Below are 123378 nucleotides of genomic sequence, written 5' to 3'. Positions count from 1 at the left end.
AGAAGTAAGCATGGTTTCTGACTAAAGTTTGGTATATCAAGTTTCAAAACAAGAACACAAGCTAAATTTTATAAATATCTTAAAACTCTATCTTAATATTTTGAAAAACTGCAATATTTTCCGGATTTTTTTTTTTTTTTTTTTTTTTTTTTTTTTTTTAAACTGGGAAAAAAATGAACAAGCTGCAATGATACCACACAAAAAACTTAAGGCTCAAATTTCAACAAAGCTTCTAGTCAGAGTGGCTCATGTTACCCTGAGCTACCTCTATAGTTATGCTGCTATAGGCTTAGGCTGCTGGAGGACATCAGGGTCTATTTCTCTCTGCTGAGTTCTCCTACTGCTCTCCAATCTGCATTGTTTGTTGTTATTTCAGCTTTTAGTTCTCTGTCATTTTGTCTCTTCATAGAAGGTACACCTGGTCTGGCGTTCTGTTAGCTGTGACATCATCAGGGGAGGCAGATCATCCTCTATTACCATCTAACATAGAAAGTACTCCTGGGTCAATGTGAGCTTCTGAGCTTTCTGTGTCTCTGCTCTGTCTTCTCTAACATAGAAAGTACTCCAAACTCTGTCAACAGACTTTCTGTTCTGGTTGAAAATGATCCTGAGGTTCTTATTCTGGAGGCCATTTTTTACTTATTAACTGTGCTCTACAAATGAATCAATGAAAATTATTGATGAAAAGATCTGACAATTAAATTGGGACTTTAAATAAAAAATGTTTAAATCAAATATCCAAATATTTTAAATATATCTAAAATATCTTTTAATAAAAAAAATACTAAATTAAAGTACTAAATGCTTGACAACACAACCTAAATTTCTGACCAGTCCTGTTAGGATGATGGCCTTTAGCGGCTGGATAAAGATGTAGTGTTTGTTTATTCATGACACCATCATCTGCACGCACACTAACATTCACTCTATAACTAAAAACATGTAAATACTTTATTTAAACATATTGTCTATCTCTAAACATATTTAAAACTACATTTCCATTTTTAGACCATTTCATGTCCTATAATCCTAAAAGGTGCTCAAGCCCCCGGGGAACCTTTTAGCATGAGCACCCTGCAGAGGAAGAGACAGAGCGAAGTCAACATTACACAACACTTAAAACATCAATCTGTCAGAGGCTTCAGGAATTACCCAATCAGGACTCATGCTGTGTTCACTTTGTTCCCAGGACCTGCTTTCAGCCAGAAAATAAAACACTCCAATCTATTTCTCAGAGGTGTTATTTCCTACAAACAGCATTTCCCCTGCGTGTCTGTAGAAGTAATGAAAACTCTTCTCCACATGTCCTCCTCTCTCTCTTTCAGAGCACAGTATTAACCTCAGGAAGCCAGGACAGACCGTCCTCTGCTGTGTTCCTTTTCCTGCCTTGTAGAGAACAGTGAGGCTCTATGGTAGCAGGGCGCGGCGCCGCCCAGCTAGCCGTCAGCATCCTTCATCCGATGGAACCACTGGAGGGTCCGATGGTCCGTTTCCAAACAGAATGTCTCCCAGCAGGTCAACCACTTCATGGCTGGATGCTCCTCCTCCACCGTAGAATATCCATAGCAGGTTCCATTCTTCGCCAAAGAACTGTAGCTCCCTCAAAGCTTCCTGTGTGCTCTGAGCCTTTGTGCTAACAACCTAATGAGGACTTTGACTGATTTGTAAGTGGACAACAACAGTGTGGCCTAGTCCATTACATGAATACTAACTGTGGTTAAGGTGGTGTCCCGTCTCTGAGAACTAGTGCTGCACCGATGCCATTATTTGGCCCCGATACCGATACGATACCTGGCTATGCAGGATTGGCCGATACCGTCTGTTTGAAACTGATGTGTGTCTATATATGAAGAACTGCATACTACTTAGGGTAGTAGAACGTTTTATTGCCTAAATGGAATGGGTGACAGTAGCTGAATAAACTTTTGGCTCTCAAAGGCCAAAATAGTGCAACATTGGTGAAGTTATAACATGTATAATAGTAGTGCAACAATAAGACAGTAAAATTACATTAATAATTGAATAATCTCTTTTAAACCCTGAGTTTTGGCTCTCAAATGCCAAAATAGTGCAACTTTCATGAACTTCTATAACATGTATAATACTAGTGGGGAGAGAGAAGGCTGGGTTCAAGTGACATTCAAACATCAGAATGATATCAGTGCCTATTTGTTGGTACTCTCTGATACCGATACCAACATTTTAGAGCTGGATCAGAACCCCGCCCCATACTGGTATCAGTATCGGTGCAACGCTACAGAGAACGGAGCCTTCTTCCCCTTCTGGCTGCCAGGAAGACGTCGGCTAGCTGCTCTGCCGTCTCTGCCGTCTCTGCCGTCTCCTGGTCAGCTGATGACGGGCCGCCCTCACCATGCTGCTTCTTCCTCTCTCTTGTCATCATGAGCTCCTCTTTGTAGCAACTCTGGCACCACTTATTAGGGTGATGGCCTTTAGCGGCTGGACGAAGCAGGAGAGTCGATGCAGAGGTGCAGAGCAGACCAACCAGGCATTTATTCAGCACCACTAAACATCTTTATAATCAGGCAGAGAACCTGTTCAGCAGGTCTCACAGAGTCTCAGCAGTCTTTATAACCTGCAGCTCCCTACAATTAGCAGAGGCGACACAATCATCTGCACGCACACTAACATCTAAAGATGTCTGTCTCTAAACATATTTAAAACTATATTTCCATTTTTAGATCATTTCATGTCCTATAATCCTAAAACACAGTTTACTTCCCCCCTTCACATTCATTGAATGGTCTCTTCAGGAACCTTTAAAAGGAGCTTAAGCCCCCAGGGAACCTTTTAGCATGAGCACCCTGCAGAGGAAGAGACAGAGCGAAGTCAACATTACACAACACTTAAAACATCAATCTGTCAGAGGCTTCAGGAATTACCCAATCAGCACTCATGCTGTGTTCACTTTGTTCCCAGAACCTGCTTTCAGCCGGAAAATAAAACACTCCAATCTATTTCTCAGAGAAGTTACTTCCTACAAACAGCATTTCACCTGTGTGTCTGTATCAGTAATGAAAACTCTTCTCTACAAGCCCAAAGAGCTTAGTTTCTTTATTCTTTATGTCATATAGTAACTGTGCCAGCTGAAAACCCATAAATGCTGCCTACCTTCTTCTTGTCTCCTGTAATCATGACCAGCCACATCAGCTCTCTGTCTGCAGTAATGAAGGGTTTGCTCTCATGTAAAGGAGCTGAGCTGGCATTTTCCATCTTAAACAGAAACAATTTTCTTTAAAAACAACAAAGAATTGCCATAAATAAATAATGAAATAATGTCTGAACTCTGTCCTGAGACTGACGGTCTCTGCTGTCTCGCTCCTGTTTTCAGGTCCCCGCTCCTCACATCTAAAGTTTCAGCAGGTCCACAAAAATCACCTGCCAAACATTGTTTGTTGCCCTTACATTTTACAAGCAATAACATTTGGGGCGATTACAAATTTATAACTTTTGTGGCTCTTAATTTCCAAAATACTGCGCCTCTTCTTCCCGTTTCAGTGGCAACAGCTTGTAAATATTCAAGTTTAAACTGCAGAATCAGAATTCTGTAATAATTTGCTCAATTCAATCTTTCTATAGAGGACACCGATGAGGCCAACGTGGAAACCGCAGAACCTTAAATAATAATAAAAAATGGAAAGGAATAAAGGTGTTTTATTTTGGAGGGAACCCCGGTCTGCTTCCTGTCTGCTGATCAGCTTCACACAGACACGTCTGATGAATGTTTGTGGAAAAGACTTCAAACAGAATCATTTCATGTAAAACACAGTAGTAATAGAATCATAATTTAATGAATATTAACCTGGATTTATATCAGTTTTTATTTATTTATTTATTTATTGCTAATAGTGGCGCTCACCGCCGTTAGTTAGAGGCTGCTGCCCCCTGCTGGCCGTTGCTTGTAAAAGCCTAAATGTTATTATTATTATTATTATTATTATTATTATTATTATTATTATTATTATTATTATTATTATTATTATAACAGAGCCGAATCAGATTCCAAGTGTGTTCAGGAGTCCAGATGTTCGAGGTGGGTTCTGTTCTGGTTCTGCTGATGTTCTGGTTTCTGTTGTTAGAAAGTTACCTTCAAAACCCAGAATCAGGCTCTGACCTTCTCTCCTAATCTCGCTCTCAGTCTTATGTTGGTTCTCTGATTAACTCATAAAAAAGAATCTGTGGTCATGACTGATGACTTATTTATGGACCTTCTCCTCCAGGATTCTCTGCTGGAGAGCAGAACTCACGGTTCCACCAGGTCCACCGGGTTCTGAAGCAGCGTAGCAGAACCAGACCATCACACCACCTCCATGTTTGACTGGAGCTGTTAGTTTTACCCGGGATGGATCAGGACAGAAGACCTTCCTGAAGGTCCACCGGCGCCTCATCGGTCCATATGAAACGGACCTTTGTGTTCCTTTGGGTCAGCAGCGGTTCTGGAAATGTTCTCTAGACGCCATCTTTAGCCGCTCTCTCCTTCTGATGTTTGAACATCAGGTCAGCGAAGGTGCAGAACTCCAGGTGTTGTTCTGGGTTCTCCTGTGGCTCCTGGACTGATTCTGGTAGAGCGGAACCCGCCTGTGAAGGTTCTCCATGTTCCCACCATGGTTCTCCATGTTCCAGGTGGAGGTAAGGAGGTCTGGACCTCCTCACATCAGGGAATGATCTGTAGCTTCTTCAGACCCTCAGCCCACTTCCTGCTGCCAGAAAGCTGCTTTTCTGGACGTTTCTACGTTTTTATGCGTCTGAACTGAAAATCTGCTCAATAGAAACTAATCCAACAACCTCCCAGCTGCTTTGGAGACTTTTCTCCCTGAATGAATCAAATCATCGGTTATATTTATTCCGGTTATCTTTCTGCGACGCTGAACATCTGCTTGATGATCTGAAACCTTGAAGCTGGAAGCCGCTGAGTTCTGATCGACCCGATCAAAGAAACAAGAAGCTGTAGTTTCTGTAGTTTCATTTCTGCCTGTTTTTGTTAGTTTTATTGAAAAGGTTCTTTAGTTTTTATCCCAAAACAGTCTAACAAAAAGACAACATGCATATAAATCCAGCAGGTCAGAGACCGCCTGCCTCTCTGGCACCAACCGTCCATCAGCTTTGGTTTGACCCGATTAGCCGCCACACAGCCACACCGGGCCGTTTGGACCGGGCCTGCCAGCATACAGGGGGTCCGCTTTGGTTCCACTTATTGCTTTAGAAATACTACAACAGTGGCGTCCTGCTGCTACGCTTCCATGTTGCATTAACAGCAGATTGTGAATAAATAGGAGGGCGGCTAAAAACAAGTGATTGTCAACAGCTTTGATCCTGAACTGATTCTCTTATCCTAAATAAATAGATTTTAAACTAGAACGGATGACATGGCGCCCAAACAAGGCTCTTATTGCACAGAGACCCAAACGTTACACATGTCAGAGAAATTAATGAGGACTTCATGCACAAAAACAAACAAATAACCCAGTAATATACAGAAAGACCCAGACGTAACGTCACTGTTATCCTATCACAGTCCCACAGAGAGCGTCATAAATCCTTTATCTGGATCTACGACATGAACCCAAAGATTCCTAAAAAATGCTTCCTTTTAAATAAGAGCGTACCTGAATGAAATGTTTTATAAAACCCTGTCAGATAAATCCGTTTTGTGCCGTTCTTCACACTGAATGGAGACCAGGTTACGTTCTCCACGTTCCTGCAGGAAAGCTGCAGATCTGTAAAAACCGCCCGCTCCCCCTCAGCACGCTTATTTACCTCAATCCTTCCTCATTGTCCAAAAGGCTGCAGCCAAAAGTCAAAGGCTGGAGCAGCGCTGAGGTGCTGGAGTCGTGGTCCAGGCGTGATTCCAGACCTGCTGTAACCAGCATCGCCCCATCGCTCTGCAGCGCTCCACCAGGACCTCGACGCGCTGCCGCTGCAATAATAACCCACTGAGATACAAACCCTCTGCTACCTACCGAGCTCCGTCAGCTTAATTCTTACTAAACCACTAAATACTTCACCAGGACCCTGGAGAGTCCTGGAGACACTTCACTGGACGGCATGAAGAACATCCAGGTTCTGAGGCGTTTTCAGCCTCCATCCAGTGTGAAGGAGGCAAAGACGGATGCTCGTGTTTCAGTAGAGAAAACACATACAAGTAGCTTTAAAAATAATGCTAACAGCAATTAGACTATGTAGTGTGAGGAGGTAAAATATCTACAAGCAAAAGTAAAGATGAGCAGCAGACCTTGCTGCTGTTAATCGGCCGTTCTGACAGTGATTTACAGGTACAGGTGTGCTGGAACAGCGGCGAATATGGCTTAGTTTCCACAGACTGATGTCCATTCAAACACAAAGTAAAACAGAAAGCTCAGGAAAGGCAGCGAGGAAGCACGTTGCAGCACGATGCAGGATTAAACGCCGTTTATTCCTCCTGCAGACGTCCCCCTTGGTCCAGGTCCGCTTCAGAAACAGCCTGACGGGTCAGAAATGAACGTTTGTGGGGGTCCAGCTGTGAGCCTGGCTTTAGACCGGCAGGAGGAAGACCTGAGCTGCTGCAGCATCGCTGAGGGAAGGCCTGGCAGCTCTCAGTCAGGCGGCTGAGCTACAGCCACACCGCCTGCAGGGGGCGCCGCTGAGGAGCCGGGGTCCAGGCAGCGGGGCAGGAGGCCGTCAGGACACGGCAACCAGCAGCTGAGGCGAGCTCACCTGAGCCTCCTGGGTTTTCACCTGGAAGACAGAACACCTGGATCAGCAGGAGCAGCCAAACGTGGAGAGACGGTGATGAAGCTTTAAACGCTCTTCCTCAGGTGTTAGTGTCAGGTAAGGATCACCAGGACGGGCTGCTGAGTGAGACCCAGGGCCATGAGGCGGCGTTATGGGAGCAGCATGCAGTTAAAACGCAGCTTCAGGCAGAAAACGCCGGGCGGACTGTACCTTTAACAGACCGGGGGTGGGAAAGAGGTGAAGAAGAGGAGGGAGGAAGAGGAGGAGGAGGAGGAGCAGAAGCTTGGTGGAGGGAGGAGATCCTGAGTTTGTTCTCCTGGAGAAACCCAGCAGGGGAAAAAACATCAGAATCAGCTTTTTACACGGCGAGGAAAGATAAATAAAATAAAATAAAATAAAATAAAAAGTCATTATTCAGAGGAAGAAATGGTTGAATTAGTGCAGATAATGAATGAATCCAGGAAGCAGTCCATCAGAGAGGGAGCCTGGAGGAGAAGCAGCGCTCTGCAGCGCCACCTGCAGGTAACAGTCTGAACTGCTGGTGTCCAGGATGTGTGGGGTCTGCAGAGATGTTGGCTGGTCCTTTCCTGACGTTTGACCTGCTCAGGTCCTGGATGGATGGAAGCTCAGCCCTGATGGTCCTCCCTGCTGGTCCTGCTTTGTGGATGAAGGAACCCACAGAAAGATTCAGGGAACCGGGTCAGACTGGACATGGCGGCGCAGAACGTGACCAGCAGCTCCTGGGGACGGCAGGAGAAGGTCCGGCAGAGACTGGACCTTCTCCTGAACCTTCAGGAGAAGGTCCAGTCTCTGCCGGACCTTCTCCTGAAGCGTTCAGAGGTTCCCTGTCGTCTCCACAGTGTGGAGCCGGTCCAGGAGAGTCTGAAGGCACCAGAGGACCAGCTGATCCACTTCCTGCCCTCACCGCCCCGGATCAGACCACACATCTGGAAACCTCTGGTGTTTCTCAGACGGGTCCGCTGACGTGCCGTTCCTTCAGAACAGAGAAGAGGAGCGGGGGAGAACCCGGTTCCCAGCAGGAGAACCCGGTTCCCAGCAGGAGAACCCGGTTCCCAGCAGGAGAACCCGGTTCCCAGCAGGAGAACACGGTTCCCAGCAGGAGGTCCAGCCTGTGGTCTCCTTCAGATGCTCCAGCTCCAGGCGTCAGCTCTACAGGCCTGTAGGCATTTCATCCAGTGCCGGTGTAGGAACCACATCTGCTTCTCCTGATGACGTCACCATGTGGAACACCACCCAGATAAACTCCACTGCGCCCGCGGTCTCTATTTGTAACAAAACTATTTTATTTTGTTAATTTACGGTAATAAAGGGGTCTGCAGTTCTTTTAACGGGGCTCCAGGCGAGGACTTCATGTCTTCTGTATCATCATCTCAAACACGACATGTGAAGGAAGCAGTTTTAGTTTTGGCCGCTGACAGAAAAAGGTTCTCCAGAAACGGATCAGGGAACCTGGACCGGAACCAACTCACCTGTAAGTTGGTCTTTGCTTTCTTCAGGACGTCCCGTGTTCTCGAGACTGGAAACAACAAAAAGTTTATTAACCACCAGATCAAAAACCACAACCACATATACTTCTGCTATAAAAGTTAAATGTTAGCAGAAAAGAAGGAAAATATCATCTGAAGATCCACTTTTCACTTTAACAAGGTGGCCATGTTGGATTTTGGGGTCAGATCTGTAAAGGAGGCTTTTTCTTTGAAAGTAAGACAGGAAACAGTTTCTGACATGGACCTGGAACTTAATTTAGTTGCAGAAATATTATTGCAGCATTTAATACAATCTTGGTTTAGATCAGGAATAAAGATGTCAGCTTTGTAGGATCGATGGAACAGAATTACAGTAAAACTACAAACATTGTTAAATGAAGATTTGGGAGTGAAAAACAGCGACAGTGGTTTCTGTGGACAGAAACTCACGCTGGCTGACTATGAAGTACTCCATGCTGTCTTTGGTGAGGTTGGAGCTCCTCAGCGTCTCCATGGTGTCCTTCAGGGCCTGTTCCCGCTCTGAGAGCTTCAGACGCAGAGAGACCACCTCCTCCCTCAGGGACCCTCCCTAAACACGGGAACCATGTTTTTATTCGCCTGTAACCGCTTTAATATAAACGGTAGATGTGCAGATGAAAGGAAACTGCACGTGTTAAAGATCAGGGCTCCTACCTGTGCCTTTTCCTCAGCGTCAGACAGATCTGCTCTCCAGAGAACCTGCAGCAGAGACTCGGCCTCCTGCAGGACCTGCTTCAGGCTTTTTGTGTCTGATAGCAGATTTCTGACGCATCCTGGGTCTGACGGCTGAAACATAGAAGCAGGAGGCCTGTAAACTGAAGCAGCCTGGTTTACGGAGCATGAAGGCAGCAGCAGGGTGCAGCAGGGTGCAGCAGGGTGCAGCAGGGCTTCCTCAGTCATTCAGGGTTAAACTCCCAGACAGCAACGTTTTTTCACACGCTCTGACCGTTTTCAGCTGAACACCGTGCTGCAGCTACCCCACAGGAGCAGGTTTTCATCTAGGTCAGCTCCATCAGGGGTTCATTATCTTACATGAGGGCAGAGCTTTTAAAAAGAGAACAGCTACAACCAGCTAACACCTGTGAGGAACTCAGACAGGTTTCTCTATCAGCAGCAATGAAAAAGCTACAAAGCGCTCGCTCTCTTCTCTCTGACATCTACGTTTATTTCTGTGAGGCGTTGGGATGTTGCCCCCGGTCTTCCTCAGGTGACGTCTCACCTGACGAAGCCTCTGTGAGGCGTTCAGGGAACAGAGAGCAGCCTCCATCTGAATAACCAGAGAAGTCCCATCGAGGAGCTGCTGCTGCAGGGCCTTGAATCCTTGGCTGTGGCCGAGGGGGGGGCGGTGCGGTCGGCTGGAGGGGGAACCGTCAGGAGCTCCGCTCTGCAGGGCGGCTGTGGGGGAAACGAGGGAGAGGTGAGGAGCTGCAGGAATGAGCTGAGGTACATTTATCCTGGTTGTTGACAGATCAGTTCCCCACGTTCTGAATCAGTGGAACAAAGAACCTAAACATGTTTTTATCAGCGTGTATAATTATTAACACAGCTTCTCTGTGACAGTTATTGTTCCTTATTGTTGTCGGTCCTCCATCTCCTCCATCTACAGGTGTAGACGAGATGGAGGACCGATGAGTCTGCCGTCTCTACCAGGCAGAACTTTATCTGCAGAACAGATAAAGTTCTGGTTCCTGTTGGCAAAATGCTCAGATGTTCACAATCAGATTCATTCACCAGGTTTGGGACACAAACAAGGAACTTTGGCTCCACTTTGCCTTCAATCAAGACGCTTTAAATATAATCATAAACATAGAAACGTTTTTTTGGTGAATATTTATGTTTTTACATATGAAATGTTTGAATTAGCTGTCAGGCTTGTAAAAGAAAAAAATTATTTCACCTGTTTCAGATAAAATGTTTTCAAAATTCAGCTTTAAAAAAAGTTTTGAAACAAACTGCATGAGAAATATCAGCAGAGCAGTTATTATTTTTTCACATATATCATTACATCTGTTATTTTTCAGGAAGACAGGCAGTCAGAACCAAACCCACTGCTGTACCGGCAGCTTTAGCTTTAGTCCCATGACAACATTAAGCAATTATAACCGTCACAGAGAAGCTGTTCAATAATTATACACTCAGATAAAAACATGTTTAGTGTCTTTGTTCCACTGATTCAGAACATGGGGAACTGATCTGTCATCAAACTTGGTCAAATCGTTTTTTTGTTAAAAAAGACATGGAAAAAATCTGGAGAGGTAAGCTTTCACTCTACTTCTTTCTCCTACTACTCTCCAATTCTATATTATCTGGAGTTTTTGCTGCTCATAACTACTTGTTCTTCTGCTTTTTGTCTCTTGATAGAAGTTAATCTGGCATTTCTGTTTAGCTGTGACACCTTGACACTTAAATAGGTACTGCTGAGACCCAGGCCTGGTCCACACGTAGCCAGATATCTGAAATAAGCACACGACAACTCATTCACATCTCTGAAAACCATGATTTATGAAATCTCCGATCAAAGTGGAGATTTCTAAAAACTTAGTTTTCTAGTCTGTGCATTGCTGTTCAACGTTGCCATTATTTTAATGACTCTGACTGGTTGATACGGGTTTTAGCTTTGCGGTATACTGCCCCCTATGTGTCTGGCATGTTCATAACAACGCTCAGTGGCGTATCTGTTCAGGTTTGTGTGGATGAAAACTTTTCTGGAAACCATTTTGCGCCTGGGTCTGATGAAGATGAAGGTACTAACGGAGCTACTGATGCCATAAACTCTTTACTTTTCTTTAAGATTGAAAGTACTGCTGTTCGTTTTGCCTTGAGAACATTTGTCGTGAATCACCTCCACATAAAAAAAACTGAACTGAATTGAACATTTTTATAATTTTTCCTCTGGATGATTACATTATCTACAAATGCAATGCTGAAGAATTGTTTTAGGAAACATTTGGAAACCTTTCCTAGCTTAATAAGCATGTCTAGATTACACGGCTCCTCCAACATAAACCTGTGTAAACTTAAAACATTTCTATGACATTTGGCCGTAAATCCACGCTGACCAGAAGAAGACCTTTGGCTGCTTGTGTTGGATGACCTACCTGAGCGCGTGTTCCTGCCGTTTGCTTCCTGCAGCTCATTCTGGAGAGTCTGGATCAAACGCCGGCTTTCGTCCAGCTGCTGCTGGAGGACGCTCGCCTCATGCTGCAGCCTGAAGAGGCAAACATACGTTATATTCCAGCTTTTCCACCTTAATTAACAACAAAGTATAAAATCTCCACCTGTTGGTGGCCTCTTGGCTTCTCTGTCGGTCCTGTTTCAGCTGCGCCACCTCCTGGCAGCGGACTCCATCTTCAGCCTGCAGCCTTTTGCTTAGCTCCGCCCACCTCTGGGTTTCTAGCTCCGCCTCCTTTAGGCGGCACCGCTCCACAAGGACCACCTCCCTCAGATGCTCCGCCTCTCTGCTGCCATCTGAGGGGGAAAAAGTGCAGAACAGCTTTGAAACGTCTGCTTTTCACTTTCTGACGTCAAACCAGTAAAATGGCGACAAATTTTCACCTCTGTTGGCGAGCTTCAGCTGGGTCTGCAGACTGATGTTCTCCTCCTTCAGGAGTCTAACCTCACTGGAAAGTTGGCTGACTGAGTCCAGACCCTGGATGTAGATGTTCGTAGGAGCGCCTGTGGACCCATTTAAAATAAACTGATGAGTTTTAACCTGACGAGGCCTGGTAACTTCTGGTTAGTGATTGTGGTTAAGGACGGCTGCTACTCTCCAGCATAACAGGCCATCGCTGTGAGGACCAAAGACGGATGATTCAGGACAAACCTGGAACCATCAACACTGCAGACGTCTACCAGAAGACGCTGGAACACCAGGCTTACATCAAACTGGACTCTGGTTCTGAACCAGCATGACTAAAAGCATGTTTAGGTGTCTGTGGTCCTGCACCGCCCCACCTACTCCGCTACAACCCGCCCCACGTCTCACACCTGTGACCCGTTCACAGCGGCAGGCTTTCCTCACGGTTCCTGCTCTCTCTGACCTCGCAGAAAACAGCGTTCTACCTGCGAAGCACGGCGGTGGCAGCATCATCCTGTGGGACGATGAAGGAGTTGGACACAGCTAGGACAACGAACCCAAACACAGAACCGGACTGCAACTGTCTGAAGCCCGGAAACAACGAGTTACTGGAAAGCAGCGCCGCCCTCAGTCCCGCTGAAAAGTTCTGGTCTGGGTTTAAAAGTCTGATCGATGTAAGAAAACTGAGTAAATTCAACAAACGTGATCAAGTCTGGGCTTCTCAGCTCCTTTCTATATAAGCAGCTAATAGTGGGGGTGTATGTATATATGTGGCCTTCATGTATAATCCTGGGAAAATCTAACTTTTGCCCCCAGTTCTTGTTTTTACAAATGTGCAGTTTCATTTATCGGACATGGTTCTGATAAATCAAGAATTACGAAGCGGATAATGAGATGTTTGTAAAGCTGGTTCAGATGTGCAGCGTTTGGAGGTTTGGTTCCATTTAGGGATGCAGAACCGGAGTCTAGGACTCAAACAGAACACCTTTCTCCATGGCGCCGCGGGCCAGTTTCTCCTCCAGCTGTTGGCGGAGCCGGTCGTTGGTCTGGATGGAGTCCTCCAGCCTCTGCCTCAGACTCCTGATTTCTCTCAGGTGCTCCTTCATCAGGTCAGAACCTTCAACAGAAACACAAACTAAACTTCTAGCCGGGCTTTTCCTCCGTCCGACAGGGATAGAGGTGAATGAATGCTGCACCTGTGTGGCTGGTGCCCGACTGGTACCCAGACGAGCCAGATGAAAGGTCAGCTCCAGCTCTCCCAAAGGGCATTTCCCACAATGCACTTCTGTCCAGCAGACTGGCCCCCGCTTTCACCGCCACGCCTGCATCCAGGCTGCTGCTGAACGGAGAAGGCTGGAATGCTTGGTAGGAGAACGGCAGGGAGCCGGAGGGGTCTGCAGGATGCCGGTGGGCCAAGGGGAACCCGTGAAGAGATTTGGACTGAGGAGAGGAGAACCCTGCAGAGGAGAGAGGTGGAGCCGCTGAAAACTGAAGCATGGTTGCTGTTGTGATGTTTAAAACAAACGTGTTAGCTTAGCACAATCAAGAGAGCGCTAAAAAGCAGTTAAATGATGGTTCTGTAGTCAGGCGCTGCAGCTTCAGGCTCCACCTGGTGTGGGGTGTGAATTTCATGCATGCCAAGGGAAATACCAACACTTTGATTACTCTTTATGGACGAGCGGTAAACGACTTTTTCCAAACTGCAAACACATCCTTCACGTTCACGCTGCACACTGGTGAAACCCCGTTGTTTAATTTGTGGATTATACAACGGTTTCTGGAATCAAGCAGCCATTAAATACGTAAACACAACAAGAAACGGAGTTTAAGACAAGAAGGTAAACCAGTCAGGTCTGTGAGAACAAGTGAAACAGAGGAAAGAGTTGGTAGTTTCAGGTTAGAGAGCAAACATCACAGAAGTCTTCTGCTCTGACAGCTACTCTGCTCTTTTTAAGGAACCCTTCCCCAGAAACCCGTGAGCTTTCATAAGTTCACCATAGAAAGCGTTTTCCACGGTGGCCTCCTGTGGACGGCTCCTGCTGCAGCAGGTTGGGATGCATGTTGAAGAATTACAGCAAAGGGTTTTTTTACCTTAAATTTGTTTGATAGCTGCAGCAAAATTTAAGAATATCGGCCTGAAGGAACCGTGGTCTTCACCCAGTGAGGTGGAAACCCCTGACTGTAAATCCTCTGATATTAAACGTCTTACCATCGTTTTCTGGCAGCAGTAAAGAACCCAGTGGGCTCACAGCACTAGAGTCTGAATTTACAAAGTTTTAAGATGCTTTTGTAGTAATTAAGAAGAATAAACCAATAAAAATATATTCTAACTGCAGAAAAGTCTAAAACGGTGAAGATTATGTCTAATTCTGTGAGAAATCTTACGTTATAATATTAATTAAAGGCCTTTAATTACTTCAGAATCTTTCATTTTAAATTGCTATTAGTTGATCTTGGGATCATGAAATCTGTTTCTGATATCCATCTCTCTTTATAGTTTTATTAGCATGGCTAAAAAAATTAAATAAAAGTTTAGTTTGAGTGTTCAGACATCTTGTTTTAATCCACTTTATCTGTTTCTCATCCTTCCTGCAGTTAGAGCGTTTAAATGGTTTATCTGGTCTGTAGCCTGAGACGTCATGAAGCTGCACTGAGACACAAAGTCTGTGATCCAGGATTTCTCTGGTCTTTGGTCACAGTTTCTTAGAACATCTGAAGACGTTTTAGTTTGTTAGATTTTTCACTCGGTAATCAAACGTCATGCAGATGGAGTCAAAGTGACGCACTATCATGGCCTCCCAGCTGCTTCTGTAACATCTGCAGCTCCTGGTGAACCTCCGCCAGAGAGAAACCCGCCCCTTCACGTCTGTGGGGCTGCAGCTTCATCCGGGGAGGATGGAGGGGGGAGAGGGGGGGCTGTTTCAGGGGGGAGGAGGAGAGGGGAGGGCGACAGGGAGCTGGGAGGAGCAAAGGGTGAGGAAGAGTAATGAGAAGAGCAGGATGAAGGAGAGGTAGAGATGACAGGTGAGGTTTCTCCGCTCCTTCTCACCTGAGCGACTCTGCAGGTCTGCGGGTTTGTGAGGGGAGCTGGTGAGATGCATGCTGGGACAGCTGAGGCAGGACTGGGCGCGGTGGGAGGAGGTGATGGAGGAAGCGACGGATGAACGGTGTGATCCGTGCCGAGAGCCTAAAAGGAAAGAGAGACTGCCGTCAACCCGTTAGAGCACTGCAAAAATGGATCTAAAAATAAGTAAAATGTTCTTAAAGGTAGTGTATTTGTCCTTGATTTGAGCAGGTAAATAAGAATATCTGCCAATGGAATGAGTATTTTAACCCTTAAAATAAGATAATTAGACATCCTGCACTTAAAATAAGATGATGGAGATGAATTGTTCCTATTTTAAGTGCAAAAATCTCATTCCATTGGCAAATAGATCACTGATTGGTCCCAAAACGTCTGTCCTGTGTGGATCTGACACAGAAGACTGAACGTTGGTCGACCATGATGAGGCGTTTTCTAGGGGGAACCGGTTCAGTTAAACCATTTAAATCAGTAGAGTCAGACTCAACATGGGGCCACTTTGGCATCATGAAGTCATTTAAAGGGCCGGTTACACGCGTATCCATGTTACTTTTGATTTCAGAATTTCATCTAAATTCACATATAAATATAAAAATGCACAGTAGCATAAAAGTAGCACTTTAGGTCCAGTTTATCTGCAAAAGTTACACTTTAAACTCATCATTCTGCATCACTTCTTCTCTTTCTGGGTTGTTTCAATGTGTTGTGGGAAAAGCTGACATCTAGTGGCAGGATGCTGTTACTACACAGTTAAATAAAAATCAACATTCACTACAGGAGGCTCAGTTTTAGCCACTTTAAAAGGATTTATTCCTCCACTTTATGACATGATGTGCCTTTCTTGGCTCTTAGGGGCCGGATAAATTGCCTTGACGGGCCGGATTCGGCCCGCGGGCCTCTGGTTTGACACGTACTTTAAGGTTCTGGCCAGAGGCCGCCGTCCTGCAGCTCAGTTTGAAGGTGTTGGCGATCTTCTCATAGCCGAGGTCATCTTTATGTGGAGCAACAGCGGCTTTTCAGATCCTCAGAGAGTTCTTTGCCATGAGGTGTTGAACTTGTGACCAGTGATGTATGCAGCTACCAAACTAAATCTTTATTGTATTGATTAAATATGTAGGATTATCATTTTATTAAGCCAACTGACTCTTTATGCTGCAGCCAAACATTCAGCCTACTGTAAACTGCAGAGCAGGACCAAGCGGTGCACTTTTAGCCGTTTTTCTGCCCCCTGCTGGCCAAACTCACCGGTGCCGATTCTGGCCGCATTCCCGGCGTCCTCCGGTCCGAGCTCGCTGGCAGCATCCGCCTCAGAGCACAACTCCAGGTCGTCATTGGTGGAGCCGTGCTCGTCAGACACGTAGGAGATGCGATCCGATTGGTCGGAGATGTCGGAGAGGGCGTGGCTGCTGCTGGGCGTGTCGGGGCGATGATGATACGCGTGCTGGTTGAGTTTGGCTCGGAGCGACTCGATGATCTTGTCCTTCTGCTGCAGTTCTTTGCTGAGTCTGAGGGAGCAAACAGGCACGGACATAAACACGCCGCTTCTTCTACCCAATCAGAACATATTCCTTACGCATCACCATTAACTCTGGGAAAATAAAAACATCTCAGCAGCCGCCAGCCTTCCCAGGAGGTTCAGCCAATCAGAGCAGGAAGCTCTGGCTGTGTGACAGGGCTGAAGGAGAACGCGTCTCCGCTCTATGAACACCAGGATGGCATCAAACAGCCGATACTGGCTTACTGACAGAGAAACTAGCTTATCCATGAAAGATAAATCATATCAATAATTATCAACAAATTCATAAATATATATCTTAAGTGCAGCCCTGACCGTTTTATGCTGCTGCTTAGCAACCTGTTTTTAGATAAAGACGCAAACACTGAATTCAAACTCAACCGTTTATTCAACCAAGTTTTTACCAAAACTGTAAGTTTTTAAAATAGAAAAAAGAGCATGTTCTCTTTGAACTCTGTGAAGGGGCGGAGCTTGGTTCCTGGGTCTGCGTTGTGATTGGTTGGGAGGATGTAATGATGTAATATTAACCTACATAAAAGGAAGGAAAATTGTTCTTCTGTTGAACTTTTTATTGACTCTTTTTTTCTATTGATCGATATATATTCTTATTGAATTATCTTCCAGCCCTAATTTCTAGGTTCCCTTTAAGCGGACTTACAGGTTACTTTAAATCATCTAATTTCTTTCAGTTTGTAAGTCATCTTAAGTCATCGTAGACCAAAGTGGAAAATTAAATCTGTGAGAAAAACCAAAACCCTGATGCAGCTGCAGGACCTGGACACCCGGCGGTCTCAGAGTAAAACATGAAGTTCTCAGTGTGCAAAAGGATTCTAGGCTGCTTGGTCAGAACCGGGTCCTCAACAGAACGCTGACCCAGAACCCAGCAGCTAATCTACAGCAGAACGGCAGCAAGAGGGAAGAGGAACGTGTCAGAACCTCCAGCTGACTGAGAGCTTCATCTGAGGAGGGCAGGAGGTAACGTCTGCAAACCTCCATGAAGCGAAGCAACGCTGCAGAGATGAGGGGGGGGTGGGGGGGGGGGGCACAGTGGACCCGCCTCTTAGAGAGAGAGCAGCTCCACCTGGGCTCTGCATGGATGAGCAGGAACAGGAAGCTAAATAAACCTGTAAGCTTTAACGGCGTCCAGAGGAGCTGCTGCCTCGTGACCTAAAGGATAACGAGAATTAGCAGGAAGCCTCTTAGCGACAGACGTGACTCTGCATCAAGACGCACCTGTTCCCAGGTAGAGCCCGCCCACCTGTGACGTGGGAGAAGCAATGGGAGGACGGATCGTAACGGACTGTGAGGGCAGAAATGTGTGGCCTGGGGCTGATTTAATTAACTGGTGCAGAGGGTGAAGTCACAGGGATCAATGCACCACTGATTATCTGAACAAGGCAACTTTTTCTGTGAAGCTGTCAGAGGACCTGATGACAGGATTTAAAGAAGCGTACCAGTAGGTTAGCCTGTCCTGCTGCTTTGTTCTGCCCTCAAACTGAAATAAAACCGTCTGATAGATGGAAATAATGTGCTTTTTAAGGGATACCCGGTCCTGTTGGAACCAGAGCTGGACCTCGGTCCACATTCCTTTCATAGGTCCAGATCGTTCCCAGTCAGGAGGCCTCTGCTGCTTAGGAGTTATCCAAGCTGGATCTCCATCAATAGCCGTGGAGCGGAGGTCTGGTTTGGAGACCTCAGGGTCTGATCTGGGCTTCAGATGATGGGGTTCTGCACCTTTAAGCGGAGACCTTCTGCAGGAGCTGAAGGTCCGCCTCAGTGGGAACTTCCTGAGTCTAGTTAGCAAGGGATGCTAACGCTTCAGCAGCAGAACGTTTGGTTTTGGTCCCGTTTGGTGGTCCATCTGAACGAGGAACTGGGCTTAAAGGCGATCCTCTGGTTAAACTGGTCCAGCACTGAGAAGATCATGGCAAAGATAAACCAGATGCAGCGAGCCGCCTGATTGGCCGGGCTCAGGATGCTGCGCTGAGAGGAGCGCTGCTGCTCCTCAGAGATTCAGGTGAGATGGTTCTGGACCAGGACTTCTCCTGGATGCCTCTTTGTGGAGGAATTCTGTGCAGATAAAGCTGACAGAAGCAGAATCAGAACCAACGTTAACTTCTTCAGCCAAACATAAAGCTGAAGAAGCTGAACCTGAAGCTCCTGCAGAGCCGAGTGACTTCCATCCCACAGCGTTAGTAATGAAGACATGATAAAAATAAATTACTGTGGAGGTAGACGTGGATCCAATGCAAGGATCGCTCTCCTGGATCTGCTCTACAGACGTCTGGAGAACCCAAACAAAGACTTCTGCCTTCAACACCATAAACAGACAAATGATCCCAGGTCAGCATTTGTCCTGGTCTAGTTCTAACATGTAGACCCCCCCCGGGTTTGGGTCAGGCTTACTTGTCGAGCTGCCTGAGCATGGCTCTCCTGTCCTGCTCGCCGTGTTTCCTCAGCAGCAGCAGCTCCCTCTCCTGAGCCTTCCACTCCCACAGGGAGAAGGAGAAGAGCGCGTCTCTGTACAGCGGGCTGCTCCTCGCCAGCATCGTCTTCCACAGAGGAGCCATCAGGAGACGTGTCCCCCCCCCCCTCCCTCAGCGGCCCCCCCGCCCGCCTACAGCGCCGCCGCGCCGCTGCTGCATGCTGCCGGACGCACCGAGCTGTCGCCGTGTGTCTGCCGCCTCACCGCTGGGCCCTGCAGACCCTGACCCCTGACCTCTGACCCCGGCAGGAGGTGCAGCGGGCAGATGGAGCGTGAGCGAGGGATGAGGGGATGGAAAGAGCGCCGAGGCAAGCAGGTGAAAAGCCCAGCAAATCCTGATTAGGCCTGAAGTGCCCAGAGAGAGCTGCTCTCCACCAGCTGCTCGGTCAGCTGACTGGGCAGCAGAGCAACGCTGCAGCTCCTTTTCCTGCAGCTCCTTTTCCCGCGGCTCCTTTTCCCGCGGCTCCTTTTCCTGCAGCTCCTTTTCCTGCAGCTCCTTTTCCTGCAGCTCCTTTTCCTGCAGCTCCTTTTCCTGCGGCTCGTTCTAGTGTCCCATTTGCTGTTTTTATCCACTGCGCTCCTAAAACCAGTCCTCTGTGAAGCCGGCCACCAGGAAGCAGCTCCTCGCCTCCCACTGGAGGAGGAGGCCGTCAGAGAACGAGGAGCAGAGCTGGGGAACGGTCACCAACCAGGCTGCTCCTCCTTCAGCGCCTCGTTTGGTCAGATCTGCCCGTCCACAGGAAAACAGCGCTTTGCTCAGCAGCTCCAGGGCAGTCCCAGCTCCGGCCTGTGGAACTGAACCTGCAGCTCTGTGTGCAGCTCTGGACACTCTGAGGCAGAGGCAGCTCAGCGCCTCCCTCACTCCCTCCCTCCCTCCCTCTGCTGCCTTTAGCTCCTCCTGACCTAGTTCCCTCCCCAGTGGAGACCGTAATAACTTAACCTGATTAACCCGCGTGCCCTCAGGCAGGGCATTAGTGCAGCTGCTCACAGACCAGCAACCAGGGCTGATGGAGCGAAACGCCGCTTCCCTGCAGACCATCAGGAGGAGACGGTCGGTGGCGCCGACTGACGGAGGACGTGCTCCTCCGCTCGTTAAGATTCGCCGCTCGTTAGCTCCTCCGCTCGTTAGCTCCTCTGTGAGGCTTCCAGGAGCAGATGAGCACAGGCTGGACACAGCGGCGTCGTACCGACAACCCATCCTGACTGACCGTCTCTGATGGAGCTCAAAGCTTCAACCGCCGTTAGATAATTATGGACCGAGTCAGAGATTAGATCTGTTCATCCATCCATCCATCCATCCATCCATCCATCCATCCATCCATCCATCCATCCATCAATCGTCCATCCATCCATCCATCCATCCATCCATCCATCCATCCATTCATCAATCCATCCATCCATCCATCCATCCATCCATCAATCGTCCATCCATCCATCCATCCATCCATCCATCCATCCATCCATCCATCCATCCATCCATCCATCCATCCATCAATCGTCCATCCATCCATCCATCCATCCATCCATCCATCCATCCATTCATCAATCCATCCATCCATCCATCCATCCATCCATCCATCCATCAATCCATCCATCCATCCATCCATCCATCAATCGTCCATCCATCCATCCATCCATCCATCCATCCATCCATCCATCCATCCATCCATCCATCCATCCATCAATCGTTCGTCCATCCATCCGTCCATCCATCCATCCATCCATCCATCCATCCATCCATCCATCAATCGTTCGTCCATCCATCCGTCCATCCATCCATCCATCCATCCATCCATCCATCCATCCATCAATCGTCCATCCATCCATCCATCCATCCATCCATCCATCCATCCATCCATCCATCTATCCATCCATCATCCATCCATCCATCCATCCATCCATCTATCCATCCATCCATCAATCGTCCATCCATCCATCCATCCATCCATCCATCCATCCATCCATCCATCCATCTATCCATCCATCATCCATCCATCCATCCATCTGTTCATCCATCCATCCATCCATCCATCCATCCTTCCATCCATTCATCCATCATCAGTAGTCTGGTTTTTAAACATAATTCTGCTCTTTTAACAGTTTTTAATGGTATATTTCTGCCAAAGTCTTGCTGAGTCTATTCTCCTCTAAAATATAACGGTTCTGTAAAACCTCTACTTGACTGTCTAGATGACATCAGGAGATGATGGCTCTGAATCTCCTCAGGTTTAATGAAAACAGAGGTTATGCTCTTTAAACCCTGCAGTCCTATCAACGCTCCTTCTTTAGATCTTTGCTCTTTGGCTCCGTATGAAAAGTCCAGCTTCTCTAATTTAGGAGTAAAAATGAATCCTAGCCTCAAACCTGCTGTAAAGTTAAACGCTGTGATCAAGTCCTCCTTGTTCAGGGGAGGCGGCTCTCAGAGATGAAGGCCGTCTTATCTGGACGCCATCTTGGAACCATGGTCCGTATTTTATCACCTCACATCTGGACTATTGTGATTATCTTTTAATTGCCGTCAGTCGGCCGCTTTTTCTGAACTACAACAACTAAAACTAAAACATGTTTGGTTTTCAATCAACACAGAAAGGTTCTCTGGACCAAAAGTGAAAATTTTCCATGTTTCTTTGGACCCCAGACCTGGATTCTGGTTCCTTCTTGAGAACATCAGGGAGGAACCAGGGTTCTGGACCATCTGGAGAGACGGATAGAACCAGTTTATTCATCACTGCGGACTGAGCAGGTGAACCCACTTCTGCAAACATGGCTGCTGCTAACCGTCCACATTTCCTAAAGAATGACCCACACATCTGGAGCTGTGATGGAAAAGGTTTCATGATTTACAGCTGATATAAAACACCTCTTCCTGTTCTGGTCCTCCATCAGGAGCAAAGTTCTGGTTCCTGTTCTGACATCGACCCATTAAAGACGACATGTGGGGAACAACAGCAGAGGTTAAGCAGCCAGGAGCCAGGTCTGTGGACTGGTTATGGATCTCTGGCTGGTGCGTTCATGGTTACGCCCTCAGGGCTGGGATTAGTTCCTCATCACAGAACCAGAACCGGATCTGCCCTCAGGACCGAGCGCCGGCCCGATACTTTCCACTGCAGAGCATCGATTCCCCAGCAGACACTCTAACACAGACAGACACACAGGAGGAGCTCTGACCGGATGGCGAGCAGCTCCGTCTTCTCCTCTGGATCCTCGGCCTGATCTCCTGTTGGTCAACAAACACAGTCGTTAAGCTCGTTACCCATAAAGCTCTGCGCTCCTCAGGGATCCACAGGTACTCACGTCCACCGATGCTGGCGCTGACCCGCTGGGCCAGAGCGCCGCTCTGAGCCAGCTGCTCCCTGAAGCTCTGCCCCATGTAGTAGTCGACGTCGTTGGCCCTCAGCAGCTCCTCGAAGGCCTTGGTGGAGTCGCCCAGGTGCTGCGAGAGCAGGCGGCAGACGGCCCCGCCCTCACGGAGCCGCTGGCGCAGCAGGGACAGCTCCCGGGCCTGGGCCCGGATCAGAGAGTCAAACTTCCTGCAAGAGAGCCGGTTCTGGTTCAGTCTGTGGGTTCTGGTTCAGTCTGCAGGTTCTGGGTCAGTCTGCAGGGTTCTGGTTCAGTGTGTGGGTTCTGGGTCAGTCTGTAGGTTCTGGTTCAGTGTGTGGGTTCTGGGTCAGTCTGCGGGTTCTGGTTCTGTCTGTGGGTTCTGGTTCAGTCTGCAGGGTTCTGGGTCAGTCTGCAGGTTCTGGTTCAGTCTGCGGGTTCTGGGTCAGTCTGCTGGTTCTGGGTCAGTCTGTGGGTTCTGGTTCAGTCTGTGGGTTCTGGTTCAGTCTGCGGGTTCTGGGTCAGTCTGCTGGTTCTGGGTCAGTCTGTGGGTTCTGTCTGCGGGGTTCTGGGTCAGTCTGTGGGTTCTGGGTCAGTCTGTAGGTTCTGGTTCAGTCTGCAGGTTCTGGTTCAGTCTGCGGGTTCTGGTTCAGTCTGCGGGTTCTGGGTCAGTCTGTAGGTTCTGGTTCAGTCTGCGGGTTCTGGGTCAGTCTGTAGGTTCTGGGTCAGTCTGTGGGTTCTGGGTCAGTCTGTTGGTTCTGGGTCAGTCTGCAGGGTTCTGGTTCAGTCTGTGGGTTCTGGTTCAGTCTGCAGGGTTCTGGTTCAGTCTGCAGGTTCTGGTTCAGTCTGTGGGTTCTGGGTCAGTCTGTGGGTTCTGGGTCAGTCTGCTGGTTCTGTCTGCAGGGTTCTGGTTCAGTCTGTAGGTTCTGGTTCAGTCCGTAGGTTCTGGGTCAGTCTGTGGGTCAGTCTGTAGGTTCTGGTTCAGTCTGTTGGTTCTGGGTCAGTCTGTGGGTTCTGGGTCAGTCTGCAGGTTATGGGTCAGTCTGTAGGTTCTGGGTCAGTCTGCAGGTTATGGGTCAGTCTGTAGGTTCTGGTTCAGTCTGCAGGTTCTGGTTCAGTCTGTGGGTTCTGGGTCAGTCTGTAGGTTCTGGGTCAGTCTGTGGGTTCTGGGTCAGTCTGTTGGTTCTGGGTCAGTCTGCAGGGTTCTGGTTCAGTCTGTGGGTTCTGGGTCAGTCTGCTGGTTCTGTCTGCAGGGTTCTGGTTCAGTCTGTAGGTTCTGGTTCAGTCCGTAGGTTCTGGGTCAGTCTGTGGGTTCAGTCTGTAGGTTCTGGGTCAGTCTGCGGGTTCTGGTTCAGTCTGTGGGTTCTGGGTCAGTCCGCAGGTTCTGGTTCAGTCTGCGGGTTCTGGGTCAGTCCGCAGGTTCTGGTTCAGTCTGCGGGTTCTGGGTCAGTCTGCAGGTTCTGGGTCAGTGTGCAGGTTCTGGGTCAGTCTGCAGGTTCTGGTTCAGTCTATAGGTTCTGGGTCAGTCCGCAGGTTCTGGTTCAGTCTGTGGGTTCTGGGTCAGTCTGCAGGTTCTGGTTCAGTCTGCGGGTTCTGGGTCAGTCTGCAGGTTCTGGGTCAGTGTGCAGGTTCTGGTTCAGTCTGTGGGTTCTGGGTCAGTCCGCAGGTTCTGGTTCAGTCTACAGGTTCTGGTTCAGTCTGCAGGTTCTGGGTCAGTCTGCGGGTTCTGGGTCAGTCTGCAGGTTCTGGTTCAGTCCGCAGGTTCTGGTTCAGTCTGCAGGGTTCTGGGTCAGTCTGCAGGTTCTGGGTCAGTCAGCGGGTTCTGGGTCAGTCTGTGGGTTCTGGGTCAGTCTGTGGGTTCTGGTTCAGTCTGTAGGTTCTGGGTCAGTCTGTAGGTTCTGGGTCAGTCTGTGGGTTCTGGGTTCTAATCTGATTTTATTCTTGCTCCTCATCCAGATTATCTAAACTTCCTTTTGACTCTTTATGGTTTTTCGTGATCTTATCCTGTGAACTTTATTTTAACGCTGACTTTATTCCTGAGTTCTTCCTGATTTTCTGGTTTAATTATGTTTTTTTATCAGGTTTTATCTGATGTCCTGTTTTATTTTCTGTTTTTATCCTGTAAATAATCTGCTGTTATCTTTATTTTACCCTGATTCCTGCCTGTTTCAGAGCCACTGAGCTCTAACCTCCTGATGTCTGGTGGATCTCATGGATCTCATGGACCTACTAACCCCGGCCAGCTTGCAGAGCGTCCCTCGTCCTTCTTGGTGTCTCCTGTCCTCAGCTGGTCCTCCAGAGCGTCCACTCTGCATGTCAGCTGCTGGAGCTCCTTGTCCTGGAGCCGCTGGGAAGCCGGCGCTCCTCCATCAGACGACTGCCAGCCCTCGTCGTCCTCGGTCCCGCTCAGCGAGGCCGGCTGAGTCCAGTTGAGCTTGGGCGGGTCGGCGGAGGCGGGGGGGGAGCGGAGGCGGGCCTGCAGCCCACGGATCACCCTCTGGGAGCGGGTCAGCTGGGAGCGCAGGTCCTCCACCAGGCGCTGGAGGGACGAGGCGTCGGCTCTGGTGGAGCCGCTGCTGCCGGCGGGCCACCACTGGGCGCCGCAGTCCAGAGACGTGCACATCTCCAGGTCATCGAACTCTGCAACACGCAGCAGGAGGTCATCAGAACCAGAACCATCCTGGACCAGACGGGCCAGAGACAAAGCTCATCTGTCTCCCACATCTCTAACACAGGCTCATGTTTATGTTCTAAAGTAAACTCTGGGTTTCCTCCTGCTTCAGTGAAGCTAAGCAGAACCAGAACAGACGAGACTTTAGCTGGGAGCCTTAGCTAACTTTTAAGCTGCTAGTTGGGTTATTACATCTTTACAGGTTGATTATGCTGCTCATTTATAATAAAAATACACTTTTAGAGGCATTTGGCCTCTAAAACCGCTCCAGGCCACACATGCTGCCCTCTACTGTGGGTTGGGGGGTACTGCATGAGCTGCTGCAGCTAGGACTGCTTCCTAAGAGAAGATTAAAAAAGTCTAGAAAGGGTTGTTATTTTTAACGCTTAACATCTGGGGCTGAAATCCTGTCCACACCCAGGTGTCCTCAGGTGTCCCCAGGTGTACCTGGGCTGCTGGCTTCCTCCCTCTCCGCCTCGTTCTCGCTGCGGCCGCAGGTCTCGTAGCCCAAGTCCTGCAGGTCCACCTGGATCTGCTTGCTGTCCTGCTGCACCGCTGCTTCTGCTGCGGGGAGACAACGGTTCACTCAGTGCGTGTGGACAGGTGCATGGACAGGCGCATGGACAGGTGTATGGACAGGTGTATGGACAGGTGCATGGACAGGTGTATGGACAGGTGCATGGACAGGTGCATGGACAGGTGTATGGACAGGTGCATGGACAGGTGTATGGACAGGTGCATGGACAGGTGCATGGACAGGTGTATGGACAGGTGTATGGACAGGTGCATGGACAGGTGCATGGACAGGTGCATGTACAGGTGTATGGACTCACTCAGCAGCTCCCTGTAGTCCTTCAGCTGCTCGGCCTGAGCCTGCACCGTGGCCTCAGACACCATCAGCCTCTCCTGCAGGTCCCTGCTCCTCAGCCGCAGACGCTCCGTCTTCTCACAGGCCGCGGGGGACGGGGCGGGGGACGGGGCGGCGTCCTGCGCTCACCCAGAAACACCTGGTCACCTTTCATGTAACTCTTTTATTTCAGCATCAATAAAACATTTAGCTGAATAAACTCTGGAGGCGTGGAGGACGAGAGTTTAAACCAAAACTTTCTATTTTACAGATTTGAAAACAATCTAAACTTAAAGTGTGTTTGTGTCTAAACTGTTAAACCTCCATGTTTCTACCTCTGAAGGCTGGTTCTGCTGCCTAAGGCCAAAGGGCACTAAGGTAGGACCAGAGGTGGGTCCTACCTGGGAGGAGCTGCTGAGAAGATGCGGCGGCGTCTCCATCCTCTGGATCCTAACTTCAGACGGAGTCAGCTCTCCATCCCAAGCCTCCCACATCTCAGAGCTTTCCTCTTCCTCCTCCACAGTCACATCCAGCTCCTCCTCTTCCTCCTCTTCCTCCAGCCCGGTGTCCGGCTCCTCGGCCGTCCTCCTCTCAGCCAGCTCAAGCTTCAGGTCTTGGTTCTCGGAGCGCAGGCTGAGCAGAGCTCTCCTGTAGGAGGAGAGGAGGATATGAAGCAGCTCTGAAGGTTCTGTAGATCTCAGCGTTCCTTCATCTCACCTCATCTGAGACAGCGAGGAGAAGCCGGCTTTCTCCAGCTGCCCCTTCAGCTCCCCCAGCTCTCTCTCCAGCACCCGCTTGTGCTCCACCAGCTGCTTGACCTCCATCAGACCCTCGCCGTCCCGCTGCAGATCCTGTCAGGGAACAACATCTCACTGCGTCTGTGTGCCACAGCAGGACCAGAGCGTCCTCCATGGGACGGAAACACGTCCACCACCCAGGCTGTGACCTGGGCCTGAGGCGGCGTCATGGCAACGCAGCATCCAGCCTGCAGGCAGTAAACCGCTCCTGCAGGCTGGCCCTGTGCCCTGCAAAACTAAAAATAAGTGAAATTTTCTTAAAATGAATGCAGTTCTCCTTGATTTGAGCAGATAAATAAGATTATCTGCCAATAGAATGAGTATTTTGACCCCTAAAATAACATAATTAGATATACTGCACTTGAAATAAGATGGTGGAGATGAATTGTTCCTATTTTAAGTGTAAAAATCTTATTCCATTGGCAAATAATCTTGTTTATCTGCTCACATCAAAGAAAAATACTCTCATTTTAAGAAAATTGTTCTTATTTTTAGTTTTATTTTTGCACTGAGATGGTATCAGGCGCCATCATGGTAGCAGAGCTCCTGGTAAAGCTGCTTTCATGGTGACGGCCTTTCCCTCCCAGGCCAGAGAAAAAGCTTCCTAAGGCCTGACTGAGGAAGAGGAGGGAGCAGCTGCAGTGCAGGCAGGGCCCTAACGGTGGATGATGAGAGGAAACCAGAACCAAACCCCCGGCACCGTTAGACCGTTAGGAGCTGCTGGCAGGGCGCTTTGCTTCCTCCAGGCCAGACGCTCTTAGGCGCAGGAGGAGGATGGGAGCGTCACAATCTGCATTAAAATGACTTTTTCTGGATTAAAACAACTGAATTATGCTGATGTCCTTGTTTCAGCCTGCAGCTGTCGCCTCACATCAGAAACTTTCCCAGCTAATCATTTTCTACCTTCTGAGGAAAGGTTGGTGGTTAAAAGACGAAGCTACCTGGGAACCGGACTCTTCATCAGCAACGCTCTCCAGGAACTCGCTCCTCAGCTCTTCCTCTGCCTCGTCTTCGTCCTGGCAGCTCCGCCCTGCAGGAAGCAGAACAGACGCAGGTGAAACAACCGGCCACGTCCGCCGCTGCGGCTTCCTGTCTGATCCGAGCGCCACACTGGAGAACATGAGAAGCGTCCGTGTCTGACAGAGGCTGCTGGTTCTGCTCCGGCTGGGCCCTTAGAACCTTCAGAACCCTCAGAACCTTTATGGGCTTCATGTGTTGGAGCTTTCTGGACATCTGCCACATAAAACATTCTGAGACCTGCAGCAGTTGCAGGTTCCCTGAAGCCTGCTGTTAAATCTGTGCGAGGCCAGACCAGTGGTCCTTATTTTCAGACCCCTGATCTGACCTAATGGGGCTTGGAGAAGGTTGCAGAAACATCTTCAGACAGCTGAGCACTTTGCAACAGGTGGGTTTTTCTAATAATAATAATAATAATAACTTTATTGTCATTGCAACACGCTTCCTAATGAAATGTGTTCTCTGCAGTGAAGCCGTCCCCAGGGAGTCGTGGGCTGAGGAACAATAATGAAGATAAATGGATGTGAGGAAACTCTGTGGCTTCACATTTATTAATAACTTCATGTTTAAGCTCAGCGGTTATTTATGCATCTGCATCAGTGGAGAAACGCAGCATAATATCTGTAAACTAACTGCTGCCTGCAAGCTTCATTTATGAAGAATATATTTATATTAGCTATTTTAGCAGAGCAAACCTGCATAATATTCACTGTTGTGCCCTCAGTTTATCACCTTTATTCTAGAAAAGGAGCAAAGCCTGATGTGTCATTGTCTGTTAAAGTGAATTTATTAGCATAGGTGTGTAATTATTAAGAGGGAAGTTTCTCTGTGCTTCTGCTACTGTGTGTTGGTGAGGAGGAATCTGGTGTAAACACGCAAAACAGCAAATCCTTTAGATTCACAGCAATCTGCAGCTTTATTAATTGTTAAGAGGTGCTTCAACACACGTTAGGAAGGTTAGAGAGGACCGCGGCGCCGTCCCAGTCAGACGCACGCCAGGTTCTCCGGTTCTCCTGTGTGCCGCTCGTTAGATTCAGGCAGAGAATAAATAAAGCAAAGAAAAAAAGAGCGTAGCGTCTTATTTCCCCAAAAACAAACTCAGAAAGTCTCAACATGCGGTTAGTCCAGCAAAAAAGTCACAAGATCAAACATTTTATTCTTATTAACCTTAAAAAAACACATTTAAACAGATTAGTGAGGCTGCAGCAACAATTAAGCTAAATTGTTATATTTTATATGAATTAAGCAGCAAACAGTTCAGCAAAAATACAATAAATGTAATAAAAAAATTTTTTATCTATGAAGTTTCCACAATGGGTGTCCTCAGATAATAATAATAATAATAATAATAATAATAATAATAATAATAATAATAATAATAATAATAATAATAATAATAATAATAATAATAATAAACACATGAAGCAAAGTTAAAATCTGAATTTCTCCGTCTCCGTTTATCCTCCGGTTCCAGACGCTAACGAGTTAAATGACGTTAAACTCTTTTTTCACATCGTTCATCTAAAATCAGACGTTTCTGGTTCTAGTGGCCGACACCGGCAGCGAGTCAGAACCGGGTCAGGGGTTAGTGGTTTGACCCGGAACCAGCAGACGTTAGGTCGATCATCCGGACCCGGCTGCTCTGGCGCCCCCTGGCGCCTCAGAGGGAACTACAGACCCTGATGCCCACCTCCAGATTCAGCAGCGCCCTGCCGGACCAGAACCTCCCTCAGCTCCTGGACCTCCTGGGTGAGCCTCTCTACCAGAGGGAGGTCCGATGGAGCCGCCATCTGCCTGTGGAGGTCCTGCAGGAACAAACCAGGGGAAGGTGAACACACGGCCTCGCAGCTCCAACCCGGAGCATCGGCCCAGCGACGGGGAACCGGTTCTCTCTCACTGACCCGGATGAGCTCGTCCTTGGCATCCAGACTCCGGCTCAGCCGGTCCAGTCGGCCCGCCTGGCTCCTCCGGTCCTGCTGGCTCTCCTTCTCCCTCATCAGCGCCAAACGCAGCTCCTCTCGTAAAGCCTGCGCCTCCAAGGCCAACTCTGGAGCCGGGTCCGGCTGGGACCCGTGAGCCGAGCTCAGCTGCCGGCGCAGCGCCTGGACTCTGGCCGTCTGCTCGGTCAGAACCTCGGCGAGTCGGCCGGCTGAGTCCTGCAGGGAGAGCGGACAGCCGTCAGCCTGGAAACCCGGTGAACCGTCTCTGACCCGCTCCTCTGCCCTACCTGGATGTACCGGTCCCTGGCGCCGACGGCTCGGAGCAGATCCTGGACCTGGTCCTGGTGCTCCTGGGCCAGCCGGGTCCGGTCGGACATCACCGCCTGGAAGAGGCGGTCTTTGAGCTGGAGGCGGACCTTCAGCTCCTCCAGAACCTGGCCTGGAGCAGAATGGACCTGAGGAAGCAGGGAGCAGCGCAGATCCTGCCGCACACAGAGAAATGTTTCCATAAATGTAATTAATCTCATGAAATCAACAGATTTAAGCACTTTAAAGTTTAAAATGTAAAGTTTGGCAGAATAAAGGATTTTAGGGATCAACTGAAATAAGATTCATGTCCCCTTTACGAGCTAAAAACCTCAGAAACACCAATAATTTTACTGCAGTTAATCTGAAACAGGAAAAAAACTGTTAATTAGGAAGTGGATCAAAAAAACACTTGATTAAAGCATATTCTGTTAGCTTCATTCTGCAAAGTTTCCTTAACTTTGTTTTGTTTTCCTTCCCTTAGATAAGAGAGACTAAACTGTGTAAAATTAGGCTAAGCTATCGTTAGCTGCTGACGTCCAGACAGCTAAATTGGTAAATTAAGCTCTTTGTTAGCAGGATGTTGTCACAATGACACAAAATGTTCCCATTAAATTAGCTGAAACTATAAAATCATCTTTGTTGGGTTTCTTTGGATAGTTTATCTTGGCTTCTCTTATCTTTAACTTTCATTAGCTTAGCATAATTTAGGTTATGTCCTAATTTTAGCTTTTCTTAGGCCAGTCTAGCTTTCCTTAGCTTAGCTTGTTTTATTATAATTTAGTTTGAATTAACAAACCTCTCCTTAGTTAAACCGAGGAGTGTAAGGAGCCCATCGCAGGTTAGCATGAATAACTTCTCTTATCTTAAAGCTTTTGTTGACAAAGAACCAGCATGAAATCAGACTTTTAGGTCTTCTTTATCCACATTTTATCCATATCTGGTCACATTTGACACATTTTGCTCCTGTTTTGTTAAATAAAATCACAAATCAGAAGCAAAGCTGTGCTGGTGACTTCTTTTTTTAAGTCTAGTTAACAAAGGACTAGGAGTGCCATCTATTGGCACAGAATTGCAGGCTGCAGACGAAAGACAAGCGTCGAGCACGGGTCGCCTCATTTTAGCCAAAATAAATGGGACATCTGGTAACTCTGATCCAAGGTTATAGCAGCTTCTGCAGATCATTTAAACCAAGTTTAAATGGGATCGTTTGGCTGATTTTACCAGCAGGCTCTTTGACAGAGTTTTGTTGCCTTTTTATTTCATTGGTGGAATCTGTGAAAAATGCCAGATTAAACAGTTTTGAGGAGCAGAAAAAAGGATGTTGGCTGCAACAAGCTGAATAAACTGAAGGAGGAAGGATCTGTTGGGTGTTTTAAATATTATTCTGCTCTGGATGTTCAGTTTTTAAGGTCCTGCCACGTTGTTTGGTCATCGTTGTGATTTTTCTGAGTCTGGGTGTCTGGGCATCATGATCACAGATCTTTATCCTGAGCTGATGATAAATATTTATCTGGAATGGAAACGGTGCAGAATAGCGTTAAGCACCAGGAACCAGAACTGGACCAGGAACCAGAACTGGACCAGGAACCAGAAATGGACCAGGAACCAGAACTGGACCAGGAACCAGAACTGGACCAGGAACCAGAACTATTGTAGGGCTGTAGCAGGATGTTTTGCGCTGATAAAGAGCAGATTCCTGTAATTTCAGGTGTCGTCTTCCCCGTCGTCATACCTGAGCCTCCTGCGTGCGGTCGAGCAGCGCCGCCTGCAGCTGATCAATGACGGCGTCTCTTTCCCTCAGGACCTGTTCCTGCCGCTCCTCTGCGTCCTGCTGCTGCTTCTGGGCGCTCCTCCAGGAGTCGGACACCTGCTCCAGCTCCAGCGCCTTCCCTCTCAGCAGCGCCTCCAGGCTCTGGGACAAGAGACGGACGGTGGGTGGGGGGGGGGGGGGGGGGGGGGGGGGGGGACGCGGCGGGTGAGCGGAGAGCTTTCACTTACAGCGATGGTCTCCTCGTTGTTGGCCAGGACGCAGCGCTGCCTCTCCAGATCCACGTCCTTCTGCCGCAGCAGCAGCTGCAGGCGCCGGGCCTCCTCCTCTTTCTCCTCCGCCGAGCCAAACCTCTCGTCTACGGCTCGCTGGAGGAGAGACAGAAAAACATCCTGTCTGCCTGCATGTCACCAGAAGCCACACCTCCTACCGGCCCAGGGAAGGCAAAAAGACGCCTGCTGCTGTTTTTATGCACAAACATCCAGGCAGAGTTTATAGATATTTGTTTTAAATTGTCCTGATCAGTTGTCTGATTCTTTGAATGTAAGGATTCTACTTTTAATATCTGGAGGAAGCAGGAGTACCAGGAGAGAACCCACCCACACACAGGGAACTCTGGTTCTGCTCCACCTGAGTTTCCCCGCTGAGGGACAATAAAGAAGATTTCTGATTTCATTTTCCTGCTCTGTAGGTGAAGCTAGATGATTTGAAATAAAATGACTTAAATGATCTGCCGTTATCTGATCTGCCGTGTTTCATGCTTCACCTCCAGCGCCCGGTCTCGCTCCGTTATCCGCTGGCGAAGCTTCTGCAGGAGGCGGTCTCTGTTCTCCTCGGGTTCCTTCATCATCTCGCTGTATTCCTGGAGGACAGCAGAGTCAACATGGGATGAATATGAGCCGGTTTATGTATATATAATATGAATATAAGCCGGTTTATGTATATATAATATGAATATGAGCCGGTTTATGTATATATAATATGAATATGAGCCGGTTTATGTATATATAATATGAATATTAGCCGGTTTATGTGTATATAATATGAATATGAGCCGGTTTATGTATATATAATATGAATATGAGCCGGTTTATGTATATATAATATGAATATAAGCCGGTTTATGTATATATAATATGAATATGAGCCGGTTTATGTATATATTATATGAATATGAGCCGGTTTATGTATATATAATATGAATATGAGCCGGTTTATGTATATGTAATATGAATATGAGCCGGTTTATGTATATATTATATGAATATGAGCCGGTTTATGTATATGTAATATGAATATGAGCCGGTTTATGTATATATTATATGAATATGAGCCGGTTTATGTATATGTAATATGAATATGAGCCGGTTTATGTATATATAATACGAATATAAGCCTGTTTATGTATATATTATATGAATATGAGCCGGTTTATGTATATATAATATGAATATGAGCCGGTTGATGTATATATAATATGAATATGAGCCGGTTTATGTATATGTAATATGAATATGAGCCGGTTTATGTATATGTAATATGAAAATGAGCCGGTTTATGTATATATAATATGAATATGAGCCGGTTTATGTATATATAATATGAATATGAGCCGGTTTATGCACCGGAGCAGGAAATAAGGTGTGCACAGACGCTTTTAGCTCATTAGCAACACGTTTCTGGGAGACTGAGAGGAAAATGTCCAATAAAAACAACTAAACTCAAGAGAAATGGGAGAAAATATTGAATTAGGTGAAAATTTGAAGGCTGTACTTTTTAATATTTGATGCCTTTACAGAAAAAAAAATCAGAAAACCTTTAAACGTAATAATGGAATAAAGAGAAAATTAACATTTAACTACAAAACTTTACGTAACGACAATCAGTAAATAACCCCATAAAATCCTAAAATAAGAGAAAATTTATACTTTTTACTTTTCTTACATTACAATAAAGAACCACTGAGGATTTTATTGGCTGAACTAAGAACTGTAAAAAGTATGAAAAGTTAAAGGACTGCATTTAAATCCAGTTTTTCTGTAATGTTTACATTCACATTGATGAAGTCTTATGTGATAACGTTAATATTTTTATTCATAGTTCCCACCATGTGTGCAGTTTTGTAAACTGGAGCGATTATGCAGGTGTAAATAAAGCTACCTGAGGTCTAAAGCAGATTTTCACTTCATATTCATAGGAGGGTTGACTTTAATCCTGGGGCGCAGATGTGGAGAACTCATCAGATTTTATTGTTAAAGATTAATTTTCTCTGGCCTTTTATTGTGTCGCCACTTCATTTTAACAGCTGTTGGTTTTCTGCACAGCGCCTTGTGATGGTTTTGTCTGTGACTAACAGATTTTGTTTTTATATTCAGCGTTTTTTTATTTATTGAAGTTGTTTTTCTGCAGCAGACGGAGACACAGCTGTACATGTTGAGGAGAACCAGCTGTGAAGGAGAGCTGAACGTGGTTCTGCTGTCAGCTGTAAGCGCTAAGCTTGATGAAGCTTGCTGGCCTTTCAGCGCCTCCCATTTCTCGCCTGGGTTGGTAGTTTGAAACCTCTGACCTGAACGAGCCGCTCTTTGGTCTGCAGCCGCGTCCTCAGCTCTGCCTCGGTCCTCTCTCTCTGCTCCTCATCCCTCCGCCTGTCATGCTCGCTCGCCCTCAGCTGCGCCTCCTGCTCCTGCAGCGCTGCTGCGGCCTGCTGCAGAGCCAGCTGCAGCTCCTGGACGTCAGAGGAGGAAGACCACATGATGAAGGCTGAGAAGAGGAGGCTGAATGCTGAGCTGTCATTTCTGCTTGTGGCGCATAACGCAGCAGGTTGCTCAGCACAATAAAGCCAGCAGCTTTGCCTCTATAACTCTTAAATGTAAGCAGGGAAAACATGTTATGTTGGTGCATAAATATGTTTTATTTTCTAGCAGCGCCACCTGCTGCTAACAGCCAAACACTGCAGCTAACCAGCTGTCAGAGCCTGATGGGAGCTGCACCACAGACATATATACGTAGACGCGTCATAGGGCGCAGGTTCACACGTCAACGTCACCGCCATATTGTATGTGGCAGAAAAAAGTTGAGTTCTGTTATTGTGAACGTGGATCAGAGAAGATGCCTCATTCCTGTGCTGCATGGAAATGTATTCTGGCTGATTTCACTACTTGTATCTGCCTTCTATATATATATATATATATATATATATATATATATATATATATATATATATATATATATATATATATATATATGTGTGTGTGTGTGTGTGTGTGTGTGTGTGTGTATGTGTTATGAATATAAGGATTGATTTGTTAAATCTAAACATTGTGGTCTTCATTATTTCATAAAACCGTGTCACAGGTGAACCTTTAGGAACAGACTTTTTGGGGGAGTATTAAAGAGGTAAAATTACTAATATGAGAAAAAAAGTCCTAGGTCAATAACGTAAATAAAAAAAAACACAAAAGTGGTAATGTTATGAGAAAAACCTGATACTATGAGAATTAAGAGGGAACATTTCCAGAATAATCACAGTTTGCAGAATTATTTCACCAGGTTAGATTATGTTAAATATTTTATTCTTTAGGAGAATAAATTCAGGAGAATGAAGCTAAACGGATACGAAAATAAACTTGTAATATTACAAAAACAAAAATACTACGAATACAAAGTATATTCAGAGATTAAAGTCCCTCTGATACTGTTTAAGTGACTGAGTAACTGCAGATTTGCCACATTTAAGATGGCGGATGCTCTGACGCATCGCAGCATAGGCAGAATCCGCCCAATGAAGCGTCTACTCTTATATTATGTCTATGAGCTGCACCACCACTCCTGATTAAATCTGCCTCTTTTCACCTGGTTGTGTCTCTCCGCCTCCCTCCTGTGCTGCAGCGCCCCCTGCAGGTCTCTCTCCAGCCTCTCCAGGGCTCGGTTCTGGTCCTCCTGAGTACGGGCCGCCCGCCGCTGGGCCCGCTGGCCGGCCTGCAGCTCCAGCTGAGCCTGGAACAGAGAGGCCTGCAGAGCCAGGACCTCGGCCTGACCCGGAGCCGCCTCGGTACCGGACAGCTGCGGGGGAGAGCGAGCAGAGGGGGGGGGTCAGAGGGAGGTTCTGGGTCGCCGTGTTCAGATGACGGGAGGACGGCACCGACCTGCCGCTGCTGCGCCTGGCTGCGGGCGGCGAGCTCTCTGAGAGACGCCAGCGTCTGGTTCTGCTCCTCCATCGCTCGGCACAGCTCAGCAACCTGCAACCAGAAACCAGCTCAGAAACCCGTCCCTCTTCTGGATACCTCCACGCCGCCATGCACCTCCATGCATCGCCATGCACCGCCATGCACGCCGCCATGCACGCCGCCATGCACCTCCACGCCGCCGTGCACCACCATGTACCGCCATGCACCTCCTTACCTCCGCCTCCTTGGACCTCAGGCTGTCTGTGAGGTTCTGGACGCTCCGGTCCTGCTGCTGGGCCTCCTCCCGGGCCGAGCGCAGCTGCAGCTCCATGTCTGCCAGGCGCCGCTGCAGCTTCTGCGGACACAACAGAAACGGCTCCTGAACACCCGGGTCCCGCTGTAACGGGCTCCGGTCGGGTTCTGGCGGTACCTGGTTCTGGGCCTCGCTCTCCTTGATGTTGGCCTGCAGAGACCGGACCTGGTTCTGGGCCTGCTGCAGCTCTCCTACACACTGGCCGGCGGCGCTCTCGTACTGACTGAGCTGACCCTGCTGCTCCTGGATCAGCCGCTGAAAAACAGCCAATCAGCAAACGCTTTAGCCTAAAGTCACACTTTTTTATTCCTTAAGCTTTAAGCCACACAGGAAGTTTAGTTTTTACTCAGTTCTGAGTTTTAGAACTTTGGTTTTTCTCAACATCATGTCCAGCTCAGATAGTGACTGAAATATTCAGAGATTGTTGGGTTTAAAGTACCGTTTGGGTGCAGTTTAAACATCAAACCGTGGCTGTGTGTCTCTAGTTTCAGTCCATTTAGCCCAGAGTCCAGAGACGCACCAGAACCGCCGGCCCATAAACCCGTCATAAGAGCCACATTAAGCCCAGCAGAAAGCCTGATTTATTCTCTGTGTTCTCCTCAGTACGGCCTCACCAGCACATTTCACGTTACCGCTCCTTTTGTTCTGAGAGGTTCTGGTTGTTTTTTCCTTTTCGACTGAAATCAACGCCATCAGAACCCCGGGGTGGACAGAACCTGGTGAACACTGGGCTGGTTCTGCCTGCCGCTGGGTTCTGAATGACGAAGTGAAAGTGGACCCGTCAGACGACTTCCTCAGGAAGCGGTTCCTGTAACTTCCTGCTTTTTCAGCACCGGCTGAGTTTTTTTACTGGGTCAAAAAATTAAAAACTCCCCAATGACACATTCTTCTTTAAAAATGTTTTTATGAGAAACAATGGATGACGAACAAAATGACCTAATACGGATCTTACTGTTTTATCAAAAATAAGTCAAGTTAAATATGAATTAATTCTGAGGAGAAACCAGAATGTGTGATTTCTGAACTGCGTCTGTTACTTATGGGTCGATTCTCTCCATGCGTGTTGAATCCATCAGGCTGAACGCATTTCACTAAACGTTACTCTTTGTAAAGATTTCCTTAAATCTGAGACAGCCCTCAGTATTTATAACGTAAAGAACTGTGGGCAGAGTTCATATCACCAACATTTTCTGCTCTGTTATGTTTTTGTTTCAGCGTAGACATTTTGGGGGCTCGTCCGGGATTTCAACACGACGGTGAACGCGTCCAGAGGTTAAATTTTATTTCTATAGCTCCAATTAACATCCCATCATCTCAAGACTCTTTCCAAAGTCAGCTTCCATCAGATCCTCCAGGTTGGTGAGAAAGTTTCCTCTCTAAGGAAACCCAGCAGGTTGCATCAAGTCTCTCCAAGCAGCATTCACTCCTCCTGAAAGAGCGTAGAGCCACAGTGGACAGTCGTCTGCATTGTTGATGGCTTTGCAGCAATCCCTCATACTGAGCATGCATGAAGCGACAGTGGAGAGGAAAACTCCCCTTTAACAGGGAGGAGAACCTCCAGCAGAACCGGGTGGAGGGCCTTCCCTGCCTCTCTCAGTGATTTCTAAAGTTCTTCTCTTTACGATTAAAGCTCTCGCTGCAGTCAGCTGGATCTTTTTGACCCTTCTTGTTTTCCTGATGATTCTTTGGGTTTGGACGTTATTAGCAGCTCTGTTCCTGCGTGGATGCCCTGCAGAGCCACGGTCTGAGCACCATCTGCACTGACAGTAGCAGACCTCTACTCTGACCAGGCAGCTGAATTAAACATTATGGGTTTGTTTTGGTGCACAGACTGAAATGTTGTCAGTAATTAATGACAGAATCTACAGTTTAGTTTCAGGCTAATGTCTCTTTCCTGCTCAATCGCCTTACAGATGAAATAAAAGTCTAACTTCTGACAGGCTGCTCCACCAAATTCTGGATTTAGAAGTAAAACTGCTGCAGGTGACCTGCTGGACCTGTCAGGATCGTCTTCTGTTTTATTTCTAGCTTAAGTTTGGTGTTTAATGACGGAGCTAGAGTCAAACTAAGTGAAGGACTGCTCTGGTTGGAGGCTCCTGGCGCCCTTAGTTTCTGTCTTTTTGTCCAGAACCAGTTTAAATAGAGCATAAGATGAAGCTAACAGCTACGAGGTTTTTAACGGCATATTTTGCTGATAAAATGCCAGCAGTCCTCCTGTAGAGGAGCCGTCTGCTTTAAGCTGGAGGATGGAGGTGATGTTTTAGCTTTTAGGAAAACAAAGGAGACAAAAAGGTGAATCAGTTTTCCGTTTCCTACAGATTTCTTCTTTCTAAGGTCCGTCGTCTTCAGCCACCATGTGACCTCCAGAGGTCCCTCTGGATGAGGGGTCTTCACTTTGGGTGACGGAGCTGCAGGAGGAGGAAACCAGCCTGAAGACGCTGACATCCTGGTTTTTACTGCTCTATGAAGCGTGCTGATGCAGACGCTGCAGAGTTTCATGACCCTACCTTAGCTTCAGGGAGACCTACAAGTTGAGGACCAGCTGGAACCTGCTGGTATCAGCTGGTTATATTTAAGACTTTTAAGGCTTTAATTTTAGTTCCGTTAGTTAAAGTCTCTTTAAGGCCACCCGGTACGTGGATCTCTCCTCAGCCTCGTCACACTGAGACACATCAAGGCCTACGTTACCATGACAACAGGAGGCCGACCGCGTGGAGACAGTTGCCGAGGCAACGCTGGGGTTGCTGGGATACCGATATGGGAGAGGTAACGCCCCCCCCCCCCCCTCCTGAGAAGGAGAGATTCTCCCTGAATGTCTGAATGTATCAGACCAAAGCGGGTTGATGAGTCCTGGTTCGCTCAGAGGAGGGTTTGAAACGACTTCCCCCCCCACCCCTCCTACTTGGGGTGAGGGGGGTTGGGGGGGGGGGGGGGTTGGTTAGGGTAGGGGGGTTCTGATGTACCTGCTGGAACCGGAACGGTCCACACTGAACGTAGTCGTCCAGCCACTGCTCCTCCAGCTCCTCCAGCTCCTCCTGCAGCTCCCGCTCCGGCCCAAGGACCACCACCTCCGGGACGGCGGGGTGGGGGTGCAGCTCCCAGGGGCCGACCCCCCCACCGCAGGGCGACCTCGCCGGGGGGGTCAGGCTCCGCTCCAGTCTGCCTTTGACCAGAACCGGCAGCCTGCTGCCCCTGGGGGGGGTCACAGGCCGGTACTCCCAGCCTCGCAGGAGGCCCAGGAGCGCCTCCATCCCAGGGAGGGAGAACTCGGTCTGGGCTTTCCTCCACAGGGGGTCCCTCCTCCCAGGCGCCTCCTCTGGGTCAGCCTCCTCCTTGTCTTTGGGGTTGGTGGGGATCTCCAGAGACTCCAGAGAAGACGCGGGGCTGTGGCTCTCCATACCCAGAGGAGGATCAGCTGCTCCCTCAGAGCTTCTGGGCACCTCCTCCACCCCCAGAGCTGCAGCGGAGCAGCGGGTGGACGGCCCGCAGGAGGTGCTCCTGCGTCCCAGGCTCCTGGGCACCTTGCAGACCGCCTCGTAGTCCGAGTCGGCCACACGGAGCGCGGCGCAGCCCCGGCACCTCCTGGGCTTGTGGCCAGCGTCTGCTCCTGTGCAGTGGAGGAGGTGCTGGTCCAGGTCCTCCTTCTCAGCCCAGGACTCGTAGACGGAGAAGACCAGGTCCTCCTGGATCAGGTCGGAGTAGCCGGCCTCCTGCAGGGCGCACAGCTCGGCCTCCTCCCCGCCGCCCTCCCCCGGGTTGTTCCTGCGGTACAGCCCCCCCACGCCCCGCCGCAGCCGCTCCTTCTCCTGCAGCAGCTTCTGCAGCCGCTCCAGGGACAGCGCCTCCACGCGGGCGATCACCGTGTCGAAGCGGTACATGCGCTCCAGCAGGAAGGCGCACTTGGAGCAGGCGAACTCCCCACGGCCGTCGCGGCTCAGGTCGCGGCCCACGGCGTGGGACAGCAGCACCTGCAGGCTCAGCTTGGCCGCCGGGTGGAAGATCCAGCGCCGCTGGTTGCCGCACAGCTCCCGGCCGCAGATCCTGCAGGCCTCCTTCATCCTCACCGCGTCCAGCATCAGGACCGGCGCGGCGTGGGGGCTCCGAGGGACTTCCGCCGTGACTCCGACAGCTGGACCGGTATGGAGGTCCTTGAGGTCCTTCAAGAGCTTCAGGACCGGCGCTTCAAGTCTGCAGCATCATCTTCATCATCTTCATCATCAGCTGTGGGTCCAGACTGAGGATGACGGAGGTCCACAGCAGCGTGAATTCGTCACGCAGCTTCCCCCACGGGCGGGGCGGGGCTCTCCTCGTGGGCTGAGATTTGTTCCACTTCCTCGGTGCCGAAGCAGAACCGTGAGGCGTTCAGGGACCACGCCTGCTTTAAGAAGCCGGTTCCGCTCTGCGTGTTCGCAACAGAACCAGCGGCCCACCGGACCGAACCGAACCGAACCGGAGCGAAGCGCCTGCTTTCACTGCAACGTTGAAGAACACAAAGATCCTCTATGTCGGCGAAGACGCTTGACTCCGCTGCCTATGCCACCAAAGATCGTTTATTCTAAGAAGATGCGCCACTCCGAACCCCAAACCCTCCCGGATGCGCCATGATGGGGAGGAAGTTTATCCATAAAGACATCCAGATATCACAGAATCTGCACTTAGTGACCTTTTTAAAGGTTTTAAATAAATTAATTTAAAGGATTTCTTGAGTCTGATGATATTCAGATTTCTAACGTGCTTTTTAAATGTCTCTCTTTGTTCTGTTGATGTTCTGTTATTCATTATTAAACGTTCCTTATTAACCAGATAGGAGAAAATCAGGGAGATTTTGCTTCCGCTAAATCAAAAAGATGATTGTTATTTTTGTCTTTAATTCCAGGAATTTGCGGAGGAGTGAGACCTCTTGTAATGAAGCATTTACAGCAGGAGAGGGTCTTCTCCTATAATAAACATTTTAAGGACAAACAGGAAACTTCTTAGTTCCTCCTTTTTGAGGCCAGAAATGAATGACTTCCTGCTCTAAAAGAAGAGTTGTTGGTTACTGATGCTAACATAATGCAGTCAGACTCATTTCTACATGGAGCCACTTTGGCATCATGGAGTCATTTAAAGGGCCGGCTGCTCCTGCATAGATGATACTTTAGATTTCAGAATTTAACTCCAGTTCACATAAAAATGTAAAACATTCACAGTAACATAAAAGTAGCACCTTAGGCCCAGTTATACAGTTTATCTGCATAAAAAAGTTAATATTGGGCTGAGTTACACTTTAAACTCATCATTCTGCATCACTTCTTCTCTTTCTGGGTTGTTTTAATGTGCTGTGGGAAAAACTGACATCTAGTGGTAGGATGCTGTTACTACACCTCCTACAACAGGAGGCTCAGTTTTAGCCACTTTATGCACTTTAAAATGATTTATGTCTCTATGACATGATGTGGCTTTTGGTTCTGGAGGGCCGGAGAAATGGCCTTGATGGGCCGGATTTGGACAAAATCTGGACATAAAATGCAAATTCTATGAATTAAGAAGAAACGTGTGAGATTATATTATTTAAATTGCACCAAGCTGGTGTAGGTTGGATTCCACCTGGTCTGATCGTGTTTTGATGTTATGGAGAAGAGCTTTTAGCAGATCACGTGTTCTCCTCCCTGTTAAAGGGGAGTTTTCCTCTCCACTGTCGCTTCATGCATGCTCAGTATGAGGGATTGCTGCAAAGCCATCAACAATGCAGACGACTGTCCACTGTGGCTCTACGCTCTTTCAGGAGGAGTGAATGCTGCTTGGAGAGACTTGATGCAACCTGCTGGGTTCCCTTAGAGAGGAAACTCTGGACCAGCCTGCCTGGAGGATCAGACCAGACTGAGCCTTGAGATGACATGTTGGGAATTTCTGATGTCAAATAAAATTTATTTGACTTGAATTTAATGGGTGGACAGATGGATGCATGGATAATTTTAAACTTTAATTATTTTGCTCATCCAAAATGTGAACGAAAAACAACATAAAAGTTTTTTCTCTTATTTAATCATATTTCAACGTTGTTGTTGTTTTTTTGTAAATACTCAGATTTATTTCCCAGTGTTTGTTTCCATCAGACTGTTTTCTGAGAGCTGAGTGAAACTCTGTGAACTGTACGTCTCTTTTAGTTCTTTACCGCCGCTGTAAATCACGCAGCCTGATTTGTTTCAGTGAGACCAGAGGAAACGGGTCGGTTCTGTTTCCTCCACTGACTCCCAGAACCTGCAGGATGAGTTCATGCCTTTCCTGGGGCAACCAATCAGGTCACACAGAGTGACTAATGGCTGATTTCACCGCCTCGCAGATAAATCTGCCGTCCATCCGTCTTGTTTAAGGCGCTGATGTTGATAAAAACGCTCCCTGGCCTGATTTGTTTTCTGAACACACGACTCCACTGGATCTACATCCGTCACCTCCTCCAGCCTCTGTGGACCCCAAGCCAAACATCGATCGTCTGGAGCGAGGCTTGCAATCAAGAATCAATTAATCCTAATCAGAGGAGAGTGCCAAACACAGCTGACTGACTGCAGCAGAGTTTATTTTGCTCAGAGGAGCAGGAACACAACAGAGGGACAGCTGATGGAGACAGAGGAGGCGTCTGTAAAACCTGCTGCTTCTGGTTTGACCAGCAGGAAACACGTTTCTGCTGCTGCTCTCATTGTTCACACTGCTGACTGCACTTTTTATCACAGACACAGGCGGTAATCCACTGTTTTTAACTATTCAATATGATAGAATTCATTTAGAAGTTATAGTTCTTTACTGCAAAGTGTAAATACATTCTAATTTAGATGACGATGTGTTAAAAAAACAAACAGTTTGCTGCTAAAAAAAACTCTGCTGTCATAGCGGTGTACCAGCAGGTGGCGCTAAAACACAACAAGCTGCAGGAATTTGGGTCATTTTTAAGAACAGAACCAGCGGGTCACAGGAGGTTCCTGTGGGTTTTTCAGTGCAGTCAGTAGTAAATAACAGTAAATAATAGTAAATAGTAGTAAATAGTAGTAGTAAATAACAGTAAATAGTAGTAAATAGTAGTAGTAAATAACAGTAAATAGTAGTAAATAGTAGTAGTAAATAACAGTAAATAGTAGTAAATAATAGTAAATAGTAGTAAATAGTAGTAGTAAATAACAGTAAATAGTAGTAAATAGTAGTAGTAAATAACAGTAAATAGTAGTAAATAGTAGTAGTAAATAACAGTAAATAACAGTAGATGGTAGTAAATAGTAGTAAATAGTAGTAAATAACAGTAAATAGCTAGTTAAATAACAGTAAATAACAGTAGATGGTAGTAAATAGTAGTAAATAGTAGTAAATAACAGTAAATTGTAGTAAATAGCAGTAAATAGTAGTAGTAAATAACAGTAAATAGTAGTAAATAGTAGTAAATAACAGTAAATAACAGTAAATAACAGTAAATAGTAGTAAATAATGGTAAATAACAGTAAATAGTTAGTAAATAGTAGAGTAAATAACAGTAAATAGTAGTAAATAGTAGTGTAATAACGAGTAATATGTGTACATAGTAGTAAATACTAGTAAATAACAGTAAATAACAGTAAATAACAGTAAATAGTAGTAAATAGTAGTAAATACTAGTAAATAACAGTAAATAACAGTAAATAACAGTAAATTGTAGTAAATAGTAGTAGTAAATAACAGAGTGTTCGTGTGAGCCTGTCTTTATCCTCATGAAGCCTCCGGGCTCCCTGGGAGGATAAAAACAGCTTCATATCTCTGCTGGCTGCAATGCCAGGAACACGAGTGCCGGCGGAAGAAGCGGGTCGATTGTGAGGAATTCGGTCCTGGACTGGATCACCCGACTGGTTCTGAGCCCGATTGAGCGAGCAGAACCTGTCCAGAGCTTCACCAGAGGATGGGGGTGGGGGGTGGGGGGGTGGGGTGGGGGGGGGAGATGGAGACGCATCTGCAGAGGTTGGTGACCTCAGAGGAGCGACAGATGGAGCACCTGCCTCCACCCAGACGGACCGCGACACTCAGAGTTTTACTTCTGCTGAGTTTAAGATGATTTACAGATATTCTGGCTTTAATCTCCCACCAAAATCCCAGAGATCCCAGAAATCAAGTAATATTCATGTAGATTTGTCAGTTGATTAAGATCTGAGGCCATGATAGGAGATAATTTGATCAACTTGCATTAGGTTATAAAAAAGAGAACTTAACCCTGTGTGACTCCATAATTAATCAATTACAAGACATTTGTTGTTCAAGATCAGAAAACATGATGAAATATTTCAAATATGACATAATTTAAATAGAGAAATATTTCAGTTTATAATTATTAATTAAAGCTCTCACAGGATTTTCTAATCTAATTTCAAAGGTCAAAAAAATTACAGCAAAACAGAAATATTGAATGTGTCTCAGTGAAGTTTTCTGTAAAACTACATTAAATGTGTTTAATACGGACCTCTGTGATGGAACACAGATTAATTAGCCAAGCGTTTATTTCATTGCAGATTACGAGGTTGAAGCAGTTTTTTTTTAGTTTTTAGCTTCTAAAGTCGTGTTTATTCAGCTGAGCTGAATTATTTTTGCCAGATTTAGTTTCAAACCCTTCAGTCTGCAGTGGAAACGCAACGTTTCTGTTTTAACAGTCAGGGACAGATCAGGGTAGAAATACCTCCGCTTCCTGTTCTCCACTCCTCAGCGAGGACGAGAGATCGTGAACTTTGACCTGGAGCTCTTTGACCTGCAGAGCCAGCGAATGTTTCTGCTGCATCAGGTCCTGGACCAGCCTGGAAGAGGGGGGGGGGGGGGGGGGTGTATGTCAGAGGTTTGAGGAATCAGGACAGCTCATGATGAACATTTACCAGCAAAGGCTTCTCCTCTTGTCGTAGTAAACTGGCTTTTTATGCTGCAAACGGGAAATAAACTGAACTGAACTGGCCTTCATTCAGTCATTCCTGCTGGCTGAAATTCTCAGACTGGGAGAATTTAAACCTCACAGTTATAATCAGCTACCAGACAGCATTGATGGGAGTAGGGTTAGAATTAAATAACAATAATAATAATAAATCATTTATATCAATCGATAGATGTGTGGTTCAGTAGGTGAATAAAAAGTTCAGTGGAATAACAGTTTTTCTTCCTTTAGCATTCTAGCCTATCATGTAGGTTAATATTACATCATTACATCCTCCCAGCGAATCACAACGCAGACCCAGGAACCTCCGTCACTAAGCTCCGCCCCCCTCAACGAGTTCTTTTTCTTTTTTCTGTTTTTAAAGACTTACAGTTTTGGTAAAAGTTGGTTTAATAAAGTGTTGAGTTTGAATTCAGTCATTTATTTAAACATGGGTCATTAAGCTGCACTTAAAATATGTGTTTTTCGATTTTTTTAAAAATTATCGATATCGACCCAATATGATTTCTGTTTTTATCAATATGCCTTTTTTCTATATCGTCCAGCCCTAGCTTGGTCAGGGGGTGGGGGGGCGGGTATAATTACAGGGAGAACCTAAAGAATCTGCATTTCAATCAGTGGCGTGAAGGTCTGGAATGAATTTATACATAATGTTCATGTGTTGTAGTTATAATTATGCTGGATTGGCTGAAATTAATTCTTCATTCACATTTCATGTCCACAGGAGCCCACGGCTGTTATTCAGTCAGATGTGGGTCTGGGTTCTGTTTAAGTCGCAGTTTTGACCAGAACTCCCTGAGAATGCAGCTCTTGGGTCTGAACCGGAGCAGATTCATAAAATGACGGCGCTGTTCTGGTTCTGGTATATATTTACCGCTCTCTGTCGGTGGCAGACGTCTGGCCGTGGAGTCCACCCAGCTCTCCGTTCTCCTCCATCCTCTCCACCATCTCCCTCTCCAGAGCCAGGCGGCGCTGCGCCTCAGAGTCCGCCAGCGAGGCCATGCGCTGGGCCTCGTCTCGAGCAACCTCGGCCTCCTGGAAGCCAAAATGCATCAATGAAGCGTGGATGTGACGCTGAGCTACCGAGCGTACGATGATAGTTTCTGTTCTGATCCAGCAGAGGGTCAGCAAGGCGGGGGGGGGCTCCTGCACCTTCTGCAGCAGCTGAACTTTGGCCTCCAGGGTCTCCTGCATGCGGCTGATCTCCTCCTGCCGCCCCGCCAGGTGGCGCTGCAGCTCTGCCTCGTTCTGATTGGACAGCATCTCTGCGGTGCATCTGTTGGGTTGCAGACAGTTTTAGTGATGCAGCAGTCGTCCTACCTGCACCGCTTAACTCCGCCTTAAAGTTTCACATTCATGTCAAACTTTGTAGCTGAGATTCAGTGAAAATCTCTGAGATTTGTTTTTAAAATCTGATATTTGGAGTCCTTTAGCAGAAAAAACTAAAAACCATGACTGATTACAACACAACTTTATTTAAAAAGCCCTTCAAAAACTCAAAATAGCCTCTGCCAGGCCTAGCAGGCAGAACTACAACCAAACTGTGAGCAGTTGCACCAAACTTCATGCATGCTTTAACCCTGAAGGTTAACACAGATGGAAGAATGATGTTAGGGTATAATTACAGCCAACGCAGGAAAAGGCAAATGCATGATTTCTCAGAGTTAGAGTTCATGAGGTTTTATCCTGTTGTAAGAGCCTGAATGCTCTCTGATTGGAGCAGAGAGAGCCGTGGCGTCTGTGGTGCCGCCATCATCAGAGACCTGAGGGGAAGTAAGGAGCCCCTCAGAGAGAACATGGAACCATCCATGAGGGGAAAGACAACGGTACTTATAGACAGAACTGAACTCATTCAGACGGTTTTAGTTTCTGAAGGTGAACTTTTCAGCTCCTCTGCAGGCACAAAGCGCTTCGACTGTTTGCGTCTCCTCTCAGCAGCTCCAGCAGGCAGGAGTTTCCTCATCGGCTCATTTCAGCTCGGCTCTATTTCTGGAGCTGCAGGGTTTAACGTTTAACCCTGGCTGCCCTGAGGAGCGACAGCAATGCTGAATAACCTACAGAGCAAACCGTCTTTAGTTTCTGTTTCTGTCCTCATCAAACGTTCCTGTTCTGTTCCATCGCTTTAATGAAATCACCACACCTGACAAACATTCATTAATTCTGCCTTTTTAGCCTCTTAAAGGCCAGTTTTAGTGAATAAGGTTAGTTTACGTTTAGAAAAAAAGATAAAAAATAGATTTTTTACACAGAAATATTGAGTCTCAACCTATTTTTCTTATTTCTCTGTGTGAATGCCATTATTAACTTCAGTCATCAAATATTCCTGAATTTTGATAAATTTGAATCCCTAAACATCAACGTCTCTCTCACTCTTTTATTTCTTTAGAGAAAACATTTAAAACTGTTTAAATTATAGCAGTCTGTGTGTGGAGACAGTTTTGTTACCATCCAGAGGTGTCTGGTTTTCATCTTTGTTGTTCATCATGTTCTAAAAGGTCTAAAGGCCTTGCTCTGTGTTCAGTATTGTACATAAGGTGTTGCCATATAAGTTCATTACTCTGTGTTTGGTTTATTCTTGTGTTTTTCCCTTTGGTCAGCGTCATTTTTTCTGTTGTTTAGTAGTTTCTTCATGTCTCAGTTCAGCTTCCTTTGCCTTTAACATTTCCACATAATCTCCTGATGAACTCACCCATGTCATTCTCCACTCCTCCCTCAGTGTTTAAGCTCTGAAGGTCATTGTTCTGTGCCAGAGGCTGCCGTTGCCATCTGTTTACCCTGTTGCACGGCCTTATTCTCTGTCCCTGTTTTTCCTGTGGCGTTCCTATAAATTTCCCTTTATCATAATAAATCTTCACCATGCTGATTGTCTGTGCTTTGGTTTAACTCTCATGAAGAAATGCTGAAGGTCCACAGATTGCTTTATTTCATTTCAAAGGCAAACAAATGACTTGAATGAAAAAATATTCTGACCCAAAATACTAACCTTATTCTATTTTACATGATCCAAATTAAAAAGTCTCATAAAGGCTGCAGGATGTGGAAGTGAAACAGTTTTTAACTTAATTAGCTTAATTTTTAACTTAATTAGCTTTAAATGATCTTCTGGCTGCTGACAGACGTGGATGTCAGGATCTCTGTGCCGGCTTCAGTTTGAGCTGCAGGAATAAAATGCCTGTTCTCATTCCACCTGAGCAGAGACTCCCTGTTAGATTTCATTCTCATCTCAAGGTTCTAATCGTTCTAAGCACTGCTGAACGCTGCTGCTGCAGGAACCAGAGGATCGGACCTTTAAACGTCAGAGACGTGAAGCATGTCAGCTACTCACAGCGCCTGGTCCAGAAGATCCTGTTTCTCCTGCAGGTCCTTCTTCAGACTCTCAACTTCAACCTTCAGCTCAATGTTCTGCAGGAGAAACACAAAGAATGATCAGAAGAAGGACGCTCAGCTCCTGGTTAGACCTGCAAAGACCTGTTCTGGTCATCATTATTGGATGGATGCCATCTAAGCTGATTCCTTATTATTTAGGACCTCTCCCTTTTTAATCTGAAGATCTGCTCATTTTGTCTTAGTTTCCAAGCTTTAGGACTTCTGCTGATGGTCACATTGTTTCCAGATGGCTTTGCAGAAGGAGAGCAGATCACTGGTGATCCTCATGAACTGATCATTTTCCAGTTACTTTAGCACTAAAATAATCAGCTAACTTCACCTCAGTGCAGCTGTGCCTCTGAAGCCGGCTGATGGATCTAATGAGCAGACTGGCTGCTGTGAGCATGGAGAAGATGTGCAGAACTCATCGTCCTGCTGAGCTGCAGCACCGTCAGCGTGGGTTGGAACGGGCTCAGATGCAGGAGCTGCTGCTGAAAGAACCATTTCCTGGATGATGAAGAACTTCAGCTGCAGGAGAGATCGTCTGAGGAGGTCCAGCTGGATCCTGATTGGTCTCCTACCCTCAGAGACCGGTGCTGCCACCAGTGCAGAGCTTAGGAGGCGGGTTTCTGCCCAGCGACACCGTCACCAGTCCTGGAGAGCAGCTTCTCCCAGCAGTCCAGCCAGGGGCGCCTCCAGGGGGTGGCCAGGGGTAGCCATGGCCCCCCCTGTGCCATGTCCTGGCCACCCCACTGGCCAGTGTCTATTGTAGTAGCGTCAGTTTAGCATTTCATGCTATCATGCACAGCCAGCAAGACAGATGCTCTTCCTTGGCTTCTATCGCACTTTTATTTGTTTCTGCCAGTATCTACTTCCCTTAGTAACTGTTTTGTTTTCCAATAAATGAATAAATGTACACCTTATTCCTAGTATAATTAAGCAATAAAAATGTATTGTTGTTCAACTCAAAATGTTAACTGTGCTATTATTGGGCTATGAACATTAGATCATTAGGAACATAAAATTTTCAGAAAACCATTAAAAACCATAAGATATTAGTAGGCGTTTACTTAAGTCTTTCTGATTCTGCCTGTTTTCTACATGCAGCTTTACTACATCAGTAGAATAAAATTCTGAAATTACAGCTTTTAGTTTCAGTGCCACCCCAAGAGTTTAAGTGGCTCCATCTGGCCATCCCTATGAAATATTTCTGGAGGCGCCACTGAGTCCAGCAACAGTTTGGTGATGATCTGCATGAAGGAGCAGCTCTTCTTCATAAAGACCAGGAACTGTGGCCCTGTGGGCCGACCCGCCTGATCAGAACCTCAGAACCTGCAGCTGGAGAGGCAGGAGCCAACAGCCTGGGACGGGAAGTTTATCATCTCTGAGTTTACAGCCAGCAGAGAGAAACCAGCTCGGTGGCTCCAGCCGTTTTAAGTTGAGACAAAACAAGCAGAAGCAGCAGCAGCGTCGGATTCTCACGTGCCGCTGTGGGTTTGTTGAAGGTCTAAAGATAGCCTGGAAGGATCCGTGCACCTGCTGCGTCTCCAGCAACGCCTCCGCTTTTAGACGCTGGCTCCGTTTGCAGCAACAAACCCGACTGAACCGGTCAGCGGCAGCGTGGAGGCTGCCCCCCCCCCGCAGACCGTCACCCCCTCCCTGGCACACAGGGAGAGGTCCACGGCAGCGGGCTGCACCCTAAGACCCGCTCAGCTGCAGAAAGCATGAATGAGGCCGGTTCTGGGTCTCTTTGGAAAGCATGTTTTAATGAGCAGCAGAGTGATGTAAAACGTTGATGTTTTAACAGATTACAGTTTCTTCTCTCTGTCCTGTTTCTGCTGTGGCTCTCTAACACCCACAGGCTGCAGAGGAACCCTGCATCATGCAAACACGCAGCTTCCCGCCGTGCATGCCCCCTTCCTCACACTCACCCGCTTGTGCACGTCGTCGCTGCTCTCCTCAAACTTCTGCTGGATCTTCTCCTCCAGGAAGTAGATGCGCAGCTTCAGGCTGAAGTTCTCCTTCTTCAGGTCGTTCAGGTGCTGCGAGATGGTGCGATAGCCCCGGAAATCAGAGTTAGTCATGATGACAGGGACCGCAGGGGGCTCTGCAGTCCCCATCTGAAGCAGTAACACTCAACACAAAGCAGCTTCAGCTCAGCTAAAATGAAGCAAACGTGAGCTTCCTCTGCCTGGCCTGGTGGCTCAGGGTGGCAGAGGCAGGCGGGGCGGGGAGGGTCAACAACACCGATCTTTTTTTACCCGCAGAGAGAGAAAGACATGCCAAGAATCTGAGACTGGAGAGGCTGCTGGAGACAAACTGCAGAGGACTTCCAGCCTCTCTGAGCTGATTTAGGCCGAGGTTCACCTGTCAGCTGCAGACCAACAGCGACACAATCCTTCAGGTCACTCCGCTCCACAAAAACAGACATAAAGCAGCACAAATACACCAAATTTCTCCATAAAACCAAACCTGCAGGATTCAAAGTCCCATAACATCAAACAGCAAAAAGCATTAAGCTCTGAGAAGAAATGAGCAAACTGTAAATTCATATAATTCAATTAAATTCAATTCAATTTTATTTATATAGCGCCAATTCATGAAACATGTCATCTCGAGACACTTTACAAAGTCAAATTCAATCATATTATACAGATTGGGTCAGATTATACAGATTGGTCATAAATGTTCTATAAAAGGAAACCAGTTGATTGCATCAAAGTCCCGACAAGCAGCATTCACTCCTGGGGAACCGTAGAGCCACAGGGAGAGTCATCTGCATTGTACATGGCTTTGCTGCAATCCCAATATAAGATAATATAAGGAAAAATGTAGAAAAAATAAATAAATATAATATGATGTAGCCTCTCGCCCAGTGAACGCTGGAGATAGGCACCAGCAACCCCCGCGACCCCATGAGGGATTAAGCGGGTCAGAAAATGGATGGATGGATAATATGATGTAATTAAAAACTCCAAAATCAAAGAAAATATTATAAAAATAATGAAAAAAAGCAAATAAAACTGCATAAAGATACAAAACAATAAATATTAAAGAAATTCTTAAAAAGAAATGCGAAAGAAAAACATAAAATTACACATAAATCGTCAAACTTCATAAACAAATATATTTTTTTTATTTTTTAAGTATAAATAAACAATTTGACAGTGAAATAAAACAGAATAAAATAGAGTTTAGAAATTTTACAGCAAACACTAAACAAGTCAACCCATCTGAACCCAAAGAGGATCTTTGATTCAGCAAACAGCTGATTGGAGCATCAAAAATGCTGCAAATATGAGAAAATCAAGCAGAACACGTGGATCCTCCTGAAGCGCTGCACATTGTGGGTAAAAACGGATTCCCTGACTTTCTGTTGAGTCTTTTAATGCAGTTTTTATTTAACTTTAAGCCTTAACGTCTGGATGCAGCTTTATGGTTATAGCGTGCGGCCACAGGGAGGCGCTGCAGCTCCACCGCACCACAGAGCTATTTAAAGGAGCTGTTGGTGTGCAGCTGTCACAGAGGAATGCAGAAAGCAGGAGATCACGCATGCAGAGCCGTATTCTGCACATGCATGAGCAGAGCGCAGGTTAAAGTTACCAGCTGACAGAGATGTTCATTCCAAAGTGAACCAGTTCAGCTCATTTCTGTCCTGAGCTCAACAGCTGAACATCTGGAAGAAGCTCCGTGGCCCCCAGCCTAACGAGGTCACACGCTTTTATCCCAATGTTCTGTGATTTGCTCAGTTTTCTGCACGTTTTCCACATTCTGTCAGATAATTTCTGCCCTAGATTCACAAAGCAGATTGCACTAAAGACACGCAGGCCCGTTTTCAGGAGAGGCCACGCTGCGCCTGTTTGTTTGAGTTGTTGCTGCTTCAGTCATGAAGGAAATTGAGAATGAATCGTGCTGTAGCCTCCGTCAGACGGCCCTGAACTGATGAGGTTTTCACACGGTGCACTGCTGCAGACAGGAGAGAGAGAGCAGTGACTCCTACTTTTAAAAACACCAAAACCTCCTAGGTGTGATAAACTGTCTGAAAAGCAAAAACAAAAAACTGTTTGTCTGTCTTTAGAAACATTCTGTCCAGGAGAGAAGCTGAAAAACGAGTCCATGCTTCTGTTACACCAACGCTGGACTATCGTGATTCTTTGCGACCAGGAACTCAGCTGAGCTGCAAACCTTTACTTCTAGATGGTCCATCTGGTTCTGTCTCTCAGAGTCTGACCCGTTTCTCTCCCTGATGGAGCTGCTGACTGAGCTTCATCCTCTAGACCTGAAAACTGGACCAGAGTTTATCTGCTTGGCTGAGTTTCTCTCCTAGACGCATCCCCTATAGATCTACTAACACTATTACCATCTACCATAGAAAGTACTCCTGGGTCAATGTGAGCTTCTGTGCTTTCTGTGTCTCTGCTCTGTCTTCTCTAAGCCCCAGTGGGTGGAGGCAGATGAGCGTTCACACTGAGCCTGGTTCTGGTTCTGCTGGAGGTTCTCCTCCCTGTTAAAGGGGAGTTTTCCTCTCCACTGTCGCTTCATGCATGCTCAGTATGAGGGATTGCTGCAAAGTCACCGCTGCAATGGCTGGATGCCACCTGCTGGGTTTCTACAGAGAAAACTCTAACCCAGCCTGTCTGGAGGATTTGGTGGAATCGACTCTAAATGAGACGACGCGTTGGGAACCGGCGCTGACGTGATCTGAGTTTCCTCCCAGCTGGTGACTTTGTTCCTGTCAGAATTACCGTCACGCAGTCTGAACAGCGCTGCTCTTTCAGAATGTGACGGTATTTGCTCTGGCTCAGCTTGAGGTAAAACCTGGGCAGGTTTCCCCCTGAATGCTGCATAATTCCTCATGTAAATATAGCCAGAGAGCTCCAGGGAGGGCTTTAGGAGCAGAAAGACGTCCAAACAGCATGAAGAAGCAGCAGAGATGCAGAAACACCACGTTCTGCATCTCAACAACAATCAGAAGGAATAAACCAAACAAGAACTATATTTCCGCTGACAACACTGAGAAACTTTAATTTCCACAGAAGATCCGAACCGCCAACGTTACTAATATTCCTGCCAGACGACATTTCCAGGTTTTCTCATCAGCTTCTGGTGCAGATCTCGCTGACTGGCTGACGTGGAAACATCTACGCACCCATGCAGCCTGGAGGTAAGCATCTACGCTGGAACACTGAAAGTCCTCCACAGCTGCCAGGAGCTGGAGGAGAACCGCATCCAGAGGTCCGACAGAGAGGAATGAGTTACTGCAACATGACGGACCATGAAATGAAATCAGCTCAGCGCTCCTGGACTCCAGAGTCCATCAGGAGAGCAGAGAGAGCGCAGGAGCACTTTGCTTGGCCTCCTGGTTCTGGGTACCTCAGAGTCCTTTCACACGGACCAGAGACGGTTCTGCCAGAATGCAGACAGCCACCATCTCTGTGACGGTCCAGCAGCTGTAGCTCGGCCCGGCGGCGCTGCTCGGCCCGGCGGCGCTGCTCGGCCCGGCGGCGCTGCTCGGCCCGGCGGCGCTCTGGGAGCTTTCTGTCCGGTACCAGGAGCTCCTAGACGCCAGCAGCCTGACATTTTCCAGCTCTGCAGGCCGAGATGTCCGCCTGTGTTTATTATCCTGGTGCTACCCGGTAAGTCACGCTAAGCAGAGAAATTATCATCTGCAAATCTCATTAAATCATGAAGGGAGCCACTGATAATATCTCCAGGAGCTCGTTAGCGTAGCGGCGTGACGCCGCCTGCTGCCAGAAAAGCCTTTCAGCGCATGGAGAACAGGAAAAACCAAAAACTGTCCCAGAAACACGTTTCAGTTTAAAAACCCACTGGTGCACTAAAAAAATCATTTTTTATGCTGTTAGGGGTGCCAGAACCAAACCATCTGCCTTCTGCTGTCTTTCAGTGTCTGTTCTGAAAGAAAGCAGACAGAACCAGGGAGGAATGTGGACGCTGCACGATAACTGAGAAATTCACAAAAATGTTTCTGATTTCTTATGATGAGCAGAAAAGAGAAAAGTCGCGTTGGTTTGGAGCTCCACGGCTGATCCAGCCCCGTCCAGCAGAACCTGGAGAGGAAGGTGGAGTACCCAGAGAGAGCCCACACACGCACAGGGAGAGCTTCAAGCTGACTGCGTCTGGTTCTGTCCGCGTGAGCTTAGCTTCTCAGAAGGACCGTTTCTGGGAGAGCAGTCGCTACAAGGATGGCATCAGCCAATCAGAAGCGGACTCTGCTTGTTGTCAGAACTAACGGTGACTGGATTCCTGCGTCGTTCTAAAACATTTTCATCTGTCAGCATCCTGTCACGTTCATGTTTCCAACTAACGCCACGGCTTCTCAGACTGCTCTGCTATCAGATTCCAGAACTCGGAGGAAACTGTTTAATTCAGTGACGGTGCAGTTCTGCCAGCGGCCTCTAGGGGCGCTAGACCTGCTCTGGCTAGTGGCTAAAGGTTACACAGCTGTGACAACCAAAACTTAACTTTAAAACTAAGCGTGGTTTATTTTTTACGTTTTGAGCATTTCTAAATGAAACAAAGGACAGCTAACAGTAATAAAATCTTAGGTTTTTCTCATTTTGAAGTTTTTTTTCCTGCAGATAAACTGTGTGATTGTGTTATTGTTCCCTGATTTACTATCTCACTTCTAAAACTTTGCCGCCGTGTATGAAAATGTCTGGTTTCTCTAAAACTTCGTCAGAGGAAGTCGTCGTATTATAAATCAAAAGGATGATGGAATTTCTGGCCGTTCTGGTCCGGTTGCACAAATAAAACTCTTTTGTTTTCAAGAAGAGTGAAATATTAAGAGCCCAGCTGGGTTTGCGGGAAGCTTCTGGCCTTTTCCAGCCACAGCAGACGGCGTGTGGTTTTTTGGAGCGGATGGAACCATGAATGCAGCTTCTAATGCAGGTGAAGAGCGTGATTTATCCTGATTTATCCCTGCTCGCTGACTGGAAGGCCACCGGGGGGCAACCACAGGAAGGACCTTCCCATCGTTACCGTATAGCAGCATTTTCTATCACAGCTTCATGGTTCCTCTCGGCCAGGCTGGACCTGAGCTCCACCGCGCCGTGAAGTTAAGGAGCCGACTCCAGGAGAGCAGCAGGACGCTCACTGGATCAGGATGTTTCTTTCCTGCAGTCTGAGATACCTGAAACCAGGAAGTGTGCAGCAGCTGTGACGACTAGTCCGCAGGGTGATACTCCCACAGAGCTCAGAACACGCCACCATGGCTGACCTGCAGAGGAGGAAACCCGGTCAGGCCAGGACCCGGGTTCCAGGATGGGGGCCTGCAGCCATCTTCCAGGGTTGTCCCGTGTCCCGGTTTACACGCAGAGCGCTGCCGTGTGTCCGATGCGTTCCCTGCAGACACGCTGACATTTCACCCGCATGTGTTTATCGCAGCATTAGCGGCGCTGCGCTCTGCCAGAACGACTCACACGGCAGAGGAATCTGAAAGCCGAGCCAACAAACAGCTTTTTTCTGGAGCCAGACCTGACGTGTGCTTCATCCCTCCATCCTCCTCCATCCTCCTCCTCCCACAGGTGTGAGTCCGGAGAGGAGGCCAGACAGGAAATGACCTCATCCAGCAGCCAGAGGGGTGCAGGATGAAAGCAAGCGGGGGAACAACGGGGCGCAGAGGCTCCAGCGATGCAAAGTAACGCAGGATGACTTCTAAGAACTGCAGTTACACATTTTAGGAATGAGAGAAAATAATAACTTTAGTGAAAAGACTGAGCTGGGCTGTAATAGGACACGATGCTGGCTTTGGTGTTCATCAGTAAATAAACATGACATCAGAACCAGAATCAGAATCAGAACCAGAATCAGAACTTCAGACTCCAGAAGGTTTGTGGCTTTCTGAGTTGCGTCTGATATAATCCTGCTCTAACCTTTTGCTAATCTACTCCACAGTTCCTGCAGAGGTTCCTGCAGAGGTTCCTGCAGACGGCCCACAGCCTTCATGACTCCAAATCTTAAACATGCCCAGCTTCATGTCTGCAGCATGTCTGCAGCGTGACTGCAGCAACCTTTCAGAGCTGAAGTGTGATTTTATCTGTGGGCCAGCGTGGTTTGGGGCAGCGGCCTCGGCGCTGGCGGCCTGACAGCAGCGCTGCTGGCAGGAAAGCGTCCAGCGTCCTCGGCGTCCTCGGCGTCCAGCATCCTTCAGGCTGGACATGTGTTTGCTGCCTGTTGGCCCTCGCAGTGGAAACACTTGATTTGTGCGGGCCTGACAGGAAACGGTCCCGCTAAGTTAATCTTCCCCCGGCCTTCCTCTCTGCAGCCGTGCCAGAGCTAATCAGCGCACGTCAACACGGCCGGCGAGCTCACGCCGACACAACCGGCGCTCTGTGCACGATATTTACGGCAAACCATTTATCTCCAGACAAACGGCGACGCCGGACCTCAGAGACAACAGGGAAACCGGAGAGAGTGGGCCCAATCTGCACGTGTAAACAGCGGGTCATTACGGAACCGAGCCGCAGCAGAGAGCGAAGCCTCGGCGGCGCACACACGCGGCGGCACGGCCAGGCCGGGCGCATACTTTCCACGGCTTTGTGTAAGCAATGACAAACACATTACATGTAATCATGAGAGCATGCGTCTCATTCTGGAGCGTTTTCCCATCGCTTCACTTCACAGAGAGCCGGTCTGCATCTCATTCCAACTGTTTATGGCAGATCTAAATTATGGTATCAGGTTCCCCCCACAAACCCAACCAACTGTCATGGCTGACCCTGCCTTACAGGCCGGGAAGGACTGTAACTCTATCCCTCGCCCTGAATGTCAGGTTCTGCGCTTGGATTCATTTGTGCCGTGCAGGAGGAGGAGAGAGAAGGAGCCGGCAGATGTGAGAAAACAAACTCAGACTTCAGCGCCTTCCTCTCCCTGAATATGGAGCAGAGGAGGCGCTGCTGGCAAGGTCACGTTCCTCTGAAGTCCAGCAGAAGAACACAAAGAACCTGAGAAGAACCGTGTAGAACCGAACTGAACCCGGTTCTGGACCCGGATCTGCACATTCACAGGAGAACACGTCTGTCCAGCCTTAGCGGCACCAGAGTTCTCCTCACTTTGCAGGTTCTGCTGAATGTGTAATCCACCGTTTGTCCACCAGGCGGCGCTGTTTGATGGTTAAACTCTCCACAAAGCATGCTGGTGTTATAATTCTGTAATTATACAGCAGAGTCCAAATGGTCCAGGTTCTATGTTGTGTGCCAGGAACCAGACGCTGCTGTGATCTAAAGCTCCGCCGCCGTGAGGCTTTCCACAAGCGTTCTTTGGCTTTTTGCTGCGTTTCCCCTGTTTTCCAGGTTAAAGCTTAAATCCTGACATACATGGACACATTGTGAGGGACGGCTGAGACGCCGGGCAAAGCAAGGAGAGAAAAGTTTCACTTCCAGCGATTAAAACTAAGTTTCTGTTAGAACGGCTCATTTCTGGCCTCTCAGGGTTGCTTTACATGGAGATCTTCATGTTTGAAGCTTAAAAAGCATCAATGGTGTGCAGGACGCACCACTCAGGTGTGTTTGGTCAGGAAACCTCTGCAGGGCAGGTAAATACTTCTCTGATGTCATAGATGTGAATAAAATGGCTGCTTTTATAATAAAGGTGGGATGAGAATACAACCAGCTCCCAAAATAATTTCGTTTTTTTAGTTTTGTCTAATTGTACTGCAGCTCTGATGCTAAAATCCGTCCAGCAGTCACTTTTATTATTATTATTATTGCTTTATTTAACCAAGAAAAGTCCCACTTCCTGCTCAGACCAACACTCCATGAGCAGAAACACCAGTTCTCCTCTGCCTGGCGTCACCAAAGGCTTCTTCTACCAACAGCCAACAAGTCAAGGCCTACTTCCTGTTTTACTTCAAAATAAAACTCTGATGGGTGCCGACCGCCATGAGATCTCGTTACTGATTGCTAACGGAGGAAGATGGAAGTGTCAAACCTTTTCCTGCCGGACCTTCGCTGCTTCTGATGAGGCTCAAGGGATCTCAGTTTCTGGCCTCCGAAAGAGTTCAAGTGAAATCCCCAAGAGCTGCATTAAGGAGGTTAAATATTAAAGTTAAATATCAAAGTTAAATATTAAAGTTCACTACATAATTTAAGGGGGGAGGGTTAAGGGAAAAGTCTCCTCTTCCTAAAAAGAGAGAATATTATGTTTAGAATGAATGAGACGGACCAAAGCAGAGACGCTGGAGCAGAATGCAGTGGAGGAACAGCAGACGGCTCCGTCACCAACAGCGGAGCACGGTGGTGGAGGTGTGATGGTTCCAGCTGCAGCTACCTGAGTTTAGACTAAACTCTCTATGCTAGTGGAGCCAGACAGGACAACGATCTCAGACATGTCGTCCCGCCTCATGTGCATCATTCTGTCCGCCTGTTCATAGTGTCTGTCTTTGTCTGTTTTCTGTACCGCAGACTGTTTTCATTACTGCATTATTGTGTTATTGCATTACTGTACAGGTAAAAACTAATTCCTTCTATGTGTGCAATAATAAAGCCAATCCTTATCCTGATCCTGAAATCTGTGCCAGAGTAGCTAAAAAAGAAAAGAATCAACAAGTTTAGACGGCCTAGTCAAAGTTCAGACCTCAACCTGACAAAAATTCAATTCAGTTCAATTAAATTTTAGTAATATAGCACCAATTCATTATACATTTCATCTCAAGTCTCTTTCCAAAGTCAGCCTCCATCAGATCCTCCAGGTTGGTGAGAAAGTTTCCTCTCTAAGGAAACCCAGCAGGTTGCATCAAGTCTCTCCAAGCAGCATTCACTCCTCCTGAAAGAGCGTAGAGCCACAGTGGACAGTCGTCTGCATTGTTGATGGCTTTGCAGCAATCCCTCATACTGAGCATGCATGAAGCGACAGTGGAGAGGAAAACTCCCCTTTAACAGGGAGGAGAACCTCCAGCAGAACCAGAACCAGGCTCAGTGTGAATGCTCATCTGCCTCCACCCACTGGGGCTTAGAGAAGACAGAGCAGAGACACAGAAAGCTCAGAAGCTCACATTGACCCAGGAGTACTTTCTATGGCAGATGGTAATAGAGGATGATCTGCCTCGACCCACTGGGGGTCAGAGAGACCTTGAGGGATCAGAGCAGACACAAACCAGGAGAGAGAGACCTTGTGTACCACGGTGTCCACCACACCACCTCTGAAGGTGGTCTGAGGTCAGAAACATGGGGCTAATTAGCTTTCAGTGTTTGTTGCAGTAGAAACAGACACCGGCTGCATGGAGGCGACGTCATGTGACTGTGAAACGTCTGGACCATGCAGGGACACGGTCAGAGCCATGCCTGCGCTGTGCAGCGGTCCAGATATAATAAGTCTGTTTGCACGGACGTGCACGCAGTCATGTGGGAGATTCTCTGGACCGGCGCCCTGGTTTCTGCTGTCTGTGGACGGAAATCAAAGCGTCGGGCAGCGCAGCCCGAGGGCCTCGCTGCACTCAACCATCAGCTGGCAGGATGAAGAGCGGCTGCATAATGAGACAGAGAGGCCGGGTGGAGGACGGGGCGGAAAACGGGGTCAGGAGGAGGAACCAATCACGACGCAGGGAGGAGACGGATGTGAACTGAAGGGCAGCGGAGAAAGGAAGCAGGGCAGAGGTTAGGATGCTCTGGTTTCTGAGCGTCAGCCAGTATCTATCTATCTATCTATCTATCTATCTATCTATCTATCTATCTATCTATCTATCTATCTATCTATCTATCTATCTATCTATCTATCTATCTATCTATCTATCTATCTATCTATCTATCTATCTATCTATCTATCTCTTACCTTCATTCATAAAATGTTTTTTGTTGCAGGTTGTAGTTTGTTCTGCTTGTTTTACAGCTACAAAGCTTTTCATAAATAGTTAATTTCACATGACTGAAACATCCGCCTGCAGGCTCAGATATATACATACACCTCATGTGATATTTCGTTAACCCCGTGCTGACTGAATTAGCTGAAGGGTGCTGATGTGCACCACTAATGCCTGCTGATGCATTTTCTACACGTACCGAGGGTTACATTAAAAACTCTGCTGGCATCGTACAGTTAGGACGCTGATTTGATATTAAACTTTAACTAAAATTTGTGTTTGTGGAAGATTCAAATCAAGAATCTTTTTAATGAAGAATTCAAGATATTTGTTTAAATATTTATAATAGTTGATAGATTCAGGCAGTGAGGGGTAAAATAACTGCAGCTTGGCTGAAGGTTTTCTGCAGCTGTAAAGCATCTGGCATCATTATTTGACCAATTTTATTTGCAGTTTTTTGTAAAACGTCCCAATCCAGTAAAATGTTCTATTTTTATGTGTAATAATCTGCTTCCTGTGGACAGGTGGACCTGCTGGAAACTCCTGACGTTCCTTTCTGAGTGCATTCCTTTAAAAAGCGTGATCTGGTTCTGTCACTATTTTATGTCTCTCTTTATGCTGAGATGATGTTCTGAGATGTAAAGCAGCTGAACGTACTCTACCCTCAGCGACAGCTAGCGCAGTGTTAGCCTCTCTGCGGAGCAGCCAAGCCTTTAATTATGCTGAGGTCACGCCGGGACATCAACTCAACACTCAGGTCGTGTGAACATTTTCCTTCTTTAGATTCTAAGCTTCTAAAACCGTTTGGGTTCAGTTTGCATCGGCAGACGTGTCAGCCACTCGTCTCCAGACGTCAGACGTCAGGTTTTCAGGCTCTGCAGCCTAAATGAAACACATTCTTACATCAAACTGGCGAGCAAGGACCCATTTCAATCGCAGTTATTAGCTGGAAATTTCCCCAGTTGTATGAAATGAGCAAAAAAAAAAAAAAAAAAAAGTCCAACAAATTTGGGAAAGGTTGTGCCGGTGCCAGGCGGATTATGCAGCGCTTGGCGGTCTGGCCCTGGGCTGCGGCTGCACTTCATTAGCCATCTTCCCTCTACCTTTCTCTGACAAATTCAATAAACGTTCATCTGGTTCCAATTAGGCCCTCGTTAGCGATAATTGGCTCGGTATTTACTCACAGCATTGCTCAGCAAGGGTACGCTCAGTCTTTCAGGCCTGTGAGCGACCTGCCAAGAGCCGGCACCCTGAAGAAACTTTCAGATCTCCCAGAAGGTCAACCTTCCTCAGCCTAACAGCCCCCACAGAGGATTTTTCACATGGCAGCAAGTTTTGGGCTGCAGCATTGTTTCTGGGCTGTCTACACTCAGTTCCTGGCAGCGCCAGCGAGAAACAGCGTTTCCAACACGAGACGGGTCGGAATGATTTAAACTGACGTGGAGAGAACCGGCCCAACACAACGAGACGTACGGGTGCAGCAGGTAAAACGGAGCGAGTGAGTTGGCCTAAAATAGACGAAAAGAGAAAACAGTCAGCGTAGCTCACCGCTTTCTTTTCAAAATATTCAAAATAAATTCAAAATATTCAGCAAAGAAACCCGTAGATTCAGTAAAAACTGATAAAAGTTATGAAATATATCCTATAAGCTCCTGGACAAGTAAAACAACCTCAGCTAACTAGCTAATGCATTCCTGGAGCCCACAGGTGACTTTAACACAACTAGCTGCTCACCTTGAGGAGGAAACAGGTGATTTTCTGGAGCGAACAGGTAACTTTTACAGAAGTACCAGGTTACTCATTAAACTCTTAACTTTTTGGGACCATCAGGATAACGGCGCAAACTTTTGACCTCCTGGAATCCATAAAACATTTCCAGAAATAATTTTTATTTAGTCAGTTTACTCTTTTTAACCTGTGAGTTTTTAATAGAACTCACAGGTTATTTTCTGGAACTAACATTTAACTATCCTGAACTTCAGGGAGGCTGCAGGTTACTTTCAAGCAAGTAACAGACATTACTTCAAATATAAATATATATATGTATATAAATATATATATGTATATACACACAGAGGTCTAATAAGTAATTTGGGACTCGTCCCGGTTTTGCGGCTTTGTTGGAGTTTTATCTTACAGCACAGATGCTTGTTATTAGAGGATGGGTGAGAAGAGGAGGGAAACATTGAGCACATGTTTTTATGTTTTTAAGAGCATTCAGAGGTCGGCTTAGTGCTAAACAGACAGAGGTGTGTTTGAAGGAGTTTTTTATGAAGGCTTTTTACTGGAAACTGACGCAGTAATAATAAGACTCGGCTTTGTTGGGCTGCAGGTTCTGTACCATTAAACTTGATGGTTCAATACCAACGTTTCTCTGGCAAAAGAAAATGTTTTTCCAGGGTGGAGACGAGAAAGCTCACTGGGAAAACTGCCACTCCAGATCCACGGCAGGCAAAAGATGACTCTGCTTCTGCTTCCTGACCCAGACACGCGACGTTAAGAGCTAAAACTGCTAAAGTTAACATTATGCAGCTTTAGTCTCTGGCTGTTCCTACATTATAACAGGAACAAGTCTGAAGACGAGTCAGAAGGTTTCAAATGGAGAAGCTGCTGCTTCTCTCCTCTGCTAACAATTACTCCACTTTATGATTCCCTCAATTACAGAAGAATCGGAGGATTTCTCCAAAAAGCACCTGTTCCCGCAGCGCAGCCAGAAACATCTCTTAGCTTCAAGCCTCGGCGCTAAATGTGTCGGTTCCTGGAAATAAACGGAGCCACGTGGGCATGGAGAGCAAGTTAGAAAAGTTCCTCTTTTAAGATCATCTTTTTTTCTTCCCATTTTTCTCTGGTGAGCAAAGAAGATCTGCTCTGCACATGTTCCTCTTTCACAACCTTTTATTGGTTATCCCAGCAGGGAAAAACAAACAGAAGGGAACGGAGGAACAACAGGACGAAGAGACAGAGTCTGAGCGGCGTGTCTGAGGGGGAAAGAAGAGGAGGTCCCGGTTCAGACCGGCTCATCAGTCAGTGCAGCAGGAAACCAGCTGGCTGATGGGAAACATCTTTTCACGCCAGCGTAAAATAAAACTGCACAACAAATTTATAATCTCATCTCACAATGGAGTCTGACAGCACGGCGTCTCGTTTATCAGCAACCGAGACCGTCAGATCTGTCCAAGCTGTCCGCAGCAGGCATCCGACTTTCAACAGCGTAGCTGAAATCCCAGGAGACCGGGGGTGTCAGGACCCCCCCAACCTGGGAGAACCGTAGATTAGCCCCCCTAATACATCAATAGAGGAACCAATATATTCTAAACAATGCAAAATGAGAACAGAAAAGGAAATCCTGCAGCAAAGTTAGCAAAGTTAGAAAAACGAAGCGTTCCTGGACTGAAATCTGCAGACAAGCAGGTTCAGGTGTTCTGCGGAAAGACGAGCCGATAGAACCTGGTTCTGCAGATTTATGTCCTGCTGTTCTGTAGTTTGTTGTCCTCTTCCGGAACAAGCTGCCATGACTTGTGGTTTCAGTCATGGGACTGTAATAAATGCCGTCTTGTACGCAGCTATTAAAGGCTGACATTACTGTCAGGGTAATTGCAGGATCCAAGCAGCCACAAAGTAAAAGACTTTTTTTTTTTTTTTTACTCATAACTGGTTCCATATGATTTATGGGCTCACGAGAGGACGAATGTTCAGCAGATCACAATAATGCTTCCCTAGTAGGAGGAAAAGCCCTTTTACTTTATTAAAATGCAAATATGTGCACCGTGCCTCACATTTTAAAGGAGAAACGCAAAGAGGAGCTGAAGATAATTAGCTTTTATGATTTTGAGCAAATCAATGTAATCAAAGCCAGTTAGAAATGAAACGCGTCCTGTCTGTCAGGCAGTCAGAGCAATATTCACACAACTGGGAGCAGATTATTGGACACTTTCACTTAACAATTATCATCCATGACCGGCGCTGTGATCAAGTCAATATGTCGTCTCTGACCCGCTGAAGAGGGCTGCAAATTTACAGCAAACTCCTGGAAGCAATTAACAGATCCGTGCTCGTTGTGTCCAGGTGGTGGCGCTAGCGCAGCCTTGGCATGAACACACAGGCGCTGCATGAATCTGCAGATGTTAAGAGTCAGAGATGATGGTATGTGGTTCTAAGCTGACAGATGAGAGAATAACAGTCAGAATTTGTTCCTTAATGGTTTGTTTTGGAAATGTGGATTTAAGGCAAACTTTTCTGCTTCAGCTGCTTGGTAGCATGGGATGTCTCTGAGCTTTTAATGAACTGCCGTCGCATTATGCATGCATTATGCTGCAGGACATTACAGAAATCCACCTGCACGGGTCCAAGTTTCTTCACTTTCAAATGCTGTTTCTTTTTTATTTAGCAGAATAACCAGAACACAATCATCTGCAGTCTGAGCAGACCTGCAGCCAGATTGTTGTCACATGAAGCTTCAGATTAAGAAATGACTTCAATGCCTAAAATCACAGGCCTACAGTATTAGTAACGACAAACCTGAGTAGAGAAGTCTAACCCTCAAAATATACAATCAAAGCAGTTAACAAGAGTCTTTGTGTTTCTAGAAAACCTTTAAAACCTGACTTTGGTTTACTTTGTTATATAACTTAATAATGCTTCCTTTCTGTCTTTGTTCTGACCCAACTCTTATTGTTCCTCCTACTAGTCTTTTATAACCTAAGCAGTGGTGCCTTGTCAATGAGGTCACATGAAAAGGTGAAGACACAGTACACATGAATTATGAAATAAAAAGTAATTATCATCACTGTTTTCCCACAGAATGTGTTTGACTTGATTTTCTTTGATTAGCTTGGCTAAGCTAATCTAAACTAAAGAAATCTAAACAAATTTAAAGCAGGCTTTACTAAGATAAACTAAACTAAACTAAACTAAGGTCAGCTAAGCTAAATTAAGCTAAGCTAAGCTAAACTAAATTAGGCTAAGCTAAACTAAGGTTAGCTAAACTAAACTACGCTAAGATAAATTAAGATAAGATAAACTAAGCTAAACTAAGATAAGTTAAGGAAGCTTAATTATGCTAAACCAAATTTAACTAAGCTAACTTGCTTAAACTAAAGCAAGCAGAACTAAGCTAAACTACAGACAGCTTAATTAAATCTAAACCAAGTCAATTTAAGTCAAGGAAGGCAAAATTAAACTCAGACAGCTACGCTAATGAAGGAAATTAAGTGGAATCGACTTAAATAAGTTAAACTAAACAATGCAGGGTAACTAAACTAAATTAAGCTAAAAGAGGCTAAGCTAAACTAAACTACAATGTTTTATTTAAGGAATATTTTCTTCTTCATTACTTCTTGGTCAAATACTAGTAACAGGTCCTGGAATAATTGTGAAAAAATAGTGAATTAAATAATATAATTAAAATGATAGTTTTTGATTTTGTAAGCCGTGTTTTCAGATAAAAGCATTTTAGGATCACTATGGTTGTATTTCTTAATTTCTAGAAATAATTTTGCTGTTTTTTTTTTCCAGACTAAAAGAAGAACAGATTGTTGACTGCTGGAAAATGCAGTTTGTGAAAGGCTCTTTGTCCGGCTGCCTGTTGTGTGTTTACGTCAGTCTGTTGAGTTCAGAGGGACTGAACCCGAGTCAGAGAGCGTCTGAAGGAGAACATTTAAACATCTTCCAAACTGTTGCTGAGCAGGACCACCTTACAAGAACATCTGGGTTATTGGAGCAGGAGCTCTGCATAAATAAATGATGTTAACTTTAGAGGATAAAGCAGAAATCTCAAAGAGGGCAGATTGGTTTGGTTTTGGGTTGATTGCACTGATCCAGGATGCATGCAGGCTGAGGCTCAGGTTACCAGGAGGGGAACATCTCCTGCGGACCTGTCAGTGATTCCTAACGGCAGAGATCCTGTAAATGAACACAGCAGAGGTTTCAGAGGGATGCAGCGGTGAACTGGCTGCATGTCAGCAGAACATTTCTGTGTGCGTCGGTGCTTCAGATGTGCTGGTTGGCCGAGCTGAAAGCTGAGCTGCTGCGTATTGATCTGCAGCCCGTCTGAGTGCAGCAGCTGAAAGCTGAAAGCTGAAAGCTGAAAGCTGACCCGTCTGCAGCCAGAAGGTCCATTAGCGCTCATCAGCTCATCCGCCGGATGCACGGCTAAACCAGCCTCATCCTGGAGGGATGGGGAACGGGTCGGGACACGGTTCTGAACGTACCAACACAGACGGCATCGGTGTATCCAAATATATCATAAAAATGTGTTCTTTATTATTGAATAAACAATGATAACATGTTGCTCTCATCATTTTAATGCTGACACTCCCAGTCTTTATGATTCTCAGCCTGTAAACACACCAGGGACCTTTAAATGAATCTATAGCACTCTGAGGGTCTGCAGCGATAGAAGGTCTAAAATCATGGAAATAATGCCAAATATTCCACAATCATGCAACCTGAGTAGTTTTCAAAATATTTACAAGCCAGAGATGTGGATAAATCAAACCTGTCGTGCATTAACTCGGATGGAGGTTAAATTGGGACGGATTATTTTATTTCGTGTGCAGTGAGACGGTGCTGAAGGGTTGACGTCATCATCCGGTGATTTGGAAACCGAATCGTTCTGCGTTCCACACCGACATCATTTATGTGGATAGTTTAGACCCCGCACAGCTTTGCAGCACATTAACTGTGTTTCCTTCAGAGGGAGAATTTTATTTATTCATTTTGGGGATCAGGGGATTAAGTGGTCAGTTGTTTGTCTGCCTGGTTCTCAGTCATCCTGGTCAGCAGCAGCTACTGGTTCTGATTACGCTCCCACCTTACATCCAGGAGTCTCCGTCGGTTCTTCAGGCTCACGGTGGAGCTCCTGGACCTGTGGAGCTGCTGTCTTTAAGCACACGGAGGTTCTAACTGAGATGGATCTGTTGTCAAAGCGTGCCCAGAAGTCCATTATGATGCTTTTATTTACACTCTGCTGTAGGATGGCAGCATTTATCCAGCGTTATCTGTCCGTTCCCATTAAATCCTTCCCTAAATGTTCAGGGCCAGAACCAAAACCAAGCTGGATCTGAAAACCTCTGGCAGAGGGAAAACAGCGGTGGTGCTGCTACGTTCTCAGGGTTCTAGCTGCTCTGTGCAGCTTTGGATGACGTTCCTTATTATTCCTTATTATCTGTCCCACCACGTCCTTTCTCTGTCCGTGCAGCTAATCAACAGGAGAACGATGATACGACCAAGTTCTCCACAGCTGCTTCACCTTTCTCCACCCAGGAACCACCACGCCTGCCTGGATGGACTTCTCCAGCATCCATCAGACTGTCTGGTGTGAATCTGAAACACTGAAGGTGTCAGCAGAGCCGTGCAGGTTCTGGCTGATGTTTCTGTCCTCCTCTGCGTTCAGGAACAAAGAAGGCCTGTTCAGTGGGAGATCGTTACGCAGGAACCAATTATTAACCCAGGAAGGTTCGCAGAGAGAGCGGCGGTTATTACCGGCAGTATCTTTCCAGCGTTTCAGCTTCTCTTGCCATCAGCGCTGACTCTGAATCAGCTTTGACTCGGTAATTACGCCCAGCATGGTTGTGTTTCTGCCCTCTGTGAGGTAACGGCACGTTTGTTGTCTTTGCTTTAGCTCCAGCCTCGCTCTCTCCGGCTTTTACTGCGTCTTAATTCAGCCAACAGCTTCAGGCTGAATTCAGACGCAGCGCTGCAACACGCTGACCTATTTTCAAACGCCACAACACAAACCAAGATAAAATCCTCTGCAGCGTTGGCTCCTGGTTCTGCTCTCCCAGAAACACCTCCATTACTGCCACTCTGCAAACGATAATCCATCTCTGACAGACGCTTCAAACCCTGTGAGTCTTTTCAGAAGTCAGCGCCGACACCGAGGGCAGAATAACAGATTAGCAACCCTAATTTGTCCTGAGGTTTTAATGGCTAAAATTATATGCAATCCTCCCCCATCTTCCATCAATCTAAGTGTTTCCGTGGTGGGTTTGATTTCACGTTTATAGGCGGCCATGTGCTTCCAATTTCTCCTGAGGACTAATAAAGACCATTTGAGAGAGGAGGCGTTCTGCCGGGCCATTCTTCTCTGTCGGGTTCTGAAGGCCTCCGGACGGCCGGCCTGTGGATGTTTGACAGCTACGAAAGCGCCGCGGCAGCTTCACGTTTCACCCGAGGAGCCAAATGTGGACGGAGGACAAAGAGAAAAAGGCTGAGAGTCGGCGGCGGCGGCCTGGATTCAATAAGTCCTGTTAAGATGAGAGGAGCGAGACGCGCTGCCGGTGTCAGCAGGACTTAAGGTGACGCGTCGGCAGAGACTCTAACCAGCTCCATGAGAGCCTTGGAGCTCAGCGTCCACGTCTGCGCCTCCTGTGGGAAACCTGTTGGCTACGCTGTGAGACGTTAAACCTGTAAACAACACGGCGTGTCGACGGGAATCTAAAGGTTTGTCTCAGAGAGAAAGAGATGAAGCTTCAGATGGATCCAGCAGAGGCAACATGAAGTAAGAATGTCTTCTCAAATTGATTCTCATCTTTAGCAGCTGCTTAATTGATTAATTAGTCAATACGAGGCTCTGATTGGCCTATAGCGGCCAATCAGAGCGACCGATCAGAGCAGAGTGTCGTTGACCTTCAGACCTTCTGCTTTTCCCAACAAACGCCAACATCACAGTTCCTGTAAACCGGCAGGATCGGGTCCGTTGGTGTTCTGACGGCTGTCTTGGTCTGCTGATCACCAACATGGAGACAAAGGAGGCGGAGCTCCAGACTAAAGAAATTAATCTATTAATATTGATGCAAATAAATTAATCTATTAATATTGATGCATCTGTAAGACGTTGAACTTTTTTAGCCGACAGTTTGAGGAGCTGGGGGGTTAAAGCCCAGATGTCTCCAGATGTTATTTATGCTTTATGTTGCTTTATAAGCTAAATTAACTTTTATTTTTACTTCAAACATATAAAACACAGTTGAGATTTGAAATGTTGGAACGAAGAAGTTAAGTTTGGGCTGCAGGACTTTTCTTTCTTTATCTGAGCTCAGGTTGTGGAGGATAAAGGTCCAGGAGGAGACGTCCCTCTCCTGGTCCTGGTTCCTGGTCTTCCCCAGTAAGACGTGCCTGGAAAGCCTCATCCTGATCAGATGCCTGAACTCCCTTTCACTCCATAGTTTAATGTGTTTGAAAAAATAGTCAAAAGATGCAGAATAAGAACTTTATGAGTTTCAAAAAGCTAAAAAAAGATGGAAATTCTAACCTAATTAATGTTGTTTTGTTGCAGATTTGCATCAAAATGCTTCAAATGCAGGAAACTCGTCCTGAAAGAACAGATTTATGGATAATGAAGCTGAGATGAGCTCCAGGAGGACCAAAGAGCTCCAGCAGCAGATTTGGCAGAAGGTAAGCGCAGCGGCATCTGCAGACAGGCTGAGGTGAAGAAGCCACATTTGTCCAAGAAAAGAAATGAGGGACAAACTGAAATCTAGCAGAAAGCCAACAGACAGATGATTGGTGCAAAGTTATCATCTCAGAGGAATCTTCTGAAGGCAGCGTAGAGCATGTTCTAATCATCCAAACACCAAGAAGTCTTGGTGTTTTTCCTCCAGCAGCAGATCGGCTGCAGTTCAAACGCAGCGTCAGGATTCCTGGACCGGTTCTGCCTTCGCTACGAGCCTCACCAAGAGCTCGTCTGCGATGTGACGCTAACCTGAAGAGACGTTCCTCACCATTACAACGTCAGATATCTGAATATGAGCAGCATCTGACGCTGGCTCAGTCCCAGCAGTGAAACTGTCCACATGGTTCCAGCAGAACCTCAGATGCTTGGAAAAGTGGACAGTTTTTATCAAAAGTATTCATACCCCTGCACCTTTTTCACATTTTGCCACATTTCTCCACTAAACATCAGGATAAGGAGGCACCAGAGATCACTGACAGCTACTAGATGGGGCTTATCAGCAGCAAGAAGAAAGCCAGAAGATCAGCAGCAACACATCTGCTCTGGTCAGATGAGACTTTCACTCTTTGGACTACATGCAAACTGCAATGTGTGAACAAACATGGTGGTGGCAGCATCATGCTGCGGGAGGACAGCAGGTCACCGCTGGTGTGAAGATGGATGGAGATAAAGCAGGAGCATCCAGGAGGAGAACCTGGTGGAGGCAGCAGGAGACCTGAGGCTGGGAGGAGGTTCTCCTTCCAGCAGGAGAACCAGCCTGAACCTGCAGACAGAGATACTATAGAGCGGTTTAGCTCAAAGCAGAATGGCCTAGTCAAAGTCCAGACCTAAAGTCCACTGAGAATACATGGCGAGCTGATGTTCCCAGATGTTCTCCATCCCAGCCGGAGCTTCTCAGCGAAGAAGAACGGGCAGAAGTTCAGTCTGCAGCTCGAGGAGACAAAGCCCACAAGACCTGCAGCCAGAGGAGGGTCTACAAAGCAATGACCCGGGGGGGAGGTGCACACCACACTTTTCAGATTTTTACTGGTGAAAACCTAAAGGAGCAATGAGGTTGAGCTCCGTCAGTGGACCAAACCAAGCAGGCCCTCCTCTACCTTCTCACATGTGCATAAATGCATGTGATAAAAACAGCCTCACCTTTTATAGCAGGATGCTCAGACGTTTGGTGGCCAGGGACCCTTTAGATTCCTCATGCTGATAGTACTCTACATGCGTTTCATGGACCCCCCAACCTGTGGGCCGCGGGCCCCCGGGGGTCCGGGGACCCCAGTCTGAGGGCCGCTGCTTTAGAGGAACATGTCTAGAGAAGTAAGTAAGTCATAACTTTATAACGCTGTTAGCAGGAGAACGTTTTGATCTGCTGGGGTTCTCTGGTGGTCCAGCGCTGCTCTGATGGTGGTATTTTAGGGGGAGGGGCTGAGCCCTGATTGGCAGCTGTTCATGAGCGCGCAGTGACCCGGCTATGTGAACAAGAGACTGGAGACCACGGTCCATCACAAATGTTCCCTTTGGTTCTTCACATCACTGTTTCTAGTTCTTTCTATCTAAAACAATGAAGTTTGGCTCATTGCTCCTTTAAAAAGCAGGAAGCCATTCCCCCGCTCCGCCACAATGAGGCGCTGCTTCGTGCTGCTCTGCAGGTCCAGGCTGGAGACTTTTAGATGTTTCCCCTGACGGCTGAGATTCTGCAGAGGATGAGGAGGAACAGGAATCAGGCCGTTCTAGGAGAGCAAACTGCTTTATGGTTTCATATTTTACATCAAACAATCGTTCCCTCTGATATAATCCAAGCTTTTCCAGATTCATTTCAGCTTTTCAGCCCCCATCATCTCCTGTCCCGCTGTTCTCTGATGGGGGGGGGGGGGGGGGGGGGGGTTAGGTCAGAGCCATAACTCCCCTGGCAGAGCTCCCAGAACCCATTACCCGGCACAGAAAGCAGAACCAGAACAAACGAAGTCCTCCAACACTCAGCAACACTTGATCCCGGCCTCCTTAAAGCGCCTCGTCTCCGTTTACGTTTGACTCGTGTCCTTTCAGCCGTTCTCCTTCTCCTCTGACGGAGAACAGCAACATTTGCTGCTTCTTTACATCTCAGGGCGCCACGACGGCCCAGAGGGTCAGACAAAAGGTCCCAACCAGAACAAAACTGCTAGAAAACAGATATTCAACAAGTGGCCATAACAAAGAGACGTTTAGACATTCATTTTTATTCATATTCTGTATTATTTCTGCTGTTTTGTGGATTTACCATAAAAAAGCCCAGAGGAATTATGTTTTAAAAAGAAATTCAGTGTTCTGGTAGTTTTTCTTACATTAATGTCGGGACATTTCAAAGTGATTTATTAATAGAAAAGAGAAAAGAGCTGGTTCCGCCCAACGCGGAGCAGGTCCAGAAATGTTCCCCTTAAAGTTAAATTAGAATAAATGTTACCCGTGGGTTTCTAGAGCTTGCCAAAGGAAACACGTGTTTATTTTCCTGTATCTACGGTGTCTCATGTAGGACATATGAGAGGTTAAACAGAACCTTCAGCTCCAGTTTGGGAAGGAAATTCAGAGCGAAGGAGCGTTTGGGCGTGTCTCTGTGCTGATTGGACAGAAACTGCGTCCTCCAGCAGCAGGAGACAGAAATAAGCTCTGGGGGACAAACTGGACGCCTGGAGATAAAACTGTGGCCACGGAACGAGTTTAAACCAAAAGGTTCCTGAATACTTTACAGCGTCTACAGAGCCAGACGTTCAGTGATGCTCACATTCAGACTGTGGTTGTGTAAAAGCTGTAAGACGGATCCAAACAGCAGTTCTGTCAGATAAAGCCTAAAATGTCAGAACGGTGGTTCTGTTGGGAGGTCTGACCCGGCTGTGGAGCTCCAAACAGAGCTGGATGTTAATAAACGGCGTGACACACCATCACTGAGTAAACTGCATGTTTTATGTGAACTTTTCCAACAGAACCGATGATAGACGGACCCAGAGGAGCAGATAAAGTGAATGTTTTAAATCTTTTTACTCTAAATGAGAATAAAACAGCTGAGGATGGTTTAAGGTGATATTAGGGCAGGAATCAGCCAAACACGCGCAGCAGATTCCTGCTTACCTCTGATAGGCTGCAGGAGCTGACTGCAGACGCGTTAATGCATCAACGCGTCCTGAGCCATTCTACACCTGAATAAATGCAGACATTCACACATCCCAGGACAGAGTGAATACGCCCTGTTAGGATGCATTAAAAAACATGAGTCAGCCTTCCACCGTCATTAAATGTTAAAACGCTTTGACTTTCACTCAATTTCATGATCTAAGTGTTTTTTCTGGCTGGTTTTACAAACATATCATGATCTGTGGGTGTTGTTTCACTTGTTTGTTCCCCTTCGTCTCCCTGTGGCTTTACTTTGTGCTGATGTCTTAGTTTATTGGGTTCTGCTCCCTGGGTGTTCCAGTTTATTCTCATAGGTTAATATTTGTTGGTTCCCTTTGATTAAATGTTTCCTTGTGTCTTATTTCAGCTCCTCTGAGTTAATTAGTCTCTGTCCCTGCTTACGTTCCTCCTCATTATCTCCTAATTAACACACCGGCATCCTGAGTCATTCTCCACACACCCCTCAGCGTTAAAAGTTCTCTGCTGGTCATTGGATACTCCGCCGTTACTTTGCTTGTTTCTCCATCCGTGCCCCATGCTATGTTCCCGTTGGGCTGCACAGATGTTTTTGCCTTTTTCTTGTCATTAAAATCCTTTAATTCATCCTGCTGCTCCCAACGTCGCACTGTGCTTTGCTCAAAAACCCACAGATTCTGGCCAAAGAGGCTCAAAGGCTCCTTAGACCCATGACTATGCAGCAAGACACCCAGGAATAATTACCTCAGTTGTGTCCCCATTAAAGTTGACGAAGCATAAGGATAATGCTTAATAATGAGCACCTGCTGCACATTATCAACATGTGGTGTGCAATGTGCAGAATGATGAAGGAATGCATGGCTGTGAGCACAATGTGTGCCAGTGTGACTCCATGAAGTGTAACTAGTTACTCAGCGGGTCAGTTACTCGCTAAATAATTAGCAGAAGCAAACGTCACGTCAGTCTTGGTCAAAACAGGCACATTTGGGAATGACGACACAACATTTCTACCAAAGTGTTACCTACACCTCCAACACAATCCTTTATTTAAATCCTTTATTTAAATCCTTTATTTAAATCCTTAATTTAAATCCTTTATTTAAATCCTTTATTTAAATACTTTATTTAAATCCTTAATTTAAATCCTTTATTTAAATCCTTTATTTAAATCCTTTATTTAAATCCTTTATTTAAACCTTTCAGCTGTTTTTGATGCACGGCTCACAGCCCAGGGCTGCACTTCCTCTGGGGGCGTCATCGGGTTAAAAAACAACTCAACCAGCTTTCTGCTGATGGGGAGAAACGCAGCTAAACTGGAGACAGCTTGCAATGACATCAAATAAGAGATTTGGCGTAGATAATATGGTCATAACAGCAAACGGCTAATAACGCTGAAGCATTCAGGGCCAGATTAAAGGCGTATTTCACTATCTTTAGAGGAATCTGTTGATATATTATTTGTAAGAACATGTTCTACGCTGCCCTGGTATTAAGAGCAGTTCAGACTGAGAGAAGCATCAAAACCAGCCGGACAGCTGCTGTTTTAAAATAAAACGTGTTTGGATCCTGCTTAGAACTGAAGGAGAAAGAAATCTGTGACAACAGTCAGCAGTAAAGTTACCGTTTGGCCTCATGCATTGTTTCAGTTGTAACCTCATCTTTCCACCTAACTGGTGATTAAAGACGAGCAGAGACACGCCCGGACACGCAGCTGCAGGCCGACGTTACACACAAACCCAACCCTGCTGAACATTTCACCACAAGCTAAATGAGACGCTTTCTTACCTGTTCGAACTCTCTGAGGCTGTGCATCTGGACCGGAGGGCCGGTTCCCGTCTCATCACATGAAAAATCTGAGGCAGACAGAAAAAAAAGCGTTTAAACAAGGCTGTAATTTACTACGTGGCCTCTGTTAGCTTCTAGTCTCTGTTTGTCTCTGCGCTCCCACCACATGCTTCACTGAATAACCTTTAAGGTTAGTGTAATGAAAAGCAAGAAAATATCAATAAATATTAATGAAAAGTCTGGAGTCCTCTTCCAGATGGAGCTTTCTTACTCCTCAATTAAATAACTCTGCATATAAATATATGTATTTATGGTAAAATGTCCAGGCTGAGCAGGAAAATGTGTCGTTGATTGTGATTTAACTGGATCTCCAGTTTGGAAATCTTTGAACAGATTAAAACGTTTCCTGGACAAAGATGGGAAGCATTCTGAATATTTCTGCTTCTACGCAGAAGAAAAGAGTGAAACGGTTCAGGGAATCTGGAGGAATTTCAGGAAGCAGCTCTGATCTACGATCCCCCAAACCCTAACCTGGACTCAAACTGGGATAAAAAATGTAGATAATTCCAGTTTATGTCAGGATAAAAGCAGAATTACTGCAAAATCAGAGCTGGAGTGACCCGACGAAGACGGCTGGAGAACACAGGAGCCAGAAATGAGGTGATTACCCCAACCTGCTGCACAATTAAGAGACACAATGACTGTTGACCCGCTTCATGGGCTGGTGTCCTTAATGTGAGACGTGAACATTAGAAATGAGACAAAAGGTCTCTAAAAACAGCTGATTTTTAATAAAGTTTTAATAAAAGTTACAACATGAATGCTGTAATCTGATCGTTATCTCTTAGAAACACGAGGAATTAGTGGATTAGATTAAACGACCTCATGCGCAAAATATGATAAAAACAAGAATGGATTTAATCACACACGGGGGGGGTAGGTACTTTGGGGTTTTTGTTGTCCAGTTAAAACAGACTGTTCTGGTCCTGATGGAGGTCCAGATCCCAAAGGAGACCGACCAGGACCGGTTTAGGAGAGTTTATAGTTCTAAAATCATGTAAATCTAATAAATTAAACATTAATAACGTGCTGCCATGAGTGACCCACACAGGAGGAGGCTCGTTAACGGGTACCACCGTCGGTTCTGAGGGGAAGGTTCTGCCGGCTCATCCTGGACCTGAAGGTCATTTAAATTCAGGTTTTCTGTGATTTATTTGAAGCGATTAGTTTCCAGGGCGGATCGATTACTGAACACAGAACTACTAAGATTCCCAGAAACAGGAATTAGATGTTATTAAGGATTTGCTCTGATCCCCCCAGGGTCATAATTATACATACAGGCTCACTAACTATTCACCCCCCCACTGGTATTTAAAGTGTTAGCAGTAATACCTGGTTGAGCATCCAGCATCATTTTTCCTAATATAATCTCCACTTCTTCATCAGGACGGAGGTCAAAGATTCAGGGAGGCTTTACCCAGAACCAGCTGGGATTGGTTGTTCTGGATCGTTGTTCTGCAGAACCTCCCAGCTCTGTGCGAGGTTCACTTTGTTAATACGACCCCACAGCATGATGCTGCCACCGCCATGCTCAGCCAGTGGTCTCAGGTCTGAAATCCTTCGTTTGACTTCTGCTAAAGTCTGCAGAACATAACCGGGTGGTTCTTGTCCAGATGAGCAGCTGTTAGCTCCTCTTTGGTCTCAAATGATTCCCCGTCTTTTCTAAACCTCCAGTTCTCCTTCTTAGGTCTTCCCTGAGCTCCTCAGACCTTCACATCCTCCTCTTCGCTCAGCGCTGCTGAACAACCAGAACCACACGTTGACAGTCGAGTTACGAGACACTGAGGAACCTCCAGCTTCACACAGTGATGTTTTTCTGAATATATGTACATATGTGAGCCTGTTATGTATAATTGTAAATCCAAATAACCTTTGCACATAGTTCTTATTTTTAAAATCACTGCAGCCTGGAAAAATGGATCAAATGAATCACTAGAAACCTGAAAATAGTTTCATAAAAACGTCCGACTACAAGCACTGAAGTTAAGATAAGAAAAGTCAGTTTTCCATTACAGGAACTTTAGGCTATTGTCTGGGATTTTAACGCCCCTCCGTGTGTTTTAACACAATTTTACTCAGTAATTTTAATTTCCTGGGTCCAAACGTCCCCAGATAAGCGGCTCTGGTCTGGCTTTCTTCTTTAGGCTGATTCAAGTAAAACAGGAAACACACAAATAACCCTGATAAAAAAAACTGCCAGGGTTTAATATCCCAGGACCTTTGGTGGAAAACTAATTTCTTACATTTTAACAGGTAATTACTTTAATGTAATGCTGGATGTCTCCGGTATATGTGAACAGGTCACCTAAAATAATAAATACACTAATTTTGCCTTAAAAAGTTGAGAACTGTGGAATAAAGGAGGATTTCCACAGAGCGATATAAACGGACTCATGGAGGCGTGGAGAATGTTCCCAGAACCAAACCCAGAGGATTTACTCCGTAAACAGAGGATCAGTCTGCAGCGTGAGGGAAAATCAGGTGTTTAGGCAACAGGAGGGGAAAGAGAGACAAAGTTCTTACCCATCATAGGTCCCACACTCCGTGGCCTGGCCCGGTTCTCTGCGGCGCCGTCCCTGAAACCAGAAACATCCATCAGACAGAACGTCCCATGATCTGATCTTCTTAAACGAAGCGCTTCCCTGCAGCTCCTCCTGCTCGTTTCCTGCTGTTTCCACCTGAGACGGAGGAGAATCCCTGCAGCAGCAACATTCCCAGAGGCGCTGGAGGAGGGCGGGGGGGTGGGGTGGGGGGGGGGGGCGCTGACCCGGCCCGGCAGCCAGCTCACATGCTGCTGGTGGAGCCTGAGTCAGCGCATGCTTCAGGTCACACCGCCATCACTCAGCAGAGACGGAGCCGTAAACAAAGGCAGCAGAGGGAGGAGGAGGAGGAGGAGGAGGAGGAGGAGGAGGTCTTCCTCAGCTGCTTATTACTGCCTGGATCACCGTGATCCAGAGGAGATCCAGAGGAGATCCAGAGGAGACTCCAGGACCTCCACGGTGGATCCACACTAACTACACATCACACAGAAACAAGTGTGGAGGGAAAAAGGCTCATTTTAGGACTTCACGTCTGTTTTCATACACAGAGAGGAGCAACAGGAGGCACCAGTGAGAAATGTGGAAAAACTTCATCAGTCTTCTTCCAGCTGCTCCTCTCAGGGTCACAGCAGAACATCTCACCCTGTCCTTTGCTCAACTACACCAACATCTCCATGAATCTCCTCTGGGGTCTTCCTCTTCCTCCTCCTCCTCTGCTCCATCTCAAATATCCTGCTTCCAACGTCTCTCTGCTCAGAACATCTCAGAACCATCTCGACCTTCACGAACACCTCAGCCATGAACCCATCTACGGCTTGGTGTACCTCAGGGTTCTAGTCTGGGTTTGCTCACCTCCTCTCCAGCACATTGTGAAGGTAAATCATATACTATCAGATCAAATCCACTTAAACGTCCCCTTAGGGCCTCAGGAGGTGTTGAACCAGCACAGCAGCTCAGACTGCATGAAAACCTGGACGGTGGGAAACTTTCTCCAACTACATGAAGATTAAAGTGAAGGTCTGGTCTGCATCCCAGGACCTTCAGCCTCTCAGGCCATCAGGGGAAACATGTGGTTCTACAACAGATGGGTCGTGTGGTTCCTCATTATCACTCATGAAACAACAAAGGTTCCCAGAACTAATCTCACCAACAGTTCTGGGAATTCTGATTAATGCATTTTTAAGCTGTACCACCAGGAGTCTGGACCCTTTAGCTGGAGCTCTGTGGACTCTGCTGAGCACTAACACATTGATTTGAGAGACGGTCTGGCGGGGGGGCCTGTCTCTGGTGTGGGGGGGGGTTCAGCTAACAGCGCTCAGTGGCGCCGCCCTGGAGGTAAACGTCTAAACAGGTTGAGTCCAGGATGTGTGGAGCCTGCAGAGGTGCTAGCTGCATTTTACCTGACCCTGGACCTGAAGTCCTGGATGGAGGGAAGGTCAGCCCTGACCATCCGCTCTGCAGACCTGATTGGCTGCTGCAGTTTGGACCGGTTTGGTTCTGTGGATGATCCAAACCACACAGTGATGGAGGAACTCAGGACGGACTAAATGAACCCAGTGAAGAAGGTCCAGAACTACAGGTCCATCTCAAACCTCCTTTATCGGTAGATTATAGAAAAAGCTGAGTTTCAACAATTAAACACCTTCTTAACAACGACCAGCCGCTTTGATGTTTTCCAGTCTGGTTTCCTCACCACAGTACAGAGACCGCCCTGATCAAGGTGCTGGTTCTGGTGGACCTCAGAACCTCAGAGCTGGTTCTGATGGACCTCAGAACCTCAGTGCTGGTTCTGTTGGACCTTAGAACCTCAGTGCTGGTTCTGGTGGACCTCAGTGCAGCATTGATGCTGTTGATCACTCCATCCTGGTAGAACATCTGGAGAACTGGGTCGGCCTCTCTGCTGCAGCTCTCCACTGGTTTAAATCCTACTTAAAGGACTTTTAGTGTCAGCAGGTAACTTTACATCAGAGACGACAATAATCACATGTGGGGTTCTCCAAGGTTCCATCCTGGGTTCCTCCTGTTCTAGATCTACATGCTCCTCTAGCTCAGATCATAAACATCATCAGCTACCATCACTATGCAGACGACACACAGCTCTACATCACCATGTCACCAGGTGACTATGAACCAGTTCAGCCTCTGAGGAAATAGAAGAAATCAATGCAGGAGGAGACAAAATGTTCTTTAACTGAATAAAAACTAAACTGAAGGAATAATTTCTGGACCAATAGAGGAGAGATCCAGAGTTAGCTCACAGCTTCAGCTGCTTCAGCTAGGAACCACTGATTCCTTTAGTTCACAGAAAACTGTAAAATTGCTGAAAGCCTGAGTTGCTTTAAGCCAAGATTAAAACATGTTTAGGATTGCCTTTGAATGTTCATGTTTTAGTTTTTAGTCCATCTTGTCTTATACTGGATCAGACCTGCTGCTACTATTCCTCTGCAATCTGCTTTTTTCTCTGTTCATATTGAGCACTTAATAAACGTGTCTTGCCTCATGGTGTATGTAAATATGTGGTCTGAGCTGTAGAGATCGAGTCAGCTGGGATTTTACAGCTGTTAACTTTTAGCTCAGTGGGTAAAAACAGTTAAATCCTGGAGAATCAGAGGTGAATGCCTGATGAACCCAGAAGAGGCAGGAATGCCGGCAGTGAGCAGAGACAGAGGCTGTTTGCTTTGGAGCGAGTCAACAGTCGCCCTCAGAGCGCCTCGTTATGTAACGCTGCATTCACCGCACAGAAAATAACTTTTAGCATTTTCTGATTTAGAAAGACACATGCTTACCGTCCCCGGTAAAGGAATCCACTCATGTTTCAGCTGGACGCCCCCAGACAGCCACAGACCCCCCCCCCACTGCCCCCCCACAGCCCCCAGAAAGCAGCAGCCTCTGCTCAGGGATCTCCTCAGGTGACCAGACGCCTCTGCAGACCTGAAAGCGTGCAGCTCTCCGTTAGCGCTGGAAGGAGGACTCCTGACCCAGGATGGGGGTGACCACGGCCCCAGAGGAGCGAGCGGAGCACCCAGGCTGGGCTCCCTGTGACGTGGCAGCGGAGCAGCAGGGAGAGGAGGTGGACAGCACCGGGGAGCCGAGGTTCAGAGAGTCCCTGGTTCAGCGTGAAAGAGCGATGTGTTCCTGCTGGCTGCAGCAGGCAGTGTGAGAACATGTACACAAACCGCACCGACGTCTTTCCACTGGAACAGACACGCATGAGACAGCCGAACTCTGCCTGTGATTCACACTGAATGCAGGGTGGAGCCCCCCCCCCCCCCCACAGGTGTGTGAGCGACCTGTCTGAGCAGGTAAGGCCAGGAATGTCTCTGATCTCAAACACAAAGCTGTTTCATGTTGTTTTTAGTCGTGCATAAAAATAACCCCATCCCAAACAGAGGCCATTGTCCCCGTCCTGGAAGAACAGTCCAGAGCAGCTGCTGCGGCTGGATTCAAACCGACAACCCGCTCAGGATCAAAGCGCTGCTCGGGTGTGTCTGCCCACATCTGAGGGATGAATCCAGCAGCTCCAACAACAACGAGCAGCGAAGCTTCGTTTCATGACTCAGCATTTCTCCCTGTGGATCAGTGGTTAGCGCTAATGGCTCACAGCGAGAAGGTCCCGGGTCCGAGTCCCGGGTCCGAGTCCCGAGTCCGAGTCCCGGGTCCCGGGTCCGAGTCCGAGTCCTAGTCCCGGGTCCGAGTCCCGGGTCCGAGTCCCGGGTCCGAGTCCCGGGTCCGAGTCCGAGTCCCGGGTCCGAGTCTATGAAATTTGGTATGTGCTTTTTATGTATGACAACAAATAAAAGCATCTTATCTCTTTTTTTTTAAATGCCCCATAAACCTTAAAACATCAGGGCCGTTTGAGTCCAACAACCACGTCACGTTGTCCAGACGCTGCAGCTCACACTACGTGAAAAATGTTTTTTTGGCGGTAAAATCTCGAGGCTAACGGCAGCTTTATGCTAGCACTCTGCTAGCACTCTGTGGGCGTCGCCTCCGTTTGGCTCCTGCAGGTTTTCACATGTGAACAAGTTGCTGAGAGCAAAATGTCCCGCTGGATGCTTCCTGCAACCTCATGCCGACTTTTTAACAACCAAAGCAACTTTTTTTTCTTTAAATTAATTCACTGAAACCTTTTTAGCCTTAGTCCACCAAAATGTGTGACTGCAGATGAAATATAACAAAGAGGAAACATTAAACTGCGATTAAATATAGAAGAAATCATTCTGATTTGTGTTAGATTATGACATTTTAAATGACTGTAAAATTGCCATGATGTGATTGGACGAAGCAGATCACATGGGAGGCTGAAGAACTCACGACACGCTGGAACAGGAATTATAAAGATGGCTCAATAAATGCAGCTGGAACGACAGGAACAGCCATTATGGTACCAGAATTTTAAATGCAATGATCTTCCTGGTTCATACAAACTATCGAATCTTCATCTTTTTAATTTTTGAATATTTTGAATGCTATTATGAGAAAAAAACACCACTGTAAGCCTTGTTCGTTGCCTGTTTTGCCGGTTTGTCTTTTTTATGTGTACTCTTAGTCAGAGAGGCCAAAAATAAATTTCACCACGGTAAAACGCGGTAAAGAATCTTTGAATCTTCTTTTTGCTGCTTGTCTGGACTTTGATGTAATTAACCGGTTTCCCTTATATAAGACATTTTTTCACCAATCTGTATAATCTGATTGAATTTGACTTTGGAAAGAGCCTTCAGATGACATGCTTCATGAATTGGCTCTATATAAATAAAACTGAATTTAATTTAATTAAATCTTTGAATCTTTCTTTAGAAATCAGACGAGTTTCTTCAATGTAAATTTTTAAAGCTCTTTTTAAAAACAGCTTTTTATTCCCCTGCTTTAGACGCAGCCTGAGACTTCTAGTTTTTACAGTTTTAATGATTCTGTTGTGTTTACCTGTCTGTCCTCTTTGCTGTTTTCATGTTTTAAACGTTTCGTCTTTTTCATGTGCAGCACTTTGCAGCAGCTGTGGTTGTTTTAAAAAGCTTTATAAAAAAAGATTACTCTGCAGGACGTTGAACCTTTCACGCTTCTACAACCAGCCTGTTGTTCGCAGATTTTCCATCTTTGCTGCAGTTTTTTTCTCTTTAATAAGAACATTTCTCATTTCATCTGAATCCATCATCTTTAATAACTGCACAGGGATTTAAATTTTTTTGTCACACAGTTTAACTTTTTAATTTTTGTGAAAAGATAAAATAAAGTCTTCTAATCCAATTGTGCCTAAGAAATGAATACATGCAACATAGGATATGACAAAAATAGTTTTCAGTTATTGCTGCATTTTTCATGCAGGGTTAATGATACATTATATTTATTGAAATGAATAAATATTTATTGATATCAAAGCCTGTATTTATAAAGGCTCGGGACGTCCAATAGGGACAGATCTACCAATTATTACTTTTATCTGGTTGGTTATCAAACATCTTTAAAGTTCTTCACATTTTCCTCCAACTTTCTGTACAAATAATAACAGCACAAAGATAATAGGAGAATATATAGATTAGTTTTAATATATTTGTAAAGATAATAGAAATCTTCAATGATGAACAGCTTGATGTAAAAGTATAAATAAAGGCATCCCAGGATACAAAAAGATTTATATATTCCATTTTTAACCTTTTACTGGGGTCCAAGCTAGTAAGAGCAAGATTTAATGTTTTTAATTATGCTGTTGAACACTGAATAATTCATGTTCAGGTGGCTCCTCCAAACTCTGCATAAACTCAAAGCAAACAGCCGTTAGGATGTCGTTTGTGCAGCTTAATCCTCGCTGCTTCTGTAGAATCCAGCAGTGAAAGCAACGACCAGGTGCTGCTGCACTAACAGTAAATCACTGCGTGTCACCAGAGAGGACAGAGCGCTGCAGGTTCCTGCTCTGGAGGAGCAAAGCAATATCAGCAACGGCCTTTTTTAAAATCAGCCGCTCTGTAAACTGAAGGAGTTGTAGAGGAAGACATGAGGCCACCTGCCTGCTGATCCAAACCGGCTCATCACCAGGACACTGGACCCAAACGCTGCAGCACATCTGCAGCAGAGCGGCTAAAAAAAACAAGAATCAAAGTGGTGCAACGGCCTAGTCAAAGCCCAGACCTCGATGAGACGTAAAACCAGCTGAAGAGGGGACAGCTGGGACCGTTTGGGTTTCTGTCCTCACAAAGATAGAAGTGTGGAGCGGCCCAGATGTGCAACGCTGACAAAAGTCAAAAAGAAACAACAGCTTACAACCTGACCTTAATTAATCCATTGGTTTTAGAAATGCTTCATATGAAAGAATGATGTTCAATATACTAAAATAAAGTAGCTTCACTGGGGAAAAATTGATCGTTTAATAAACACAGACAGGTCTGATTTAGGTAAGACAAGTTTTATCGTCTGCAGAGAGGCAAGGCAGAATTATTTCTATAACACATTTCAGTACAAAGACAATGTAAAGTGCTTTATATGATTAAAACATAGAAAAATAAAACAGAATTAAAGCAAGTTGGAATAAAATGTAGAAACAAAAATAGAACATGGGGAAATAGAAACTAAAAGCAAATATTAACTAACTAATGAGGTCATGAAATCAAACTTTCCAGCCTGGGGAAATGATTGGCTCTGGAAACCGCCATTAACTCATTAACAGACTTCTCTGCTTCCAGAACCTTCTTTATTTTTATTTATTTTAATGGTCCTCCGCGAGGTCGAGCAACCAAATGAAAGGAATGAGAGGAATGTGAAAATTGAATGAATAATACAAATAACTTTAGGGGGGATATTTTCCCTTTTCATTTACTTTCATCTTTTTATTTAACAGCCTTCAGGGCGGCGTAGATATAAATAAACGCAGCGAGAAGCTTCAAAGCCACGGAGGAAACCATCAGAAGCAGGACGTTCTCTCCAGGATGAATTAGCTGGGAAGCACCTTTGGTTTTATTCCTACTAAAAACACGAAGCGTGGACATGAGTCTCTGGACAGGAACACCTGGTCCACATGCAGAACCCGGTGTCCACATGCAGGAACCTCCCCCCCGCTCTCCCTCCTCGCCCTGCCTCTGCTCACATGCCTGCTCCACATTCCTCACTGAGGAACGAAGGTCTGCAGCTCTGAAGAGACGAGCAGGAACGCCAGGAACGCCGCTGGGTAATCAGCCAAGACGACGAGCCGCAGGTCTCTGCAGACCAGCTTCTCTGAGGCTGAGAGAACTCAGCAGAACTCTGGAGAACCAGGAAAGGTCCGACATGTTCTGCCTGTGCTCAGACTGCGGCGGTGTCTGGATCCTCTCCTCCCAGGAGGTCCTAATCCACAAATATTCCCTGTATTTTATGATGATTTTATGTTTTATCATCTCATTGTTCCAGTTCTCCTGTAGGAATGAATTCCTGGGCGTCTTGGTCTGATCCTCGGCCTTTAGGCCCAGTAATAAACCACCTGTCTGACTTTATTCAGCGTTTCCCTCCTGTGGTGGGAAGCCTAACGTCTCCATCAGATTTATATCCTCCTCCTGTATTTGGTCAAGCAGCGGGGAGACAAAGCGATGCTCACAGCGGGACGGATTTATTATTTAGGATTTAACGTCAGCCATGATGTCCTCATCATTTTCCAGACACGCGGTGGGATGAGGTTGTTGGTTCCTGCTGAGACTGAACCAGGCTGAGGAAACATGGAGAAGACACAGGTACACCCTGTAATTATGCTGATCACACCTTCTCCATCCACTCCTCCATCTTTGTTTGTCCTCCACCCTTCATAAGGTTTGTGCTTCATCCTGGTCGCTTTCTGAACCATGCTGCCACACCAGCAGCTACAGAACATTTAGCCCGCAGAGAGATGGCGCTACTCGCACTCGTCTACCTGGAAGCCAAACGTAAACAGTAGAAGAAGAAAAAGGAGGAAGTGTGGATGCTCTCTGTTAAACATGAGGCTCACTAGAACCAAACGCTGCCTTGGTAATTCTACCAGTTTCTCCTCCGTAGTTTGACTCCATGTCACACGTACCGCCTCCATGATTCGGGACGTTCTAAAACGCTTAACGTGAAAAAGCTTAACGTGGCTTAAGGTAGGAAAACAACGAGGAATCATCACCAAATTTCGCATGGCCATATCTTGTCATGAAGACTTAAGCCTGTCAAAAAAATAAACCCAAATCCAACGATTATAAAAGATATCTCACATTAACGTTTTCTTCTTCATAGGCGCCTATGGCGTGAAAAAAGCTTAACGTGGTTTAATGTACCTAATCAATGATCACCAAATTTCTCTTTCATATTGCTCCTCATAAGCACATAAAACTGTCAAAATGTCAAACCCAAAGTCCAATTATTATGGAAGTTATCTAACATTAAGCGTTTCTGCTTCATTGTGGCCTATTGAAAGGAAACAGCTTAAAGCAATTTAATGTACCTAAACAACGCTCAGTGATCACCAAATTTCTCTCATATATTGCTCCTCATAAGCACATGAAACTATCATAAAATCGAAACCAAAGTCCAATTATTATGGACGTTATATGATGTTATTCGTTATATCACCGAACGTTGTTTAGGTACATTAAGCCACTTTAAGCTTTTTCACGTTAAGCGTTAAGTGTTTTAGAATGTCCCCCATGATTCTCTCCTCTCCTGCTTTCCTCTGAGAAGAAGAAGAAGAAGAACTCCCTTGTCTGCACATGCTCAGTGTGAGGTTGGGGGAAATGGGCTCGTAGCTCTGCTTCACCAGCAGGAGGCGCTCTCCATCTCCTCAGGAGGGCCGACTGGATGTCAGCCATGTTTGATTTTTATCCGACCGTCTGATTCCTGATGGGGAGGAGGTGGTGAGAGGCTGATGGCCCCTCCTTACCCCCTGGATGCTTCACCACGCAGGATGAAGCTGAAACTCAGTCCAGAAAATTCTGGAACGACTGAAGAATCGTCCCAAAAGGTCAAAACATCACACCGTGTTTGTCTTTGCTTTAGCAGACCAGCAGAGACCGGATGTCCTGCAGCAGCTCAGGAAGTCCCAGCATCCTCTGGAGCTGCTGGTCGTCTCCTCCACTAACATCATCTGGTCCGTCTCTGTGTGGTTCGGTCCGTCCACAAAGCCTGGCGGGTCCGAACTGAAGCGAACGATTAGCTCTGCAGAGCGGATCATCAGGACCTTCCATCCATTCATGGCCTGTACAGATCCAGGATCAGTAAAAGCTGATGTAGTCCACCAAACTCATCCTGGCCACTGCTTAGTCAAACTCTCACCTTCAGGGCGGAGCTACAATCAGCCGATGGTCCAAACGAGCCCCACAGAACCAGGTTCTACCCCAGGCTGTGACTCTGGGTCAGTCAGAGCAGTCAGCTGCTAAAACCCAAATCTACACATAATTACAGATCCGTACGCATGCAGGACAACATCCTCCTGCTCATTCTTTCTAGTATGGACTGTAGTCGCTGCTCCTCCTGCTGTTTCTGGTCTGCCTGGGTTTTTGCTCGGTACCAGAGTTGGACCCACAGTCAAACTGCATGTTTCTACCTCAGACCTGGTGAGTTCAGCTGATCCTGGCTCTGATTGAACGTTTCAGCTTCAGGTTCTTCTCAGCATGGGTTCGCTGCATGTGAGGCTGTCTGGGTGCAGACGGCAGAAAGGCTGCAGCTTTAATTGCTAAAATAACTGCAGCTCATTAGCTGAACGTTCTGTGCATCCATGCACTGACATTTCTTCTTTTTTTTGGTCATAACTCAAGCAAAATAAAACTCTTTGCAGTTAATTACTCTGCCTCTGACAACTCTTTACTCTCGTGTCTGACCAATCTGCAGCAAAGACCTTTTACAAGCGTTTAATTGTCATCCAGGAAACCTCCAGCTTCAGTAACCTTAAACCTGATGACTTCACTGTAAAAGTCTCCATCTCTAAAATGCATCTGCAGTGCGCTCCAGAATGTTTGGGCGCAGCTTAGTGTGCTTCAGTGGGAGCATGTGGCCTTTATTACCCAGCTGCATGTGTTTTCACTCACAGCCGACTCGGCAGTCTGATGCATGTATTATTAATAAGCGTCATGACGACCCCCGTCCAAGGCTCAGGTTACTAAAGAGCACTTTTTGCAAATAATCAATAACTCAGAGTGAAGTTTTGGTTCAGATTACATGAATCTAATGCCTGGTGTGTTTTTCAGACAGGAAGAACAGAAATACAGCGATATAAATAGAGTTTATATAAAATGAAGCTGCTGCAGTTAAAACTGCAGGTAATATAAGTCGGGATCTGAGAGCTTAGAGGGGCCTGCTTTGGTCTTTTTGCTTTTCTGTGTAAGAAGAACTGAGCAAGAGCTTAAAGGTTTAACATGTAGAAGGTTTTCTGCCATTTTGAGTTAAAACATTGAAAGGAAAAAATCATTTTCTGACTCAATCTGACAGAAAAGCTCCTAAAGCACCAAGCGTGCCGCCCTCAGACCCCCTGCCAGGATCTCTGAAGCCCTGAGAGCTTCCCTCCAGCTTCATCCCGGTGTCCAGCAAACGCTGATCACTTCTCTGTTACCTTTGACAGGATAGTTTCCAACGACTCATTTAGCCAAAGGGACGTCAGAAGAAAACACAACTTTAAGGTCAAAGCTACTGAAACCTTTAACCAGGCTCACTCTGCTGCTTCCACTTTGTCTCTGTCAGTAGATGAATTAGTAGATAACTTTCAGTCTAAAGTCTCAGATATCATTGACGGCATTGCTCCAGTTAAAGTAAAGTTTGTTTCTGGGAAGAAAAAATCTCCGTGGAGAAGTTCTCCAGCAGTTAGAAGTGAAAAAAGGAAGTGTGGAAAAGCTGAACGCAGGAGGAGAAAGACTGCAGGTTCACTATGACATCTATAAAGAGAGACTTTACAGAAATAAGTTACAACTGAAAAATGCAAGAGAATCTTTCTTCTCTGAGATCATCAACAAAAACATTAATAATGCTCGTGCCTTATTTGCCAGTCGACAGGTTAACAAATCCCACTGAGACAGCGTCTTTCCCACGGCCAAAACTAAATGTATTGAAAACAGATCTAAAAGGAGCAAATCATAAAAAATGAATACGACTCAACTTGAACCAAAAAATAAATAAAACAATTAAATGTGGTCTATTAAATATAGGGTCTCTCCCTCCAAAGACTTTGTTAGTTCATGAATTGATTTCTGATAATCAGATTGATTTATTTTGTGTCACAGAAACCTGGCTACAAGAGGACTACGTTAGTATAAATTCAATTCAATCCTCTATTACCATCTACCATAGAAAGTACTCCTGGGTCAATGTGAGCTTCTGTGCTTTCTGTGTCTCTGCTCTGTCTTCTCTAAGCCCCAGTGGGTGGAGGCAGATGAGCGTTCACACTGAGCCTGGTTCTGGTTCTGCTGGAGGTTCTCCTCCCTGTTAAAGGGGAGTTTTCCTCTCCACTGTCGCTTCATGCATGCTCAGTATGAGGGATTGCTGCAAAGCCATCAACAATGCAGACGACTGTCCACTGTGGCTCTACGCTCTTTCAGGAGGAGTGAATGCTGCTTGGAGAGACTTGATGCAACCTGCTGGGTTTCATCAAGTTATTATTATTATTATTATTATTATTATTATTATTACAGATGGTGTTGCTCCCACAGACCTTAATTAATCTTTGTCCATCACCACATTTTCTGCAGAGGATGTGGGTTTGACTTTAAAAAGACAAATAAACCACAGCGCTGCTAAAATGAGAATGTGGCCAAAACTGAACGATTTAGCATTTCTTTTTACAGCTGCTGACTGCTTAAATATTAGAACATATTAAAGTAAATAAACATTACAGTCATAAAAGGCTTTTTGCACAGACTGTGGCCTCCCCCACCCCTCTGGCCCCTCTTGGTGGCATGATTTCCCTTTAAAGCAAAAGTCTTGCCGTGTTTCTGTTTATTTACATACAAAGGCCCAATTTTAAGAACATTTAAACGGGTCGCACTTAATTTAGTCCAATTTCATTTCTGTCGCTCATTTAAAGCGACAAAGTGCTGCACAAAGCCGAAGATCTAGAATGACTAAATTAGCAAAAATATTGAACATTAATAAAGAAATAAATAATTGATGAAACTTCATTGTTTGGAGTCTAAAAATAAAAGTTTGCTCAACAGAAACTAATGAACAAGGAGTCCTAATCAGACCCAAAGGTGAGACTGGAAGGATGCTACTGAGCATGCTCCATGCTCCTGTTGTGCGGTTCTGTTTACATGAAGCAACCCGAGGTTCTGCTGAAAATGCCGGTTCCTCTGGGAGGAGGAACGTCATCAGGTGTCTGCTGCGAGCGAGCAGCAGGAAAATCTCGTGTTTGTGCTGAGGGTCCAATGGACGGCAGGTAAACGTGATGAAAATATCCGGTTTTATTTTTGAAAAGTCCAACTTTGATATCAAAACAGAAGCTGGAGGAGCAGAGTTACACCGACTTCCTTCTAAATATTTGATTTCAAAAATTATTGAACAAGATCAAACAGAAAGACTGTGCAGCAGTGATGCTTGGCAGGAGAAACAAAAGTTTGGTCCAAAACCAGAGAATCAGCCCAGAACCAGAACCATAAAAGCAGCTAAACTCAGAGATAATAAACTGGCTTCATCTGCGCAGAAAGCAGGAAAAGAAGCCGGCTGGAGAGGCGCTGATTACAGAAATACAGCGCGAATAAAGTGAAAAAACAGCAATAATGGAAGAAAACCAGAATAAAATGAAACAGCAAAACTGAACCTGACCAAGAAAACAAAGAAAAGCATCTAAAGCCGGACAGAAGCGGCACAGAGCGGCTCTTCAAGCTCAAACCCAGTTAAAGTGTCTTTAAATCCCACATGGACGGATGGACGGTGAGCAGGAAGCGGCCCTCTGCTGCCGCTCCACCGTCAGCACCACAAAGTGTCTGCAGGAAACAGCGCCTATTTATAGCTGCCTCACATTCCCCCCCGCTCTGACTCTATCAGCTGCTCTTCCAGCATCCCTGACACACATTCACCTCTCAGGTCCTCCCAGCATTCCTGCGTCGCAGCACCAGTCCCGTCTCCATCAGCGCGTCCTGCAGCCGTCCATCCGCCGTCCTGATGCGGCTCCGGGAGTCTGGACCCTCAGCATCACCTCCGTGTGGAGGCAGAGATGCTGCTGATGCTGCCGCTCAGAATCCAGAGCCGGTGCTCCGCTTTCAGCTCATTGGCTGCTTCACATGAGGGGGACCCCATCCTCCTCCTCCTCCCCCTGGTCTTCATCCTCCTCCTCCTCCTCCTGGTCTTCATCCTCCTCCTCCTCCTGGTGTAAAGCAGGGCAGAGTTACACGGTGGAGATGTGCAGCCTGCCTCCCAGCGGAGGCACCCTCTCATCAGAGCGCAGCCATTTGGGTTCCCTCACAAACAAAGACATCAACAAACCAAGACAACGGGCCTGGTTCTGATCTGCAGTTCTGACCCGCCCTGGTCTCCTAACAGCAGACACAGTGAGGTTTGGGAAGGATGGATTATCTGTGGACTTCTGATGGTTTTATTGGTTTTGTGGCTGATAATCGATGTTTAGGGTTAGGGTGGCAGAATGAAAGAGAACCTGGCTGCAGACCTCTGCTCTGGATCCAAACATCCAATCATGACCAACTGATACCACATCACCCCCCCCCCCCCCCAAACACCAGCTGTTAATATGGGCCCATGTTTCTGATGTTGATTCCACTTTATCAGGATGTATTTTACTGATGGTGTCGTTCAGACAGATGAAGAAGACTGGACTGAACTGCTGAGTAATTCACTCACTTCCCTTTTAGCTGCATCGCCTGAATTATGTCTCAGAACTTTTATGTCCCTCAGAACCAAAAATGCACTTTCCCTCTGACACCGACTGACCCGTCCGGTTCCTGACTTCTTAAACTCTTTTAAGAATCCCTGAAGGTAGAACTCTGGTTCTGTTTAGTTGGCGGAGGAAGAACCGATTGCCTGTGTGGTTCCTGTGTGGGCTCAGGTGTGATCTTTTTTTTTTTTTGAAGATTACACAAATGAAAAGGATGTAACAGTGATGCATGAAAAAGTCCCTGCATCAGCGGCTGTTTCCTGTGAAAACACGATATTAAAAATAACGTTCTGCTGACTGCACGGCTGCACCGGCCCTAAAATAGAACTGCACACCACACAAGACATCTTAACCTCATTCCTCTACGTTTAGTTTAAACGCAGCAGCTTGGAAAGTTTAATTCATGCAATAACAGAAAAAAAAAGATCCAGGAAAGCATGAAATTAAACAAATGTATCGATTTATTATATTATAACCGAACTCATGCAAGAAAATACAAAAGAGGATGTTTTGTAATTCTAATCAAACGTAACATCAACCACATCATGATGAACAGAACACGATATGCACAAAGGTCGGTTCTGAAGGGTTCTGATGGGTTCTGAAGGGTTCTGATGGGTTCTGATGGGTTCTGATGGGTTCCACCGAGCTGCTCAAACATTCCTTTTCCTCCTTTGGTTTATTAGAATTTTATAAACAAATATCAAGCCAGATATTTTAAAAGCTTTAACTTTTTTCTCCCCAGGTACAAAAAGTAAAACAATAATATACATATATATTAGGACATTATATAATATATCAAAGTTTAAAGTAGAACATTACAAGCATATTAGAGGGATTATAAAGGGAAAATCTAAAATGTCGAAAATATGAAAAATATGGGAGTACATTACAAATCTTTCTCAAAATCATCTTTAAAAGTTACAAAGCACAAAGATATGTTTTAAAAATCTCAATATTTCCTTTCAATATTAGTTTTTAAGCTTCACATAGCCTTTTAATTATATTCTTCATATTTATTTATTTGCTTATTTAACTTATTTTTCACTCTTAGAGATGATCAGTTGCAGTGAAAGATATACATAAGTAAGGTTAAAACAAAAAACATGATTTACATAATTTATTTCAATTTTCATGTGTTTTTTTCTCCACTTAAAGTCTTCTGGGTTTGTTTTGTTTTAGTAACTTTTATCGTTTTAAAGCCAATATTAATATTGTCACAGAAAATAAGTTTTGACTAAATTCAAATGAGTTGGATTTGTTTCAGGTTTTCCAGCATCTTCTGTTTTTTCACAGCTACAGAAAAGTCATTTTCTTAAATGATTGTAATAAATCCAAACGTGCAGCATCAAAGCAAAACATCAAAGCTGTAGCACTGAAAACGCCTCTGAGATCACACGCAGCTTTGCAGAGAGTAACTTTCTACAAGCAAACAAAATCTTTGCATTTCAATTAAAAACAGATTAAAAATCCAAATTAATCCCATGAAATCTGATTATCGTGATAAAGATTCTGATCCAGTCAAGAAGAATCTTGATTTTGATCCGTTTCAGTCAGATTCAGTCATTTATCCATAAAAAGACGGATATCTGAGTACTGGACCGGACCAGAACCGACGCTTCCTGCTGCTCTGTGAGGCGCCGGACCGGACCGGACCACCCGGACCGGACCGGACCGGCCGGACCGGACCGCCCAGACAGGACCGCCCGGACCGGATCAGACCGGATCACCCGGACTGGACCGGACCGGACCGACCGGACCGGCTCCAGATGAAGGTTTCTGGCCGTCAGAGCTGACTGAGCGACTGGGAACCCGTGTCCCCCGTCTCCCGGGTCTTCCTCTCGGCGCCGGCCGTGGTTTCCTCCGGGGACAGACGCAGAGCTTTCCTGCAGATGTTCTTGAAGACGGAGCTGGAGAAGTAGTAGACGAGCGGGTCCAGCGCGCTGTTCAGATAGGTCAGCGTGATGGAGACGTAGAAGGCGATGGCCAGGCCCTCTGAGGCAGGACACAGCGGCGCCGTGGAGACGGAGCGGGCCGCCTCTCTGGACCTGACCCAGATCACCAGCAGAGTGACGTTGCTGGGGAGGAAGCAGACGAAGAAGATGACCACCACCACCACGATGAAGTTCAGAGCCTTCCTGACCTTGGCGTTGTGAGCCAGCTGCCTCCTCCTCAGCTGCACCACCATGTGGACGGAGCAGTAGAGGATGACGAGCAGCGGCACGAAGAAGGACGTCAGGAAGACCAACTCGTGCCAGCTGAGGTCGTGCTGCGGGTCCACGTCCGTGTTGAAGCTCTCGCAGTAGGTGGTGTTGGTGTGCTGCAGGGCGAAGATGGGCGCGTCCACCAGGATGGCCAGGAGCCAGATCCCCAGCGCTGCGGCGGCAGCTCTGCCCGCGCTCACAGAGTTGATGGGGTGGTGGGGGTGCACCACGCGCATGTAGCGGTCCACGGCGATGGCAGTGAGGAAGAAGGCGCTGCCGCTGCGGTTCATGGACAGCACGAAGAGGCAGACGTTGCAGAGCGCCGGCCCAGACCTCCAGTTCAGGCCGGAGAAGTAGTAGGTGGCCCGCAGCGGCAGCGCCACGTTCAGCAGGAAGTCTGCCATGGCCAGGTTGAAGAGGAACACCGTGCTGCTCTTCCAGGGCCTCAGGTGGAAGCAGAAGATCCACAGAGCCAGCCCGTTGCCCAGGAACCCAAAAACAAACTCGGTCAGGATGAGCGGAGGCAGCACGCTGATCAGAACCGTCCCGTTCAGGTTGCAGAACATGTTGAAAGAGAACCCGCAGAACAAAGCAGAGAACGTCCCTTCAGAGAGTTCCTGGAGTCACACCTCCAGACGCACGGCTGCTCTGTGGTTTCTGTTTTCAGGAAGCTGCAGGCTTCTTCCTTTTTAGCATCGCAGAGACACGATTTACGTTTACATCATTCTCTCTACAGCTGTAGTGGTTTCAGCAGCAACGCCTTCAACTTCTGCAGTGCCACTTCAGATTTCTGTCCCATGGCGGCGCAGATGGCTCAGAGTCCTCTGAGGTCAGCGCCGGAGGAGAGGGCAGCCATCCTCACCTCGTTCACAACCTGCTGCTGAGAAAAAGCCTTTCTGGATCATCTGAACCTCCAGGTGAGAGCTTCAGCTCCAGTGGAGAAGCCTTCAGGATGTCCAACAGAGTCCAGGAAACCCGGAACCGTCTCCATCTGAGAGCAGGTCGCTACGCAATCATGTTGCACAAGTTGGACGACCTGAATGCATAACGACCGAACGCATAACGACTGAATAACGACTGAATGTGTAACGACTGAATGCATAATGACTGAATGCATAACGACTGAATAACGACTGAATGCATAACGACTGAACACATAACGACTGAATGCATAACGACTGAATGCATAACGAGGAAAGTCGTTAGCAGAGGTCTTTGCTCCTGTCCGTCTGGCAGGTTTATGAAACCATCTCTAAACGATCCCAGCCTGCAGTGTCTTCATTTCTGTTATTCCATCTCTGGTGTCTCACATTTAGCCTCCAGTAAAAAAGTGAACAGAAAATTGGACCAATTCATTCTAAACCTTTTCAGATCTGGGTTTTCTTGGTAGAATGGGTCTGTAGGAAGCGGTCCGTTAAACTCGACGTTTCATAAATGCTCATCTCTTCCTGCAACAAGCGCTAAATCCTAAAGTGACCTAAAACTGCTGTTGATCTGGTTCTGAAGTTTCTCTTCTTCTTTCTGGCTGATTGTTTTCCAGGAAAGTCTCACCAGACAACAATTTCCAGCCCGGTTTCAGTTTCATTTACTGCTGTTAGACGTTGGCCGGGACCTGAGGTCCGTTTCCTCTCCTCTGAGTTCACCGAGTAAAACGAGATTTAAAAAAATTAGCTTTTAAAATGCATAAAACATCAGCATGCGCTCATCTTCACACACATTTTACTGAGTCACAGCCAGCTTATTAAAAACTGCATCAACAGGCCGTCAGGGGCCGCCTGTGTTTCAGTCATTGAGGCTGATAAATAGAGGATGCATTCATTTTATTCCACCTGTTTACAGAGTGGAACCCGGGACCGTGTGCTGATTCCAGTAAAGACTCAGGGTTCAGAACGCGTGAGGAGTCCAGCATCGTGTTATCTGCTGACCGGAGGACTTTACCCGCCGTTTTAACCAAATTTAACTTTTACGTTTCCAGACCGGCTGGTTGTACACTGAGACTGACACACACTAACCAGGTGTCCAGGTCTCTAACTGACACTCCTCTACAAAAGTATCTACCAAATATATCTTAGCATCCCACATTTTCATTTTCAAGCATAAATTTCAGCAGGAGTCCGTCTGGATACGTTTCGATCTAAACATGTAAAACTTCTCCACTGCTTGTTGTGTGGACCCCAGACTGGCTACAGATGTGACCACCATGTTGTGGTTACAATTTATTGTGTTTATTTCCTTCTTTACGGCAAAAGTAAAAAGTTTTGTATGTAAACATCAGTTTTTTTAGGAGAAATTTATTGTTTGGGCATTCAAATCTCATTTAGTCAGAATAATTTACTCTCAACTAGATTAGCAGTTTAGACAATGTGAGAAATGCCTCATAAAGTGTGAGTATGCATGTTTTAAGGGGTGAATGTTTTTTTCACCATGAAGGGCCACAGGGCCCAGCCACCACTGATCTGGGGTCAGTTATCGTCTCCTCTGTCTTATTGTGTTACCTGGCAGCTGATGAGCATCACACCAGACCACTGATCTCTGCTCTGCAGCCGCGAGGCTACCTGGAACAGAGCCGGACGCTAACGAGCTGACGACTGCTGTGTTCACCTGGAATCTCAGCCAGGTTTTGGGTCGGACTCAGAACATGTTGAAGGAGAACCCGCCGCCTGCAGAACAAAGCAGAGAACGTCCCTTCAGAGAGTTCCTGGAGTCACACCTCCAGACGCAGGGCTGCTCTGTGGTTTCTGTTTTCAGGAAGAAGCTGCAGGCTTCTTCCTTTTTAGCATCGCAGAGACACGATTTACGTTTACATCATTCTCTCTACAGCTGTAGTGGTTTCAGCAGCAACGCCTTCAACTTCTGCAGTGCCACTTCAGATTTCTGTCCAGCTCACCTAGTTCAGTGTCTCTTAAGGTTCTGGATTAAAACAGTGATGTCCGTCCAGTGGACCCTTCTTGGTTCTGCTTGGAGGCCTGTTGGTTGAATTCTTGGACACGTTTTAGAAACAACACTTTGTGCTTCAGTTAGCTGCCCCCCCAGCTGCTTCTAATAAAACAGAGAGAGGCAGGGCGGGGCTGAGGTGTAGCTGAGGAGTTTCTATCAGCTGTCTCAGGTCTTAAAGCTGCTCAGACAGAAATCTCTGGCGCTCTGGCAGACCCTTAAACACGGTCAGCGTGTTGAAGAGTGATGTAACGTTGATACGTATTTCTGTGGTGGAACATGACGTGTCCCTTCGGTCCGCTGCTCTGTTTGGGTGGACTTGTCATAACTGTGTGGGACGTGTTGGCTGCGGTCAGAAGCTTTCAGCTCGCTGTTAGCATGAACTCAGAACTGCTGACGGAGAGATCAAAAGCTTCATCGCCAACCGCAGCGCCTCCTAGCATTGATGTCAGCCTACAGGTGGCTGCACCATCACTGCTACATCATCCAGGGGAGATTCCAGTGTGATCGTTCCTCACCTCATTCCTGATGGACGGGGCTCATCCGTCAAAGCTGAATAAACAGCCTGCCTGTTCACTGCTTCACCGTCTGTTCAGTGCTCTTATGTAGGAGCTGCATTTTATGGATGTTTAATGGAAGACAGTGTTGGAATACCAGGTCTACAAAGAAAGATACTGACTGGATTGATTGGAGAATGGTTCAATTCAATGTATTTAAAGCTCCAGTTCACAATAAATGTCATTTCAAGTGCCGTTTTTCAACCATTTGGTTGTTTTCTGAGCGCTACACCTGCTGTTGCTCCTCAGGCGTTGCTCCGGCGGGGAACATTGGGGGACAGTCATCTGTTTTATATCATTGGCTTTGCAGCAATCCCTCATACTGAGCATGCATGAAGCGACAGTGGAGAGGAAAACTCCCCTTTAACAGGGAGGAGAACCTCCAGCAGAACCAGAACCAGGCTCAGTGTGAACGCTCATCTGCCTCCACCCACTGGGGCTTAGAGAAGACAGAGCAGAGACACAGAAAGCACAGAAGCTCACATTGACCCAGGAGTACTTTCTATGGTATTGTAATGATTTACGGATGAAATGAACCCGGTATTCAGCCAGACACTAAAATAATACTTGACAGGATTTATTGAGGAGATGATGGGTCAGCCAGGCAGACAAACAATCCACAACGGGGTACAGAGCAGACATCCAGGTAACAACAAAAAACTGGGGCAGACTCAAAAACAGAGGAACAGCTCAGATTAGGTAATCAGATGCACAGGCAGACACAAAATGCTGGAGGGCTCTTACCAGTGGATTGGTGAAATGAGACATGGGAACATAGGGACATGAGACGAGACGTTCTGGCAGGGAGCAGAGAACTGAGGCAGGTATAAATAGGCAGGAGAACAAAGGAGAGAGGGAGAGCTAATTAAACAGAACAGGTGGAAGTAATCAGAGGGAGAAGAAGTGGCTGAGACTGACAGGACAGAACTGAACTAGACAAAATACTCAACTAAAGTAACAATACAAACTTATCCAAGACAGGAAAGCTAACTTTAACCAAAATAATGACATATACCAGAACCAAATCGTGACAGTTAGATGGTAATTGAGGATGATCTGCCTCCCCTGATGATGTCACAGCTAACAGAACAGATCAGGTGTACCTTCTTTGAAGAGAAAAATGACAGAGAGAACATAAAGTTAAAAGCTGAAATAACAACAAACAATGCAGATTGGAGAGTAGTAGGAGAACTCAGCAGAGTGAGAGAAATAGATCATATGTCTATAGCAGCTACAGAAATATCCTCCTCTGCCACAACATCAAGCCCTGACTTGATGCTGAGGCAATAATTGCCTCTGGGTACATATGAAGGAATTCATGAAAAAGAAATAAATACTTATTGACATCTTTGTCAAAACATTTGATAAAAGTTTATCAAGTAATAAAGGTAGGACATCAGATTTTATTACTTTTCTTAACGTTGTCGGCAGGTATGACAGCTTCTTTAAACTGGCAAATGATATGTGTGTAGATGAAAATGCGGTAATTCAGAAGAATTTGAAGTTTCTGTACTCTGCATATTGTAGTACTCTAAGGTGGAGTCCACTACTTCCTAGTATTTTTGGATCAAAGATTAGCGCTAATTTGCACAGGCATGTTGCGTCACAATCTGGTAACGATAACCTCATGTTGGTGCGTGAGTAAAAGTCCGGTTAACTCAGATTTAAGGTTGTTAGCCATTAGCGCTAGCATTTCCATTTCTGTTTGCAGTAAGTTAATAAGCTTTCAAAACTATTTGTAAAAAAAAGAACAAGTCAATATCTTTATGCACTTTAAATAGTCAACAATGTTGCTAAGAAACAGTCCCGTTTTAAACTGTTTTTGGGCCTTGCTGTTAGGAATTCAGCTCTCCTTTAGCAGAGAGGTGATGTTAGCATTAGCATTAGCCTTCCAGTGTTTGTTAGCATCTAAGATGATGCTTAGCTAAAGAAAAAGAAAATAATTGACCTACAAATAACTGAAAACCAAAAGTAAATACTATTTAACTGGACAAAGGAGAAAAATAAACCAGTCTTTATCTAAGCAAGAACCTTTTTATAGAACTAATGTGTAAATGTCAGTTCAGTGCTAATTATCACCTTAGCATGTTTTGGATTTTTCTTGACAGGAGGAGTTTATTCTGATTTTGGTCAAACTGTATATTTTTTTCTGATTTTCCTGCTGGCTGCTTCATTCCTGCTGTCACCGTAGATTTCAGATGTTTGCCTGCCTGACGCACACAGAGGAGAAAAAAGATGTTCCACTAAACAACACAAATAATGAGCGGAGAGGGGAAACTACGGAGGAGGATTCATTCCTCAGCAGGAAGTCAGGCGTCAGCAGCATTTCTGGAGGACGTCTCAGAGTGATGATGATTTAGAAGAAAGACGGAAACCTGAGAGTAAAACCCAAACATGGAGCATCCAGTCGTCCTGCTGAAAGCCTCCAGTCCCTCAGACTCCACTGTTGTGGCCCCGTTTGGAGTCACATAACAACGCTGTTGTTGCCAAGTTGGTTTGAGACATGGAAAGCTGGAATAACAGCAGAACAGAACCAGGTTTGACAGTTTTAAGGATGAAGTCGAGCTTGGTTAGATGCTCCAGCTGATCCATGGAAATTACAGTCCTGTGGTTGTGCAGCAGAACAAGAGCGAGATCCACAAAGTTGTCTGGAAAAAACTAATTAGGACATGAAATTTATATTTGATAATTTTTCATTTACATTTAGTAACAAATCTACATTTAAAACTTTCCCATTTTAGGTATTTAGGTTGAATATAAAGATGGAAACTAAAGGCTGGAGTTGTATTTTCAGACAGAAAGATGAGAAGCTGAATTTTGTCCTCTTTGTACTAAATAAAAACCAAAACATGACTTCTCCTCTCGCTTTCTATAAGCATATTTGGCAACATGTCAACCTGACATTATTTAAAAGAGAACCTGCTGTGCTAATAAAGAAACAACCAAAATAAAAAGCTGAAGTGAAACTGAAATCTTGCTGTTTGATCTGTTTTTATACAGAAATGTACCAATTTACATCTGAGTTAAAAGTAAAACTGACAGGACAGTTCTCCCTGCTGAGAAGTTCATGAAACATTAGGTGGAAACTGTCCTTATTCTGTGGCACATAAACGAGATAAAATGCAACCATATGTTGTCTTCAGGTTGTAAAGATTGTGTCACAGAAAAAACAGATATATATGTCCTTGGTTTCAATGGAGGAAAAACAGACTGCTAAACTCCCAAAAATCCCCCTCCATACATGCAAAACTATGTATGAACACTTTATATGAACACTGTGAACTTTATGGCTCTGATTGCCTGGACCATCTGCACCATCATGGTCCCTTCATCGCTGCAACTTTTATTTTTCCACTACTTTTTTTTTAAACATACAATCATTTTGACCCCTTTCTGACTCCATACATACATCCTGCTGCTAGAAACCTGCATTATTAATGTTGTCTTTCACAGAACCTTTCTGTACATTTAAAATGTCTTTTTGATTTGCCACTACATTCTTGACAAATGACAAATACTTATGTTTCTGATGTTTCTCTCTTGTCATCTGTTTACCTCAAATGCACGTTGTGAATGTGCCTCTGAATGACAGTAAAGTCTGTCTAAGTCTAAGTTTCTACTCTGATCTCCTTAGTTTATCTTAACAGCAAAGGAAGTTCATTTCTGTGACTTATAGCCAAGATTTTGTTCTTTCCACCATGATCCATGTGTCATAGGTAAGGATACACCAGCAACTCCTTTGTCACTATGACAGGTGAGAAAAGGAGATTATAACCGTTTTAAGGCAGCTTTAAACAGAATAGCAGATTTGTGAATTATTTTGACTTGATTATTTTAGTGTTTTGCTTGAGGCCCCAGAGTTCTGTACAGAAATGCTCAGGTCTGCCCTGAAGTGACTGTAAAATATCTATTCTACAACGTTTTTATTTGCAGATTCTAAGATTCGGTGTGAAGGCTGTGGTTGCTGAAATGACGTAATTTGGCCGTGCAGACCTAGCATAAACCAACCTTAAGACCTTCTGCAGATTTAACATCAAACCAGGGTTTTCATCACATTTGAGGCAGCTGCTTGGCACCAAAGGAGAAGCTTTCTAAGGCGAAGACCTGGACCTGTATAAGCAGACTGGAAACCGGCTGACAAAGGGGATTCAGCTAAAAGAAAATAGGTAACAGCCTTTTAATTAAAGGTTGAACTTTAAGGTTTAACCTTACCCAAACATTTAGCAGTCAGTGTGTGGACCTGATTAGCCAATCAGAAATGTGGGGCGTATGCTGCACCGAGAAGAAAGAATGTAAACAAAGCAGCTTTGTAGAAAATAAAAACTCTCATGTGTGTTTCTGCTTTCACATTCAACCATAAAAAGAGCGGTTTAGGTTCAGAGTTTGACACATTAAGGATGTGGATTGTTTTTAAAACTCTAATTTAGCTAAATTTATAAAATTCACATAAGAACTTTGACATATGCTCAGAAATTCCACCCAAGTCTGCTTTTCAGTGAAAGTTGCCAGATGTTGAATTAATTATTAATTTATTGCAGACAAGCCAGTGAAATTAGACATTTTACATTATGTAGAAATACTAATATCTAAAATTACACTAATAATAATATATGTACTTATTTTATGTGTATAATTATGTCCTAAAAGATGAAAAGTGAAACTTATTTAATCATACCCCTTCTCCTTCATACAGTCCTCAACCAACAATCTTCCTGAATCCTACTTTACTGATGAATCCACACCACTAAAAGTGCATTAAGTGGATATATATATATATATATATATATATATATATATATATATATATATATATATATATATACTGTAGATATTAACATGCATATGCACATTCACATGTATCCACAGCCCACACAACCACAGTCATTGCAAAAGTATCCGCCCATGAGCCGTGGGTGAAATCACCCACTGGTGTTCTTCTTCCGTCTCAGATGTTTTTAGAAAACAACAGTTTGAGTCTTTTCCTAAACCGTCTGGGACTTTAACTCAACGCTGACTTTGTTCCAGACCTTCTCACCAAATGCATGTTCTCTTCATGTTTGTTGGAGCACATAATATTCAGAAATGTAGGTTCTCCCTGTAATTATACCCTCCCTCTTGCTCTCAGTTTGTTTCTGTATTCATTAACTGTGAGGTTTGAAATTCTCCCAGATCTGAGAATTTCAGCCATCAGGATGAATGAAGTATGGATTAGTGTGGTGGTGACGGCCAGACTGATGGCGTTACCTTCTCCAGCTCAGGTCTGGTAAAACCACATCAGTAAAGAACGTGTGATGCTGAATAATTCAGAAAATGTCTTGCTTTACTATGAATGCCCATGCCTCTAGTCTAGATAGTTTAGTCTGAATATATTTAATATGAGGTTTCGAGCAGATTTTGTCAATAATCAGACCCGAGAATTTGATTTAATTTACTTTTTGCACCTTTACCTCATCTATTATGACTTTTACATCCATATTTCCCTTATAATTACAAAATAACATGGACTTAGTGTTTTCCAAATTTAAGGACAATTAATTGTCCTTTTATTCAACTCTGTGCAGAACATATTTGTATCATTTGCAAACAAAACAATCTGTAATCCTTCAGAAACCTCACATTTGCCATTTCTGTGGAGAATAAACAGTTTTGGTCCCAATACTGACCCCTGGAGGACGCCGCCAGCCACTGCACACCGACTGATGATCGTCATTTTACACAAATAGTTTTCTGCTTTTAAACAGATCCATCCCCTCCAGAACCAGCCCAGTCCAACACTTCGCTCTCACCTCCTGGTTTATATATCAGGATCTATCGTGTCAAATGCTTGTTTTACATCAACAAACAGACCAAATGCAAACTTGTTTTTATTTCCTCCTTTAACCCCAGGACTGCCGATGCTGCGGATCTCTGGGATCTAAATCTGTCCAGAAAGTAATTTTTTTTTAGTTTATCAGTGAAATGTTCCTGTCTGTGAATGAAGAGTTTCTCTAAAATCTTGTAAAATTGTGGAAGCAGAGAATCAGGCCTGTAGTTTATGAATCCAGGTTTGTTTTTGAGTCGGTGGTTTTGCACCAACAACTCTTGTTGTCATGGCAGTCAGTGGAGCTTTTGTTTTTACATCTGTTATTTTTACAACTAAGATCGTTCTCTCTTCTACTGCAGGGAGAAATCTTTGTGGTTCCAGTTACATAAAAATTAAATTAAACATTTACAAATAATTTTCTAATACCAAACATTTTATTTGTTTTAAGAAGATTCTAATTGTCTGTAAAAAAATGAAATATAAAAACAGGGAAAAAGCCGCGCCCATCCTGTTCTTGCTCTAACCCAGAATGGTCGGGGACCGCGTGGAACCATGCAGAGGGCCACAAACGGCCCGCGGGCCACGCTTTGGACAGCCCTGTGTTAGGTAAGCGTGAGCCGCATGAATTGGAACGCGTCCAGACTCCGGCCTGCATGACAGAAGCCAATCATGGGCGTCGCTGCCGGGATTCATGAGCCCTGGTGCAGAAGTTGTGCTGCTGGGAGCCAAAACGCCCTGGAGGGGCCGCGGGGCTGATGGAGGCTCTTACTGGAACTAGAAAAACAAAGAAACAACTCCTGCTGTGTCAGGCCAGCTGTTTCCCAGCCGTGATTCACTAATCAGGTATTAGTTTAAACAGCATTGTTAAGCAAAGACAATACAAACATTTCCCCTCGGCGTGGAGCCCATCAGCCGCCCGCCACTTACACTAAATGGATAATAGGAGAAAAAAATAAACTTTGGGGTCCGCACGGCGCAGGCCAACCTGAGCCTGTGTGTGTGTGTGTGTGTGTGTGTGTGTGTGTGTGTGTGTGTGTAGTGGGACAGGGTGCACTCAGCCACCAGCGGGGGGAAAATTGAAGGCAGATTTTCCACAGCAGGCGCAGCTCCAAATTGCTCGTTCTGGACGGAGAATTTGCTCTGGCAGAAGATGTGACAATGAGATTCATTTCAGGGCACACACACACACACACACACACACACACACACACACACACACACACACACACACACACACACACACACACACACACACACACACACACACACGATCTCCAACTCAACCAAACTATTAGAGAAAACTCAAACTGCCTTCAAAGGAGGAACAGAAACGCTCCTCATAGCCTGAAGTTTTGACTCTGATCAAAAGGCTCAGCCTGGACGCACACACACACACACACACACACACACACACACACACACACACACACATGCAGAGGGCTGCAGCATGTGCCCACATTTATCTTGTGTGATCAGAGCCCATACAGGGTCCTGTTTCTCTGAGTAATCATCTCCAACTGTGGCCCCGTCAGAGGAACCTCCGGCTTCTCTCTCTCTCCTGCATCAGGCGTCCTCTCACGGTTTCTCTGCACAGCAGAGACGCATCAGCTGAGCCGCTCTGTAAACACGACCGCAGCCGTGCATTAAACCTGAATCCCGGCGCGCTGCGTGCAGCAGATTCTGCCAACCTGTTGAGACAGGACCTTCATGCACAACGTCTACAAAAGGAGCAAAAATACTTTTGCTCCGCACGCAACCAGGCCTGCTTGGAATCCTTAGAGGTGGAGTGATGGTTTTCCAGCTTCCTGAAGGACTTTCTGACTTTTGTTTGCTCCACGCAGCTTCAGTTCACTTCCTGAACCTCCAGCCCAATCTTTAAATACTGTTATAGGAAGAAAATCAACAAAGAACCTGAGAGATTACACAGGCTTAGGCTGCTGGAGGACAAAATGATCCCTTTCTCACTCTGCTACATTCTCCTACTACTCTCCGATTTTCCTAATTTGCTATTTTTCAGCTTTAACTTTAGGTTCTCTCTCATTTTTCTCTGTTTAACAGCCTCCTGGAGGGCAGACTGGCTGAGCTGCTGCTGCCAGCAGCTTCATGTTCTCCTTCCAGAGATGATCCAGTTCATCCTGTCTTTCAGTGGTTAACCCTGTTTCTCTTCCACACAGATCTGCCGACCTTATACTGCAGCTCTCTGTCATTCTGCTTATATAAATAAACTGAATTTAATTAAATTCTCAAGATGTTCAAGTGCGGTACATGCATGTCTGAGTAACTTAGAATATCAGCTATTTTATTTCAGCGAGTACAAAGTCAAATATTTCAAATGTTTACCTTTAATTTTGAAGATTATATTCCTGCACCTAACAGAGACTCAAAATTCAGTTTCTCAGAATATTTTAGTATTAAATCAGGACAATTCCATTTATTTTTGAAGATATTTAGTGCATGGATGCTGGACAGTCGTCCAGCAGACAGTTACTGACACTCCAGAAGGAGCAGAACCCACCAATCATCACCTTCAGGAAGCTGGCTGTTCACAAAGCGCTATAATCCAAGCCAATCCGTGGAAAGCTTAGTGGAAGGAAAAACGTACGGCAGTAACAGGATTCACTTGTCGTGAAGCAAAGACCTTTCATGAGTCTGGGGGAGATTCACAGCGAGGCTGGTGTTGTTGGTCTGATGTAACGCCTACATTCTCTTAGAAACACAATATTTGTTTCTTTCCCTAAAAGTGTTTGGTTAACTATGTTAAAAATAGATTTAGCTAAAAAGGGTTTGTTTAAATTGTCTCTCAGCGACCAGCTGATAGTAACAAAGTGAAACTGCTTCCTGCCCACAAAGCAACGGAGGCAGAGACTCAAACTGTCTCTAATGAGCCAATTAAAGCACAAACTGCAGTAAAATGACTTTTACACTATTTATGCATTTATGACACTTGTTTTCACTGCCTGTCCACTTCGGTCTCCCAGTTTTCCTGAATCCTGACTTGTAAGATAGTTCAGTTTGATCTGATGGATGATGAATAGTAAACAGGGTAAAGTTTTACTCTAACAGGAGATTTTTGGGATTTTCACTATCGATGTCTACTGAAGAACTTTTTAATAAAACAGGCAGTTATAAGGTCTGCTGCTGAATAAAGCATTCTCTCCATTGTTATTATACACTTGTTGATGCTGTCATGCTGTGACTTCTGTCTTTATCATCCAAACAAAGCACTTTATATTCTATTTGAAGATGTGTATGTTCCTATCAGAGCTCTGATTACCCCGTATGTTCCTAACAGAGCACTTCGCTCTCAGACTGCAGGTCTGCTGGTGGTTCCTAGAGTCTCTAAAAGTAGAATGGGAGGCAGATCCTTTAGCTATCAGGCTCCTCTCCTGTGGAACCAACTCCCAGTTTTGGTCCGTGAGGCAGACACCCCGTCTACTTTTAAGACTAATCTTAAAACTTTCCTTTGTGACAAAGCTTCTAGTCAGAGTGGCTCATGTTACCCTGAGCTATCTCTATAGTTATGCTGCTATAGGCTTAGGCTGCTGGAGGACATCAGGGTCTATTTCTCTCTCACTGCTTAGTTCTCCTACTGCTCTCCACTAATGTATTTGCTGTTAACTTTAAGTTCTTTCTGTGTTTTTGCTCTTATGGCTCAGGGCTTCTGGTTTTGATCTGTGTGGTTTCTGTCCTCTAAGCCTGCAGTCAGCAGGCGGCTGCACACACTGATCTTGGTTCTGGTTCTGCTGGAGTCCATCCTCTCTGCTGTCCCATGCTTCCTCAGGAGGAGGGATTGCTGTAAAATCAACAAATGGCTGTGATCAGCTGGACTTCCTTAGACAGAAACTCTTCCTGTAACAGTGATTTACTGAGGGAGAATGTATCGTATAATAACTGAGAGCGATCTGGACTTTATGTGATTAACTCTGAATCTGACTGCAGGGTTTAGGTTTATTTGAATGAATTGCACCAATTTGAATAGCAGCTGGAAAGATCTGATGTGAGTGGATCTGTTTGTCTGGTACCTCGAGAGAAACTTAGCTGTGAATGGCCACCATATGCAGAGAGCTGTAACCCATGTGAAGTTTCTCTGCTAACCATGAGCCCTGCAAAATATTGGTGTTATGGCGTCTTTCTGCTTTAAAATTCAATTAAAAACCTCTTTTTTACTTAGTTGCTGACTCAGTGCTGGATCACTGGAGGAAAAGTCAAAGTCTGAATAAAAACTGTGAAGGTCCTGCAGAACATCACAGGACTGATGGACGCTTTGGTCCTGGAGGTTCTGGGTTTGACTCCCAAAGACTGATAAAGATGATTATTATATCTGGAAATAATGGCTGGATCAGCAGGTTTACACGATTATATAACATTTTCAGTGATTTGCAATAAATCTGCGGTGGTAATTGTATGAATTTACTAACTCTGCAGCTTTTAGCGTCTGTTGTTGATGGTGCAAACAGAGGTTGTAGCTGTGATCTCAGTTTTTATTGTCTGCTGTAAGCTGTGACAGCGTCCAGCAGGGGGCGTAAAACCTCTGCTAATCTGTGGAGAAGTGATAACAATGAGGGGAGGGGGGCTTGTGGTTATAAAACCAGTACAGGTCTTATTTTAAGTTTCCTTTTAGTCTTGATTTGACCTGATGGAGAGAGTTGGTTTGTGAAGGCGAGGCGTTTAAAGAACAGCCGACAGGAATGATTGTGGCCACTCAGCAGGCTCTGCTTTTTATCTGCCTGCCTGATAAACCCTCTAAAAGCTTCTGCCTGCTTTACTTCACTCCAGAAAAGTCTGTCAGGGGGAGTTCAGCTGGCAAAGAGACGCGCTGCAAAGGTCAGAAAGACTTCTTCCATGTTTCCCAGGTTAACTGTGACTGAGGGCCGCTGGGAGTAGTTCCTGAGTCCTGATGGATTCTGGGCCCTCAGTGATGATTATACGGCAGCATCCTGTCACTCAGCATAATAGCTGTTTGGGCCGTTTCAGAAAACGCTGAAGCATCTACAGCAGCTATTTTAACCCACCCAGAAGCATTTTAATTTCATTTCCTTCCAGGGCAACGACTAAAAATACGTGGTTCTCCATGTTCTGTGCAACATGAGAAAACTAAACGTGTAATTTGAGGCCCTCAGTCAGACTGGAAGTCTTTCATTTGGAGTTTTATCAGCGAAGCACGGGGCGCTTCAGTCGGAGAAAACAATCTGAGGTAAATGAATTTACCTGCAGACTTTTTTAATTTGCACTGATCAGAGAATACATTTACTGCAGCGATGCTTCAGACCAACTGCTGGAGAAAAAATCCAGGAATATTATGGAGGAAATGTGGTTAAACATTCATCAGATAAAGCTTTTCTGACTACAGCGCGGTTCAGTTAATGCTGTGACATTAATGAGCAGAAAACCATCAGGGTTTGGGTTCAGTTTGCTGACTGACCCCCATGGTTGTGTTCTCACCCTGGTCAGCAGGGGGTGCTGTTCCATGCTGCTCAAACTGAAACAGAGCCAGTCCTATAAATGGCAGCAGAAAGGAGGAACAATGAGTTTATCTGTAATTGATCTTTAATAAAGCTGAGCGATGTGTGCCGGCTGCTGGATGACAGGATGAAGCTGAGCGTCATTCTGAAGCTGCAGATCTCTTCCTGAAGCTGAAGTCAGCTCAGAACGACACGGAAAGGAGACTGAAACAGAAATCAGCCCGATTTAGTGCTGTTTGTGAAGTCTCTGTAAAGTTAACATGGTTTATTATCGTGTGTGGAGCGTGCAGCCATTATGCACACGCTCAGACCTGCAGGTGGATGAGGTTGGCCACAGGTAAGCCCCCCTCCCCCCGCCTCCTGAGTCGCTGCTATCAGGTCAGCGTGAGGAGGGTTCTCCTCCACAGCACGACTGAAACTGATGGTGGAGATGCAGAAACCTCCTGAATTCACGAGAGCATTTCTCCTCTGTTCACACAAAGTGAAACAACTTTTAGCGGACGTGTTGCAGCTGATCCAGCATAGATTCATCCTGCAGCTGCTTCCTGGTCCATCACCATCAGAAGAAGATCCTGCAGCTTCGTCTTTTATCACTTATTGACACGGAGACGCTACGCTCAAAGAAATTTAGGGTTTTCTCCCTGCATGTTAGTTTGCAGGTCTGCACTGCAAAAAGGGAACTAAAATTAGGTAAGTTATTCTTGAAATTAGTGTATTTTTTCTTGATTTGAGCAGGTAAATAAGATTATTTGCCAATGGAATAAGATGTTTGCACTTAAAGTAGGAACAATGCATCTCCAATCTCCATCAACTTATTTCAAGTGCAGAATATCTAAATATCTTATTTTAGGGGTAGAACTACTAATCCCATTGGCAAATGGTCTTATTTACCTGCTCAAATCAATGAAAAATACACTAATTTCTAGAAAATGTTACTTACTTTTAGTTCTGTTTTTGCAGTGTGAAAACGGTTGTTTCTGAATCATCATAAATAACAGAGGAGGCCTCAGCAGGAAGACTTCTCAGGTGTGCCGCTAGTTTGTAGAACCTCTGAGCTTCTTCCTGCAGAACCTCACAGAACCTCTGCAGAACCTCACTTTGAGCTCAAAGTAAAGTGAGCATTCCTGATAAAAGAAACAGAGACGGCTGCAGATTGAAGATCTGCTGTTAAGAATCTGTGGTTCTGAAAGAGAACCCAGAGAAAGGCGCAGAGTCAGTCTGAAAGTGGACTGAAGTGTTTTTGTTCAGCTTGGCTCACAGGGAGAGACGCTGCCAGCGTAATTCTGCATTTTTATCTGTGCAGAGGGCGGAGGATTCTGGTGCGTGGTTTTGGGCTCGGTGCCGTCCTGTCAGTCTAAAGCCTTAGAAGGCCTGAGAGGAGCCGTCTGGTGGACCACATCAGAGGGTTCTGTCCTGGACGTTCTGTCCTTACCGTGCATTTAGACGGACGTGTCCGATGGCAGCGGCATTATCTCACACAGAGAGGATTCAGCTGCAGAGTGACATGAACCAAGCCGTCCGCAGCGTCTGGCTGCCTCCAGGACGCGTCTTCTCAAAGCTTCTGGGTGGAAGCAGGTCTTCTCAAAGCTTCTGGGTGGAAGCAGGTCTTCTCAAAGCTTCTGGGTGGAAGCAGGTCTCCTGGAAGGAAGAGGAGCTCCTGGCCCGGAGGTGCCGGTCCAGTCTGTGAGAACCGTGCAGCGCCGCTGACTTAGCGGCACAAACAGTGCAACCTCTGAGTCAACTGCAGTTTGCGTGGAAACTCCACATCTTGGGACATTCTTGGGGTTGCTCGCTCCAACCACACACTGTTAACAGCTGTGCCGTTTGTCTCTGCGCTCCAGAAACCGCTCATTAATGAAGTATTCGTGATCATGTGGCACTGACAGCGGGACAAAGATCACTGCGGGCCCAGAGAGGAGAGCGCTCTCAGGCTCACTCTGCATGCAGACTGCCCGCCCCGCCCTCACTCGCACTGTCTCCTCTGTAATGAGCTCCAGATGTGGCACTGCTGGGAGGGGGGGGGGGGCGCCTCGCATGTCATGTGCTCAGGCGCGGAGAGACGCTGTCCGAGGGGACGCTGTCAGCCCTGATGGAGTGGCTGGCCGGGGCCCCTGGGGCCAAACGGCGGGGGGAGAAGCGGGGTCACACACATCCCCACATCTGGAATCACTTCAGGTCGGGCCGGGCCCTGGCCGTGAAAGGTGAGCCGGGGCGCCTGGCGGGGGGGCAGGGGGGGGGGGGGGGGGGTCTGACACTGGACATACCACAGTCAGGGATCAGTGGGCAGGAAAACAACCCCCAGCTGCAGGAGTGGCCCTTTAACAGCAGGAACAAACTTTAAGACGCACCGTTTGGAAACAGCAACTCTCACTCAGTCTGAGGCTCAACCTCACAGAGAAAAGTCCTGAAAAAAGACCCCCCCCCCCCATGCCCCCCCCATGCCCCCCCGGTTCACCCCTACAGCCGTAATAAGAGCGGCAGTAAAGGCCAGCGTCCTGCTGCTGCTGCCTTAGACGCTACGAGTCTGTGGGACTGACCTTCATCCAGTTTAGAGTAAAACGCCACATTTAAGGTCCGCCTGACATCAAAACACCAGGAAACCAGCAAGTAGTGATAAAAAAGATCCGATTCAGTCGACTGCAGGTCGTTAACAACCTCAGACTTTAAGTTTAGGTGATTAAAAATGGGCTCAGATTGGGTTTCTGACGGGAATCTTCAGTCAACAAGCAGCTTTAGGGTCAGAAGCCCAGAAAGACACATTTAAGCCTCAATGGAGACAAATTAAATAGAAAGTCTATCATGATCTAACTGCCTTAAAACAGCTCAATATGATAAATAAATGTGTTAAAGTTATGTCACCGATAATATGAAAATTACACCGACAAGCCTCCGGTTCCAGACAGATAACGTTAACTTGGCTCATTTTATATATATATATATATATATATATATATATATATATATATATATATATATATATATATATATATATATATATATATATATTTCAAAACAGACTCAACTATTAAAACCTCTGCTATATTTCCCTTTTCAATAGTCAGTGTGCCATTTTAATAAAGTTTCGATTACACTGAAATTGAATTTGTCAAACTAAACTCATTTTACTGACTTTTGATTAAAATGACAAAATAACTAGTTTTAAATGTCCAATTTCAGTTTTTAAAGAAGTGCCACATCCACTTTTTTAATTTTACAATAAACATAATTTTGAGTCTGCTCACAAAAACAGCAAAAAACCTGAAAACAGAGAAAACACTTAATTATAATCTAATTATGTAACAGGACTCTGCTTAAATTGACCCAACCTGCCTTTGACCAGCTGAAATTACAAATAATCACATTTTAATGTAAAATTGAAGTCATGAAAAAAACATAAAAATTACATTTAGCTACACTCAGTTTACAATTTTACAAAGTTTCTAAAAGAGTCTTAAAAAAACTCCATGTTTAGGACGTCGCCGTTATAACTGCTCTTATTATGAAATATGTGAACAAGTGGATTTTTCTGCTTTAAAATTGAACACAGAAAACAATTAATGTTCCTTTTTTGTAATTATACCATTAAATTAGGAGGAGAAACTGCTGTACTGCCAAACACTGACCAACTATTTAAATCCTCGCGTGATGCTGCTGCAGCAAAATGTCTCAAATGACGTTTAACTGCTGAAAAAGTACGTTTCAAATGTCTTTTATATAACACTTATGTCAGAAAATAAAAGTTTCTCGAGTGAATTATGTCAGCGTATAAAAAGGTGTATAACTGCTTCAAAAAGGGTAAAGAATAATAAAATTAATGACATATATTACTGCTTTGTGTCATTCATGAAATAAGCTGAAAAACATCAGATTCCAGATTTAAATTAAACGTTATAATGAATCAAAATATTTTGATTCACAGCAAACCTGGTTGACAAATGACTAAAATAATAATAATAATAATAATAATAATAATAATAATAATAATAATAATAATAATAATAATAATAATAATAATAAACAGATGCATCTATTTTTATTTGTAATTTCATTTATAGCAATAAATCTCAGACATTTCAAGCATTTTCCCACAAAATGATGTCAAACTTTTTAACCTGCTGCAAATAAAACAGAAACATCCTGTAATTTTCTCCTCTGAACCTCAAACTGGAGGCCAAATCTTTTTTATTTTGAGATTAAATTGTTTTCATTGTCTGACAAAGCTACAGATTTTAATGGCTAACATATTTTCTATTAATAAGCATAACAACACGTTTATCTGCACTGCCGTCTAAGGATGAGTCCAATTAAGCAATTAAGGCGTACGCTGACGAGCAGCTTTCTGAAAACAGGCTCACGCTGGAGCAAAGGTTCTCATGTCGATCCAAAGATGCATTAAAAGTTTTTCATTTTAGAAAGCGTGGAACCCGAACAAACGTTCTGCTGAGCGTAAACCAATCAGATTCCAGCTCTCTGGCTCTGAAAGGCGTCTCAGCAACACGTCCTCTGGTTCTACGGAGGTTCTGCTGGAGCCAAACGTGTCCAGAACCAAGCCGGTTCTGGAGGAGAAACTGCCCGGCGTGGACATGTGCTGGTATGTGCTGAGGGTCAGGAGGGGTCGCCGTGGAGCTGCAGGAGGCCCCGGGGCCCGGCGTATTAAGGAGAGGACTTCCCTGCTTGTAAATATTCTCCTTTAAAGGTGGAAACTTCAGGCTCTTCTGATCTGGGACAGAAAAGGCTCACAGAGAGTTTTTCTCCGTCCTCTGGTTGTAAATCTCTCCTTTATGGGCCGTGCGTGAGCTGCTCGGTCAGCTTTGCTTTCCAAATGGTCCCAGCTATAAACAGACTTTATTTCTCACAGTGTCTGAAGAGCGATTTAAGTTGGAGGAGCTGCAAAAAAAATAAATCAATCTGATTTGTGCTGCACAAACGGCACAAAGCTTCCAGCTGGAGCGCTCGCTTTGGGTTGCTTGTAACGCTTTTTTATTCATATACAAGGTTCTGTTACAAATAAAGTATATCATAGGAAATTATCTACTGGTTTGGACTCAGAAATAACTTTATACTGGACTATATAACAGGAAGGTCAGAATGCGCTGAATCGGCTTCTCAGTGGTATAACATGGAAAGAGATGTGGAAAAACAACATTTAAAAAAATGAGTAAATGACAGAAAAGTCTTTGTTTGGAGTTTATCCCGCTGTTTGACTTTATCCGCAGCGTTTTTTAAAAAAAGGAGTAAGAACAGGATACTGGGGGTTCCACAGAGTCGTGTGTGAGTCTCCGTCTCTGATGGGACAATCAGTGGAAAACAGAAGACGGCTGCAGCATCCGTCAGGACGTCTTTAATCAGGACATAAAGTCACCTCGGCTCGGAGGCCCCGGCCTTCTCCACAGAGCAGAGAGGGCTTCACCCTCCAGGAGGAGGGTGGTGCTGTGCCCCCCCCGCGGCGGCTGAAAGGCCCCCCGCCTCCCTCAGTTGACCGTGGGCACCTGGTTGAGGCTGTACTCCTTGGCCTTGAGCCGCAGGTTGGCGATGCTGTTGGCCATGTTCATTCCCTGGGACGTGTTGGTGTTGGAGCAGGTGGGGGGGTAGGTGGCCATGGCGCTGAGGAACAAGACAACACAGGTTAGCTCCGCTGGACCCAGGCAGGAGATCCACGTCTGGACCTGACCGCTCGGTTCTGCTCAGTCAGCACGCCTCGTCTGGGCCGGACCCGGACCAGCCAGCGCCCCGATGCTGCTGCAGGATGCAGCTACGCCTCCTGAGTTATCAGCAGATTCCTGCATCAACGCTTCAACCGTTTATTTAACACAAAGAACCACAAAGAGAAGAAGTTTGACAGCAGAAGCTCTAATAAAATATCAGCTGGTGAAACATCAGGAACCGATCTGAGCTTCTACCGGGTGGATGGAGGGATGAGAGAAAGGTTTATTTATTTATCTGACCAAGCAGACGCCTGAAGTCAGGGTTGAGCTTAAACAGCTTAAACATGTGAACCCAGAAATATTCAGTGACTTCTCCCCTCAGGTTTATTTCTTGTTGTTACATTCCAGCCTGTAACGCAAATGTGTTTTATTCTTATTTATTTTATCTGCACTGCGTAGTCTAAGTTATGAGATGAGTAAAACATTAAACTACGCTCGGTTCTAACCCGTGTGGCTGGTTCTGATCCACGCTGCTCTAGTGGCTGTTCTTCTGTCCTGTTTCTTACCGGATCAGCTCTGGGCTCCACCCAGACCTCCTTAGGAGAACATTTTACCAAATTAAATCTAAGATGGGCGTCAGGGGAAAGTTTTCTAAACAAAAACTCAAAAGGTTGAAGATGCCAAAAAGTCTCTCTAAGACGGCGGTTCTCAATCTGTGGGGCACGTTCCCGACGGGGGCCTCTGAGGCATGAGAAGGGGCCGAGAACGTTCTAGCTGTTTTTGTCCAGAACGTAAAGTAGAGATGTAACATTAAAAAAGACCTCTGAGGACAATATAGATAAATCCTGATAAATGGGACAACAGTACGACCTGCTGTTTCATCTGTGCCTGCAGTCAGTGGCAGCAAAGGATTCTGGGTAATCAGAGCAACGGTTTCATTGCATTCGCGTAACGAAGCCATGAACGTCTGTGGATGAATGATATTAATAACTCCTGTTGAGTTTGAAAATAAATCTGTGTTTTGTCCTTGAGTTTAGTGTCTCGATATTATTTCTGCCGTATTTTCAGCTTGTTTATTTTAGATCTCTGTATTTTATTGGTGATGAGGTTCATGGCTTGCTAAAAAGGGTTAAAAGTTTTTATTCTCCAAATGGGGGCCAACAGAAAAAAAATAGAACCACAGTAACCAGAAAAGATAAAATGACATCATATCCTGCTGATGTTTTAAAAATAAAAAAATAAATGAATTTAAGACAAGAAGAAAATGGGGAAACTGTTGAATTGAATGTTTTTGTAGTATTTTCTACTCAGACCTCCAGCCTGGCATCTGACGCCGGCTTTTAGATGAAGACGGTGCCTCATAAGGTCCCTTTTATTTTATAAAACTTTCTCCCACAGCTCTGGATCAGTCCAAACCCCTCCCTGAGTGTTTGAAGCATGGCTGAAGGCCTCGACATGTCAGGCAGTTTAATAACAGAGGATTACTGTAAATCACCTCCAGTGTAACCAGAGTTGGAAAACAAAGGTTGTCCAGCAGAGCTCTGTGTCTTCGTTTCATTATCTGATGTGGCGTAACAGAGAAGGGTCGCCGGGGTCAGCGGCGCATTTAATACGCTTTGTTTTCACATTATCGCCTCGTCAGGACGCAGGCGGAGGGATCCGCCTCCACCCTGAGAGCAGCGGAGGAAACGCTTACATGAGACGCTGTTAGCACGGCTGAGGGAGAGCCATAAAGAAACAACAGGGGGTCTGGAGGTTTAACTAGAACCGCGTTCACGTTGTAGAAGAAGAAGCTGATTTTTATTATAGAGACGAATGCCTGCAGTCAGACAAGCTGAAATAACCGTCTGTGTTTTCTGTGATCAGCCAGCAGCAGATCTGAGGAGAACCACCTTCACCTGCAGCAGATACAAAGATGTCTGCCAGTTCTGCACATCTGCACATTTCTACCTTTCTTCTGAAAACGCATTGATCAGTGCCGGGGGTCCAAACTGCGGCCCGCGGGCCATTTGCAGCCCATGGAGTCATTTTCTGTGGCCCTGAGACTGCAGTCCCAGAATGCAAATGGTTTAAGTCTTTAGGAGATTTTCACTGATAAATGTATATATTATTTAAAATAAACTGCTTGGTGTATTTCTTTACTAGACAGGTTTTATTTTTATTTATTCTTTGCTTTTATTTTAATAGAATCGTACCTCACGGCTCACACCTCCTGTTACCTTATAAAAACTAACCTGGCTCAGACGCTGGTTACCCTCAGCTAAGTGGAGGGCTGAGGAATGTTGTGAATGTTGTTCGCTGCGGACTAAAAGCTTTTTCTAGACCAACAACGTGTAAAAGATTTGAGCCAAACAGTGAAGAAACCTTTCCTTTATTACGGCAAACATCTGAGAACCTACAGTAACTTGTTCTACTTTGTTTCATCATAAAATCGCAGGTTTTCATTTCAGTCTGAGCAGATCAACAGACAAGAGTTTACAGTAAAATTATTACTATTACTTTTGCATTTTAAACTGAACAACAAACACAAACTAAGAAAAGCATGAGCCCTAAATTCTTTCCACGTGGCTATTTTGACCCGCGGTGCCAAAGCTTCGATCTAAAGCGTCCCATAATGCTCAGCGTCTCCTCCTGCAGCCTCAGGTCTTCTGCAGCCTCCAGCAGCTTTTCCTCCAGGATTATCCTGGGTTTCCATCCATCCAAAGCCCAGCAGCATGCCGCTGCCACCACCGTGCTCCACCCTGTTCAGGCCAAGCTGTCTGCTGCCGTATCTGTCCAGAACCTTTATCTGGCATCAATCTTCCATATTTATTCCATCCCTGTTCTGCCGTGCTTTCTCTGAGCTCTCAGGATAATCACCAGGGTGTGTTAGGCCTGCTCAGACGAGTCGCTCCTCACCAGTACTGTCCTGCTGAGGCTCTGCTGCATTATTGGGCGACAGAATAAAGGTTATAAAACCCGGGAAAGCACTAGAAAATACAATAAAGCCCCTAAATCCGTTAACTTCCACTTGTTCTGCAGGAATGCATTCAAACAACAATGAAAGTTTGTCATTCATGCAGCTTCAGTCAGCTGAGAAGTCGTGATTATTCTTCTCAGGAATCAGTAGAAAGTAATAAACCCTTGTAATTATTGCACGTTTCCTCCAGTATTTAAATTATTCATGTGTAGAGGACTCCCTGCCATCACCCTAATCTTTAGTTGCCTTCCTAGATTCTCCATCAGACTCAAGTCAGCATTCGGTCCGGACCAGAACATTAATATTACTTTAAACATCAGATCTGCCAGGGGCACTATTTGGTCTGGGCTGATCTGTAGGAATTAACTTCTGATTTTTGTAAATGGGTTCTAGATCACAACGCAAACATCCCAAACAAAATGATATTTTAAATGATTTTTTCCTCTCTGTTCATCAAACGCAGGGCTTTGCAGGAATGCAGCGTTTCCCTGGGATGCACGGACGTTTCTGCTGCAGGAAAACTGGAGGCAGGTAAATATCGACCGTAAACCTGAATAATTCTGGCTGTTCTTTAACTTTCTCTGTCAGAAACAAACCAAAGCAGCTCTCTAAGCTGAAAGAGAACATTTCCTTTACTCCCAATGATAGAGACGCTTCCCACTGCTTTGTTTCTGCACATCCAGGGCATCATCTACCCGTCGTGTGTCAACATCTCTGTTCTGGCAGCTGCTGCAGCCGAGGCTGATCTGCCTCCGTCAGTTTGAGTTCAGACGGATCAGAGGAGATGAAGACGAGGTATGAGGAGTATGTTCAGGTAGCAGAGGAGCAGGAAATGAAACAATAACAGAGCCAGACGGCACGGCGGTGTTAACACGGCTGCTCAGGTCTCAGCTCGGCCTTTTTCCACCGTAACCGTTCTGAAAGTTTGTGTTCTGCAGAAGATTTACAGCACAGAACATTTGCTGAACCTATTTTCTGGCCTGTTTCTTCACAGTAAGACGCTGGTGTTGATCCGACAGAACTTTCCCGCATTTTCTTTGTGCAGATTAGTGTGTGCTGTTTAAGAGTCCAAAAACCGGTTTCTCCTGTTTCCCCACAGATCCCTAGAGCAAAGAAAACAGGACTTCCTTTGTTGCTAGATGCTGAGATTACAGATTAATTTAGCAGCTACGCTAATTAGCAACTATATTGTAGTGCTAATTGTAATGCTAACTGTTAGCTTATACGGCAGCTTTTACTCTGAAAGTTGGAACTGGATCACATTGTAGCCAATTTAACCAGATTTCATTTGAGAATTGAAAATAATCAATTTAAAAAAAAATGTTCTGCTCAGTGACGAGGCTAACTGTATTTAGCGCTTTAGCAATAAACAGTTTTTTTTCACTCTACAACGACTTTTTCCCGCAGTGAAAGCACAGCCCATTATATTCAAAAACAAAAGATGAAGGAGGAAAATGATCAGATATGATCTTTCTACAGAAAATGAGGACAAGAGACCTTCAGTATAAACGTGGAATGACTTTTTCTCAGAGAGAAATGCATCATAAGAAGCCAGAACAACCAGGGGTGCGTCACAAATTTTTGGCCCCATGACAAAAAATCTAAATCATTCCAAAAGCTCATATGTAAACTTTTGGCCTGTCAGTCAGGGGCCATTTAAATTGTTCTAACTATCCCCCCCCCCCCACCCCCACCCCCCTCCCTCCCATAAGGCGTCCCTGAATGCAAATGTTTCCAGGCTGGAACAGCAAACCTGATCACAGCGGACAACGATGAACAGACCTCTGGGATTTATGACAGCTGGGAGTTTAAAGCCTCTGACTCAACAACGCTGTAAACATTTTGCATTTCACTGCAACATAAAGCAGTAAAGCAGCAGGTAAATATCCCACCGATCACAGATTTTCACTTAGTTTTAAGAACAACTAACGGCCAAATCACATTTTCCTGCTAATAAACTGCATTCATGGTCGTCTACAGTGCTGTCTACACGCCCTGGCCTTAAATTGACTCTATGGCGCCCCCCTCATGTTGAACTAGGGTACTGCATTGCTATTGGCTCAGAAGATATAGTGACGTGACCCAGACAAGCTAATGTCAGTAGCTCTGCCGCTGTGGGGAATAAAAGCCGCTCAGCGTCGTAAATGCTTCCTTAGCGAGTTGGAATAGTGAGCTTAGCGAACTTCCTATTGATTCTTACCTTAGCATTCAGTCACTTTATTTATTTATCTTGTTCTAGTAGCCCAGAAGCCTTAGTCGCATTTTTCTAACATTAGATGTGAGCGGAGTTAGGCTCTGGTACCAGTGTTAGTGGTTCTAACAGTGTAACCAGAACCTTGCTCCTTCTCCACCTGAAAAATGTGCCGACAGGAGGAGGAGGCGGCGATAAACCAGGAAACGCTAACCTGAAAATCCATAGAAGGACCTTAAAACTCAGCGTTCAGAATCTAACTCGCTACGGAGGACAAGACAAAGGAGCTGCTTTCATACCCCACGTCCGTTTCTTCAAATGACATCACAAAACCTTTTGAGCCAATAGCAAAGCTTATACAGTTCAATGCAAGACCGCCGTTGAACCTTAGGGGGCGCCACACTGACGGTGTTAGACACAACATCAGGACTTCAACAAATATGCAGGAATTTGTCAAAATAAGCACCAGGGTATGCAGACAGCACTATAAAACAACAATGTTAACAGTTAATTAGTAAAAAAAGGTTTGTCTAGGGGTGAGTTACCCTTTAAGTGATCAACCCAGTGGAAGCGTACCTGTAGGGGGCAGCACTGCCCCAGGAAAGGTAGTCGTTGGGGCGCGGTGCCGGACGAGGCACGATCGGCTGCTCCACCGCTGTGACTTCTCCTGAGTAAGACTTGAGCAGCGAGGCGTTTTTGCTGGCCAGCATGGCTCGCTCGTTCCTGCGAAACTTGGCTCTTCTGTTCTGAAACCAGACCTGCGGCGACACAAGAAGACGAGGAATGAGAAAAAAACGTCCTCACACACCAAGCATGTGCGCAGAAACTGGTTAAAAGTCCCAGAATTCAGCTGGATTACACGAGTAAACAGAAGAAACTCAGCAGAGGAACATCCTCTGACTGTTTCTGTACGTTGTGCTTTCTGTCTTGTAGGCAATTAAAAAAAATGAACAAAAAAACTTTAAAAAGACGCTCTCTTCTCGGTCATTGAGAACATTTATCAGTGAAATATGTGCTTTAAGTGAGAGCGTTAAAAGATTTGGTTTCAAGATAACTTGGCCTAAACTGTGTGCGATATATTTTGCATTATTTACCTTTTGTATCTATTTTTTGCAGATGTTTAAGTATCTTTTTTTTCTGACTGGGTTTTCTGCCACCCCTGACGTATGGCAGCCTTTGTCCGTCCACCCCAGGGCAGCTGTGGCTGCTAGCGTAGCTCACTGCTGACTGACTGCAGGGTAAAACGCTCTGAGGGCGCCATTTACCGTTTTTTATCCAGTCACAAGCACAACCTGTCGACTCACTGCAAGATGCTTGGACCGCACAAACACCGCTCTGCAAGAACTGCAGCTAATTAACTCACAAACCCAAAGTAGAAGAAGCAGAGGAAGGGGAACGCTCCCTGCTGGGCGTCCTTCTGCATCAAGCTGAGGAGTTCAAGCATTTTGCTCAGGGGTAAATGGAGCCGGAGACGGATGGAGAGATCAGGGCAAGTCTGACAGATGAAGCTCTACATTCCTCATGGTCCTGAGATCTTCATCAAACAAGAGACAGATCCTCCATGAGGCGGTCCAGCTCTACCTCAGACCTAAGATGAGAAATGCCTGAACCACCTCAGATGTTTTGATCTCCCAGGGAGAGAAGCTGAGAGCTTCTGGGTTTCTCCTCTGGGCGTCTCGCCCCTGATTGGACCGACGGATTCCTGCAGACTTAAACTCACAAACGTTTCAGGCGGAGAACAGCCGTTGTCTCCTCTCTATGATTCCTCTGTGGTCCAGCTCAGTAGATCTCCTCTTATCCCTGATGTTTGCTTTGGAGGCCCCTCCCTTTTGCTCTCTGCAGTTGTTATTTCGGGATCACAGCGGAATAAGGCGGCTCAGTTATTCAGCAGAAGGATCCATTCAGCAGTCTGGACGTAATGCAGAGGAATGCAGATGTTGTTTGGTGAAGGAAACGGCGACGGAGTAAACATCAGCCTGATGGAACTTGACGTGGAAAATGTTTAAATTCAAAGCGGTTAAAGCAGCAGACGTTTGGTGTTGGAGGATTTCTGCTCTGACGAGTCCTCCCAGATCCTCTGACCTGAGATCCATCTGGTAACATACTGACTGCTCACGACTAACCCCTGAAAGCCCACCTGTAAAAGCTTTAGCTTCATTTAGCCTGTAGCACCGAGGCTCTGACACTGGAAAGGACAAAGGTTCCCCTTAGTCTCTGCTTTGGTTTCCTGCAGTAACGTCAGCTTTGGTTGGTCGTTGTCTGGGCGTCTGTTAGAGGAAGCTGACCAGATCCTGCAGACTGAAGCTCTGAGGCTCCTGGTTACGTCTGAACGTTAGAGCCTCGCCGTCTTTGGTTCCCAGGTTCTCGCTCAGCTGAATTCCTCCCCAGAGACCAGCATCCGGTTAAAGCGAAGCGATTTGAAATGCTGACATGTGGAGAACCTTCCTCCTCTGGAGTCCAGCTCCTTTAGGCCTCATCGCCCCCCCGCCTTCTCCGTCCTGGACGCGGGACGATGGGGGCAGTGGATGTTGTTTCTCGCTGTGAAATCAAATCCATTATTAGACGCTGCCGGCGCTGGCAGGGCCTCGCTGACGCACAGCCTCTGGAATGAGTCTCTTTTATCAAAGGATTTCTGCATCGCTCTCTGCTACACATTAATCACAGATGTGCGGCTCGGCTCGCGCCAACATCACCATTTCCTCCGTTTCCCCGCAGAAGAAAAACTTTCAGTGAGCTGTGCAGAAGGAACTGCGTTTTATCTGCAGGTTCAGACCAACAGGAAGGCTTGTCTCATTGCTTTTTCTTTTTGCATCTGAAGACTTTTGCTGGATGCAACTTTCGGTGCTTTTGAAACAAGAGTTGCACAAACTTTTCTGCAGAGTTGTTTTTTTCCTAACATGTGTTCATCGCCTATAAAATCTGTTTTGCTCCTCGCACGACTGCTGCAGCTGCAGCCCGAGTGAGTCACAAAAAAATCTCCTGACATTTCCAGTTTAAGAGTCAAAACAATTCACAACACACTAGAAAATGAGCCCAGTTTGGCCCTGAATTTTGCCTTTCAGGCAAAGCTGTGGAGGCGGTTCTGCCTGGAACTGAGCGTTTTCTGCTAAAGCAGAACTTAAAGGTGTGGATTCCAGAGGACTGACAAGAAAAGGTTGATGTGAAAGTCTCTGACGTCGATGACCTTCCAGAGCGCCAAACTCTTGCGGAAAAGCTGCACGCTACATTATTTTGACAGTGAACATCCCTGAATGGTCTCATCTGGTCTAAAAATGTTGATCCAGTCTGAGGGCTTTTATATTTTTTTGCAGAAAGTAAACAGTTTCATCTTTTTAGATCCTTAGGTTGAGCACCTAAGCCCTCATTCTATTTATTTGGTTACTAATATATAAGTGCTGTGTCATAATTACAAAATAGCTTCGGATCATAAATGTGAAGGAAATTAGAAAATAAAACAAGCGTTTTATTTTAGATAATGTGTTTCCTGCAGAACCCGCTCAGTTTTAAGAGTCAGGGCCGATTTGGTCCAGGCGCGTTGATTTAACGCCGTAATCAGACCCATTATTCTGCTTACATATGTTCAAGCATCAAATGTTTCACGATGCTTTAAACAAGCACAACATTTATGATTCTAACTCAGCGTCACCTCAGTGTCACACATTTAATAAGGGACTATTTTCTCCACCACTGTTCCTACGCCTTTTTTCACCTAACCCGACGTATCCTTCCACAGATCAGCTGGAGCTGAGCTCTGCTTCCACTTAAATTACAGATTTAAAAAGGACTGATTTCATCACGTCTCTTTTGTCTTGAAGCATTTATTTTGAAATTCTCTGAATCAAAGGGTGCAATTCCAGCAGGAATCTTTAAAGGCGCATAGCCACGTTATTTGACTTTTTTAAATGTATACACCAGTATCTCACTCTGGTTGCATACAAAGTTTTTATGAAATATTCTCACGTCCTGCTGGTGTATTAGTTATTATTTTGGTGTTTTATGCTTTGTTTTTGCTCAGTTTGTTAGTAACTAAAGCCTTTAGCGTTATTTATAATTTCAATGGAAGTACGTACTGAGCATGTGCAGCAGGGGTTAAAACAAGCGGCTAACGTCTATTAGCATCTCCCAGCGAATTGTGGAAACAGTGAAGAAAGGTCCGATATCCAGTAAAAAAAAATGCAAAAGAAATTATATGATAAAATAGAAATAAGCCTGGAATGTCTCTGGGAATCCAGTCTGAACGTTGGTGTTCACTGAAGCGGAAGCTAAACCTGCCGAGGCTCAGATGTGACGCAGAGTTGTCTGACGTGAGTAAATGTTCTGATCTGAGGCTCTTAGAGTTGCTGTAGATCAGTTTATTTAATTAATAACGTTGGTCTTCATCACGCTGAGCTGCAGCTTTACTGTGAGACATTTCAGAGGGTCAGGCTCAGTCTGACATTATTTAATTTTGATTTATTAATTAAGCAAACCAGCATTATGGGTTTTCTGCAGTACTGCCTGTAGATGGCGCCACATCTGTTTATATCTGCTAATCGCGCCCGATGCTAGGATTCTATCTGGGCCTAAAAAAGACCATAAAACACCACCAGGAAGGAGGTTTGGTGTATATAACCTTATTTTATCATGATCAAAAGGATTTTGGTCTTTTTGGTATAGGCATATAATGCAGCTATGTACCTTTAAAACATGGAGGCTAACACAGCAGTGTGAAAATCCTCAACATATCTGTCAGTTCAG

At 45.7% G+C, this 123378-nt stretch overlaps 3 protein-coding genes across 14 annotated transcripts in view; all 3 read right to left on the bottom strand.

Annotated features, from left to right (window-relative positions):
- Nucleotides 1-6232: 6232 nt before the first annotated feature.
- On the bottom strand, nt 6233-90202 carry LOC105920055 (phosphodiesterase 4D interacting protein). 10 transcript variants are annotated; one of them, XM_036131816.1, is made up of 41 exons: nt 90075-90202; nt 77087-77139; nt 74504-74571; nt 50267-50377; nt 48295-48371; nt 46122-46245; nt 45844-46004; nt 44727-44841; nt 36179-36316; nt 35984-36103; nt 35728-35820; nt 35435-35644; nt 34149-34307; nt 32349-32444; nt 31813-31950; nt 31547-31726; nt 29793-29987; nt 29467-29721; nt 29256-29370; nt 27490-27578; nt 26469-26602; nt 26153-26399; nt 25738-25891; nt 25352-25468; nt 24468-24873; nt 22210-22445; nt 22084-22132; nt 16160-16419; nt 14882-15019; nt 14619-14789; nt 13029-13289; nt 12818-12949; nt 11811-11930; nt 11534-11723; nt 11354-11463; nt 9475-9650; nt 8910-9041; nt 8667-8805; nt 8220-8266; nt 6940-7045; nt 6233-6732 (listed from the first exon to the last, which is right to left on the bottom strand). In XM_036131816.1, exons 1-41 carry the CDS (start codon nt 90092-90094, stop codon nt 6608-6610), a joined length of 5967 nt encoding a protein of 1988 aa, XP_035987709.1. In that variant the 5' UTR covers nt 90095-90202; the 3' UTR covers nt 6233-6607. The 10 variants fall into 10 exon arrangements, with proteins under 10 accessions (XP_035987709.1, XP_035987708.1, XP_035987710.1 ...); XM_036131815.1 differs by lacking the exon at nt 90075-90202 and adding an exon at nt 79890-79958; XM_036131817.1 differs by lacking the exons at nt 74504-74571; nt 77087-77139; nt 90075-90202 and having other exon boundaries at nt 50267-50551.
- A 2429-nt stretch (nt 90203-92631) lies between these two features.
- Nucleotides 92632-93656, bottom strand: LOC105921392 (hydroxycarboxylic acid receptor 2-like). The gene has a single exon (XM_012857101.3). The coding sequence runs from the start codon at nt 93654-93656 to the stop codon at nt 92673-92675; it is 984 nt and encodes a 327-aa protein (XP_012712555.2). The 3' UTR covers nt 92632-92672.
- An 18330-nt stretch (nt 93657-111986) lies between these two features.
- Nucleotides 111987-123378, bottom strand: part of prrx1b (paired related homeobox 1b) — a 19824-nt gene continuing 8432 nt past the window's right edge. Inside the window, exons 3-4 of one of the 3 annotated variants that reach the window (XM_012857098.3) lie at nt 119218-119399; nt 111987-113450 (exon numbers count right to left, since the gene is read on the bottom strand). In XM_012857098.3, the coding sequence (XP_012712552.1) occupies nt 113318-113450; nt 119218-119399 (315 nt within the window). In that variant the 3' untranslated portion in view covers nt 111987-113317. Of the gene's footprint in view, nt 113451-115845; nt 116414-119217; nt 119400-123378 lie in introns of those variants that run through there. The other 2 variants (XM_021313308.2, XM_036131974.1) reach the window with 2 other exon arrangements.

The sequence above is a fragment of the Fundulus heteroclitus genome, unplaced genomic scaffold, assembly GCF_011125445.2.
Source record: "Fundulus heteroclitus isolate FHET01 unplaced genomic scaffold, MU-UCD_Fhet_4.1 scaffold_46, whole genome shotgun sequence".
Lineage (NCBI taxonomy): Eukaryota > Metazoa > Chordata > Actinopteri > Cyprinodontiformes > Fundulidae > Fundulus > Fundulus heteroclitus.
Note: the sequence above shows the minus strand (reverse complement) of the source record. Positions and strands in the feature narration are given on the sequence as shown.

What these genes read in the sequence shown, in the direction of transcription:
- LOC105920055 (XM_036131810.1), bottom strand. Translation starts at nt 40,137, where the DNA reads ATGCTGGACGCGGTGAGGATGAAGGAGGCCTGCAGGATCTGCGGCCGG. An exon ending in AGACCTGCAGAGTCGCTCAG is followed by an intron (nt 14,790 to 14,881) that starts GTGAGAAGGAGC and finishes TGCTCCTCCCAG; the next exon opens with CTCCCTGTCGCCCTCCCCTC. An exon ending in GCAGCTGGGAGGCCATGATA is followed by an intron (nt 13,290 to 14,618) that starts GTGCGTCACTTT and finishes TCTCCTCTGCAG; the next exon opens with GGTTCTCCTCTCCTCAGTCC.
- LOC105921392 (XM_012857101.3), bottom strand. Translation starts at nt 93,656, where the DNA reads ATGTTCTGCAACCTGAACGGGACGGTTCTGATCAGCGTGCTGCCTCCG.